The sequence below is a fragment of the Lygodium microphyllum genome, chromosome 8 (assembly GCF_053477565.2).
Source record: "Lygodium microphyllum isolate KBCC chromosome 8, Lygodium_microphyllum_v1.1.10, whole genome shotgun sequence".
NCBI lineage: Eukaryota > Viridiplantae > Streptophyta > Polypodiopsida > Schizaeales > Lygodiaceae > Lygodium > Lygodium microphyllum.
Window position 1 is genome coordinate 39,692,222 of NC_141142.1, and position 144,179 is coordinate 39,836,400.

General features: G+C 41.4%; 3 protein-coding genes and 1 pseudogene across 5 annotated transcripts; 1 reads left to right on the top strand and 3 right to left on the bottom strand.

Moving 5' to 3' along the window:
- The first annotated feature begins 31,434 nt into the window (after nt 1-31,434).
- On the top strand, nt 31,435-95,250 carry LOC148032183 (uncharacterized protein YJL213W-like). 2 transcript variants are annotated; one of them, XM_087682812.1, is made up of 7 exons: nt 31,435-31,623; nt 31,731-31,975; nt 64,262-64,468; nt 93,363-93,638; nt 93,765-93,899; nt 93,998-94,126; nt 94,269-95,250. In XM_087682812.1, the coding sequence occupies exons 2-7, from the start codon at nt 31,901-31,903 to the stop codon at nt 94,683-94,685; spliced, it is 1,239 nt and encodes a 412-aa protein (XP_087538938.1). In that variant the 5' UTR covers nt 31,435-31,623; nt 31,731-31,900; the 3' UTR covers nt 94,686-95,250. The 2 variants fall into 2 exon arrangements, with proteins under 2 accessions (XP_087538938.1, XP_087538937.1); XM_087682811.1 differs by lacking the exons at nt 31,435-31,623; nt 31,731-31,975 and adding an exon at nt 36,076-36,477 and having other exon boundaries at nt 94,269-95,241.
- Nucleotides 49,850-52,952, bottom strand: LOC148032184 (uncharacterized). The gene is made up of 3 exons (XM_087683842.1): nt 52,698-52,952; nt 51,721-52,092; nt 49,850-50,635 (listed from the first exon to the last, which is right to left on the bottom strand). Exons 1-3 carry the CDS (start codon nt 52,950-52,952, stop codon nt 49,850-49,852), a joined length of 1,413 nt encoding a protein of 470 aa, XP_087539968.1.
- On the bottom strand, nt 53,052-54,721 carry LOC148032185 (uncharacterized; annotated as a pseudogene).
- A 42,216-nt stretch (nt 95,251-137,466) lies between the features above and the next one.
- On the bottom strand, nt 137,467-140,825 carry LOC148032186 (aldehyde dehydrogenase family 2 member B7, mitochondrial-like). 2 transcript variants are annotated; one of them, XM_087682814.1, is made up of 11 exons: nt 140,419-140,824; nt 140,187-140,314; nt 139,964-140,106; nt 139,651-139,801; nt 139,333-139,562; nt 138,986-139,075; nt 138,712-138,885; nt 138,458-138,595; nt 138,233-138,370; nt 138,065-138,126; nt 137,467-137,849 (listed from the first exon to the last, which is right to left on the bottom strand). In XM_087682814.1, the coding sequence occupies exons 3-11, from the start codon at nt 139,973-139,975 to the stop codon at nt 137,576-137,578; spliced, it is 1,269 nt and encodes a 422-aa protein (XP_087538940.1). In that variant the 5' UTR covers nt 139,976-140,106; nt 140,187-140,314; nt 140,419-140,824; the 3' UTR covers nt 137,467-137,575. The 2 variants fall into 2 exon arrangements, with proteins under 2 accessions (XP_087538940.1, XP_087538939.1); XM_087682813.1 differs by lacking the exon at nt 140,187-140,314 and having other exon boundaries at nt 140,419-140,825.
- Between the last annotated feature and the right edge of the window lie 3,354 nt (nt 140,826-144,179).

Here is a 144,179-nt window from a genome sequence, read left to right on the forward strand (position 1 = left end):
GGCCTTCCTTTCTTGCACTATATGCAAGCACAAGGTGAGACACATTATTACTGCACCATCAATTGCACACCAAGCATACAACCTTTGCACAAGTGACAATGAGGATTATATTAATGGGTGTTAGTAATGGGATGCCCTCTTGTATTTATCAATAACATGAGATAGGGGGTAGAGCATGATAGACCTTCTGTTTCCACTAACAAAGAGGTGAGGTTTAAGGGATGTTACGACAACTAGCAATCAAGTTTGTTCCCACCATTTCCCTTTGCACACACGACAGAGGCTTCTACAACCCCAACAAGACATGTCCCTTTGTTCTACATATAGCACTACAAGGCTCTCTAGCCTTCCTTCTTGCACCTATGCCAGATAGGATGGAATACACTAATACACCATCAATTGTGCACAGTGGCATACTCCCTCTTCACCCTTGATATTATTAATATCTAAACCACGTGTGAGATATGGGTTCCTATTATCTCTCTTTGAGTGACATGAGCGCATGGGGTGAGTGACTGCTCTATCGTCCTCAACCTAAGTGATCGGTGAGCATGAGAGCTTCCTACTTCATCGACGTGACAAACTAGTGGTTTTTGTCCATATACCAGTACTTCCCTATGTGCTGTAACACGATCCTTTCCATGTTGATACATGTTGTGATGAGTTGTGACACCTCCTACGATCGATGCCAACCCCTCGAACAGCAACGAGCTCCAACAACTCACGTGCCAATGACTTTCAACTACGACTAACTACTGAATGGGCCAGATGTTTCTAACCCTACTCTTGTATATATGTGTGTATGTCATATCCTAAGTGTAGGGACACAAGGGGTTGGGTCATGTGTTAGTTTGTAGGCACATGTTGATTGTTTCAACCTTGCCCGTTAAGGTTTTAAGTGTAGGGATGTGTCCCTATGCATCTATTCCACATACACTCATGAAAACACCTTCTGTAGATCTTCAATTGTTATTCTTTTCTTTTAATGCCCTGTGGGGTCCTTTTCCTACCCACTAATCATGTTACACCCCATCCTCTCTCAGGTCCCCCTTTTGCATGAGGAACCCCCACCTCGCAACACAAACAAATAATCATACATCACAAACACTGACGCATCCATCAATTCACCTCAACCTAAACCATGAGTTCCCACCTCATTGTCAACCCCATTCCCATACAAGCACATGCTTGTTGGTTTTTATGTGTGTTGTTGGTTGTTCGTGCACGGGATTCAAAGTTTCGTTCTTGTGTATATGTGGTTCCTTAGTATCATTTATGTGCGAAGACATGCGTATTGTTTTGTCCTTGCATTGCAGGGCTCAGAGTTGCAGTTCACTTGCAATGTAGCCTATCTGAGTATCCACGACGCCATCTCTCCCCCATACCGCCTCCTCTATAAAGCCCCGCCTGTGGGGGCTTGTCGTCAAGGGGGGAGAAGCCCCCCCCTCCCTACGGACTATCAAAGCACCCCCCCTCTCCTTGCTGCATTGTCCCCCCCTCGTGTCGAGACACTGCCCCCCCTGGACGTCCGCCAGAGGCTCCCCCTCCTCCCTCGACAGTATGCAGCGGCTCCCCCCCCCCCCCCCCGTGATCACAGGCGCAGGCCCTGGTCCAAGGACTTCAGCACCGGTCCATCGCCATCATCAAGGAGAAGAAGGAGAAGAAGAGAGAGAAGGGGAAGAGGGAGAGAAGAAGAGAAGGAGAAGGAGAGAAGGAGAAGAAGAAAAGGTAAGGGGAGAGAGAGAGAGAGAGAGAGAGAGAGAGAGAGAGAGAGAGAGAGAGAGAGAGAGAGAGAGAGAGAGAGAGAGAGAGAAGAGAGAAGGAGAAGAAGAAGGAGAAGAAGAGGGAAGAGGGAGAAGAGGGAGAGAAGAGAGAGAAGAGAGAAGAGAGAAGGAGAAGAAGAGGAGAAGAAGAGGGAGAGAAGAGGAAGGAGAGGAGGAAAGGGAAAGAAGAGAGAGAAGAGGGAGAGAAGAGGAAGGAGAGGAGGAAAGGGAAAGAAGAGAGAGAAGAGGGAGAGAAGAGAGAAGGAGAAGAAGAAGGGGTAAGAAGAGAGAGGAGGGAAGAGAGAGAAGAGGGAGAGAAGAGAGAGAGGAGAGAAGGAGAAGAAGGGGTAAGAAGAGAGAGAAGAGAGAAGAGAGAAGGAGAAGAAGAAGGAGAAGAAGAAGAGAAAAAGAAGAAGAGAGAGAAGGAGAAGAGAGAAGAAGAAGAAGAGGAAGAAGAAGAAGAGGAAGGGAGAGAGAGGAGAAGAAGAAGAAGGTGAGAAAGAAGAGAACTTGAAGGAACATTAGAAGACGGCATTGACCACCCCCCCCTCAAAAATGGTGTCCTCTAACCCTCCCACTATACTTAGTGCTTTTTGTCCATGGTTTCTCTTCTATACTTAAAGTGCATGATTATGAAAACTCAAGTGCATCAGCTGCATGAAATATTGACTAGCCTAGTACATGAAATATTGTCATACGGAATCTTGCATTATTTTCATGAAAAGGATTGGAGCCTCACATCAAAAGAGATAAAAATACACCCTTATCAAAAAAATGCAATAGCAACCTAAGATTGCAAACTAGTTTTTCATGTGCAAGGATGATAGAGTACATTAAAGTAACAGTTAGATCATGCACATGTCGATATATGTTAACTTGAGAGATCCTTGTCCGAACTCTAGCCAATAGATGAGGATTGGATAACCTATGGTTAATCAGGTTGGAGTCTTATTAATGTACTCTTGGTGATGTGCTAGCAATATGGGTTAGCGCTTGGTGACCTCTGATATTAGATAACTACTCTAAAAATTGGGTTGATCTTCTACCCTAAATAGGTAGCCAGGATTAATAAAGGTCAAGATGAAATCACTTAGTTCATTTAAAGGTTCTGGAAGGAACTTGTTAAATCGACCTTGTGAAGACCTAACCCAAGGGGGAGAACGAACTTTAGGGTAGTTGATTCATGCTAAGCATGTTGCTTGGAACTGTTGAAATGGTTTTAATGAAGGTTGATCTTGTTAAAGATGGATTGTTGACCCAAGTAATACTTGGTTGTTTGAAAAGGTTGTAAAAGTGTTTTGATACATCCAAGTTAAATTCTGGTTGTGCATGCAATGGGATTGCAATGCCTTGAAGCAAGTGGTTGTGCGTTCCACTGTTTGTTAATGTGGTTTTGGATGTTAACCCAACCCAAGTGGGGTGTGATTGATGATTGCATGGCCGGGTCTAAGATGACTGATTGCCATGGAAACCAAAGGGATGTTTTCCCTAGTAATTGTTTTTAAGCTGGTTGCTTCAGCTGTGGGGTTGATTTCCTAAAGGGATAATTAAGGAAGGATGGAACTAGCTACCCCCCGCAAACCGCCAAACCCTAACCAAGGGGGTTGTGAATCCGCACCGGGAATGTGGACTAAACCCGTCGCAAGAGGTCTCTCCATTGAAATTACTTGGCGTAGGAGGATGCTTGGGTGCCTGTGGGGGCTCTGGCCGTAAATCCCAATGCCTCCGGGCCCTACACAAGTGTTCTACGTGACTCAGATGGGCTCTCGAGGCCTTGATACGAGTTACAAGGTGGAATCTTGGTAGGATAAACCTTCGGGTTTTGTTGCCAGGAGACGGAAGGATTTTTCTGCGAAGGCAGAAAGGAACACTTAATTCTCTTGTATGGGCAAGAGACAAACATTAATCTGAAGATAAGTTAAGTGTTTGATCTTGTTTTATCTTGTCTTCATGTCAGTGGCCTAAATTACGTAAAGAAACCTGTGATTAATGGGTTAATTAAGGAAGCTGCTTTTATGTGTCAAACATAATGTGGTAGGTAATTAGATAACTAAAACAACCCCCGAGGGAAGTGTGGTGGATGTGACCAATGGGTCTATCCTACGGAAGGGTGGTCTCGGTTAGCCAAGAGCTTTCCTCAAAGGAAATGTTAACAAGAAGTGTTAGGAAAAAGTCGGTCTATGACCTTAGACAATGTTGGCTAGGAACCTGAACTTCAGGTCGATCCTAGTGGGAACGGCCGGAAAAGTTTCGTTGTGGGGCAGACTCAAGAAACTCTAGTTGGCAAGCCCCGTGTCATTCCTTGGGAGTGCCGGGCGGCGTCTTCTAGATATATTTCTTGATGGACTGCTAAGACGTGTCCCGCAATTTGAGGAGCGGGCACGTTACACACATGCACCCTCAAACACAATCAACTTGTAAATAAAATCAACCTGACATTGCACCACAAAATGAATAGACTGCACCCTATAAATTATAAATAAATTTAACCTGACTATTATTTCATAAAACGAACCCCCATCATTGAATGATCACATTACACTCTAACCCTACTTAATTTTTAACATTAAAAATGAGCCCCCACTATCACATGTGCATGCACATACACACTGTAGACACATTAAATTGTAATGAAATGAATCCCCACTATCACACATGCATGCAATTTTTGTGCCACAAATCATCTAATTATAAAAATGAACAATATTTTTAGAGACGTCTATCGAGTCTCAATCAACAATACTTGAATCCACAATCCCCACCTTATCCTACCTTGGAGCCAGTACCAACACAAAATCATATTTCCAAGTGTATAGAAATCTTGATTTCAAACTTTGGAGCAAAAGCGGCCCAAGCAATGGCTATAGCCGAATCAAATGTACAAGAAGTACTAAGACAAGAAAGGGAGCTTGAAACAAAAATGCAAAAGGTGACTAGGGTCACAAAGGATAAACTTTCCACATTTTATCTTGGTCCAGAAGCTACTAAGTGAGTGAAGATCAATGCTCATCTGCAGCTTGAGTTTTGAAAGTAGGTAATTGCCTTATTGATAGAATTTAAGTATGTATTTTCATAGTATTATTCATAGATAAAAGTATTGGATCCTAGGTTCTATCTACACCATCAAATCGAATGTTGTTCTAGTTTGCATGTAGAGGTATTGCATGAATCCACACATGGTCAAATTGGTTGAGGGGAATCTAGATCAACTCCTCCAAGTTGGATTTATTGCCAATAGATCAAGTAGAATGGATCTCCCCAATTGTCATTGCTTCAAACAAAGACAAGAAATTATGGATCTATGTTGATTACAAGAAATTGAATGCTTCCACTATCTCAGATCCATTTTCCATTCCATACCTCGAAAACATCTTAGATGAGATTGCTAGCCATGAAAAGTTTTTTTTTAATGGCTTCAATGGATACAATCTGGTCTGGATTGCTCTTGAAGATCAACCCAAGACTACCTTTATTACAACATGGGGATTATTTATCTATGCTTGATGTGGTTCATCGACTTGAAGAATGCTCTAGCCTCTTTCCAGTGAGACATGTGCAACAACCTTTGGGCCCTACTTAACCAACTTCATGAGAATGTTTTTGGATGACTCATAGTATCCTAGGCATAGCACTCCTCCACTTGCAACATCTTCAACTATGTTGCACTAGATATTAGGAAGTAAGTCTCACTATTAACACCATGAAGTGTGATCATGTTGTAAAACGTGGTGTTTTGTTGGGCCATGTCATTTTAAAGAGATGAGATTGCTATGGACCACCACAAGGTGGCTACTATTATGCAAGCCATGGTTCCAAATTCCCCATCCACTTTGTTGCAGTTTCTTAGGCAAGTTTACTAGCATGGATAGCATCTATGCCTCGTAACACATGTGGCCATTCCTTTGAAATAGGTATCCCAAATTCCTATATCAGCCTTCACATGGAATGAGGTGATAGACCTGGCATTTTGATGTCTCTAACTATTACTTTCAAGGGCCCCAAATCTGGTCCCTCTAGATTAGACTAAACCATTCCATGTATTTGTGGATGCATCGAATGTTGTAGTCAGTAGTGTGATCATGCAAAGGGATTCTAATGGATGGTTCTGACCCATCTTTTATCCTAGCAAATGACTCTTCTCTACTGAGAAAAACTACTCTATGCCACTAAACAAGAATGCCTGGGAATGATTTATTCAATTGAGAAGTTTTGGTATTATTTTCTTGGTCATTCATTTTTTTTTCATGTGGATCATTTCATCCTAGTTCACTGGTCAAGTAGCATAATCTCATGGGACGCTTGGCTAAATGGATACTATTCCTCCAGGAGTATAACTTTAAAGTGGTGCATAGACCAGGACCTCAACATGTCATTGTAGATTTTATCTCTTAATTAGATTTTGGAGAAGCTTCTTCAACTCTTTTTTTCAACAATTAATAGTCCAGAATCTGATCCACCTAACCCTCTCCCTAGACTTGGTACGAAGAAATGCTGGTCTTTTTGGACACATGACAAGTCTGAACCACCTTTCAATGGAACAACACAAGTGATTGGCTCTTTGTATCAGCATTTTGAATCTGTCATGGGCCAACTTTACCATCAAACCATGTTCCGACTACTACAATGCATGAGTGGTTCTCCCCATGGAGAAAGATGCTATGTTGGAAGAAGCTCATCAAGGAATTGTAAGAGGTCCCTTTGTAGCTAATGTCACTATCGAGAAAATCCAGCAAGTAGGATTATGGTGGCCTACCATGCATGGTGATGTTTGCAATTGGTAATGTGACTCTTGCTAGTGGCTCGGTCAACTCCTTCCTTGAGATCGATTACTACTTCATTTGATCTTGCCATTGGAACCCTTTCAAAAAATAGGGATTGGATTTTGTGGGTCCATCTAACCAGTGGCATCTTACAGTAGGAATAGATACATCCTCATTGCAATGGATTACTACACGAAGTAGGTAGAAGCTTGGGCACTCCTAACCAATTCAGCTTAAACAATGGCTAAGTGCTTATTGAAGCATATTTTCACTTGATATGGTTGCCCGATGGAATTGGTAAGCGATCATGGTAGTCACTTTATTAATTATGTCATTAAGCATGTGACTACCTTCTTCATGGTCATTCATATGAAATTCTCTCCATACTATCCACAAGAAAATGGCCTAATTGAATCAACCAATAAGACCCTACGCAAAATTCTTACCCAACATAGAAAAGATTAGGATACGAAGCTCCCAACAACATTATGGGCTTATTGCACATCCTTCAAAGTGGCAACATGCCTTACCCCTTACAAGCTTTCTTTTGGCATCAATGCAATCATGCCTATGGAGTTCATTGTTCCTAGTCTCCACACATTGATATAGAAGGTTACCTTGTTACATAGGATTTTCTCCTATTTCAGATTGAGAAACTAGCAGAATTGGATGAAGACCAGATTTAGAGTTTCTACCTATTGTCAGAAGTCTAGTTTTGGCAAAAACACCAAGAGAATTTTCCTCTACAAGAATCAACTCTTCGAGTCAGGAAAAGTGGTGCTGGTCTTCAAGACTTGGATGTGTAAGCTTGTCAGCAAACTAAAGATGTGATGGAGCAGCCTTGTTTGGATTTTTCATGCAAATCCATTTAATTATTTTCACCTTACTGAATTACAAGAAAATAACATTCCATATTCAATCAATAGCTTTTGATTGTGGCATTGCTATGCAAATGGACTATTGTGCCCTTTTTTTACCACTCTAGAGTGCCCTTAAGACCCCAAAGTGGCCCCTTCCACACTCAATTTAAATTATTCCTGGTTTGATTACAAATCTCTGATGATTTCAATAGTCTAGATTGAATTTGATTCAAAATGAACAACTTATGGTGATGTCGCCCCTGCTAAATGTGTCTCATCATCATATTCTAGCTTGGTGGTTCTCACCAAGGGTGGTATGATGCATTGAGAAGTGTGCAACACTCATGGTTTTTGTGGTCACAATTTTTTATGTGGCACACATGCTTTGGCCACATTCAAATACTTGAAACTCCATGCATCAATGCCCCTCAAAAGCAACTTGCTTATTAGCTTTCACCCTATTATGTCTTATATTGTTATCATTGACATTTCATGCTCTTGACCCACTTTGTTTATTTTTCCTTCTCCTTCATTGCTAGCTTCTCACCACTATCAACCATGTTTAACTCCCATGTTTGCCTTGATAAGGTAACATCATTACTTCCTGAGTGTAAGGAGGATGTCAGAGGCCTTGGGTGCATGACCTATGCCTTGATGCTTTCCTTGCTTTACCCTAGGAGAGCACCCCTATCCACCCTAAGGCTCAATCGACAATAACTACATCACGGTCACAAGTCATAATGGTAGGGCATCAATACAACCTCACCTCCAATGTGTGTAGACGTAGTTACATCTCCCCATGGATAGTGTGTCAGAGACCTCTTCCAACTCCCGAACCCCAACATAGAAGCCATTTTCATGCCTACCACCAAAAATGAGTAATGCCTCTATATCATAGCACTAACTACAAATCAAAACAAGAGGTACTAAAAAAAATTTTGGAAGCATTGTACTTAAAGGCCAAGGCCCTCATTGTCTCTCGCAAAGTCGCCTCTACGTTCTTTCTACCCAACATTCTAGCCATAGCTTGGGTAGGAGTCTTTTTGGAAAGATTGCATGTGGAGTGCAAGTGTGTGGCAACCTACCCTTCAAATGTGAAATCCTTGAGGATCATGTGTGGCCAGCATTTCACTTTCCTCTTTCTCTCTACTACCACGATTGTGGATCCTTCCCGCTTTATTTCCATCCCTAATTCCGGTAACCCTCCCCCTTCTTCTACACATGATATTGCACATGCCCAACCAAATGAATAGCCCAATGCAATACAAGAGCCTATAGACATGACTCAGTTTACTAGATGCCCAAAAATCAAGCCCATGAGGACAAGCCTGTGGCCTTGCAAGTAGCTTAAGTCACTCTTCAACCCACTCTAATCAAAGCAAGCTTGACTTCAAGTCACACTATGCTCTACTAATGTAGACCTCCCACGGTAGGAAACATAGCCAAGAGAAAGCTTCATAGACAACTAGTCAATCTGCTACAACTATCATTAGGGATGACATTCTCCTTGTCCCAACCCTAGCCCAGAAGGCACCCCCCACACAGTTGGATAGAATCCTACTCAAAATTCACACAACACATCCTTGCATATGTGGCAACACGAATCTGATAGCCCCACCTAGGTTCAGTAGTAGGCACACACACTCCCTTGGTGAAAATGGAGCAAGTGCAGTAAGAGAATGCGGCCATGTAGGCCCAAGTTCAGCTACAGCAGGTGGAAGTCCAAGAGCAATGATAGTGCCTTCTAGCCTATCAAGAGACTCAACTAGACTTTGTGAAGTCCATCCGAGACTAGCTCTAGTGAGCACAAACAGAGTCCATCTTCCTACACTGACAAGTGGCAGTGAAACCACTAATGCTAATAATGACAGATCCGCACCCATCTCCCACGATCAGAAACATAGCCAAGAGAAAGCTTCACAGACAACTAGTCAATCTATTACAACTATCATTGGGGGTACCATTCTCGTTGTCCCAACCCTAGCCCAGATGGCACCCCCCCCACACAATTGGACAGAATCCTACTCAAAATTCACACAACACTACCTTGCATAGGTGGCAGCAGAAATCTGGTAGCACCACCTAGGTTCAGTAGTAGACTCACACACTCCTTTGGTGAAAATGGAGCAAGTGCAGCAAGAGAATGCGGCCCTCTAGACCCAAGTTTAGTTGTAGCACGAGGAAGTCCAAAAGCAATGATAGTGCCTTCTAGCCTATCAAGAGACTCAACTAGACTTTGTGAAGTCCATCCGAGACTAGCTCCAGTGAGCACAAACAAAGTCCATCTTCCTACACTGATAGGTGGTAGTGAGACCACTAATGCTAATAATGACAGATCCGCACCTGTCTCTTTCAACACCTTGCAGGGAGCTACAAGAGTCCTTCCATGCAAAGATGCATAAAGCCTAGGACAAGGTCATGCAATGATTTCAAGCTGCACTGGTGGATCCTTTTTTCCATTTGCCACCTCTCCCACCTCATGATGAGGATCCAAATGCAAATGCATAGCCCCAGCCTCCTCTGATGTAATTGATGTTGGTTTCCCCTTTTTAGTTGGCCACTACTCCTGGGGCAAATACTCCCTCTTCTTTGGCCCCTATCACCTCTCCTTCTGCAATAGGCTTGGTGGCCAAAAAACTCCAGTGGGAGGCTAAGATCCCTACTACAACCTGCATTTTCCAAGACGTACACATTGCATATGTAAAGGCAATAGCAACCCCGATGCCCCTTTTGGTTGCCACAGATGTTGCGGCTTATGGTAGGGTGAGCCTAAAGCCCATCTTAATCCATGGATATTGGACTCAAGAGGCAAAGGACCATGCCTTGTGAACATTCAAGGCACAAGAAGAAGGAACAATCTTGATGCCAGCATTATTTGGTATAAAGGGAAGGAAGCTCTCAAAGAGGATCCCATCCCCCTCAGTGTCAATGAAGCATTGCAAAACCACCATGCCTAAGATTTCTTTGACTTCTTAGTTTTGGCACTTCCTCTAAGGATCCCAAGTAGCTTCTGGTCATGAAACAATGCCAAAGCACTTGAGCAGCAATGGGATGCCGCCCTAGAGCGGGTTAACATGCTCCAAAATGATCATCACCAAATTTTGGCACATGCAAATGTGAAACCAAAGTATTTATGGGACCACATCCTGCCATCTTTTTGAAGAACCTAGACCAAAAAATACAATGCAGTGCCATTCTTTCCTTTGATTGGCCTCACATGGTCATGCCAACTCTCGCACCAACAAGCCCTTACACTAGAGCATGAGCATCCTTTACTAAAAACATGGTACAAAAAAAGCCAATTGTGGATCACAAAGACCAGCAATAGCATAAGGTTAAGGCATCTAATCCTCGTGATATCAAGCTACACTCTAAGGTGGAGCAACTCAAAAGGCAAACTGATGTAGGCAAAGGCCCTATCTTCTAAGCCTTTCATGTGCATTCACTCTCTTGAGGATGCTACTACCCATCAAAATGATTGCATTGAACATGCTGAATAGTAGCTTGCACTGGTGAGACTAAAGCGCAATCAACTTCAATGTGCCCTTCAGATGGGTACTACTACCTAGAAGCCTTGGTTTTGAAACTCCTATTCCATCACATCCCCTAGTCCTGCACTCAAACCTCATGCATCTCTGGCTCTACAGCACCATCTAGGCTACAACCCACTCCCACCCCTATCGCCTCCACCTCTAGGTCCTCGCCTATAGCTCTGGCCTTGTCGAGACCAAAAATGGGCCCAAGGTTGGCTTTAGTGCTCTAGCCGAGAGCCTCCTACAATTACCTAAAAAAACCCACAGCCTCACGGCCAAGAGCGTACAAAGACTATGAACTAATTTATTAAAAGAACATATTTGTAGATACAATCTCTAGATTGTAGTCCAATGTGATATCCTTCCTGACTCCAAGCAAATGGAGTACCCAAACATATTAGTGGGACTAGCACCTCGTAACACAAGCAAAGGGAGCGCCCCAACTTCTCGATATGGCCCCACTACGACTCTCCTACACCCCAGGGATTATAGCCCCAAGATGCACTATCTCAACACATAACACATATGCACAAAGTCCACTCGTCCCAATATTTGTTCGAGAAGATAGTATATTCCTCACCAAATCAGTCCCCAAGCAAATGATTATACTTGATATATAGAATGGGGAGCCTCACACTCACCGTGGGTCAATAGTTTGAAATCAAGTGCTATGCATCCAAGAGATAGTTCTTTTTATACCATGTCGATGCAATGTAATGCAAAGTGGATGACTTTGAGTGCACAAAAATTTTACTTAAATGAAATCAGTATTATGAATGTGCTCAAACATCCTTTCCATGATTTTCCTTCACTAAAACGACTTTGTTGTGCGATGAGACGAGGTAGTGCCAAACTACTCCATGCCACTGTATCTTTTAATACTTAAAATAAGATCAAACCTATATGAAAAATTAAGCAACTAAATCACATTTTAAACCATATTCAGCACATGAAACCCTCTCTCTCTCTACCATTTAAAGTTTTACTTGTGATGGGTAAGTTAAGAGGTATTTTCATGTATGTTAATTTATAATAAAATTGATAAGCACACTAAAACATACAAATGTGGATAAATCGAGGCAAAATCTCTTGTTTTATCTCATTATACTTGCACAAACATATCCCTAATTTTCCTAATTTTTGTGCACACAAAAACTATTTTTTCTCTTTTTTATCCTAAAATCATATATTTTTTAATATTTTTTATATAAAATATTATATTTTATGATTTTTTAGATTTAAGAAATCAATTTGAACTCTAATTCATCTTCATATTTAATTTCATCCCATATGAGCATGATTTGATCACCCGAAACTGAAAAAAACATCATTTTTTCTCTTAAAACATGTATTTTAGATTTTTAAAAATTAATAACTAACACACCTAGACACAGGTTCTACATTTTATGGTTCACAACCCTCAAACACATCACAACCACGCTTCAAACAAATTTCCATCACATATGAATAAGATTTACACCATAAAATGTCAAAAAGAATCAAAATTTCTATTAAAAAAGAGGCTTACCACCATTTTTCATTTTTTGGGTCTCAAGAATTGATTTTACAGATAGCGATTGGACCCACTATTGGTCTCTAAATAATTTTGGTCATTACTCCTCAACGTCGGCATGATCCCACATCAATCCGATTCAAGCTGAATAACTAATCTCCTCTAACTAATTTCCACATGAACTGCCTATTGGAGGAGAGGGAGGGAGGAGAGAGAAAGACTAAAATTCCATCTCCCTGATTAGGCCATCATTTTCAGAGGCAAGATTGGTGATTGAAGGTGAAAAATTCAAGGAGCAGCCTAGTGTAATCGATTTATATGGTTCTTCTTTGACTCATTAGACCCCTCTGCTCCATTTTTTATCATCGCCTATCAAGAGATTTTTTTTTTCCACACTCGACAAAAAAAAGCCCCCCGCCCTCCCGGTGGCATGAATTTTGGGGTTGGGGGAGGGCCCTAAGGTCACATCCCTTCCCCATTAAGTCACTTTATACTTTACCCTCTGTGCCCGGCCTTGCCTTTGGCAACTCCAACTTTTGGCATCTAAATTTTGATCCAAAAATTTTTCATGACCATCTAGGAGTCTCGCATTGCCTGAAACTTTTTTTTCTTCATTTTGGCACTAGAAAAATTACTAAAAATCTGAGACTAATGGGAGGTCCATCTTTAAAAGTGCTTTTCAATCCTACCTTCCATGACCGCTTAAAATTGTCAGGTTTGCATCTATCGCTTTTCCCAGCAAGCTTCAATTTTTACCTAAAATTAACAAAATTTGACACATTTCTAGCCTTTTCTTGGTTGTAAAATATCTCTCTCATTGGCGACCACAGGATGGAGCGACTCAACCTATCAAATCCACGAAGTAATCTACATATACGAAAACCAAAAAGAGCATCAAGCTGCCACAAGAAAAATACACAACTCTCACTCTACCCTTTGACCAAATCAAGGCATGAAGATCCACGAGGGATAGGCACCTTATTAATGGCATGGAAATCAAGCAGATGTAGCTAAAGCCAAGATAATGAAATAAAAAATGCCATGACAATGAAATCAAAAAAGCCAAAGATTTAGAACTCAATAGGAATGTAGGCACCAAAATCAACCATCCTCTTGACCTTATTAAATGTGTGATAGTCAAGCAAATGCAATTAAAGCCACCCCTCCTTCAAAACTTCCTCTCTTCCCTCCCTTGCAAATAGGGTGGAAATGAGGATACACAAGGTGTCAGGTGGCCCTCCCCACCACCCTCTCTTCCTTCAACTCGACACTCCCCATCCCAATTCAATGATACCACACTAGCAGTCCTCCAATGATGTGCATGCTACTAAAGATGAAACCTTATCTCTCTTAACAAGTGGGTGGATTTGTAGCTCCTCTTTGCTTATACCACTAGTGGCTTCTCCTCTCTTATGACAACTTTCACTTTTTCTTTCTTCTTGCTTGGCAATTCTTCCTCCTTCTTGTGGCTTCTTCTCCTTATGCCTCCTCTTTTTGTGGTTGAGTTGCAATGATTCAATGGTGGGGGTTAGAGTAAGGAAAGAAGGTTATGGTGCAAAGAACATAGATGGAACTCAGTGGTGGAAGGTTTGGTTGGAGAAAGAGAGGATCCAAGGAGAGGAAGTAGGAGAGTAAACTAATTGTAGAGAGGTGACAATGATGGTGTTGCCTCACAATTTCAGGCTAGGGGTGAACATCTATTGCCTGTGTGTATATAGCCTAAGTTGCCTATTGCTTCCTTGACTCACCTAATCTAATCATTTGTTGTTTGTGATGATGTTTATGTAGGTAGGCCAATGATGCAACAACCGATGATGAGGAAGAAGATGAATCACAATGGTGATGATGCCGATTCTTAGTATAGGTGGTGACTCTTATAACCCATGGCAATAACATAAGAAGGCATTGATGACAATGGTGATGATAATGATGATCCTGGGGGGGCATGATAGTCTGGTACTACATGCACATCAGTAGGGCAGCCCTCAACAAGATCATCACCAAAGAGATGAGTATGTTGATGATTATGATTATGATGATGACAACAATTCTGATTATTATGATTATGTCCTTGATTTGAAGGTAACTATGTGTTGTAATCTATTGTGGCATTGTCACGCATCCACGACAAATAAGAAAAAACCCTAGCTAAGTCCAAAACAAGATAAGTTTCTTACTTAATTGTATAGATTGTAAGTCGATTCAATTTTTGTAAGCCTTGCTACAATTGAAGGCACACTAGATGTTTGTAGATGTTGTGGTGAAATTGGACGTTTATTATTTACATGCCTCTAGGGTCCAATAAACCAGTGATTTGTCATCTTTATGGAAATGAAGGCCATATTAAGTCAATCTGTCCAAAAGTGGAAAAAAAGGTGGAGGCTAGCAAGAGTGATTTGGCTGAAGGGAAGAAGCCACAACCTAGTCAAAGGCATGTTATTGTTGATGGTGTCAACCAAGAGAAAACATCTTCCATGTCAAGCAGTAATTCTATTCTTCATGCAAGTTGCTTACCATCTTCAGTAGATGTGTGCTATTCTGTTGTCATGCCGCTACACGAACATAGTGTGAAAAGCTCTAGAGTGTGTCGTCATTCGGATTTCTTATTGATCTAGAGAGTCAATGCCATATTAGTCATTAGTGTCAATGTCTGTAGTGTGGATGGTTCAAAAATACTAGATTTTTGGATAAATTTAGGCTATTTTTTATATTTTTAGCATTAATTGCAATAGAAATTCTAGCCATTGTATCAACATCAACCAACCCTGAAAATAGCCCTGAAATACCTTCATTTGCATCCATCAAACCATATGTCTTCAGCTCTTTTTCAGACCATCCTACATACTTCTTTTCAACCTACACATGGTTGAAATATTCTTAAAAGTACCAAGACTACATGCTGTCCATTCATGCAATCCAAACACAAACACACTTTCCCACTTTCTTGGAGGCATAATTATCTTCCTAGAGGCACTGCCATAGCCTCCACTTACAACAGTGCTGTCTAAAAACCCTTAAACTCTCGTGCATTAGGTGACATGGGATTATCCCACTGCCTATCTCGATTGTGGGGATGATTCACAACAACTGTTGATGTTGTTGTTGCTGCAACAAAGCAATCATCTGTTGTAAAGTATCACCACTACTTGAACTTGCAGAATCCCCCATCTTTACACACCTGTGCTGCCGACTTTCACGTCGGGTTCACCCACACTATCAGAGAATTTGGGGTCAAAAGTCTACCATGGGGTTAAGAGACAGTAGGGTGAAGGGAGATTCAGGTTGATCAATTGATGAAAGAGAAGGCATTCGAAGAAATAGAAGATATAGAAGAATACTCATAAAGGTGAAGTCTACCAATGTATTTCTGCATCATGTGAAGATAAATCCCTTATAAACCAAAAACATGCATCAAATAGTAGTTTCTTCTCTACTACCTAGACCGCCAATTTGATGCTTTCGTTGGCTCCAAAAGGGAGGTAAAATACCAACAAGACGCCTGGTCAAAATTCTCCCGGATCACTCATTGTTCTTCTCCCAATTTTGAAGTGTTGTTTGATGCCTATAAACTACGATCGCACGTCACCCAATTTCGCCACTCCTTTTTGCATAAACCCCCAAAAATGGCTGAAAGCCACTTGCTTTTTTTTACATGTCATCCTATTCTAGAAGTTATCTACAGCTTTTGGATATTTTCACATTGACGCTTCTAAATTTGATGTAAGAGTTGTGTTGTGCCAACGAAGTGAATACAATGTAGACTATCTTGTGAGCTTTTTTAGCAGACAACTCACAAATACAAAAATGAATTACTTTACAACAAAGAGAGAGGGTTTAGCCATGGTGTTTGCTGTAAAGTGCACCCTTTACCTTCTTTGTTGACCATCAAGCCTTGCTTTACCTTGTTAATAAATTGTGTGCTACATGACACATAGCTTGATGGTTACTTTTGCTTTTTGAATTTGACTTCTCCGTGGTTGTACATAAAGGAAAGTAGCATTATATGGCTAATTATATGTCTCGCATCCCATGGGAGAAGCCGCTTCAAGGCATTGCAGAGACGAGCTATCGAATGCCCATCTATTCAGCCTATCCAGCAAAAGAGATTTGTTTAGAGCCAATTTGACACCTTATTGGGAAGATGACATAGTCTAAGTACTTGAGCATGGACTCCCTAAATGACCAATTGAAAAAACCTTGACTCAGGTGACTCATTCTCAAAATCCAAAAGTATCAATTGATAGTAGGCCAACTCTATCGGCTAGGGCAAGATGGATTGATGCACTGATGTGTGTGCGAGTATGGAATGCACGATGTACTTGCAGAGGCACACAGTGGAATAGCATGGGGCATTTCAGTGGAGACCCAACAACCTGCAGTGCTGCAATCTCAGCTATGGTGGCCTACTCGTAGCACGATTTGTAAAGCATTGTGATGAGTGCCAAAGGACCAAGGTACTAGTTCGCAATGAAAAAATGGAGTTGAGTCTAATCATTGCAAGGCAACCATTTGAGAAATGGGGAATCGACTTCATTGGGCCAATCAGTCGTGCAGCACAATATTCACAAGTGAAATACATCATTGTTGCCACAGACTATCTCACGAAGTGGACGGAAGCACAAGCTACGAGAAAGAATGACACTAGGACCACTGCCAAGTTCTTATGGGAACATGTAATATCAAGATTTGGCTGCCCCATCAAACTTGTTAGTGAACAAGGCACACACTTCATCAATGAGGTGATTGCTCATCTAATATCCACCTTTCTAATCATCCATCAGAAATCCTCACCGTACTATCCTCAGGCTAATGGCCAGGCTCAGTCTACGAATAAAATTCTAGTAAATATCCTGACTAAGGTAGTCTTTACTTCACGCATCGACCAGGATAACAAACTCATGGTAGACTTATAGGCCTACCGCACAACTTATAAAATGGATGTGGGGGACAAACTCCCTTTACGTTAACCTACGTGACTGAAATGATTCTACATGTAGAGCTCTTCATTTCTAGCTTGAGAATCACTCATCAAGAGAGATGGGATGGAAAGTGAGCATGGACAAAGCGCCTAGTTGAGCTAGAACGCCTATCAAAAACTCGACTTCTAGCCACCCATGCACTAATATGCGAGAAGGCAAGATATAAAAGTTGGTTTGACAAGCACATCAAGCAGTGCAATTTTGAATAGAGAGACTTAGTACTACTATGCTCAGTCAAGGGACATAAGCAAAAAATGAAGTTTAGAGGGCTAGGGCCTTTCCGAGTTTGCACCATCAGTTGAACTGGTAATGTAGAATTCAAAACCCTAGAGGGTGAGGGAATAGGCTTCTTCAATGGTGGCAATTGCATGAAGAAGTATTATCCTCCTGCGCACCCACTGCATGAGTCGCCAATGCTGGAATCCCCTATCAATGTGCGAGTGGCCACTATCACAGAGATTGAGATGAGGATGAGGAAGCAATAGAACCAACCTACTTGAGCATAATGGTCACTACCAAGCAAACATATACCTTCAATGCACCAAGTCATCCCCAGTGTTGTCAACGAAGTCTGTGGCCAAGGTTAGAATTGATCTCTGCTCAAAAGAGGGTCTAAGACCTGTAGGTGGTTGGGGTTTTTAACTGAAATAGAGAGTTCAGCAGTAGGCTGATTGTTGCGGCTCTAGTTGCTTCTGAGGTTGTGGCTTAGTCTCTTGTTCAATAGGCTAGGCTACGGGTGCTAATGGTGCTTCTAAGGTTTGAGGGACACTAGTAGGCCCAAGTTGAGACAATTTGTTAATAGTGGGCTACAGTTTTGGCATATAGATTGTTTTAGATTTTGTGAGGCTAGGCTTTGGAGGTTCCATGGATTTAGCAGCCTAAGTCTCTTATGGCGCGAGTGCATGATCTGTCCTGATGTTTCGTGTGATCAAGCTTGAGGGTGGCATTTGAGTAGGGCCTTTGGCCATTTTGGCTTTAGATACCTAGATCCAAGTGTTACTTGCATAGTAGCCTTGCGCTTGCAATAAGGTCTTGGGGACCCATCGCGGCTTGGCTATACATCGATGTCTGTAGTTTCGTCTTGGCCTCCTAGGTTTTGGGTGTGGGTCCTTAGCCTTGTGGAGCTGGGGATGTGTGCTCCTAAGTCATGGGCCTTGATGTTCAAGTATCCATTGAAGCCTTGGTTCTGAGGTCTTAGTTTTGGTGTCAGTGGTTTGTAGGTCTTTAGGCTTGATGGGTGGTGGCAAGTCGCGACCCCCCTCCTTAAACTAGATGATGGGTTTCTATATTAGTGGCTTTGCGGTTTCTAAAGGAGTTTTTGTGCAGCCTTTGCTGAAAGCGGTGACTATATGTACGTCACCTATGGTGATGTGAATACAGTGGGACTTGTAGTCGACATTGCAATGAGCTTGCTTTTTAAATGTGCATCATCCTAACAATGATTTTGTACCTGCATCTTTGGTGTTTGGAAATGCATAGAAGATCATTAGTATGCTTTCAGACTTGATAGAGACTGCAACCTTGCACTTTTCCATGAGTGCATATGATCGGGCCCCCATATGGGCACTATGCATCTTCTAGTGATGCTCGTGATGAGTGGTTGACAAATTGTTTGCCATGTAGCATGTGTCTAAGAATGCATCTAGGCAAAACAAAGATGAGAGATGGTACATTGATTAAGGGGCTTCAAATCATATGACACCCCATGGAGAATGGTTTGATGAGATGGTTGCAGATTCACATGGTTATGTGTGTACTAGGGATGACACCCAACATGACATTCAGCACGCAGGAATTATTCCATTGTTGATGCCTGATGGCAAGAAAAAGAGCCTCAACACAATCTTAGACAACACACTCTCTGAAGAGGAGGAGGCATTTGATGCACTTAAAAGAAATCTAAAAATAGCTCACAAGGCGATAAAACAAGGGCTATGCTTCCAAGTCCAGGATGGACGCAAGCCTCAATCTAACTTGGCAAGATCAACGAGAAACTTTGTTGAGAGGGAGCTTGATGCCGCAGGAGGTTGACACATTGGGACTCCAAGAAGAACAACTACAAGAAGTATTGGTGGGCAGGATCAAGCCATGATGAGTGAAAGGTGAGAAGGATCGAAGCTTGCACGCGAGCTATGGCGGGAGAGCAAGAGCAAGAAAAGAGAGAGACAAGAAATGGGAACTCCAACAGTCACAATGTGTGACCGGGCCTTCCTTTATTCAAACTATCACTAAAAGAATAAAGAATAAAGTGACGTGACAGGCGCCCGCCACCTGCAGTGTGCAGTGGCGGGTACTGTCAGTGTAGTAATACACGGGGTGGCACGGCGAAGGCGCCTTTACCCCCAACGACCTCCCACTTAAAGGCGAATCTGCCCTAGTGAGAGAGAAAAGAAAAAAGAAAAGACAGTACAAATGTACATAGGTACAAGGGATGAGGAAAGGCGACATCTCATCCAATGCCCATCAACCTCTTGAGGAAGGCAAAGCGCTCAGTAGTGAGGCTCTTCGTGAGTAGATCTGCAGGATTCTCGTCAGTGGAGATCTTGACAAGGTCAACAGACTTGTCCTCCACGACACCACGTATGAAGTGATACCTCACCTCAATGTGTTTCGTCTTCACATGGAAGACCGGATTCTTAGCCAACTGAATGGCACTCATAGAATCCGAATGCAGTGTAGGTGTAGCATCAATCCCAAGGTCAGCGACGGCCTAACCATATGGCCTCCTTGCAAGCCTCAGTGGCTGCAACATACTCGGCCTCAGTGGTAGACAAAGCCGTATACTTCTGAACCCTGGACATCCAAGAGACAGCCCCTCCAGCATAGGTGAATACATAGCCAGAAGTGGACTTCCTACTATCTGCATGTCCTGCATAATCGGAGTCAGTGTACCCCACGACCCCTATATCCTGGCTGCCATAGCAAATACACATATCTGTTGTGCCCTTCAGGTACCTCATGATACCCTTCACGGCATCCCAATGTCTGCTGCCAGGTGTAGCCATATAGCGTGCCACAACACCAACTGCATGCGCAATATCTGGACGAGTGGCTATCATGGCATACATCAAACTGCCCATGGCTGAAGCATAAGGGATCTTGGCCATCTCGGCCCTCTGCTCATCTGTCTGCGGACAATCGGCCTGTGATACCTTCACATAAGAAGGTAATGGACAGCCAATAGGCTTTACGTCCTGCATGCGGAAGCGCTCAAGGACTTTATGAATGTACTCCCGCTGTGAGAGATACAAAAGCCCCTGATGCCTATCGCGCTTAATGCGCATCCCAAGTATATGTGAGGCCTGTCCCAAATCCTTCATCTCAAAGCTCTTCTTCAGCTGAGATTTAAGAGCATCTAGCTCATCATGAGCTTTCCCTGCTATCAACATATCATCAACATAGAGTACCAAGATAAGCAAACTGCCATCACGGGCTTTCTTCGTGTAAAGACACGGATCCATAGCACTCCTGCTATAGCCCTGTGATTGCATAAAGGCATCAAACTTATGATACCATTCCCTAGGTGCCTGCTTCAAACCATATAAGCTCTTCTTCAACTTGCACACTAGGTGCTCCCTGCCAGGTTTTGCAAAGCCCTTAAGCTAATCCATATAGATCTCATCATGCAAGTCCCCATGTAGAAAAGCCGTCTTGACATCCATCTGATATAGATCTAAGTCAAGCTGTGCAACCAAAGCCAAGACTAAGCGCAGGGTGGTCATCTTAACCACAGGAGAGAAGACCTCATCAAAGTCCACACCATGTTCCTACTTAAAACCCTTTGCTACCAATCTAGCCTTGTCTGCTGGCTTGGGGTGTCCAGGGGTACTTTTCAGCTTGTACACCCACTTGCATGGCAAAGCCTTCTTGCCCTTAGGCAAGGCAACCAAATCCCAAGTCTCATTCTTATGCAGGGAGTCTATCTCAGACTGCATAGCCCTCTCCCAGGAGTGACTGTCACCCCTGCGCATAGCCTCATCATAAGTGAAAGGCTCTCCGGCATCTGTAACCAAAACATAATGCATAGAGGGCTGAAATCTGTCAGGTGGACGTCTGTCTCTAGCAGATCGTCTCACCGCAGGCTCTCGTGCCTGTCTAACTGCCTGTCCAACACCCTGGCCCTGTGGAGGAACTGCTGCAGGCTGTACTACTAGCTGTGCTGGAGCTCTAGGCTCCTCCTGAAAGATCACTTTGCGGATCTCAACCACCTTCTCAGGCTGCTTGTGCATCTTGTCTTCATGGAAGACGACATCATGGCTGCGTACTATTTTCCGCGCCTGCGGATCCCATAGGCGATAGCCCATCTCTCCTGACTCACCACAGCCAAGGAATATGCATTTAATGCTCTTTGGATCCAATTTACTCCTCTTGTCCTTGGGCACATGGCAGAATGCCTCACATCCAAAGACACGGAGATGCGCATAAGAGGGTGGCTTACCAGCCCAAACTTCCTCTACAACCTGGAAATCCAATCCACTGGAAGGCGATCGGTTTATGACATGCACTGCCGTACTAACTGCCTCAGCCCAAAAACTTTGGGGTAGGCCTGCATGGCTAAGCATAGAGCGCACACGCTCCTGAATAGTTATGTTCATGCGCTCAGCCAAACCATTCTGGGGTGGGGTGTAAGGGGCGGTCAACGGACGCTTAATACCCCTGTCATCACAAAACTGCTCAAAAGCATGCGAGACATATTCTCCCCCATTATCTATCCTAAGGCATTTCAGCCTATACCCAGTCTGGTTCTCAACAAGAGCAAGCCATCTCTGAAAAACTGCCAAGACATCGGACTTCTGCTTTATGGGATAAGCCCACACTTTCCTAGAAAAATCATCAATGAAGGTAACGAAGTACTTCGCGCCACCCATAGACATGCAAGGCATAGGCCCACAAACATCGGAATGCACCAATGCCAAGGACTCACTCATGCGTGGCCTACCCGATTTCTTATGCGTAGACCTATTCTGCTTAGCATAACGACAATGATCGCACGAGTCAAAACATGCATAATCCAAAGGCGGAAGATACTGCAAACTAGATAACATTTTCATTCCCTTCAAAGACATGTGCCCTAAACGAGCATGCCAAAGTGATACATGTGGGATAGAACCCACTGCCAAAACATGGTCAACTGAGGACCCAGATACAACAAGAGGATAGAGGCTGCCAGACTTGGCGCCTCTAGCAAGCACAAGTCTACCACGAGTAATCTTCCAGGCAGAATCCCCAAAACATACATGAAAACTTGCATCATCCAGCTATCCTGCAGACATAAGACTGCGCGTAAGCGCATGTACATGACATACATCCCTAAGCAAAAATGAACTGCCAGCGGAAAACTGCAACTGAATATCACCCATGCCCACAATGTCAAGAGACCTGTCATCTCCAAGTCTGACTGAACCAGACATAGTGCGGTAAGAGTGGAATCACTCACGGTAAGGCGTCACATGGAAGGATGCTCCGGAATCGAATAACCAGCACTGTGCATACATACTGGATGTCTCAATCAAGTGTGAAGTATCAGAAGAACTAGCTGCAAGTATAAACTCATCACCACCATCGGACTCCTCAGTCTGCGTGACATTAATTTCCTCAATCTTGACGCTGGACTTCGCAGGTACTATGCTGCGATCAGAGGACTTCTCCTGCACTTTATCTTTCCCCTTATCCTTGCGCTTCTCATTGCGCAACTCATGACACTGTGGTCTAATATGGTCCTTTTTCCCACAATGATGACAAGTGACATTTGCATTGCGCCCACGCGACTTACTACGCGACTTGCCACGAGATTTAGACCGACCCTTCTGCGAGTCACGACCACGATTATTACCACGATCATTCCTGTCATTCCTGCCTCTAACTGTCAAAGCATGACTACCACGAGAGGCATCCAAGTTTTTGCGATTCACCTCTTCCTGAAGAAGAGCACTCTCAACATCTGCCAATTTTAGAGTAGCACTAGAGGCACAAAGAGCAGTACGGAAAACATCCCATGACTCATTCAGAGTCCCAAGCAAGAAAAGAGGAGTTACTTCCTCTCCAAAGGTGATATCCTGCGAAGTCAGGTTCTTCAGTATAGCATGGAACTGGCTCAAGTGAGCAGACATAGTCGCATTATCCTTCATGCGCAGATCCATAAGCTGCTTCAACCAGTACATCTGACTTGCCGGACTTTTCTTATCATAAAGATTTTTTATATTATTCCATAGATCCCATGCACTCTCTGCTTCCTCAAATACATTATAATGTACCTGTTCAGTGAGAGACAATACAATCGTAGACTTGCATAGCTCATCAAGTTCAAGCCAGTCGTCATTGTCCATAGTTTCAGGCTACTCCCCACTCAACCGAAGTGGCTTAATCTGAGATTTCTGCACCAAGACCTACCAAATTTGACTCTTCCAGTAAGAGTAGTTGGTACCATCCAACTTTGTAATGTTAAAGATGGCACTATCATGCGAAGATGACGCCATTATGCAGGCTGAAAATGCCCAAACAGTCCAAAACTGCTTGCTGTTTTACTGCAGAAACTGCCCAAAAATGACCAAAACGGGGTCCAAAGGGCGAGCAAAGTGTGCCAAAAGTTGCTACCCACTTAGTACTAGGTGCGGTACACCAAATTAGGATATTTCAACATGAAAAGTACACCTCAGTCCACCAATAACTGCTTGCTGTAATAAATTACAGGTATACAGTCTAGAGAGCAAACTATCCCAAAATAGGATCCAATGTCAAGCAAACAATGCTAGGTCCAAAGCCGGCATGAAACGGATATAAGCAAGGCCAATGACAGTGAAAAGAACATGATCTCAACACCGAAGCATGTCAAAATAACATCTGCCAGTGAAAGGCACACCCCCAGACACTCTAGGCAAAGTGTTCCTGTAACTGCCAAAACCTGACACAAATAGGTGTTTGCTCAAAGAGAAAGATCCAAATATGAGACTCAACTCATAAGCATCCTGTGAACCAAGTGTACATCAATGCATATCCATAAAGATCGGAGTATGATCCCAAAGTCTCAATGCGTATGTAGCTGCTCAAGACATAAACTGCTCCAAATACATGTAAGTTCTCCAATAGCATGCAACTGTCAAAGGTCAAGCAAGCATGTAAAATGCTCCCACTGGCACAAAAGGCGTACAAAGCGAGCTCAGAAGCTCAAACAACCCAAGAGAAAGCACCAGTGATAAGTGACCCTGTCAATGCATCAAGCGCATCCAAGAGAGCATGACATACATGAAGCACCGGTCGTATTAACCATGAAGCAATACATAAGCCCAAATAAGCTCTCGGTCAACTCAATGACATCCAAATAGCAACCAAGATCAGTGATCAAGTAAGCCGGGAATGCTCAAATACATCCAAATCCAAGCTCCAAATGTCGGTATGGCATACACGAACCAAATAGCATATGTCACGAACCAAAGCATGTAATGCAAAAGCCTAACTGTCAAGCAGAGACATGAGGCATAGGCGGTCCACGAGCATGCCAAGTCGGTCCAAATGCCAGTGAAGACAGAGCTAATGCGAAGCTCAAAAGCATCCCATAATCTCATACATATGCTCCAAGTCGTCCCCAAATGTCAGAGACATCATGCCAAAGCTCAAAGCATACATCCGGTATCGGTAGGTAAGTGCCAAAGCCTGTAAAGTACCTTCAGCCCACTGTTATTCCAGCATGTATTTACTGTTCTAAATGGTAGATTTCAGCCCCGAATTCAAGCCAAAATCATGGTCAAACCAAATGCATACATCCCCAATACATCCGGGTAGGAAGTAGACCGCATACGGGCATCAAATAAGGTAACCGGAGTAGAGTATAAGCATCAAATGCCAATGCCAAGTGTGGCTGCCCTATTTCTAGCACTGTACAACAGTAAATAACAGTCCCAAATCAGCCAATATTTCAGGCCAAAATCATGGCATAATCATGTGCATACATTCCCAAGGCACTAGGCATCATGTAGACCGCATACGGGCATCAAATAGCACAATCGGAATGGAGTATAAGCAACAAATGCTAATGCCAATGGTGCTGCCCTGTTTTCAGCCTGTTATGACAGTTTATGACAGTCCCAAATCTGAAGAGATCAGCCCCCGAATGATCAAGACCAATGCCCAAAGCTTGAATGACATCAAACATGAAGTCTATAGCCCTCTTGATCAAGGTAGAGAGCAAGAAGCAATGGCCAAGTGTGGAGCTGAAGTAGATGAGTTCTCACAGCCTGGAAAAAAATGATGCAATCTGCCTTGTTGGTGCTGAGCTTGCTGCTGCTCCACATGGGCTGAAAAGGGGGTAATGGGGAGCTCAAGAAGGGCCTATCAAAGGCCTATGACAAGCCTCTTTGAGCCTTGATAGGTGTAAGGCACAATATGAGGGGAATAAGCTTCAAGGGTTTGAAGCCATGGCTGCCCTTGCTGTTTGCAACCTGTAGACTGAAATAAAACCCTGAAAGAATGATCAAATACCTCAGTATCAATGCCTTGAAGATGCCTCAATAGGCTGGGAAGGTGCTCGGGAAGCCGAGGAGTGACGGGAGCTTGGGGAGATCAGATATGGATGCCGGGATGGAGACCCAATGCGTGAAGCGAGTCGATGCGAAGGTCGGGAAGCACGAGTCGAGCTCGAGCAAGAGAATGCCAAGCTCTAATACCAGTTGAAAGGTGAGAAGGATCGAAGCTTGCACGCGAGCTATGGCGGGAGAGCAAGAGCAAGAAAAGAGAGAGACAAGAAATGGGAACTCCAACAGTCACAATGTGTGACCGGGCCTTCCTTTATTCAAACTGTCACTAAAAGAATAAAGAATAAAGTGACGTGACGGGCGCCTGCCACCTGCAGTGTGCAGTGGCGGGTACTGTCAGTGTAGTAATACACGGGCCAGCACGGCGGAGGCGCCTTTACCCCCAACAATGAGGCGCAATGAGATGAGGAGTGGGTTCCATCACCTCCCTCGCCACAGCCAAAACCCTCTCAAGAGCAAGATTCCACAACCGAAAGGAAAGAATATGATAAAAAGAAAAGGGCTAGAATGCTTGACCAAGCATGCAAAAGGGCAAAAGCAGAACTACCTGCAAACCCAGAGCCTCCCATCCCACCAAAGAAAGATTGCTCACCCATGAAATCGAACACGGAGCTATTAATATGGGAGTAGTGGGAAAATCACTGCCAACCCTTTGATCTCACCTTCCGATACCCAGCAACCCTAAGCAAAGAGCTATCCACCGAAGCAGTAAAGGAAGCAATCGCCATGGGAAAAATGCTTGATGATCAATGGCTCGTCGAAAGAGCGAAGAATCTAATGGCTGGGGGGACGAAATCTCCATATTACTGGAAAAACAAGGTCAAGGAGGTATCTCACACAATGAAAGGCTATGAATCCCGATCTAAATGGAAGAGAAGAGTATGGTGTAGCGATATGGATGCATGGATGTCGTTTTGTGGCTCCCTACCCTTGGAGCAGAATGATCTGACTTATCTACCATATCCTCAAAGGTTAGGAGTAGATTTTGACCTCGACATCCATGGTCGATATGACTTCCTGTGAAGATCCAAAACATCAATGCCACAAAGACTGATGAATCACTCACCTTCTCAAAACGGAATCTATGGGACTCCATGGCTCACTTCTTGATGGCATTCTCCTCCTGCCCAGACCCTACCTTTGTAACAACATGTAACTATATTAGATTACTTAGGACATTCCTTAAGCAACCCTTGCACCCACAAAATACCATCTCTCACCACTCTTTTTTGACATTAATACATGAATAGATAGATTCGCCATGACTCAACTAATGTTGCATGCTGCTCTGCTCCCATCATTTTGCATGGCCCTCCTCAAGGACATGAACGACAGCCATTTTACTAGCTGTATCCATCCATTTTTGTCCACCACCCCTCTCCATGTTAAGATAGGCCAAAAAGGGTACATGCTAAGTAGGAGTTTCCTTAGTAAATCATTGAGTCCCCCTACATCCCATCTCACACTCATGAGCCCGAGGAATGGATCCTCTGATTTGTACTACCCCTCAAAGGTCAAAGACCAAAAAAAAAGAGGAGGAAAGGAGAAGTACCTCACATGCAAGAGACTGCACCACTATCATGAGGTTCTCCGTCAATCATTTCCATCACCAAGTCCCTTGCAACACTTGTCTCCACCCTTTTGCACTTCACATCATATATCTAGAATGGCTTTATCCTTCACCAAGGCTTTTGCCGTTGCTTTATTCTTCCTACATATCTTATTAGAGATGGCGTGCTTATGATACCCCATGTGTATGGCACACCTAGTAGTGTTGGCTCTATTGGCAAGATAGTAGTAGTATATGGAACACTCACAAATAGCTAGACACTCTGGGATGGTGGAATAATGAAAACACACCAGTGTCCCATTTTCTTATGCCAAAATACCAATAGAAGGCACTTGGCATAACTTGCCCTTCAACTATGTTTGATTGTATTTCTTGGTACATCCATAATATGAACACTCTAAATTAAAACATCTAATTTGTCCTGCATAGGAGCTATGTTGAACCACACTTTCAAACTTATCTTTGGTGCAAGTTTTGTACTCCACCCAAATATGACCATTACAAGCAATGAGTCATTCAAAGGTAACCTTTTGAGGAGGCCAAGGATACTATTATGCTTGCCCTCCATAGAGGATGACATGGAGAATCCCACAAATGAAAGTTAGAGGATGGATGCTCGATGGATGTTAAGCCAGAGTCATCTACAACACTATCCAGTTCTATGCTAGTTGTATTAATAGTAAGGATGGAGAGAATACAATCCCTTTCCATGGAAGTAATTAATTGAAATGCAAACTCACCATATACTTGTTGGAATCCAAGGAGTCTTTCACAGTAAAGATTGCAAAGACAAGTGCCTACCACAAAGCTCAAAATATTCTTGGAGCTCCTTCTTCGTTACCATTTTCTCAGTTGACTCGAAACATAAAAAAAGACCCCAAACACAGGTATCACTCCTAATGTCTATTGTGTGTACCATTTCTAGTATTTGGTTGTGGCTAACAGGGTACGAGATGACAATAACATATACATCAAAACAATCCTACATGGTAGACAAATTTATTCAATTAAAAAAAAACCTTTGAAAATATCCAAGCATTGATGCACCAATAGATGTGTGCCCATTTTCCACGAATAAAGTCTCCGTTGTCTGCTAACGATTATGAAGTTATGAACCTAGACACACTTTTAGTGTATGTGCACACACCCTCTACACAAATAGAGCTTAGAGGACAAGGACTAAGTGTGGGTATAGTGTGTAAAGGGACTAAGTGCATGTGTGTGTGTGTAGTGTTGAGTCTATGTAGCCTCCCTGCTCATACTCACACAGTTCAGAATGCTCAAGCGCTGGCAGTTGGCCTCAGAAGGGTGAATCCAGATCGCAACAGGGCTGCACGCGATTACGCGATTTGCTGAAATTGGTTAGTCTATGATTACGTATGTTGAATCATTTTGATTAACAATGGGTGCTTGGAATGGGAAGCACTGGCGCTTGGCCTCTCATGGTCAGGTGTAACCTGGTGCTTGCAAGGGTGTAACCTGATGTTTGCAAGGGGAAGCACCAGCGCCTGGCCTCATGGCTAAGATTCAGGTGCATTGCGAGGATCGCAATGAGGTTCAGGCTTGGTGTTGTCAGTTGGTGGGGCTCTGGAATACGTCTCTGGAGTATGTGGTCTTCCTCCGCATGTGGGAGCGCTGTTTCAAACAAGGCTATGGAAACACGATTTGATCCCAGTCCTTCCGTCTGAGCACCATGAAGGTGGCTCAAATCGTTTCTGTGCACTGGGTGACTAAGATGAAGTAGAAATGGCTTGAAGGTATAACCCCAGAATGCACTGAATTTTTGCGCCAGCCATCAATGCAAAGGCAAGAGCATAATGCAAAGGGAAATTAAGGAGACTCGTGTTGCCCCAGCATGCGTTGGTTTTTGGGCTTGCGATCATGCAGAAGGGTACCACCTCTTTTGTTGTTGCTCAGGGCTGCTTCTGCTGAGTTTAAACTGCAACAATGGACCTCTTTCCATCTATTGATACTGCTTCTATTGATGATGATATTCCTATTAGTAGTGCTGTTATCATAGAGGCATCATTCCAATCAACTGACCAGTGAATATGCCATCGTTTTCCAACAAGTATTGCTACCTATTTGAGACTTTCCTTCTTTTCTCTGCAACTCATTTTACAGATATGTTCATATGATAGACATGTAGCCCCTTCATATGGCTACTCATATGTTTCTAAAGACAATGTCATAAGCTCTGGACTGGAAATACTTTGAGCATAAGCATATGTATTATGACTCATAATAGTCTATATTTTATGTTCATTGATTTAGCCAGAAGGCATGGTTCTACAATAGCCATGCATTGTGTAGTCACGTTGCCTCAAAATGAAATAATTCATGATCATGACCGTGATGCATGTGTTCCTCTATAGCTTTGCATATGGTCCCTACACCATTCAACCGATCCCCAACAAAAACTGTATGGACCTCCTTGTGCTTACATTTCTCAAGTTAATCTGCTTTATTGGCTAAATGATCATCCAAATAGCCATTATGTCCATTAGAAGAAGAATGTCCAATAAAGAGAGCACATCATGATAACTAGCATGGTGCAGGGTGTGTGATATAGTTTGATTTAGAGGAGATAAGAAGCGCTTGTCATTTTGCTAGCACTTGTCATTTTGCATGCATTGATTGATCCGATGACATGTGGAGAAGTGGTTGCAAGTGTTGAGTGCTTTGCGTGGCTTTATCATTAATTTGTATAGATATGATGCTCATGTAGGTTCATTGTAGTCATCATGCATGGATTTATTGATTATTTTTTTCATATAGATTGAGTTCAATGGCCCCTAAGCAAGAGAGACAGGCAAGGAAGAAGCAATTGCAAATTGAGGCAATTATGGTAAGTATATGGCCAAAATCATGCAGTTTTCTTGATTGTTTCCTTTTGTTGATGTGTTAATTTCTTACAACCAAGAGTTCAAGCTTAGGAACAAAGTGGATCTGGTCCTATGCTCTTGATGATGACAATGATGATTTCATGGACACCCAAGTATAAACTAACTAGATCTATTGTCCTTAATCTTGAATGAGCATATAGTCATAGTTACAAATCTCAAAGACACATTGGTCAATACTGCCAACATCTATGACTGTGATATAAATGTATACTTGCAAGAAGAACCATCACAAGTTGCCTGGACATTGGAGGCAAAGAAGAAGCTTGAGGGCAAAAGCTCCCCATCATGGTATCCACCACTGGTGAGAGAGGACATGGCATAATTAGTTCATCAAGTGTTCCTATTTTGTATAGTGACTCTTTCGAAATTTGAGGATTAAATATTCCTAATCTTTAGGTTTGTAGGTTGAGTTTAAAAAATAATTACATTTAAAGATTGGAGAGGCAAAAAAGAATCTTAACAAGGATTGGAAGTTGATCAAGGAATAGGAGATTTTAGTAGATGTAAAGTGCAAATACAATGATCGTATGCAAAGGGTAAGCTTTTTACTTGTTTGTTGAAGCTACATTCTAGCCTCCATATGCCTGTTTGCTTATTTGGATTGCATGCCATCCATAGGTTCTCAACGCTATCAATCCTTCACTAGGAAGGGAGTGGAGGGAGACTTTATTCTCCTTGAGATTTGATGGCCCCAAGACAATAGTAGGCATTGAAAAGTTGAGCTTGATAGCAATCTCATCAATTTCCATTGACAAAAAGATCATGTGGCTGAGTATGCTTGAGAGCTCAAGAGTAGTGTGAAGTGCTCGTGGTATGCCAATCACGAATTTTGATTTTAGAATGTAAGATTGCGCCTAGCCCTTTGAATTGGAAATCTAAATTGCAGCTAGTACAAATGTGTTTTTTGAATTTTCAGCTTACAATTAGTTTTGGTGTAGGTGGCTATCTAGAGAAGTGTTGCTGGATATGATAGAGAAAAATGCATTGAGGACATTGGAAGATGTGGTAAAATTGGCAACAACTAAGGGGAGTCCTCTAGTTCTTCCTTTTGAGCCCTCTCTACATGATTACTTCTCACAATTTCGTTATGAAGGCAAAAAATGCATCTTTGGAACTATCAAGAAGATTGGCTCAAAGGATAAGGCCAAAAATAAGGATGATGGTCTTGCACAGTGTTAGCTAGATGTAGCCTCTTGTCGCTTGCTTTATAGGTATGAAACTACAATAGGTGAATCCTTGTTGCTATTTTCTATGTCTCCTTGATCGGTGAATATGTTATTGTGAATTCATACCTTTTGCTTTTATGTTTTGATGACAGGTACTTCTTGCACTTAAGGGATCTTACGTTGATAGTGGAATTGCTAGTTGCTTATAAGCCATGCATTGACATTGCAAACAAGAAATGCACTATGTATGGGGATGACATGGATGGGCTTTCTAGGGATGAGATTGAGAATTGTCCATGGTGGTTAGCTATGCTAAAACCTAATGTCTTGCCAAGTGAGAGACAAAAATTTGATGAGTTCAAACAGCTTGGGGATGGGGCTTATTTACAAGTACGAGGTAAGCCTGATTCGACATTTGAACTTTTCCTTGTCATATTTGATGCGTATATCTTTGGGAAATTTGTAGGTACTCAACGAATTCCTTTATTTTTGGTTGAAATGTAAGGAGTTCAATTTGAAAGCGTTGCATTTTGTATTGACAGTTGGAGTACATGATGACTCTATTGAGCCCTCTATAGATTGAACTTTGTGGGAGAGTCCTAATAGAGGTTTATTTCTAAGCATTTCCTATGCTTGTCTAGTGTAATGCTATCCACTTGTTTTAAAATGATTATTTTCTCTTTTACTTCTACAAGGGACTAGTTTATATATCCTCGCACATCCACCATGTGCCCCTTGCATACTTTCCTCCATGTACTGGTCATAATTATAGCCGAGGACCACATCCGTCATGGCCTTGGAGTTCCTTCAACATGTTTAGTAAACTTAGGATGGGTCATTTGTCTTGCATTTATCTCAGGTGGGTTTTTGGGTGGTTTGGAATGCTCACCTTAAGTTTTATTACTAGTTCGTGCTCACCTTGTTATTTTGTAGTAATTTTGTTTGGCCTTTTATGATGTGCATCCAACAATTTTCACTATCATGGATAGAAAGGCATGCAACCCCCTTGAATGTGGAGATTGTGCATAGATTCATAATGGAGGACATTGTTCATAGAGGGGTGATGGTGGTTGATTGTGTCTCCATTCAGGTGATTTTTAAATGCTTGATTTCTTTCTCAATTCATATTTTCTCCATGTGCTTGTGTTGATGTCTTTATTTTTGTATTGGTGTATTGCAATAGATGGATGCATTCCTCTTATATATGCTTCAACATCATGGGGGTTTGTCTTCTCTACAACTCCTGGATGGCTCGGCATTGGCACAAAGGCAGGGTGTAGACTTCACTTGGCATGTACTACAACACTACTTGCCAAATACAATGAGAACGATGGAGGCAAGAGAGGAATGTTAGCTTAGAGATGGTGTGTAGCATAGTGTTGGCTTCATGTAGAGTCTTTTGGATGCATTGTATTCTCCTCAGGGAGTGGGTGCGGTATAGCTACATTGATGCATGTATGAATGGCTTCTAGGCATCCATGTTACCCATTTGATAGTGACCTTGATATTATTGATTGCATTGTGCGGCCTTTGGTGGAGAGACCTCTTGTAGCTCTTAGGGTTGACAAGAGAATGATAGAATGGAGAGTGACCATGAGGATGAGGCTTATGGGTGTACGGCTTGCTCTTTACAATGCTTGACTTGGTAATACAATATTTGATGCTTTATGGTAGGACTTCAAAGCGTATGATAGATGTCTCATATGTGAATGATTTCTATTGCTTGCATTGTATAGTTCTGTATGGGTATGGAAGTGCATTCACTTATCCATTGATGTATTATCATGGTTATTATATTTACAACAAACAATTTGCTTGCAACTGTAAATAATGTTTGTAACTTGTACACTTTGCCAATATCCTTGAAGTGCATTGCCTTGCTATGCAAAGATAATGGTGATTATCATGAGCGTGGATACATGTTATGATGCAGTCCAACAGGGGACTAGAAGCAGACCCAAGCTAGGCCAAAAGTATATTGATGATGAGAGCAAGGAGTCTTCATCTCGTTAGTATGCTACTAAAGGAATGCATATTGTATTAAGCTACATTGCATCTTTTAGTTGATATATGACAACCTTTGCAATAGATAATATATATTAATTCCACATTGTGTTTGTCTAGTATATACTAAGTGGACCATATATTTGGCTTTGTTTGTTTTTATAGTCTTCAAATTTTACCAAAATAGCTCAGTTTCTACGTTTGCTCAATTGTAGCATGCTCGGCTTAAAGTTAAACTCAAGGTACCGTTGAAGGCAACTAAACAACACACTTTGCTACTAAGTAAACTCTAATTGTTTTTTGACCCTACGGCTTGCTTCATGTTGTGCCATGGAGACTTGTGGTTGATTCCTAGAAGCTACTCAAACAAGAATGTTCTATTTGGGTGCAAATTAAAAGCTACAAGATAGTGTGTTAGCCACTTTGGTAGATGTTATGGCTACCGTTGAGAAGGGTTTGGTTTCCCTGCAATGTGCATGCCACAAGTAGGAATTGTCTTTACATGCTTTGGAATATTTCTAGGAGGAATCCAATGTGGTTGTGGATTAATTTAACAAGGATGCATCCTTCAAGGTTTAGGTTGAAATGTGTTATGTTTGTTGGCCATTATTTTTATTTTGGGTAGTTGGGACATTGTATTGGTAGATTTCCCTTCCAAGAAGGATGGACTCCTTGATTTAACTAATAGGTTGGGATGCACAATGATGGTCATCATGTAGGCTTATTCATGGATGCTCCACCTATAGAGCATGGCAAGGATAAGGCTACACAACCAGTTCAACCCTCACTTGCTATTGAGATGATTTGACTTCCTGGCATGCAACCATCTCTCTATTCACTTTGTTTGATATTGTCGTCATGTCACTCTTGTACATTCTTTGTAATCAATATGATTACCCAGAGAGAGAGAGAGAGAGAGAGTTTGTGTGTGCTCATGGCACAAGTTATATTCAAAGCATGACTATATGTAGCCACTAGTGACTAATCTAACATTGTGTGAGCATTAAGTATCATTTGTGAATAGTTAAGAATAAATAATTTTAAATATAAATTTGAGTTTTAAAGTAAGGTTGTTTTCCTCTTGCACATTGCTAGCGAATGCACCTCTTTCTCAAAGTTGCATTGAATCCTTGGAAGGTATCTTCTTTTGCTCTTGAGAAACAACTATTGTGAAACTGAATTTGAGATTTTAAGAATAAAGTTTGCCTCGTGATTGTTGGAAATTTTCAAGTCATTCGTGTGAAGTACACTATTTGTAGTTCTTTGCAAGCAAAGGAAGTAATTACTCGATAGCACAAATGCCTTTCTTTGCTTGCAAAAATGTGATGCAAGCAAGGCAAAGCCTTGTGATTATTCACAATGACACCAATTGCGTAGGCTTGATTGGCAATGTTGGCTAGGCTAGCTAGTACAATAATAGATGGTGACTAAACATACACCTTATTTTACTTTTCTATTTGAATTATCTAGACCTCTCTCATATTTTAAAGCTATGGGTTGGATTAACTTTGAACACATGATATACTTACCTATGTAACTATTGACTCCTAAGGTAAATGCTAGAAATGTGTAAACATACATATTCGACTAGAAAGTGGCCTAATTGGGCTCACGTGAAAGAGGATGTTTGTGTGACATTCCCATTTAAGGTATTAATTGCGAGTAATATATGACATTGTAGCCTATTCTGATGATGTTAATGAGCTTCATTAAGTGTTGTGTATGCATCAATTTGTGGGGGAAGTTGATATAATCCCCCCTTTCTTGTCATCCTAACATCACTTTGACATTATACTCCACACTAGATAAAGTAAAAGTCCCACTTATGATTCAAACATGCAAGGGTATTGACTACTTTCACCAAGATTGGTAATTGTAGCTTAATGTAGTTCTATGCCCATAGACTTTAGTAGACCTTCAAAATAAAGGCAATCATATTTTTAGTAATTTTTAAAAGGGCAAAAGTTCATGCCACAACATGTTCAGTTTACTTGTAGGACTCTTGTAAAGTCTAGTGAGAGCTATTCCCTATCGGTCAATAGACATATGAGAGATTCATTACTTGTGACGTGGAGTAGAGAGAGAGAGAGAGAGAGAGAGAGAGAGAGAGAGAGAGAGAGAGAGAGGGGGGGGGGAGAGAAAGGTCATATGAATTAATTTTTGTCTTGTCTATCCAACCTTTGACACAAGTTGACAATGTAAACAGCCACTTCTTAGTTGTTTGCTGTTGCCTATGTGTGATCGATAGGCTCCCAAAAGGACGCAAAGGTAGCTAGAGGTCATGCCTAGACAAAGGTAGCAAGAGGTCATGGGCCACTAGTAGGTAGTAATTCTTACTAGATCAAAGAAGAAATGTAAAGAGGCTCCCAAATGGTCACACAAGTAGGAAGGGGTCATGCCTAGAGATTTAGTAATGTTCGTTTCAAATCTAATGGAATCACGTTCACATGGTACTTGGCTAGAAGAAGAACTGAAGCGACTCGCCCCCCCCCACCCCACGTGTTCAGCTCCAGAACTCCCCCTTCACTCATAACACCTGGATTGTATGCTTCCACAAGTACATGGCCGACTTTGCTCGTCGAAATACGCGCTGCCCCGCTAGCTCTCGCGTCGCAGAAGAGCTTTTCTTATCACTGAGGAAGGCTTCACAAACAAAAGCGGGTGCCAGGGAAGAAGATGGACTCTGACAACACGGACTCCTTTCCCCACAGAATTGGATATTGTGGTCCTGGAGGTTCTTCCACGGTGCAAGATCATGGTGTCTTGCTTTGCAATTGTTCAGTTATTCATCTTGGTGAGCCCCGATCAGAGCCTGTTGTGTCCAAAGGCATGCACATCCTGATCAGAGAGAAGAGAATTCGATATGTTGGACCTACTCCAGTTATCCCTTCTGAGGTATCATTAACCTGCCTATTGTGGGGTTGTATAAGTGTTCTGTCACTACTTTGATCACTTCGAAATATCAATGTGACACTGTTGGCTATGTGGACTTTGATGCAACGCCACCATCTCAATCTTGTAGATAGAGGTTACATTACTATCTACTAACGGTACATTCAATTGTCATGTCATGGTAACTGAGACCATAAGTGAGAACAAGAGGGTTAACCATGAGCGAGAGCAAGGGGAGTGACACTGGTCCCAAGGTGCTGGTCTAGCTGTCAACACTTGGGCTTATAATCATGAGGTTGTGCATTCAAGTCTCACTAGGTACATCACTTGGTTGAACGTGTAAGCCCAAGTCCTTGCTCACTCAAACACTTGGTCCTCCTCCTTGGTATGGTCACTGAGGAGGAGGGTTGTAGTGCGATCAAGCTCTGCTGTTCATTTGCTTGTGAGCTATCCTATTTGTGCATATGAAAAATGCCAGCATGGTTGTTGCCTGATCTCTTGGCTAATATCTGGAGGGGGAAGTGCCCTCCGCTCCCCACCCCCCACTCCTTGGGATGTTCAAGTCTGTGCGACTTTATCTCAGGGGGAAAAAAAGGTAATGGACAGAGGGCTCAGAAAAGACAAACAACATGACCAACATATATCGGCTCAGCAGAATGAAATGAAATGATGAATGATGATGAACGAATGCACAAGCAAGGTACTATGGATGGATGGTCAAGGAGCAGAGGCGGGAGAAGCCCACATAGGTCCATGTGACTCAAGGTCTAGGGTTGCAGGGTGGTAAAGGAGCTGTTCGTGATACTGCGAATCAGTCAGATGATTGTGTTGTACTGGAATGAATCTTGGAAGCAACAACAAGCTAGTGATTGTTTTTTGAACTGCTTTGGAAACTTCTGTTTTGGGTGTCTAGCAGTTGTTAGCAATGGAGGGCTGCAAAGCACAGAATCTGGCATGGAATGATGACATATTAGGCAACCCCTATGTTTGACAGGAGCAGTAGTGTGGGGCAATTGTGGAGCACTAGGGGCTGTTGGGGGAGGACTAGTAGGTCTAGACACCAACATCCATGATGTGGCAGTAGTGTGGCATCAAGAGTGTGTGGGGGCAGCATACTCCTACATTTGGCAGGAGGGCAGCAGCGAGGACAGGCTGAGGTCATTGGCCATGTAGTAGAGGAGGTTGCTTGGACAACAGACTGGTACCTATCTCTTGGCTGGTATGGAGTAGCAGGGGCTGTTGTGGAAGACTGAATGGGTCTGGACAGCAACATCAATGACATGGCAGCAGCATGGTGTTGCTAGGGCTGTCATGGGCAGCTTACTTGTGTGTTTGGTAGGAGAGTGGCAACATGGACAGGCTGAAGATGTTTGCTGGGTAGCAGAGGAGATCGCTTGGACAAGAGTTAGTACTGTTTTTTTTGGGTTTTTTTTTTTTTGGAATGGTAATGGAATGTTGAAGACAGCTGTAGCAATATTGGGATGGTGATGAAGACTGAAGGGTGGCAGTGAGTTAATGATAATAAGAGAACATTGCCACATATGCAAGGCTTTTCACTTGGAAGGCCACCCAGTTGGGTTTTGATCAGCCAACCGCCCAAATCACAAAACACAATGCTTTGCTAAGGGTAATGTAAGTTTGGGCACATTTACAGTGAGTTTTCACTTGAGCAGTGCTGCCTGTATGCAAAGGAAAATTTGGAATTGGATTTATAGGCCTGCTGCTATAAACAACAGAATTGACAATATGTAAAAAGCTGAGGGGTTGGAAGATGAAAAGGTGGAAGATGATGTGGAAGATTGATGTAAATATGTTTTTCCTGAGACTGGTGCACACGGCCGGTACCTTTGTACTGTTCTTGAGCCTTGGTATATTGATTCCATTTCTCGAGCATATTCTCGTTGACTTCTCACGTTCTTTGCAGTGTTCTTTTCTGTTTTTGGTGTTCTTGCAATTGGTTACAGCAGTGTCTCTTTGCTTCCATTGTTGCACACTTTTTTGGCATGATTTTAGAGCCTGTTCCTCTTGGTTCTGGCGCTCCTTACCGTGTTTGACTGCTGTAGTAAGGTCTGTCCACACATAAATTGCTGTAACATCTTGCATTTTGTGCTATGTACATTGGGGCTCTAGATTCCAGCCTATGTTTTGACTGATCTGCTGCTGATTCCAACTAAACTGCCAGTGATTTGCTAGTTTAATTACCATTTTGCTGTTTTTGTGGCCACTTTCAACCTTTTTTTGGGAGATATGCTCTCTAATAGTCTATATTTTCAGCCAAGTTTCTGTTTTCTGTCTGGTTTGGACATTCTCAAGGAATGGATAATACGTGTCAATTGTCATGCTTGTCAGTACACTCTCTTCACTTTTGTTCCTCGCTTTGTGGTTTGAACTATATTGCTTACACTTTTGAACTTGTGGTATTGGGTTTTACAAGTGTCTCTCCCTGTGCAACCATTTCACCACTCTCATCTTCTCTATATCTCATGCAAATGTGCCTATAGTACGTTGTTTCAAGAGCCATCTTATGTCTTTGGATGTCCTGTCCTATTTTAGATTATTGTGATGAAGACCTTCACGGGGACATGAAATTTTAGAGATGTTTTGCTTTTGCTAATAACAATTGATAAATTTAATAATTAAATTTGCAATGTTTTAAGGCATATGTGATGCACATGGCAATTATTCCATAGTAATAGGCCAAGGACCCTAAGGAAGCAGTGGATGTCAAAGGCAAAAGTTGTGATAAGTTATGGCAACTGGGTTTGGGATGTCAATTGGTGTCAATTTCGCCCTAGGACAATTAATTAGACATTAACTGTTAGTGGTGATACTAGGGACTAGGCACTAATTAATTAATTTGTGTACGTCCAAGGGTAAACTAAGGTTAGGGATTGCTCGGGGTTACAAATGATCTATGCAATTAAATTGTGGATAGGCACATTTAATTTTGGGCAAGGTCAGAAGGGTTGAAATTAATTTTCAAAATTAATTAATTTTGTAAATTAAGTAATTGATCGAAAATTGTTGAAAAATAGGATTAGAAGGTTGCCATTTGGCAAAAATGGCCATGCAATGGGAAAGAAGGCTGTTTGGAACTAGGAGAGACTCATTGAGTGCATTCACCTTGAGAGAGAGAGAGAGAGAGAGAGAGAGAGAGAGAGAGAGAGAAGGTGTTGCTGATCAGTTTTCAGAGCAGAAATTAGTCATTTGTTGCAGGCAACAGCAGCCAAGAGCTAGTTGGGATTAGATGATAGCAGAATTGTGCTTCCCAAGGGCTGGCAACACTTTCAGAAGCCTGGTGACTGCATATTCTAGGCTCCAAGAGCAGCAGGCGATTGCATTAAATGCAGATTAGATAGTGCACCAATCAGTTTTGAAGGTTTTCCTGCATGGAAATTCTGAATTTTCTCTCTTCTCAGCATTCTCCCACCTTCTCTAGTCCATTCTCTGAGTTTCTTAGCAGTCCTCAGCCAATTGAAGTTGTTCTCAGTTAGATTTGGTGGACATTTGTGGGATTTTCGTTTTAAGCCCTAATTCTTAGTAGAAATTAGGGTTTAGTAGCCACCTTGGGACCCGTGCCAACAGATAGAGGTATCGTACACATGGAAATCAGCACACATGAAATTCAAGGAATTGTCAGGGATTTTGGATGCCAGTCCATTCCGTTTGATTTGGCGCACCATTTGGTTGAACTCCATTTAATACCAATACAAGTCTTGGTTGTACATTATTCAATACCAATACAAGTTAAAGAAATACTATGAGGGGTGTCAGTTTTGGGGCGAACAAGGTGTCCAATGTCCAAGAATATTATGGTAAAATGTGCATTTCAGTCTATATTTATTTTGTTAATCGCTGTAATTAAGTGCTTGATGAGGTTTTACGATCCTCTTTGAGAAGGAAGTTTGGTTTTATGGTTCCATTACCTGGATACCATCAAATCCTTTGACTTGGTGGGTCCAAGGTACTTGATTGCAAGCCAAAAGCTTTTTACTAGTGTTGTTTTTATGATTAGCTAAGTAAGTAAAATGTTTTCATATAGTGAGATGGAATTAAGCAGTGGTGATGCTTCTTAGTATGAACATTTACATAGGGAAGAAGGAAATGCAATGCCTAATCTTGGATAAGGCTCACATGATAGACAACAGGCTGAAAATGTTGCTATTGGTCAAGATGCAAGGCCTTTAAGGCAAAATGAGGCTGATGATTAGTAAGGGGAAGAGAAATTTGATGACCAGTTCAAGAATCGGATGAGAACAACATAAAATCTCTTCGTCGGATTGGCAAAGGATCTTGAGTTTGTTTGATTTTTGAATACTCCTACGAAGCATAGTAAGAGCAAGAAAAAGAAGTCATCTTCTACATCGTCGCGACGACAGTAAGGTGCACCAAAGGTAGTGCGTAAGTCTTTACTTGAAGCTCCCAAAAAAGCCAATAAAGAAAAACAGTTGATACCTACTGGGCAAGGTATACAAATGCAAGGTCATCCTAGAAGTGCCAACCCAATGGATTTTGGATAGCTAGGTATATATGCAACGTTGGGATAGCCAGGATACTTTGGTTGTAGCACTATTTTTCATGCAATGGTTGGATAGGGACCACATATGAGAATGTATGGCATAACTCCTCATTGTATGTAGCAACCTATGCATGGTGTATAGGGCCCAATGCATTTTGGTACGACTAGTAATATGCATAACCCTATGTATGGCAGCATTGGTTTGATGCCTGGGGCACAAAGTGGCATATTTGGTAATGCATTAACATCCCTGAATGCTTATGGGGGCTCAAGGAATGAAGGCTGGTCATACAAATGCTTCTTTTAGAAATTGGTCTTGGTTAGGATACAAATATAACAAATGCACCCTTTTTGTAGCAGCTAATGTGTGACAACTTAACTCCCAAAGGGGTAGTAAATGACTATGATGAGGGTGGAAAATGAGTGAAGTTTGAGTCCTTTAGTGGTGCGCAAGATAGGTTGAAAGATTTGACTTTCATTCAACTGTTTGATGCAGCCTATTTAAGGGGAAACTTCACCGAATCCTCCAAGATTTGCAAGGCAACCACTTTTTTGAAAGGGAGTGCATTGCAGTGATAGTCCATGCTCTTAATGAAAGGAAAAGTTCCATCAACATGGGTACAATTCAAGCAAATGTTTGCATTGAATTGGTTGATAAGTACTTTTGAGGTGGATATCATGATAGCTTGGAATAAGCTTAATGTAAAAGAATGTAAGAATTTAGAGCAATTCAATAAGAGGTTTTGGAATGCATTGTTGTCCGTTATTTTTTATCATTTAGTATTCCTTCATGAGTAAGTGGAAAAGTATGTATGGATTGCCTAAAGGAATCTAGGATTTTTGCATTAAATTCACCGTATATAGCATATCTCAACTCATGGAGACTGTTGCTACAGCTGATGCATTGTTGTGTAGGAAAGATTTGAGCTTTCAAGAAAGTGGATAGAAGTTGAATAAAAAGTTGCCAAAGGTTGACAAAAGGGGTAGATTTGAAAATCAGTTTGAAAAGAGGTTAAAACAACAAAGGAAGGGCTGGAAATCATTGGCACAGTGCAATGAATTAATGGTTACAAATAAATGTTTTATTTGTGAACAAAAGGGTCACATTGCTAAGGATTGTCTCAATAGGTAACAAGCTGGAAAATCAAAAAATTAGGAAGATCCTAGGAGTTAAAAGCCTAAAACATTAGTTGGATTGGTGCGTGATATTGTTAATAATCAGTTCAATGATAATGCTAATGAGTTATGCAGAGCATGGGATACTCAGAATTTTAAGCCAACTTCATCTCTACAGACATGGTAGGCCGTCTAGGCATAAGAGAAGATGAGATGGAACCCAGGGGGGAAGTTAGAATGGTATGCAAAGGCTATGCAGAGCTTGTCATACCGCTCATTGGAAAGCTTTGATAGCACACTCAAGGATATGGACAACGAAGAGTTCTTTATTGCTCCACTTGAGGGTTGTGATGTCTTGCTTGATATACCATGGTGCTATCATATGCATGTAGTGATTGATTGACATGGTAAAGTGGTTATTATTTAACATAATGGCAAGACCATACTTTGGATGTAAAATTGAAAGGGGAATCTGTCCTTGTTGTATCAATTGCTGCTATTTTAAAAGTAATGAAAAATCACCTTTTAGCGTATTTGGTTTTTATTAAGGATAAGGTTGATAATGAGATTGTTGGGGACATGCCAACAAAGCTAGAGAAAGATCGCATTTTAGTTCTGAAAATGTATGCTAATTGCTTCTCTCAATCACATCCCAGGTAGCTACAGAGTTAGTGCAGCCCAGCATGAGGAGATTATGAGCCAAGTGATTGAGCTTTTAGAAAAAGGGTTGATTCAACCTAGCTCTTCAGTGTTTTGCTCTCCACTACTTTTGGTGCAAAAAAAGAATGGTTTATGCTATATGTGCACTGACTATCATGCTTTGAATAAAATCATGGTAAATAATTTGTTTTTGATCCCTCGGATCGATAATACTATGGATAGATTGCAGGGGTAGCTATCTTCATCCATAGAGATTTGAAAAGTGGGTATCATCAGATACACATTAGACTAGAGAATGTGCCTAAAATAACTTCTATGATATCTTTTGGGTTGTATGAGTTTCTTGTCATACTGTTTGGACTTACAAATACTCATGTCACTTTTAGTCGGATGATGGATTGTATTTTCAAACCACATAGAGGATTTGTGGATACTTTCTTTGATAACATGATTATTTACTCAAAAAATGAGCTAGAGCATAGAAAGCATTTGGACATTGTGTTTAATGAGTTGCATAAGCATAGATTGATCATTAATGACAAGAAAAGTGAAATTTTTTTGCATGAAATCCACGTTTTGGGGCACATTGTATTGATTGATGATATTCATATGGACCTTGCAAAAGTTGATGCGATGCAATACATTCATGGCCATCTTTGAAGAATGTACACGAGATCCATAGTTTCTTGGATATATGTTCCTATTACAGGAAGTATCTGCACGGTTTTGCTTAAATTTCATCTCTATTACAGGCTTTATAGAAGAAGAATGTGCCATTTAGATGGATAGCAATGAAAATTTCAGCATTTGATAAGTCAAAAGAGAAGACGACTTGAGATCCTATGCTTGTATTGCCTGTTCTAAGGAAGTTATTTTGGTTCAGTGTGATGCATGTGGAAAGAGTATTGGGGTTGTTCTTGTTGAGAAATCACTTCTTCAGTTCATACACTTCATTTAGGGTTTCGCACTGACAACCCCAAAAAGAGCTAATGCCCATATTTTGGCCACTTTTTTAGTGGGTGCCTACACAGTGGTGCGCCATTCTAGATAGCTTATGTCTATAAATAGGTAGTCACTTCATTCATTCTTGACCACTCTCTTTAGTCATTCTTCACCACCACTTCTTTTCTCTCACCACTCCCTTCCACTGCGCTCGTACCCCTTTAGAAGGACATTGTGGTTCGTGGCTCATGGTTGCCTTCACCCTTCCTCTTCTGCTTTAGACACCCTGTTCTAGTATCACGCCTTGCATTTGGAGCATTTTCCACCTGGTGTCACCATCATCTACTTAGCATCAAGACCCTTTCTTCTTCAAGCTCTACCCTCACTTGCATTTTTGAGTGTGGAGGTCTTCTCCTTGCTTGGCATCATCATCTCCAGGATGGCGTCAGCATCCTAGCCTCTGGCAATAGTCTCTATTGCGATTTACCGAGCATTAGTGATTTTATCATTCATCTATCATAGGGGCTGTTGGGACCTGCATTTTTGCATCCTGGCTTCTCCTCCATCACTTGACGTCACCGTCTGTTACAGAGGTTGCTGGGATCTGTGTTTTTGCAGCGAGACTCATCCTCCATCATGTGTCATCTCATTATCCACCTAGCATTAGTATCTGGCCTGCTCTCCTTGCGTTTGATAGCGCTTCGATACTTTGGGATTTGCGTTTTGTTGCCCAAGTCACTCCCTGGCATTAGAGGACTACGGTTCGCTCCCTCGACAGTTGGCGGTTATCTTTCACATCTTTGACGGCATCAGAGGATAGTGGTTCCACCTTGACATCTATCTTTCACCTTCCACTGATTACTTGGATAGCCCACTGCTCGGAGGACTGCATTTCGCTCCCCTCACTGTGCAGATTTTCCATAGGTGCTATTGCTTGATTCAGACAAGTCAATGCAATTATCGTTTGGGCTTTGGCTCTGCTGTATCAGCTTTTCTTCTCATAGCATGATTCAGGGCATTGTCACTATGTTCTTCTTGTGTTACTGAGTTTCTTTTCTCTCTCAGTGTTTGTTGTACATACTTTGTGTTATTCCTCGCAAATCCTATTGTCTCTTTGCATTGTCACTTATTTTGACATGGTATTAAAGCATACCTGTTATTTTTGACACTTCTAATGCAGGATGGCCAAGTTGTGGCTTATGAGAGCCGTCTTCTCCACGGTGCAGAGATGAATTTTTAGGTCTTTGAGAAAGAGCTCTTGGCTGTAACTCATGCAGTCTACATGGAAATATTATTTGTTAGGAGTTGATTTTACAGTGTAGACAGATCATTAGACATTGAGATGTTGAGCTAGAATGCTCTTTACAGCTGATTAGCATTTTTAAACAATCCCAAAATAAGATTAATTAATGAAAAATGCAAATTTGGTGCGTGGTTCAAGAGAGTTTTAGTGGTCCCCCAAAACCCTAATTTTTTGGGGCACCCTTCAATATCTATAAATGGACAAGCTGTCCACCATTCAGCTTGATCCTTTGTTGTAGGTTTCTCACTCTATCGTGCAGATTTAAACTATCATTCACCTACCATCTGCTGTCCAGCCATCACCGACTGCAGCCCATCACTATTCAGCCCTAGGTGGCGTGTTTTCAGCCATCGCCTTGCTGTTTGGAGATCTCTATCTGCTGCATCATCATAGCACCTAATTAGCGTGCGTTTTCAGCAATTGGTGCCAGGAGATAGATTGATGCAATCTCTTCCACTAGGTGACTGCTGTAGTACTTGCGTTTTTGCTATCCACCAATCCGTCTACATAGGTTAATACCTCATTTCAGCCATCGTTCACCTACCATCTTCTGTCCAACCATCACCAACTGCAAGCCATCACTATCCAGCCCTAGGTGGCATGTTTTCAACCATCGCCTTGCTGTTTGGAGGTCTCTATCTGCTGCATCATCATAGCACTTGATTAGCCTGCGTTTTCAGCATGTGGTGCTAGGCAATAGATTGCTGCTATCTCTCCCACTAGGTGACTACTGTAGTACTTGTGTTTTTGCTATCCACCAATCCGTCTACATTGGTAAACACCTCTCCTATTGTTGCCTTAGTTTCTTGACACTTTGGTGATCAACGTTTGGTGTTTTCCACACTCCCACGCTTCGACATTCCGATTGTTGGTCACAGCACTTGGGATCTGTCGCTGATGGACATCACTCTCCGACACTGCATTGCTCTATCCTTGGGCATTTTATACATTCTTATATTCATTTATAGCATTTATTCACTTCAGAGTTTCTTCTCTCTATGTTTGTCTTTGTGTTTGAGTTTTGAGTTTTTGGTTTTGTGTTTTGTGTTTAGGGTTTGAGTTTTGCTTATCTCTATCTGAGTCTTTGTGTTTCAGTCTCGATCGTACATGTTGTGTTTCCTCAGTGCAAACCCTAGCATATCTTCACATGGTATCAGAGTCCGTGTTTTTTTAAAGAGTATTCTGCGGTGATTGTGGAGGCTAGTCTTCGTGCGAGACTCACATGCGACGGAATTTGACTCATAATGTCTCAGACACCTTCTTCTTTGGATCCTATGATGCCCTATGAGGCTTCTCCATCATTGGAGGCTTTGAGAAGGCATTACAGTCTCGAGGAGGAGGTAGACACACCTTTACCTTCGCTATTTTTTTCTTCTTGTTTTGGTCATCTTATAGATGAAGAGTTTGAGGAGTACTTGCGTATCATGTATAGTTCGATTTACACTCCTCCAAGTGCTACTACTTCATATGGACCGATTGGTAAGACTTGCCATCTCTTTGACCTTGGAGGGATTATGACATTCAGCGTGTCTAGCGATCCATCTCCTTCATCAAAGCCAGGCTTTGTGTCAGGTTCCTATAACCTTTTTGAGTTGTATGAGCCAAAACCCTCTTTTGTTTCTCCTTTTGGTGTGCAGGAGCTGGATGGTTTTTAGTTTGTTAACTTTAATAGAGGAGGCTCTCAAAGAAGATACCCTTCATCAAGTATGTCTCTACCATCTGTTTCATTTGAGCAAGTAAACCACACTTCTCAACTCCCTCCCATCCCAGCACTATCTTCTCCATATTTTGATCTACTCATATCTTCATTCCAAAATCTTGGATTACATTTCACTTTTGCCCAAAGCACACTAGGGATTGGATCTTTTATCTCCGTTGCTAACACTTTCTTTTTCTCCATCCCACTATCTACCTATCGTTCATTCCCTTCATCTCTTGGTGCATTGTTAGGGGGAATGCCACCCTTTAACATTGTACCTACCGCCACTTTACCCCATCCTTCCACTCTGGAATGGTTGTGATGGGCATCCCTCTCACTACCCTCAGACACTCACAAACCCCCCCACACGACCTTTTAGACACAAGGATATCCATCCTTTGCTTATGGGCTATTGTTACGCATTCCTTGGGTCACTCCTACGCAGGGATGTCCATCCAGTGCTCCCTGTATTTCTATCCCTCCACCTTGGGTTCCACAGGCAGTTACCATGCCCACATTTGGATCCGCTATGCACACTGCTCTATGAATGGTGGGCACTCTGGGATTACTTTTCAAGTGTATTCCACTCCATCTCCCTATCCTTCCTATCCACCCTACCCATTACACACCTTCTCCATCTCTTAGCACTACTACTGTTGCAACAGCTAAGAATGCCTTCACAAATAAGACTCGTTTTAACGGGTCGAAATTCACTACTTGGTTGAAATTCATGTAATAAGTGCTTGAATCTTAGGAACTTTGGAACCTTGCCACTGATACTTAGCCTATGCCACACCCTTGATTAGGTCACCTTGATCATATCTGTCAATGGAGTGCCTGTAATGCTACAGCCAATGTTGAGTTAATACAAGGTTTGCTTCCCAAGTTTCACTCTTAATTGTAGCATTTTCCCCTCACATTTGAGCATTGGAGTCATCTCATTGAGTGCTATGTGGCTCGAGATTGCACTCAGTGTATCAATATTGATTTTGAGCTTTAGGAGTTTTCCATTAAGGAAGGGGATGATTTGAAAGTCAAGTTGGCGAAATATCGAGGGTTACTCACCGAGTTTGCTACTACTGGCTCCCTAAAGTTAGACGGCGATTAGGTCATGTTCTTCTTGAACAAGTTGCTTGACAAATATTTCCATTTTATCCGGCATATTATCTCATAACCTAGATTACTGACCTTCTACGAGTTCGAGTGTCAGTTCTTGCGTTATGTGAGGCTGCATAATCAAGTCCACAAAAAGTCCTCCACTCATATTGAAACCAGTCTATGACTCACATAAAGCAGCAGTTCCTTCAATTAACACTTGGTCTTTACACACACACACACACACAAAGCAGAGACCTCACTCCCTCGCTCAACACTAGATTGGCCTCGAAGACCGGCACCCCTCTTGGTATTTCTTTATCAATTAAAAGATGAAAAATTACAAAAATACATAGCCTGTGAACAGTTGGTTTTCATCTCTTCTGAGTAAATCCCAGCTGCATAAGAATAATACAGCATGTCCAGATCAACATTCCTTTTAGGAAAGCATTTTGTGTGACCAAATCTCAATGATTCCTGTGCAGAATTGCAGTCTGCAGATCTCTGAATTCACTGTTCTTATTGTCCAGTGCACTATTCTTACTGTCTAGCATGTGCAGAATTCAAGTTTCTTACTGTTCAACATGTGACCAAAACTCAATGATTCGTGTGCAGAATTATAGTTTGCAGATCTCTGAATTCACTGTTCTTACTGTCGAGCATGTCCAGAATTCACTGTTTTTACTGTCCAGCATGTCTTGCATTTTCTTTGATGGAATCAGCCTATTATGCGAAGTATTTCCTCTAAGAATAGAGAGAGAGTTGATCAGAGGGAGCAAGCTCTACCTCCGTACTTGAGTCAGAGACGTAGAAGTACTCTCCATGGCTGATTTTCTTGCTGCAATTTGCCCTCAGCTCCTCAAAACTTCATTCTCCCATTTGCCCCTTATGTCTATTACGTTTTTAAAAAAATGCTCTCTCTCTCTCTCTCTCTCTCTCTCTCTCTCTCTCTTTCTCTCTCTTTTGGGAATTTGTGCCACATGGCATACATGTAACAATTTTCCCGTTTAAACCTTCAAGTCTAAAATTCTCCATGATCGGTGCAAAATTTGACCTCGGCATAGACCAGAGAATTAATCCTTGTGTAAAAACGAAGATAATGACGTGAACAGATTCTGGGGTCTAAAAATAGTGACTCCCTAAATTTTAGGGATGGTGATCCCTGCATTCCTCAAGTTGTTCTGAGCAAGTTTTATCATTGTGACCACATCAAAAAGTGTAATATGGCTCAATTACGGTGACTTTTATTCTGTGAGCATTCTCACATGTGCATCTTCTGTCTTTGCCATACTCATTGTCCTGCACCATCTCCAGTGGCTAAGCACATAGTCCCAAACTACTGACATTCTATTCTTCAGTGCCCATTTAATATGGAACCGGTCCTAAGGCTCAGACAAACCATTAGTCCAATTTGTCCCAATGGCTGTCTCTTTTGGCCATGCAAAGATCCCGTTTATTCCAAGAGAACTCTAGGGGTAAGAAGCAACAACAACAAAAGAAAAGAAAAATAAAATATTTATATAAGTAAATAAGAAAAGCAACTGTAAAAAGTATCACCACCTGGTGACATACCCCCCTCTTGAAAGAAGCAAGCGAACTCGATTGCATGCCACATATGCTAACGAATGACACAGGGTGATAACAAGATTCTCCATGTTATTAGTGCCATTGCATGTATCACTTGCTAACATATGACACGGGGCAGTGGTAGGAGTTTTCCCACTACCATTTGTGTCATTGCAAGTTCAAGTCTCACATAGGTGGAGGATTACATCCTGTATCCAACTATGATTACTTGGAGCCTTTCTAATATATATGTTTCCGGATGCAATATAGGGCGATAGCACGTATGCGCGAACTATTAGTGTCACAACATGCATATTCATTTAACAAAAGTGTAATAAATATAACTTCAAAGCACTGAGATTTCATTCAATGATACACATGTTAATGCTAAATGTAAACCATACATTGTGCATTATTCAATGAGATGCAGTATTCAAGTGTACAATAGAGAATGTACATTGCTTCAAAAAGCATTCTAAGTCATTGTAGATTCCAATAAGAAAGCTTCTTGGTAAAGTTGCAATAACTGAGGCGAATCTGCCAATTCAGCCTCTTCGATCCATTTGGTATCCATTGGTGAATAGTTCTTGAACTTCACAAAAAATCTTCTTATAACTTTGCCTTTCACTTTCCTATCCTTATGTGCCAGGATTTGCTTAGGAACTAGAATCTCATCTAATTCCTCTACTTCAGGCTGTTCCTCTTGAACCATATCTTCCGGCACTTCACCAATAAAAGGCCTCAATAGGCTCACATGGAATGCATTATGAATTTTCCAATTCTCTGGCAATTTCAGCCTATATGCTATGTCATTGATCTTCTCTGAGACTTGAAAAGGGCCATAGTAACGCATACTCAGCTTTGGAAATAAATGTTCCTTGCCCTTCTGTTTTCTCAAACGTGCCTTTTCAAAACACAATAAGACCCAATCATCCTTTTTGAACAAAAGCTCTCGACGATGACTATCAACGGCTCTTTTCTGTTTAGCTTGTGGCTTTTCTGGGGCATACTTGACCTTTTTATATGCTTCTTCCCAATCTTTTACATAATGATCTGCTTCAAAGATGTTATCTTTTGTTTGTAAAATGGGAGGCAATTTCTTTCCACCTTCCACAATCTCAAAAGGTGCTTTGCCAGTAGATGAGTGCACAGTATTATTGTATGCATACTCAACCAATGGCAAGTAGTGTTCCCAAGAAGTCTTATGATCTGAAATATAACACTTCAGTAGATCTAAAACAGTCGAATTTGCTTCTTCAGACTGTCCATTAGTTTGTGGATGGAAAGAAGATGAAAATTTCAGCGTAGTGCCCATGTTTTCAAACAATGCTTTCCAAAACAAGCTAGTCATTCTTGGGTCTGTATCACTCACAATTGACCGTGGCATTCCATGGTACTTGAAGATATTTTGCATAAATATCATTACCATGTGTTTTGACTTAATCTTTTTTCTTATAGGAATGAAATGTGCCTGTTTGTTGAATCTGCAAATGATAGTCCAGATTCCATCATTCCTTGAAGAAGTTCTTGGAAGATCAAAAATGAAATCCATGGCAATACTTTCCCATGGCCTTTCTAGAATAGGCAGTGGTTGCAATAACCCTGGTGCCTTCTGTCTATCAAATTTGACCTTTTGGCATACAAGGCAAGATCTGACATATGCATCAACATTAGATCTCAAGGCTGGCCAATAGAAGAAAGTCTCTACTGCTTTGACTGTAGCATCAATACCATGATGTCCTGTATACGGTGGAGCATGACTTTCCAATAAAACTTTTGGCCTTTAACTGCTTTGTAACGCATAGTTTTCCATGTATTATGATAAAGCCTTCTTTGAACACATAATGATCATGATGTTGGCCATTGATCAACTGTTCATAGATTTTAGAGAAATCTTCGTCATCAGCATACTGCTCTTTCATATCATCCAATCATGGTGATAAGGAATTGAAACAGCTGACACCTGTGGCTTGTGAGATAAAGCATCTGTAACTACATTCTTCTTGCCTTCCACATGCACTGTGAAATGAAACATAGATAGGAAATTTTCCCAATGCATGTGTTTCTCTGACAATTTAGCATGTGTGAGAAAGTATCTAAGTGTTTGATGATCCGTTTGCACTACAAAATTATTTACCAAGCAAATAGTGCTTCCAACTAGAGAGTGTATGGATCACAACCAATAATTCTTTCTCATAAATTTTGGTAAGTCCTTTCAATGATAGTAAGTACTCTACTCTCGTATGCCACAACTCAGCCATTCTGCATTAATACAACACCAATGCTATTTCCATATGCATCACACTGCACTACGAATGACTTAGATAGATCTGGCAAAATAAGTACTGGATCTATAGTCATTTTCCCCTTCAAACATCTAAATGCTGATTTCTCTTTGTCAGTCGATTGCCATTTAACATCCTTCTTTTCAAGCGCATGTAAAGGAGAAGCAATCTCTGTAAAGTATCTTATAAATCTTCTGTAGTAAGAGCATAGGCCAAAAAAACTGCGGACATCATGAACAGTTTTCAAGTCTGGCCAAGAGACAATTGCTTCTATCTTTGCAGGATTCATCTTCACACCATCTTTAGAAACTATGTGCCCAAGGAAGTGAATCTCTTTCAAAAATAATTCACTCTTCTTACCATTAATAAGCAATCTGTTACGCTTAAGCTCATTAAAGACTGCAACTAGGTGTTTTCTATGCTCCTCTTCATTCTTTGAAAAGATAATCATATCATCAAAGAAAGTGCCAATGAAACTTCAATAAGGGCGGAAAATTCTATCCATCATCCTGTTAAACATAGCAGGAGCATTGGTCAATCCAAACGGCATGATTAAAAATTCATAGAGACCAAATGTCGTTCTAAAAGCAGTCTTATGGATATCATTTGGCTTGATTTTGATTTGATGGTACCCACTTTTCAAATCTATCTTGCTAAACATTCTTGCTCTTTGTAATCGATCAAGAATGTCATCCATCCTTGGAATCGGAAACCTATTCTTGATCGTGTTCTTATTCAAGGCTTTGTAGTCAATACACATTCGCCAAGAGCCGTCCTTTTTTTGAACTAACAACACAAGTGAACAAAACGGAGAACTACTATTATTCAATGATAAGAACTGATTTCTTTACAGTATGAGAGAAGAAAGAGGGGAAAATCAGCCTTTCTCCATCGTTGATCAGCAGTACATGGATAGGGCTTGCTTCTTGTTGCTAAAATGGAAGAAAGAGCTCGAGAGGAGATCTGAATGTCTCAAGGCCTAGCAATATGATGCCCAAAAGCGATAGAGTTAGGACCCTTTTTTAAAAGCTCATTAACCTGTGTCATAATCTCTTTCTGTTGCGCCGCACTGACCTTGTACGGTGGCCTATTGGGCGGACTAGTCCCTGGAATAAGATCTATGGTATGATCTTCAGGCCTCTCAAGGGATAACTCTCGTGGTAACGAATCTGAGAAACAGTCACTGAATTTATCCAAGAAAGCCCTTCTACTTTCATCTAGTACAGACACATTACTGTCATCTTCATTAACTTGCTTTGCAAAAATCAAGTATACAGAAATACGATTTTTCATTACAGAAGTAATTGCAGAAGCAGAAACAATTGGGACAGACTCTCCTTTAAGCTTCACATCTAACACATGAGTCTTGCCCCTATGTACAAGAGTAATCGTTCTATTGTAAGTATCCAAGATAGCATGCTTCCTGTGGCACCATGGGATACCCAAATAGAACATCACAGCCCTCTAAAGGCATAATATGGAACTCCTCTGTGTCCACATAGCTTTGAATATGCATACAAAGTTTGCCAAGATTGGGGTGATAGGTTCAGTATTATTTGTGCATGCCAAATTAGCCTGCCCAACTGGTCCCATTTCCTTGGGACGTATACCCAGCTTAGTTGCTAATGTTGGTGAGATAAAGTTTGCACGAGCTCCATGATCAAATAAAATAAGCACTGTGGAATCTTTGAGCTTTCCCCAAGCTCTACACAATTCTGTAGCATCATCAGCTGATTGATCTCTTACCATATTAGGCACTAAGCCAACACTGGGCTTCTTTTTACTTGGCGCATCTTTATCCTCCGCATCTTTAGAAGATTGTTGTGGGCACTTAGAAGCAATTTGACCTTTCTGTTCACATATAAAGCATTTACCAGCCATATTAAAGCCTTTCTTTCTTCAAATGATTTGCCAAAAAGTGGCCTTTTCTGTCCTTTACCGTGTTTAAAAGAAGTCTGAGGTGGCTGTTGAAATCTTTTCTTCCAAAAAGACTTCTTTGTAAAGCTGGTCTTTTTTGGAAATTGCTTCTTCTTCTTGCTAGGATCTTGCTTAAACTTAGAATCCTTCTTTTCAGTGCCTTTAAAGCTGTCAGCTTTTCCTTTCAACAATGCATTTGCCACACCAGCATTTTCAATTAACTGTAACATATTTGTAACCCTAGTCTTGGAACAATAATCCTTGATGGCTTTGGGCAAGCCGCAGCAGTACTTTTCAATTTGTTCTGATAGGGGCACTGTCTTGTAAGAACTCACGGGCAAAAGTGCTTCCCAAAATTTCTTATTATACTCTTCTAAATCCGTACAATTTGCTGCGTCCAATTTATGCCATGCAGTCATGACATCTACTTCAAACGTGTTAGTTAACCATGAGGCTGCAAACAACTGTTTAAAATGGGCCCAAGTGGCAGGTGCGTATCCTTGCATCAACAATATGTTCCACCACTGCAAAGCATTACCTTTCAAAAATGTTGCAGCCTTCCGCACCTTAGAAGTCTCAGTAAAATTCCCTCCTGTGTAAGCCGCATCAAACTGCTGTATAAATGTCAAAGCTTTCAGCTTATCTTGCATATCACTGAAGGTTTCAAACTTTGTTGCCTGACCACCCTCTTTATAGTCTTTAGGCTTTGAACTTTTTGGTGTTAGGTTGTCATAGACAGGTGGCTGTAAAAAGGGAAGTCCCTTAGGTGCATTATCAGCATTCATTTCACTTGTCTTAGCTGCCATATGTCCACTAGGCTGAAAAAAACCAGCGGCTGCATTTTGTACTCCATGCATAAAATAAGGACTTCACAGAGTCTGATAACCGGGATGTAGACCAATATTAGCATAAAGTGGGTTCACTGCCTCAATAGGCATCATTCCTGGTGGCCCTTTAGGCAAGTATCCCTGATAACCCGTGGGTAATCCAGCCATTGCTTGAAAAACTGACCCACCACCAAAGTAACCAGGATAGGTAGCAAACTGAGGAGGAATAGTCTGCTGTGCCACTTGTGCATTACTGCCTTGACCATTTACTCCCTGGTCTTGTGCTCGTGCTTCTTGTTGGACTGGACCTGTCTCCATGTTTAGTATCTTTTCCACATTCTCATGCACATTAGAAGTTTGCCTTTTTAAGCGTTTCATGGTATGATGTGATGACTCAGCTTGAGAATCCTCATTATGTGACTTAATTTTTTTTTTCATTTGAGGATTCTTTACAAGCTGTTCGAAAGAGCCAACCATACTGAGGAGTTGTGCCATAAACAAGTCCTCCTGTTCTTGCTTCTCATCCTGTGGTTCAATGTCGGTTCTAGAAGTTGCTGACACCTGTGTACCAATACTCTCTCTTTGGTGTCTACGAGCAAAAGAAGAACTCTCTTATTCATGAGGGAGTTTTCCTTTGCCTTTATCCATGTCTGCTATCTCTCTAATCCTGTAATCTCTGTGAAACCTGTGTGTATGGCCTTTTCACGCAAAACTGTCCGAGCTTAAATTCTTACAAAAAAGAATTCAAATCCCGGGGATGGAACCATGAAACCGGTCTATGACTCACATAAAGCGGTAGTTTCTTCAATTAACACATGGTCTTTACACACATACACACACATAAGCAGAGACCTCATTCCCTCGCTCAATACCAGATTGGCCCCGAAGACCGGCGTCCCTCTCGGTATTTCTTTATCAATTAAAAGATGGAAAATTACAGAAATGATAATGTTCCAAAATACATAACTTGTGAATAGGTGGTTTTCATCTCTTCTGAGTAAATCCCAGCTGCATAATAACAGTACAACATGTCCACACCAACATCCCTTTAAGGAAAGGTGCATTTTCTATGACCAAAACTCAATGATTCCTGTGCAGAATTGCAGTTTGCAGATCTTTGAATTCACTATTTTTACTGTCCAGCATGTACAGAATTCACTGTTCTTACTGTTCAGCATGTGACCAAAACTCAATGATTCATGTGCAGAATTACAATCTGCAAATCTGTGAATTCACTGTTCTTACTGTCCAGCATGTCCAGAATTCATTGTTCTTACTGTCCAGCATGTCCTGCATTTTCTTCGATAGAATTAGCCCATCATGCGACGCATTTCCTCTGAGAATAGAGAGAGAATTGATCAGAGAGATCAAGCTCTACCTCCGTACTTGAGTTAGAGACGTAGAAGTACTCTCCCAATTTTCTTGCAGCAATCTGCCCTTAGCTCCTCAAAACTTCATTCTTCCATCTGCCCCTTATGCCTATTACCTTTTTTTTTCTAATGCTCTCTCTCTCTCTCTCTCTTTTGGGAATTTGTGCCACATGGCATACATGTAACAATTTTCCCGTTTAAACCTTCTGGTCTAAAATTCTCTATGATCGGTGCAAAATTTGACCTCAACATAGACCAAAGAATTAATCCTCGTGCAAAAACGAAGATAATGATGCGAACAGATTTTGGGGTCCAAAAATAGTGACTCCCTAAATTTTAGGGATGGTGACCCGTGTATTCCTCAAGTTGTTCTGAGCAACTATTATCATTGTGACCACATCAAAAAGTGTAACGTGGCTTAGCTACGGTGACTTTTATTCCGTGAGCATTTCCACGTGTGCATCTTCTGTCTTAGCCAAGCTCATTGTCCTGCACCATCTCCAGTGGCTAAGCACACAGTCCCAAGCCGTTGGCATTCTATTCTTCAGTGCCCATTCAATATGGAACCGGTCCTAAGGCTCAGACAAACCATTAGTCCAATTTGTCCCAATGGCTGCCTCTTTTGGCCATGCAAAGATCTCGGCTTATTCCAAGAGAACTCTGGGGGTAAGAAGTAACAACAACAAAAGAAAAGAAAAATAAAATATTTATATAAGTAAATAAGAAAAGCAACTGTAAAAAGTATCACCACCTGGTGACACATATCCATTTAGAGGGGCAAGGGTTGGTTGCCTCTTCTTCGGGAGAGAAAATCAATAGTGGCAAGATCTTGCAAGATGCGAAGGCAAGCCAAAACAAGGGTGAGACCACTTCCTTCGATGGAAACAAAAAAACATGACCCCTTTGGCATCAAATCCCTAAGAAATTAGGGTTTAACAACCACCTTGGGACCCATGCTAGTAGATAGAGGCATTGTATATTGAAATCAACTGACAGTTGAAATTCAAGGAATCATTAGGGATTTGAGATGCTAGCCCATATCGTTTGATTTGGGACACCGTTTGGCAAGTTTGTGGTTTAGTTTGTACAAGTCCTAGGTGAAGATCAAGTGGTAATTTGCTTGATTGGCATCGTGATCACTTATGATAGCAAGGGGCTTTCGGATCAGCGGAGGAGATAAAGATATCTTGGTTTGTATTCCATCGAATAGCAATATAAGTTAAAGAAATTTTGCAGAGGTGCCAATTTTGGGACTAACAAGGTGCTCAATGTCCAAGAATGTTATGGTAAAGTGTGCATTTTAGTTTATGTTTATTTGTTAATTGCTGTAATAATTATGAGAAAGTGGTACTTGGGAGATAGATAATTTTGTTTCTACTCTGCTCTTCGCCGATGCATCTCTAAAGAGCTTTTTCTAGCAGTTACTTATTGTAGGATGTCTTCAAAAGTGTGGGAGAAGTTACAGCTTATGTATGAGGCTCCGTTGACCATACGAGCTGAACCTCTATGGTGAACTTCAAACTACTAGGCTCAAGGTGATTGATATGATTCCTTTATTCATTCTTTCGATGACCTGTATACAGAATCAGGTCTGACAATGCAATCCACCCTTCTAGAAGCACATCTTTGGAGATGGTTTTGTACAAGCTTCCTTTTGAGTTTGATGATGTGGCCAATGTCTTACAGGCCCAGACATTGACAACACCTGTTTGCTTTGATCATATGGTCTCCACGTTGCTTGAGCATAAGGCTTTTTGGTGTTCATAAGGGCGACTATCATCTCGATATGGTGGCAAGCAAGATGATTTTGTAGCTTAAGAGAGGGGTGACAAGTAGAAGAAGAAGAAGGCACAGTGGCATCATTGTGGCATGAAAGGGCATCTTTGAAAGGAATGCAAGGAACTAATGGCATAGTGGAAGGAGGAGGAGGAGAAGAAGAACAAGAAGGGTAAGGACTCTTCCGATAAGTCATCATCATCATTGTTTTCAAATTCAGATATTGACTCTAGCTGAAACCTGCTTTCTTTCCCGGTAAGGGTGGTGGTTGACTTGCTTTAAATGAAATTACAAGAAGCAAAATTTATGCAAAACTAGAAATGCATACTTTACCACTTAATCTATGATAGCCGACACCTGCTTTCCTTCAATCTTCAATACAATTGCCATCATAAAATGACTAGCATTGCTTAGGCACAATTTGCCCCTTGGTTATACAACAATCTAGGCTCAGTTAGTTCTTCAACCTCTTGTGTATGGGCCACAATAATTGATGAATGGGCTACCCCTCGGTTCAGCTGCAAGTCTCTTTGTCTCAAGCTGCAACACAAGTGTTGGGTCTTTAGTAATTGGGCATGGATTCTGAGATGGCCATGCAAACCCTAATATCTGCTGCAAATTAGGGTTTCAGCAGCAATTCCTGCAATTGCTCTTCACCCCAAGCTAGAAATTGCTGAGAATGGCCGAGGGATGTCAAAAGATGAGAAAGGAAAATGTAGAGAGAGAATTTTGATTGTTTTGCTGTTGCCAAAATGTGCTTGAATTTGCTGCTGCCCTGATTTTGGACAGCATAGATGTTGTCACTTGCAAGTCTAGGAGCTTGTGATACGTTTGCTAGCCCCTGTGAGTAGTTGGTAGGTCATGATCAGCGCCTACTATGGGAACCCTTTTGACTGGTTGCCAATGCTCCTTGTCTTCTAGCACCTACTTGGTTAGTCTCTGTTCTCTCTCTCCATCCTCCGCAATAGTCGAACTGGTTGGATGACCCTTAGCCAACACTTACAGCCCTCTCCCAGCCTTACATGGGAAAGTTTGACTAGTGGCAGCCTGTTTTGCCACCTGGCGGCATTCCAAATATAACTTTCAACTTTAATTATTTAATTTTCAGAATCTAATATCTGAAAATGAATTGATTATTCTTTTGATCTTACCCAAGGCTTGGCTAGTGCCCCTACACAATTAAATGTGCTAACCCCCATGGGACATTTAATGTTCCAATATTAATTTGTCTTGGACTTAGTATTGGTGTTAAAAATACACGTCCTTGTGACAGAGCCCCTGCTGAGATTTTCCATTTTTTCCCCTTGGTATCTGCCTTACTTTCCGCTTGCTATCTATTTGGGCAGTCCTTTACCATGTGCCATGCTTGTTCACAAACAAATCATTTGTTTGCAGCCATCGATTCTTTGCGTTGTGCCACGGATCTCCAAGTCTTTCCTTGCTATTTTTGCTTCTTTTCAGCCCTATTTTCTGATCTGCTCCTTTGCTGAGCTTTGGAAGACTTTTTATATGACTTTTCATCATCATTTTGGAAGCCCAAATCCTCACCATGCAGTAAAGGAATCCTCACCATGTAGCAAAGCATTGGTTGGCACTTGCCATCTCTATAAGTTGTGACATGCTGATCACTATACTCTTTATGCAAAAATCTTTGATCCCTTTAGGCAGCCCGCAACAAGACTTCTCCACTTGCTCATGAAGGGGGATAGCTTGATAAGAAGTAACAGGCAGCATCAGTGCATCCCAAAACTTCTTATTATACTGCTCCAACCATGCTATTAATATGTCCACTTCAAAAGTGCTTATCAACCAACTTGAAGCACACATTTGCTTAAATCGCACCCATGTTGATGGTTCTCTTCATAGAAATAGGGAAACGGCCGTTCCGGCTTGTAGGAACAGCCTAATGCATTCCAAACCCTCCAAGGAGGTGAAACGGCCAGGGAACGTTCCCTGCCGTTCCCAAGGCCGTTCCCTACCGCTCCCTGCCATTCCCTGTTTGGAACGGCCGTTCCAGGCTTATTGACCGAAAATTGACGATTTTCCCCGTTTTTTCTTTTTTCTTGGGTCACTCCTTCTACCACATATTCACCCACTTCCATTGCCTAATGTGCACATACTAATCTCTCTCTCTCTCTCTCTCTCTCTCTCTCTCAGGTTGAAGATTCAAAGTGTCAAGACAATCCACAAGCTAATTAGGAGTCCATGTAAAGTCCAAATTTGATGCATTATCAACTCTTGCAAATCACAATCAAATTTCAGCCTATCCTCAATTCCAAGGTATTCATCCATTTATATTGTCTAATTTCAAGGGAAATTGGGATAATTGGGGCAATTCAAGGCAATTTGGAGTTATGGGGATAATCGAAAATTTTGGGACATTTGGGTCAATTTCAAGCATTGAGGGGTATTGGGGCAATTAGAGGGACATTCTTTGGGTCAATTTGGGTCATGCAGGGCATATTTGGGGCACTTAGAACATCTGCCGTTCCCCTCGTTCCCGTTCCCTGACCTTGGACGTTCCCCCCGTTCGAGGGATTCCCATTCCCGTTCCCATTCCCGTTCCCCGTTTCCTATTCCAAGTAACTATGGTGCTCTTCCTTGCATTAAAAGTGTGGACCACCACTGCAATGCATTTCCCTTCAAGAAAGTGGCTACCTTTGGAAATTGTCTCCTAAATAGGTTGCATCAAATTGTTGAATAAAATCCAAAGCTTTAGTCTATCTTGTGCACCACTAAAGGATTCAAATTTAACCCCTTTTAACACCTTCATCATAGTCCTTTGCTTGCCCTTTCGGAAGACAAATTATCATAAATTGGCAGTTTCAAAAAGGGTACATTTGGTGTATTTGTATTATAACCAGTACCATATGAAGCATGTCCATGACCTACATGCATTTCTTGAGCCCCATACATGCCATAAGGTGCAAATGGATTTCCATACATGCCGCTTTGTGCCCGAGGCGTCGTGTTAATGCTCCCATACATGTGGTTTTGCATTTGACTAGCCATATTGCTAAAAATGCATTAGTCTAGCTTAAACAGCCCCAAAATATGCTTAATTAATGAAGAAACCATCTTATTTTTTAAAAAAATGCGATCATAGAGAGTTACTCTGTCTCACAGAAAAAACCCTAATTTGGGTTTCCTAAATTTTCTATAAATAGGCATGCAGCGCACTACTCTTCCTCAATCATCTTTGTTGCCCACACCCCATTCACGGAGGACATCGCGGTTAGAGCTTCCCATAGCCATATACTACCATCCAACATCGATTTCAGCCTCCATCTCCTTCATCCATTGTTAGCGACTGCATCTGGAGGTTCTTCTATTGCTAGCAATTGCTATTTACAGGCAATCTATTGTTTTTACTTGTTGCCCAATTGCACACACTCTTTTGGAGGTTGTGTTTATACTCTGGAGCTACCGCCGTGACATTCTTTCTTCTCCCCAGGCTGCGTTATTTGTTTGTGGCTCTGCCTTGATTCTCTCTCTCCTCTATTTGCTGCATTTGCATCCAATAGTTGTCACCTTGTTTTCTTTTTTCTTAGGTACCTGCGTTTTTAGTCTTTCTCTCTCTCGCACTTTTGTTTGCATCAGATTCAAACCTCCTTGGTTGCGTTTGTTGGTGTTCGGCACATGGAGGTTGCCTTGTTGCATCTTGGGATCCATTCGGAGTACGACACATTCTCGAGCTCATAATCTTTGCCTTGATCCCAAAGATACGAGAGTTCGAGGTTCAGTATATATTGCATAGTGTGTTTGCTATAGGGGCATTGCATATTCAGTATTCATTCATTGAATTATTCATTGTGTTCACTATCTTTGAGTTACTGCAACCCTAACTGTGTTCTTTGTTTATCAGTTTGTGCTTTGTCATATGATTGGTTATGTTTTTTACGTTTAGAGCATTTCTTCACAACCTTGATACATTGGGTTTTGCATTCGATGTATTAATTGTTGTCTACCATAAGGAGTTGTGCTATACATTTCATAGGTGGTCCTTGGCCAACCATATCTTGGAATATTTTGCCACCCCCAAAGTATCTAGGGTGCCCCACATTTGTATACATGCCTTGCTATGCAAAGTTCATTGGATTGTCTCTTTCAAGATGGCCTTGCATTTGCATGATTTTCCCTAGTGGCACTAGTTCCTTATGTTGCTCATCAACTTTAGGTACATTTGCAGTTGTAGTGGCTCTTCTTTGAAGGCTCCTTGTGGTCCAAATGCTTTAGGGCAATACATCTTCTTTTTGCCCTTGTGGTCCTTTGTTGGAGCATTCAACAATATGGTAAACTAAGGATCCTTGGCCAACTGATCAAAGATGTTAGCTAGTGTTCTCAAACAAGCCTTAGACTGGTCATTATATTCCCTTGTTGGTCAGTTGATCACAATTTCAGCAATATGCAACTTCACTAACTTGCATAGAAGTGCCTTGGGCTCACCTACTCAAGGGAGTTGATGGTGTCCTAGCAATAGAACCATGAAACCAGCCCTCCTTCTTGGATGGCGATCAGCCCAACTTAACATCAAGCATAAAATATACAAAAGTGGAAATGCACACTTTACCACTTAATCTTGGACAACCAACACCCAATTGGCCTCAACAATTGGCACCCCTTGTGGTATATCCATAGTTGTCAAGTATGAAAGGTATGATACGGTACAATATGATAAAATATAGTACTAAATGGTACCTTAAGATTTTATAAGGTACATTATGATATTAGTATTAAAAAAAACTTGATTATTTTGGACTAAAGATAATAGAATAGATGTTTCAAGTCTAAATAGCAATGCTATTAGAGTATATGAGATGAATACTTGAGGGTAACATGCCAAAATCTGATGCTGCATGTGCAACATGCACTATTGCTACCTACGACTTACAACTACATAGATGGGAGTGGATATATCATATGTGAATGATCATACAAATAAGAGAAGTATATGCTTGAGAGAGAGAGAGAGAGAGGCTTGGCGGAGAGTGAAACAAGAAAGAAAGAAGAACAAAAAAAAGAAAGGAAAAAGAAAAAAGAAAGTTGTAGGCTTGAAGGAGATTGAACAAAAAGTGGCTATTTTTTCGTACTAGATCATACGAATATGCACCATACCGTACCGTACGCTCAGTCCATACTATGTATGGAGACAACCTTGGGTATATCTTTATCTTGTATTGCTTTAAGGTTGAAGTACACTCAGATAACAAGATCATCTCCTAAAATCTTCAATACAATTGCTGTCATAAAATGACCAATGTTGTTTAGGCACAATTTCCTCTTGGTTGTACAACAATCCAGGCTCAGATTGGGTCTTCAACCTCTTGCATGTGGGCCACAATAATTGATGAAGACAGCCCAGAAGCTGTCCCCTACAGGTCCAGGAGCCTTTGATGCTGTCATCAGCCCCTGTGAGAAGTGGCCAGGTTGTGATCAGCCTCTGGGATTAGTTGCCTGCTGTGGGAATTCTCCTGGCTGGCTGCAAATTCTCCTTGACTGCTGGTGCCTGCTTGGACAGCCTCTATTCTCTCTCTCCTAGACTCTACAACAGTCTAATTGGCTGGAATAACCCTCAGCCAGCCCCTACAGTCCTCTCCCAGCCTTGTGTTGGAAAGTTTGACAAGTGACTGCCTGTTTTGCCACTTGGTAGCTTTCCAAATATAATTTCCAGCTTTAATTAATTAATTTTCAGCATTTAATTTCTGAAAGTTAATTAAATATTCTTTTGACCGCGCCCAAGAACTGGCTGGTGCCATCCACATTTAATGTGCTAACCGCCATGGGACATTTAATGTCCCAACATTAATTAACCTTTGACTTAGCATTAATTTATTAATTAATGCCTAGTCCCTCTGATGTTACCATTGGACATTTAATGGCCCAATTAATGGCCTACACCCAAATTGACATGCTTTGCATAACTTTGTACAACTTTTGCCAATGTTATCCACTGACCATCGGGGTTACTAAGGTCTCAATCACCCAACTGACTTGCATTTATATATGTACCTCACATGTGCACAACTTAATAATGCCAAAGCTAAGCATTAAAATACACGTCCTCCTGACACGAGCCCCTTGACAGAGGCAACGTCCGAGGCTATGAAGGACTCTGCTTTTCTGTGAGGGTGAAGGCCATTTAGGCCTCCTCTTCTGCCCTCTAGCGGTAGTGTGCTAGCATCCCTCATGATGCTTCATTGTCAGAGGGGGTGGTGGTGGGGCATTTTAGGCTTATCAATATGTTGTTGCAGTGGACCTAGCGTGCAGCTTTCTACATGTATCTTTGAAGTCTGGCAGGTGGCTTCCAAGATCATGATGAAGGAAGTGGAGTGTTTGCACAATCTTAGAATGAGGGATGACGGTGGATGTCCACAACGTGTCGTTCCATAGGGGAGTTTTGGGCATTTGTCCTATTGGCAAAATTAAATGCTAATGAAAGAAATATGTTTGGACTGTTTTAGTGGGTCTACATTCAGATCTAATACATGATAATTTTGTGTTAACACAGTCCTTTAGTTTTGGTTGCTGGACAAGCCATAATTCTGAAGTTGCAGGTAACGGCTCTGCATCAATCCTAGTGTGTGCTCCAAAAATAATATTACTGGGTTCATAAAAATTTTTCTGGATATTTGTGGTGTTATCCCCTATTCTGTACTTTCTGATTAAATGTTGTTTAGGAATACTATTGACCAGATTATGGACTTCTTTGCAGGTTATTGATGTTGGTGGACGTTATGTACTCCCAGGCCTGTGTGATGCCCATGTGCATGTCACAGCAGCTGCAGCCAATTTGCATGAACTTGCAGAACTTCCTCCATCTTTGGTAATTGCAAGAGCAACAACAGCTTTAAAGAAAATGCTCCTTCGAGGTTTCACAACAGTAAGGGATGCTGGAGGTTGTGATTGGGGTCTTGCAAAGGTAGTGCAGCTTTTGATTCTTACATTATTCCACTCTAGTACTCAATTGAGCATAATGATAAGAAGGCCAGTTGGGAGATGGGTGAGGACTTAGAAGAGCATGTGAAGACTGCAATGTATCTCTAGAACTGCATAAGTCTTGCTGTACCTTTTGGAATGGTGCTGTTGAGGTTCATTAGCTTAACAGAGTTCAGGATTTTGTGCCTGTTGGTACCCCAGGTGTGTAAGACTCAATTTTTTTAAAAAGCAGTTTGTAGTCCACTGCTGTAGTGTCTCTTTGCTGCAGGTTGCCCTCACTTTTCTAACATGTTATTATAGCTTGTTCCTCTTGGTTCTGGTGCTACCTGCTGTCTGTGACTGCTGTTTTCAGGCTTGATCCTACATAAACTTCACCAACCAGCCTGTGTTTGCTGCTTATCTCTCTTTGGCTAGACTAGGCGACTGACATTCAGCTTGTGTTTTTGTAGTCTGCCCCTGCGTTTTACACTTCTAGTGTAAGAAAATGGGACACAACAGAGTACAATAAATTTATAAGCAGGTGACGAATAGAGAATATGGATAATCAAAAACTTTGATCATTGCAGATGATTACAATAGATAGCTGCTGCTTCCCAGCCATGTGCTTATGTTAGGAAGTTGATAGCACACAAGAAATAAGTGAGAGCAAAGGCTGTGTATGGAAAAAACCAAGGATGAAGCTATTGAAATGAGCCACGGATTGAAAGGCTGAATACAGCATTGCATGCATGCTTTTTGGAGCATACGACCAAAATTTCAAAATCATCGGCCCACTTGGGACCCCGATAGAGATGCTCCCCTCTGCACCTCCCCCGAAGAAGTTTGGTTTGTAAAGGCACACCTTGATAGGTCCTCCAAATAAGGATCTAGTGTAGTAAGGACTCTATACATGCATGTAGCCATGGTGGCAATGTGTAAACCCCCTCTCTGTTTTGTCTCTAGCTATCTGGAGCTCTTTGCCCACACTCGCCCACTGTCTGGTGTTGCAATCGGGAGCTACTAAATGTGCTGCTCATAAATGCCTTCTCCTTGAATGGGGGGCTTACAAAGATAGAGTCAGCAATTACCTATGTAGTTACATGAGGGTGGAGCATTGATCTTGAACACCTAGCTTGTGTTTTGCAGTTTTGAGCCTTACATTTTGCCACCCAGGTTTGAGTCGAGATTGGGAGCTTCCTTGTGGTTTCCTTACTTGATTTTGATTTTAATTTGAAGTTTGATTTGGTTTACCCTTTCCTTGCTACCTCTTCTGAGAATGAGTAACAAGAGCCTCCTTTGAGGGATTATTCAGATGAAACTGATCGAATAGCTATGCATAATGCAATAGTTGACATTCAAATTCATAGAATGTGGGTAAATTGGGCAGAGAAACCACTTGCTACATAAAATTGAAGTATTTATGTGGCAGCTTGTTAAGAAACAATGTGACCTGATCGTCAGAGAACTTAGGAGTCCTTGTAGTGGAGAATTCGATAAGAAGACGCCGATACTTAGCCAAGGTGACTTTCAAGTCATCTCAGCCACAGATTTTGAAGTTCTAAAGCTCATGGCTAAGATTTATTCGATGGGTCCTATCTCGAGCTGCATAGCGGTTAGTCAAGTGTGCCCATCGAGGACATGTATATTTGAACCCTCACTTAACATGTGGATTAATTTTTAATCACATGGTTAAGTAAATGTTACACATGTGAGGTGTAATTGGGATTAAAGTAAATCTATGAGCTTGAGACTTGAGAAAATCACGAGATGTCAAAGGCAAAAGTTGCTATAAGTTATGTCGCATATGTACTTGGTGGTATCTGGTGCCAGTTGTTTGCCTAGGTCATTCATTTGGCCATAAGTATTAGTTAGTGACACTAGAGAAGTGGTGTTTAATCGTACCTAGCGCCAATTTGATGGTCAAAGATAGTGCAGAGACACTTGCGAATGCAAGTTGCCTAGCCAATTTAATTATTGGCCAATCAGATTATTTTTCAGGGCACTGAAATAATTTTTAGTATTTAAAGATAAAAAAGTAATATTTAATTATGAATAATGCTAGAAAAACCATTTGGAAAGGCCACAACTCATCAAAAATACCTATGCAAGATTAAAAAACGTCTTTAGAGGTCGAAGAGAGGCATTTTAGTGTATTTAACCTTCAAAAGAGAGGGAGAAGATGATGTTGGTCTGATTTGCAACCATTGGAGGACCTTTTGAGGTAGCCAGGACCTTTCGAGGCAGAGTTGGATTTAACAGGGGTGAATGTGTTTTTAGTCAAATTTAGGTGGAGGGACCAGCAAATCAAAGAATTTGGTGCATTTTCTATCTCCATCAAAGCAAGTGAAGGCCAATTGATTGCTCGAATCAAGGGGCAAATTAGATTGAAGACTTGCCGGTCATTTTGGACAGCAAGGAAAGTTGGAATACCGAAAGGGATTGGGAGAATCTCATTATACATCAACTTTTCTTGAATTAAGTAAAATAAATACTGAAAAGGGCGCCAGTTTTGGGGCCAATAGGGTATCCAATGTCCAAGATTATATGGTAAAGTGTGCATTTGAGTTTTGTAAATTTGTTAATTACTATAAATAGTGCTTAATCAGGTTTTTTACCACCCTATCTGAGGAGGAAGGTTAGTTATACCTTTCATGAGTGGACGACCTAGTATGGAACAAGTGTGGGATTGGGTTGGGGTCCCAATCCCTGCACAAGACTTTCATGAGCGGACGACCTAGTATGGAACAAGTGTGGGATTGGGTTGGGATCCCAATCCTTGCATAAGATCCCATAGGTTTTGTGAGTCAAGGACATGTCTCATTAAGTTCGACCAAGTTGTAAAGTTTGACCCGTTAAAATGAGTCTTTTCATTGAATGGATACTTGGTAGAAGATGAGGTAGAACCATGAGGTGTTGGGAATGTGGGATAAGATGGATGTGGAGGATAAGACGGTGGTGGTGGAGGTGTCTGATAAGGAGGAGGGGGAAGAGATGGGTAGGTAGAAATAAGCCGTGAGTGTCCAATGAGTGCCGATTGATGCGGAGGCACTAGAACATGAATGTTTGCATAGGTGCCGATGGAGGTGGAGGCATTGGGACACGTAAGTCCTGTCCAAATGTCGGCCAAGACACAACATAACGACCAGAGGGTCTACTAGATAATGCCATGGAGACAAACTGTGGCACCAACTGATCCACACTCAGGGGAGGCTAGGGGGAATACCCAGGCTGCAATGATTCCAAAAGTGTGTGAGGAAAAGGTGGAACATCACACTCGGATGAGAAAGAGATGAGGTCCTAACGACTGTGCCTAAGTTTGTAGAATCCCCCGGTGTGGTGAATGAAAACACATGTGATCCTATATGAGAGGCAACATGTGATGCACTTAATGGAGCCTGAAAGGATGTGGCAGCGGAATAAGAGGGTTGTCAGATGGGAGAGGATCGAGGTGCAGCTGAAGTGCAGTAGACAGTGTGAGAGTGAGAGACAGAGTTGAGCACGACACCCAATGCAATAGTACTGAATAGAGTGTAAACTGAAAGTACAAATGATAACCCTTATACCTTAGGGTTATAAGGGGCTGTTCACACCCGAACACAGTAAGTGCCCGTAAGTGTGCACCACAAGCACATACAAAATAGTACACATAATCTGGGGGAAAAAACCTCTCCTACCGAGAGTAAAAAGTGCCCCAGTGTCCTAGTGATCACCCGCACACTCCCATATGAGCGTAGGCGTAAGTAAGGCGTGTGAGATATCCAACAAACCCCCCTGGAGTGAAGAGTGATCAAGTGTACAAGGATCATCCGCCACCAAAGGGCGTCAAATTCAAAGCATCGCGAAATGCTTCAAATTTGTCTCGTGGAAGAGCTTTGGTGAAGATGTCTGCCACATTGCTGGTGGTAGGACAGTAGACAAGGCTGATATCACCTGCATGTAGCCTCTCTCTGACAAAGTGGTAGTGAATCTCTATGTGTTTCGTGCGAGCATGAAACACAGGGTTCCGTGCCACTGCAATGGCACTCTGACTGTCAGTATATAAAGGAGTAGGCTCCGTAACAGATACATCCAAATCAGCAAGTAAGCGTCTAAGCCATACGCACTCAACTGCAGTATTGAAGGCTGCCTTGTACTCAGCTTCACATGACGACGTGGCAACAGTGGATTGTTTCTTGCTAAGCCAAGAAATGCATGACGAGCCAAGAAAGAAACAATTGCCACTAGTGGAGTGACGAGTATCAAAATCACCAGCCCAATCAGAGTCACTGTAAGCATGTAACTGCAGTGGTCCCCCCTTGGCATAAAGCAATCCAAGAGCTCTAGTACCCTGCAAGTAACGAAACACACGCTTCACAGCTTGCCAATGCGACATACGAGGCTGATGCATGTACCTGCTCAAAACTGAAACGGCAAACTGTATGTCTGGCCGAGTGTGGCATAGATAGATGAGACATCCCACTGCTGGAGCATAAGTATGGATATCAAACAAATCACTGTCATCATGTAATGACAGTTTGAGCCCAGGTTCCATGGGTGTACAAACTGGCTTGCAATCCTGTAAGCCAAACTTCTCAAGAAGTTGCCCAATGTACCTTGACTGACATAATCCAATGCCTCTAGCATCATGTACAAACTGGATGCCCAAGTAATAGTGCAAAATACCCAAGTCAGACATGTCAAAAGTTTGCTGTAAATTATTTTTGAATGCTGAAATCTGATCAACACGTGTTCCAGTGAGCAAAAGGTCGTCTACATATAGACACAAAATCAGCATGGATCCCCCCTCTTTATGTACATAAAGGGTAGACTCAGATGGGCTGTTTACAAACCCCTGACTAAGCAAGGAGGCATCTATCTTTGCGTACCAAGCTCGTGGAGCTTGTTTCAAACCATATAGAGCTTTTTTCAGCTTGCATACTAAATTTTCTGAGCCTTCAACTGCAAAACCAATGGGCTGCTGTACATACACTTCTTCCTGAAGTTCCCCATGTAAGAATGCAGTCTTTATATCCAGCTGATGCACTTTCCAACCAAAATGTGCAGCCAAGGCAATCATAGACCGAATGGTCGTCATACGGGAGGTAGGAGCAAAGGTCTCCTCATAGTCAATGCCCTTTTTCTGTGCGTAGCCTTTAGCTACCAGCCGTGCCTTGTACTTATCTATGGATCCATCTGCATTCCTTTTCAATTTGTAGACCCATTTCGTACCAATGGCACGCTTGCCAACTGGCAAAGACACCAAATCCCAAGTATGATTCTTATGAATAGAATCCAATTCAGCTTGCATGGCTGCCATCCAATGCACACTATGTCGTGCATCCTCAAAACATTCAGGCTCCTCATTATCATGAGTACATGCTGCCATAACAAACTCCATGGAATGTGCTGAATCATGCAGTCGAGTTTGCCTTCGAGTACGACCAGCCAAGGGTGTTTCCAAATGACTATCTCTCATAGTCTGCGTGTACCATCTAGGCACCTGTCTTGCTTCCTGACTGTGTACAAGTTCCTGCTGAATTTCAGTTTCAGCAATGTGCTGATTTACTGCATGTTCCATAGGAGCAGCTGGCTGAACATTAGGTTCATTTGCTGAAGTACCAGCTGAATCACCAAATGTGATGGGCAGCAGCCCTTCAAAGACATCACGGGCAGCCTGATATGTATCAAAACCAGCCAAGGATAATTCTGATTTTTCATCAAATACAACATCCCTGCTGACAAAAACCTTCTTGGTCACGGGATCATAGAGTCTGTAGCCTTTGCTTTCGCTGCTATATCCCATAAAGATGCATTTTACAGCCTTGTTGTCCAACTTCTTTCGAAGTACCTGTGGAATATGGGCATATGCAAGACACCCAAAAGTATGGACGTGGCCAACAGAAGGTTTGCGGCTGTGCCAAGCCTCAAAAGGTGTGACGGTTTTCAAGGCCTTGGTAGGGCATCTGTTCAAAATGTGGCAAGCGCACATGACGGCTTCCATCCAAAAACTATGAGGCAAACTCTTTGCCTTCAGCATACATCTGGCCATCTCCATGAGTGACCGATTTTTCCTCTCTGCTACCCCATTCTGCTGTGGAGTATATGCAGTAGTGTACTGATGGATAATGCCCTTCTGCTGCAAATAAGAATTCAGCATAGAGGACATGTATTCCCCCCCTCGGTCCGAACGGAGAGTCTTAATCTTGCAACCAGACTGAGTTTCCACAAGTGCACTGAAAGCCAAAAATGCATCATACACTTCTGACTTCTTTTTCAAGCAGTAGACCCAGCACAAACGTGTAAAGTCATCAATAAATGTTACAAAATAGTAACAACCACCCAATGACTGTGTCTGCATGGGCCCACAAACATCCGAATGCACAAGCTGCAATCTGGCTGTTGCTCTAAAAGCAACATCACGGGGAAAAGAGAAACGATGCATTTTCCCCAAAATGCAACCCTCGCATAAATGCTCAGGAGGTCTCTCCAAGAGAGGTAATCCATCCAACATCTGAGTACGCTGTAATAGCATCAAGCTGCCATAGTTTACATGCCCCAAACGAGCATGCCATAACTCTGCCTCTATCATAGCAGGAGTAAGAGTGGATGTCAAATATGCAGACTGATCTACTGAAAGAGCATCCAACTCATATAACCCATGACACAGAGAACCTGTCAAGACCAATGTCATGTGTTCCTTGTCACGGACCATGCAATGGTCATCATCAAAGGTGACCTGCAAACCACAACGTGCCATAGAAGAAATGGAAAGCAGATTCTTCTTAATGCCAGGCACATACAAAGCATCCTGTAGGCGGAGAATAGAGCCATCAATGGCTGTAAGCTGAATCTCCCCAATACCACGAACAGGGTATGATGCATTATTAGCACACTGAACAGACTTCCCAACGGGAGGTGCACCAAGAGAAGCAAACAAATCTCTACGAGATGTGATATGCCGTGAAGCACCACTGTCAAAGAACCAAGTGTCAGCATCTTCTGTAGAGCTAAATGCTCTATCAGCCCAAGAGACATCATAACTGCAAGTGTAAAAACAATAGTCCCTGTTTGCAACAAAGGACGCGGACTCACTAGCAGTGGAAGGAGCTGCAGAAACAGACATCCCTGACTCCTTCTTCTTCTCTTTGGCGATGCGCTTCCTGCACTCAGTGATGTAGTGGCCAGGCTTCTTGCAGTAATGGCATTTTCCTTTCTTGGCTTGCGTGCCCCCCTGTTTCTGACTTGTCTGTGAAGTGTTACTACTACCAGAACTCTGCGAAGCATTTTTCCCTTGGCTGTTTTTACCCTTCTGCCTTGACATAAAAGCCTGCTCAGAGGCTATACCATCCACACCACTGTTCCGTCTAGTTTGCTCCTCCTCTAGAAGCAAACTGACAAGCTGAATGAAAGTGATGGGCTCTTTCGAAATCCTCATAGTGAGGTTCAAGGCAGTATGAAAAGCCAAGTAAGAGGGAGGCAGTGAATTCAATGTCGTAGAAATCAGCTGCGCATCTGAGTAGTACTCATCCACATTCATGAGTTGCTCCCGCAAGTCCTGAATTTTGTTGAGATGATCCTGCATAGAATCACCCTCATTCATCTTTAGAGTCTCTAGCTCTTTCTTCAAGAAAGAGATGCGAGTCTCATTCTTTCCTGCAAACATCTGCTCCAATATCAACCAAGCTTCTTGTGAAGAAGCTGCTGAACGAATATGAGGAATGATAGAACGCTGAACTGCCAATGCAATCAGCGACATAGCCTGTGCATCCCTTGTATCCCAAGTTTTCTGAGCTGCAGTTCTTGGGGGAAGTGGCTGAGCGGGGTGAGGTGGAGGGGGCTGAGGTTGCCCTCTTGCACGTCCTCCTGGAGGAGGAGTAGCGGGAGCCACAACTCCCGGTCGTGCTTCCTCTCCACTGACATAATCCCACAAATTTTTGGCCACTAATACATTCTTCATCATGAAAGACCAAAGGGAATAATTGTTCCCATCCAATCGGTCTTCCTTGGACACATAGGTGAATACATCTCCTCCCTGATTTGCCATTATTTCCCAAAAGGCAATAGAGCAATGTCAATGCAGTACGAGCTGGAAATCTGCAAATTTCCAGAAATTGCAGCAAACACAAGTCTGCAATTAATGTGCAAAGGGTACTCTGTCAAAAAAACTGTCTCTGATGCACGCTTCCCAAGGTGCAATTAGTGCTCAGTAGCACTAAAACATCAAAAGCCCCAAAATTTTCTGCCCAAAATTTCTGTCACAAATGTCTGTTGCAAAAGCCCCAAAATGTGCATTCAATGTGTCACAGACAGACACAGCACGTTTCCCAATGCTGAAAACTGAACCTGCTGTTCAGCACGTTTCCCAATGCTGAACCTGAACCTGTTGCACGAACTCCTGTGTAAAAGAAAAGTGCAGAATGTTACCTCTGCGTGTTGACGACGGGCACGATTCCCGAGGTAATGACTGCTGGGTACAGTCTGACTGACGCACAGGTACAGGCGTGCAGGATGGCGCGTCAGGACACAGGCGGCACGTCAGGGCACTGGTGGCGTGTCAGGAGACAGGTGGCGTGACAGGGTACCAATGGCGGGACAGGGCGTCAGATGGCGGGCAGACGGGAGCAGCTCGTCAGACGGGCGGGATGAGCAGTCACGAGCTGCTGACGCGAGCAGGCGGCCAGGCGAGCTATGCGTGGTCAAAAACGGCGTCTGCAGACAGGTGGCACGCGCAGGTACAAATGTTGACGGCGCCTGCCAGGTGGCACGCTGGGACAGGTGGCGCTGGGGGCGTCTGCAATCAGCGCGCTGGGCAGAGAAGGCTGCGCCTGGACTGAAGACGTCTGCAGATGGCGCGCTGCAACTGGCGGGTGGAGCTGTGCGCTGGCGGCTGGAGCTAACCTGGCAGGTGGAGCTGCAAGTGACGTGGCTGCTGACGAAGGTACAGGCTGCACTTGCTGTACCAGACAGGTACTGACGAGCTGTCAGTGCTGACGCAAGTCCGCGGGAACCGAACAGAGCTGCTGACCAGCTCTGATACCAAATGTCAGATGGGAGAGGATCGAGGTGCAGCTGAAGTGCAGTAGACAGTGTGAGAGTGAGAGACAGAGTTGAGCACGACACCCAATGCAATAGTACTGAATAGAGTGTAAACTGAAAGTACAAATGATAACCCTTATACCTTAGGGTTATAAGGGGCTGTTCACACCCGAACACAGTAAGTGCCCGTAAGTGTGCACCACAAGCACATACAAAATAGTACACATAATCTGGGGGAAAAAACCTCTCCTACCGAGAGTAAAAAGTGCCCCAGTGTCCTAGTGATCACCCGCACACTCCCATATGAGCGTAGGCGTAAGTAAGGCGTGTGAGATACCCAACAAGGGTCGGATAGGAGAGAGATTAAATGGATTTGTAATAGATGTAGATGTGGGAAATAATGTGGGTTCCTTTTGTCCATTAAATGCATTAAATTGAAATATGAAGATGCACCTACTTTATTGTGACCTTTGAAAACAAAATTGTTTGAAGGAAATAATGTGGGTTTCTTTTGTCCATTAAATGCATTAAATTGAAATATGAAGATGCACCTACTTTATTTTGATCTTTGAAAACAAAATTGTTTGAAGGAAAAGAAGAGGAAGGAGTACTTACAGTTTCTTGTTTCAGCTGCTTATCTAGTTTTGGGTTCATAAAGAAATATACGTCTTCCTCATTACTCATAAACCAAAAATTGTTTTGCATACATCATTCATCATGAAAATCATCCATACCAATAGGAGAAGGGGAATCATCATTAACAAAATCTGAAATGGTAGACATACTTGGCACCGGAGAGAATAAGTACGAAGGCAATGGAGTGTACTCTATGCCAATTTCCACTTGCAGATGGCCAGTTCTAAGTGGAGATTCTGCACTTTCTACATGGTTAGTAGATCGGAGCACCGAATCTAAAGGGTGAAATTCAGACTTACCTTCTATTTGCTGTTGAGCTCTATGCATCAAAATGAGATCATACTTAGCTTTGTAGTGATCTTGTAAGGTCATGGAACTCCATGTTAGTTCAATGTTTGTCTCACCATGTCCGGAGCTCTTGAAGTAAGTTGTGAGGCCCACTCCGACTCATTCCTCAATGGATTTAGCTCGGATATGAGAAGTGGTGCAAAAGTAGTGTTCAAAGTCATCTGTCCTTCTGTTATTCCTGCTTCTTGTGTGGAGCTTGTAGATCAAGGCCTAGGTTTCTTTCAAAGAACTCGCCTTTGATACCGTGTGAAGAAATACCCTAACACAGAAACACAAATAACACTGTACGAAAAAGCACAGACTCATAGAAGAATACAATTAGGATTAGGGTAACTCAGAGACAATGAACATAGAGTATGAATGAAGTGATATGACTATTAAATATACAATGCTCATGCAGCAAATACACTATGCAGTGAATGAGTAATTTATCTTGAACTATTATATCTCTAGGATCAGGGTAGGGGTAATGAGCTGTGGAGTGTATCGTTTTCCGATTGCAGCAAGGTAGCCTCCAAATATCAAACACTAGCAAATGCAGCTAAGGAAGGTTGGATCTGATGTAGTAGTAGTGCAGGAGAGAGAAAGACTAAAAATTCATGTGAGGAGAGAGAAATACTAAAAACGTTGGCTGCAAGAGAGAGAAAACAGCAAGAGTAGGTTGTAAGAGAGAGAAAGACTAAAAACGTAGAAAAACCGGCACTAGTAATCAGCACGCTGAAATGAGCTCCGAACAGTGTGTGGTAGGTTGGAAACAAGTGCTACACTATTGTAGACAGTAATGTCCATTCTCTGTGTCCGGGGTGTGGGCAACAAGCTGAAATATTGGAAATTTGCAAAAATGAGATTAAGGCTGAATGGAGGGTAGAATACTTATTTATATAAAGTTTGGGCCCTCCCAAGTGGGTTTGTGCTAATGGCATGTAAACACTCTCTAGGAACGCATTTCTTTTTAAATAAACAAGGTTTCTTCCATAATTAAGCATGTTTTGGGGCTATTTCGGTGAAGCTAATGCATTTTTAGCTCAATAGTAGTTTCACATTGTATCTAGTTTGGACATTATTTTGTATTTATGAGCTATGTATTCTTTATTCTCCATTTGGTTAGTCATAGAGTAAGATGACAACTATTTTGGGACTTCGGAAAATTCATTGACTTTTAGATGTAACATTTTGGTCTCATAGGTTGATTTGGCCTTTTATAGACATTAATATAACTTTCTTCTTTCTAAAGTTACAAATGCCTTTTGCATATCACCATATCAAGATGGTAGTCTCCCTTGTAAATGCAAAGATGCCTCACACTGAAGCAATATAGAGCACATATGCTAAAAACTAACAAGTTTTTTTGATGTTTCGGCTGGTAAGGCATTGGCTATACTATCGAACTTGAGAGGAAGCTTATAGAGAACTGTCTCCACAAGATGTGCCTTCAGAAGTTGAACCTAATAGTTTGAAGTTGACCATAGAGAATCATAGCTTGCATGATTGACGAAGTCTTTTACATAAGCTGTAACTTGTCCCATACTTCTAAAGCTAACCTGCAAGGAGTAACCATTAGAATAACACCTTTAGAGATACATTGGAGAATAGCCGAATATGTGCGGGCATCATTTGTCTTCCAAGTATTACTTCCTCATAGTTAGCTTTGTTCCAATTTTTTGGAATATAAGAGGGCATCGGAGGATGTAAGGGCTCTTGAAATGACAAACCACAGGTACTTCTACACAAACCAAGCTTTGATCACAATTCTCCATATGAGATAGTTAGGTTTCTCAATCTTATCATTAATAGAGCAATATGGAGGTGCCATTGAAGAGATGTAGAGAAGATGAAATAAAGCAAGAGGCTAGAGAGAGAGAGAGACATGCGTCAAAGAGTCCAAAAGAAATGCAAGATACTAGCAGCACAATGGAAGGAGGAGGAGAAATGTTCAAATTTAGATTTTGACCTTGACTCTCTTGCGAAGGCAAAGGCCAAGGCTAAAATCTCATAATTTATGCCATGTTTCTATTGAAATCCTTGCACTACAAGGTGAGCTTGTTGAGAAACCACATCTTCAATTATTCACTTTAGATAGGGTTTCCCATTGACAGTCCTAAAAAGAGCTCGCACCCTCATTCTAGGTTTTTTTTTTTGGTGGGCACCCACAATGATATGCCACCCTAGACAGTTGAGGTCTATATATAGGCCACCTTTCGCCTCATTTATTCACCCCCCTTCAGTCATTCTTCGCCATTCTTCTTCTATCATCAGACACTCTTTTCTTCTCTCCCTAGCCTTTTCACTCTTGTTCACACCCCACCGTGGAAGACATTACGTTTCGTAATTGGCTCGTTCTTCTTCCACCATCTTCACCTTGTGTTTGGAGTTCTTCACCATTTGAAGTTATCTCCCGAGCTTAGCATCATTCACCCTCTTTTGACATCAACCATCTCTAGCTTGACATAAGTTTTATCTGTCCCCCCCTTCTACATTTGGCATCTTGGAAACTTCTACCCTGTTGGCATCATCAACTTCCACTTCACATAAGCTTTCTCCCACTAGGCATTAGCCATCATTTGGTTTGGCAGTTTGGAGGGCTCCTTTGCTTGGCGTCACTATTAGGCACTTGGTGTCAGTATCCACCCACTTCGTGACCTTCTCTCGCAGAGGCGTCATCATCTGCCAGCCCTTTTCACTTGCTTTTGCAGCTTTCTGGCTTCTAGGAGTTGCCTTTGCAACCCTGTCCCTCTTTCTAGTATTTGAGGACTGCACTTCGCTCCCTTGACAACAGCTGGTGATCATTTTCTTCATTTGTGACCACCCATCTCATATGCTTCTCTGACCACTTTGTCTACATCTGAAAGTACCTCAAAGTTTGATGGTCTGATTGCATTGTAAAATCAGCCCTTCAACAAATAATATTTTCATGTGGACAATACATGATTTATAGCTAAGAGCTCTCTCTCATAGACCTATAAATTTCTCTGTGCACCATGGAGAAGTGAGCTCTCCTAAGCCACAACTCAACCATCCTGCATAAGAACAGCCCCAATGCTGTTACCACATGCATCATACCAAACTACAAATGACTTTCTTAGATCAGGCAACACAAGCATACGATATGAAGCCATCTTTTCTTTTAACTTCGAAATGCTGAAATTTTCACTATTGTCCATTTAAATGGCACATTTTTATTCTACAAAGCATGCAATAGAGATGCAATTTCAACAAACCCGTGTATATACTTCATGTAATAATAGCATAAACCCAAGGAGCTACCGATCTCATATACATTCTTCAAAGGTAGCCATGATCGTATTGCCTTTACCTTTGCAGGGTCTATACAAATACCATTAGCTGATACAATATGCCGTAGAAAGTGGATTTTGTGCAAAAAGAATTCACTTTTCTTATCATTAATGACCAACCTATGCTTATGCAACTCATTGGACACAATGGTCAAGTGCCTTCTATGTTTTGCCTTATTCTTTGAATAGACAATTATGTCATCCAAGAAAGTATCCACAAATGCTCTATGTGGCTTGAAGATGCAATTTATCATTCTGTTGAAAGTGGCAGGAGCATTCATAAGTCCAAAAGGCACACAAGAAATTCATACAACGCAAAAGATGTTTTGAAAACTGTCTGAGGGACATCCTCTAGTCTAATGTGGATCTGATGATATCCACTTTTCAAATCTATATGGCTAAATATGGTTGTGCCTTGCAATCCATCCATAACATCATCGATTCGAGGGATTGGAAACTTGTTCTTTATGGTGATCTTATTCAAAGCATGATAGTCAATGCACATATGCCATGAACCATCCTTTTTGTGCACCAAAAGCACAGGGGAACAAAAAGGAGATAAGCTGGGCTGAATGAGCTCGTTTTCTAATAGCTCATTCAGGTGACCCAATGGAAGATATGTATGAGGGATACAATAATTTTTGTATAATAACAATCGATTAATAAGAACGCATTCTTTTGGCCAATCGAAACAGTGCTTGACTGCTAGCAGCTGTATGTTTTAATATACAACTTTCTATGAGACTTGAATCACTTTGATAAAAGCCTAACATCCAATTATCTCCTCCTACTGGGTTTGCACTAAGTTCATAGCAGCCAGAAACGTCAGAAACGAAACATAAAAAACGTGTTTCGTAAGTTTCTTTCAAGAGGGGGTAAAATAAAAAATGTGATTTTTTTTATGTAGGGACTTTTAATAGTTTTGACCAGGGAAAGAGGTTCTAAATTTATATGGAACTTTCTCTTGAACAAAGAATGGCTAATTGAGCTCAAGTGATAATAGAGTCAATTGAGAATAATACATTATATGTTACATATCCATAATCCATTATTGATGACTTGTCACTTATGTCAAAGTTAGTCTTTGGACAAGCTATACTATGGTTTAGAACTCAAACATTATGATTCATACATAGCATACAAAGAAAATTGAAACTAATATGTAAATAGCCTATCTATAATATGGACTGAGTCAAGTTGCAACATCATGATTCTCATTTCAAAACAAACTGACAAAATGTCAAAATTGAGAATGAATCCTAATATATCATAAATAACTCATAAATGAGACTAAAGTCGTATAATATTCAAATCTCAAGACAAGAATAGATACCAGATTGACAATGTTCAATAACTAAACAAAATCACAAAAAAACAGTTTCTCATCCAAAATCTTGAGCCCTTACGAGTCATTACACATCATCATGTTTAACATTACCCGATAGTTTTTGTGAAAAAAAACCATGTTTTGGGTTCTATCTCACAAAAGAAAAGTTAAAAATAAAAACACCCACATTTTTTACTCTCAGAAACGTTTCGTACTTTAAGAAATGTTTTGTAAGTTTCAAATTCAAAGAAATGTGTTTCTTAGCTGCTATGACTGAGTTTGTAGGGTGGCTTATTAGGTGGCCTACTTCCAGGGATAAGATCTATACTATGATCTTCGGGTCTTTCAGGCAGTAGTTGCCTGGAAGTGATTGAGAGATGACATGCGATCCTTCTCTAACTTAGACATATTCCCAACATTCTCACTATCATCCTTAATCCTTAGTAAAGACCAAGTATATTGATGTAAAATATTACACGGCGCAGCGAACAGAATCTGAGAAAGAGATAGAGAGTACACAACAGATAAGAGGAGAATCAGTAAATTCTTTAACTCCAAACAACTGATACAAAGATGGCTCTGTCCACCCGTGCGCTTCCACTGTGTGAAGCTTAGATGGCGATCTAGACAGAATATAGGTGAAGAGCTTAAGGCTAGCTGGAATAACAACTCTGACTGGGTGAAAGATGAGTGATAGATGGCTGCGAAGGGGTTTAGCTTTTATAGCCCATGAAGGTCATTAGGTCGGCCCCGACTTACCATATGAGCCTCCACTAGTCGGCCAGGGAATATTCCCTTTACCATCGGGCCAGGGGCGCTGCCCCCGGACCCCCGCCAGGGGGGCCGTTGGTCCCCCCTGGGACCCCCTAGCCAGGGGCTGCTTCCGCGGCCCCCGGACCCCACAATAGGGGCCCCTTTTAACTCCCTTACACCGCAACTCGATGCAATGTGCCTCGAGTTGCTACCAGCTTAACCACTCCGTCTAACCCAAAGATTAGACCCACAACAGTCACCTTTTTGCCATCCGGTCACATAGACCTCATCTGATATACAAGTCAGGACTCAACCAATGTCCGGGCTCACATTTGGCTTCTCCTCATAATGGGGGCCTTACAACTTTGAGCACCATGGATCATTGGTAGCACCTAATGAGGGTGGGGCATTGATCATATCTAACACCCCCCCCCTCCCCCCCTCAATGTCCACCCATAGGTGAACTATCTCCTCGTCCCAATGCCGAGTCTCTGAAGATGAACTTGAAGCAGATCCTTCATAAGTGCTTTGGTGAAGATATCTGCTCCATTCTCCTCTGTTGGACAGTAGACCAATTCCACTATCCCATCCTCCATCAAATCATGCACATAGTGATACTAGATCTCTATATGTTTGGTGCGTGCATGAAACACTGGATTTTTGGCAATGGCGATGCAACTCTGATTGTCACATCTCAGCACAGTTGGTTCTTCATCCTGTACTCCCATATGCCATAGAATCCTTCTCAACCATACGGCCTCACATGCAGCAAAACAAGCTGCCTTGTACTTTGCTTCGGTAGAAGACAATGCCACTGTTGGTTGCTTCTTACTAATCCAAGAGAAAATTCCTGAACCCAAAGAGAAACAATAACCAGAAACTGACTTCCTGGAATCAATGTCTCCTGCCCAATCTGAGTCATAGTTCCCCACAAGAGAGGTTCCAAAACTGTATGTGATACCATAGTCAAGAGTTTTCTTCAAGTATTTGAGCACCCGCATCCCAGCCTTCCAATGACTCTCATGAGGTTTGTTTGAGAACCTGCTCAAAACACCAACAGCAAAACTGATATCTGGTCTGGTGTTACACAAGTAGATTAGACTGCCGACCAACCTCCTATACCTCCCAATGTCTGCTAGTGCTGATGTATCCTCGAGGGATAACTTTGCATTCACCTCCATAGGTGTAGCTATCTCCTTGCACTCAGTCATGCCAAATGCCTTCAAGATCTCCCATGCATACTTCTTCTGAGAGATGAAGATCTTTCCTGGCTCTTGCTAGACTTCAATCCCCAAACAATAGTGCAGCAAGCCCAAGTCTGTCATTTCAAACTCAGAACTCAAAGCCTTTCGAGTTTGGTTGATCATAACTTCATAGTCACCTGTAATAAGAAGGTCGTTCACATATAGGACAATCACTACAGACTTTTTACCATCCCTGTAAACATACAAGTTAGCATCTAAGGCACATCTTTTGAAGTTTAGGTTTAAAAAGAACCTATCTATCCGCTGGTACCATGCTCTGGGGGCTTGTTTCAGCCCATACAATGCCTTCTTCAGTTTACACACTTTGTTCTCAGAATGGGGGGCCTCAAACCCTGGTGGCTGAGCCACGTACACCTCCTCCTTGAGGTCACCATTTAAGAACGCTGACTTAACATCCATTTGGTACACTGGCCACTTCTTGTGGGCAGCCACTGCAAGTACCGTGCGAATAGTGGTCATTCTGGCAGTTGGGGCAAATGACTCTTGAAAATCAAACCCTTCAACTTGTGAAAATCCTTGGGCAACCAGTCTAGCTTTGTACTTTTCTAAGGTACCATCAGCCTTGTACTTTACCTTCCAGATCCGCTTGGTGCCAATAACCTTCCGCTTTGCTGGTCGATCCACTAGCTTCCAAGTGTCATTCTTCATTATGCTGTCATACTCTGCATGCATAGCAGCCTTCCATGATGGATCTGCAAGTGCTTCTTCTAAGTCAGTTGGCTCCTTTACTTCTCTCATAATCTCAACCATCAAGGCCATATTGACTATGTGAGCAGAAGCCCTCCTTTGCTCCTCTATTCTCTGAGACCTCCTTGGTCCGTCTACCTTCTCCTCAACAGATGCAGGCATAGGATTATTGTGGTCATAGAGTTGCTTCACCTAGCGCGGCAATGGCTTTTCCGGTGGGGTGATGTCAGGTTGGTGAACTTTTTCCTCATTATCTGAAGATGATGCTTCCTCCTCCTTAAGGATAGGGATAGCTCTCGGGACAGGTTCATAGTGGACTACTTCTTCGCTTGATGATAAAGTGGGAGAACTCGCCTTCTCCTCCTCCACTGTATGCGGCTCCTCCTTGAACACTACATCACGGCTCGCGATGATCTTCTTTGCCTCTTGGTCATATAATTTGTAAGCCTTCTGCTCATCACTATAACCCAAGAAGATACATTTTCTGCTTTTTGGTTGTAACTTGTTTCTCTTCTTATCTGGAACATGTGCATAATATTCACATCCAAAAATTCTGAAATGTGAGACAGATGGTTTCTTACCAGTGTAAGCCTCATGAGGTGTTTTTCCCTTGAGAGCCTTTGTATAGCTCCGATTTAGAATGTAGACTGCAGTATTAACAGCTTCAGCCCAAAAATGGTTAGGCAATTCCTTGCCCTTTAGCATGCATCTTGCCATCTCCACAATGGTGCGATTCCTGCGTTCCACAACACCGTTCTGCTGAGGTGTGTGAGGCGTCGTCAATTGACGCTTGATCCCTTTGCTCTTGCAAAAGCCTTCAAACTCCTTTGAGTTGAACTCACTACCACCATCTGTTCTAAATTTCTTCACACTTTTCCCTGTTTCATTCTCAACAAGTATTAGCCATTCTTTAAACTTACCAAAAGCTTGAGCCTTATCACGAAGGAAGTACACCCACATCTTCCTACTGTAGTCATCGACAATCAACATAAAATAAGAAGATCCCTCCAAGGCCTGTGTAGGCATCTTACCACACAAGTCAGCATGCACCAACTCTAGAGGAGCATGTGCTCTATTCTTGCTTTCTTGTGGAAATGCCTTTCTCTGTTGCTTGCCCATCATACAAGCTTCACATGGTTCCTTCAATTCAGTTATTGTAGGTAGGTGAGAAACCATACCTTGCTTTTGCATCTCCTTCAATACTACAAATCCGATGTGTCCAAACCTTTCATGCCAAAGCTTACTTGTGCCCACTCCAGCGGTGGCTGTAAGAGCACTTAGCTCATACAGGTTGTTCCTTCTTTCTCCTTTGCCAACAATTGTGCCAGCACTATCAATAATTTCTGCACTTGTCTTCTTGAACCTCACTTCATGGCCAAGATCAGTTATGACAGCAACTGATAAGAGATTTCTCGTGATTTCGGGAACATACAACACATTTGAAAGCTTTTTGACTTCACCATTTGCAGCAACAAAAGAAATAGTACCTGTGTCCGCAGTAGGGCATTTAGCATCATTTCCAACCGTCACAGTGATGGATTCTTGTAGAGGCTGCATAGAACTGTATAGATCTTTCTTGTTGGTCATGTGACGGGAGGCCCCACTATCCAACACCCATGAGTCAATGGTAGATTCTTCTTGTGCTGAGGAGCACACTTCCTCAATGGTCGCCATGAATAATCTGTCTCTTTCCCTTTACTTTTAAGGGTACCATTCTTTTCATCTGCCTTCTTGACACGACAATCTGCAATTGCATGTCCTTTCTTCTTACAGTAGAAGCACTCTCCTTGAAACTTCTTCTTGCCGCCCTTCTTCTTTTTGTCACCATCATTTTTGGTGGAGGAAACACCTTTGCCTTTTGCATTGGCAGAGAATACAGCATCTCCATTGTTGCTTCCTTCTCGGGCTTTTAGCCTCAACTCCTCCTCCATTAATAATGCACAAAACTCCTCAAAAGTCAAAGCTTGAGGTCTCACCTGAGTATTAAGGGCAGTTACTAGTCCATCAAACTTTTGTGGACAAATCCGAAGACACCTCCAAGCTAGCTCTTCGCTAGTCTTTTGTATCCTAGCGCCAGCCATCTGGTCGCGCAGATTCTTAATCCGAGTGATGAATGCTTCAACCATCTCTCCTTCAGCAAACTTCTCCGCTGCTAGTTGATTCTCCAAGTTTTGAATCCTTGTTTGGTTTCGTGTTTCATACTGACTCCTTAGTACATTCCAAGCATCTGACGCTTTGGTTCTATGCTGAATCAGAGTCAAAACACTGTCAGAACAGCTTGTAACTAAGGCACACAATGCATCTGCATTCCTTCGTTTCCAAGCTCGTAAAAGATCTGTATTTGGAGGAATCATCACACTAGGATTTGATGGGTCGGGGGTAGGCTGTGGTTCTGCGTCAGTCCCTAGCACAGTCTCCAGAAGCTCATAAGAATCAAGGATAGTTGTAATTTTGAACTTCCACAATGTGTAGTTTGTACCATCTAACTTGCCTTCGCTGAAGGTTGGTGGACGAATCCTCAGTGTTTGAATAGCCGGTACAGCAGCACCACCTCCTGCACGGCTTCCTGATGCGCCAGAACCGCTTCCTGGAGTCGACATAGTTTCTCTTTGCTGTTGAAGCCTTTGCCTCTTGTACGCTCTCCGATCTCTAGAGCCCCTTGGGCTCTGATACCATGTAAAATATTACACGGCGCAACGAACAGAATCTGAGAAAGAGATAGAGAGTACACAACAGATAAGAGGAGAATCAGTAAATTCTTTAACTCCAAACAACTGATACAAAGATGGCTTTGTCCACCCGTGCGCTTCCACTGTGTGAAGCTTAGATGGCGATCTAGACAGAAGATAGGTGAAGAGCTTAAGGCTAGCTGGAATAACAACTCTGACTGGGTGAAAGATGAGTGATAGATAGCTGCGAAGGGGTTTAGCTTTTATAGCCCGTGAAGGTCGTTAGGTCGGCCCCGACTTACCATATGAGCCTCCACTAGTCGGCCAGGGAATATTCCAAGGAATATTCCCTTTACCATCGGGCCGGGGGCGCTGCCCCCGGACCCCCGCCAAGGGGGCCGCTGGCCCCCTTGGGACCCCCCAGCCAAGGGCCACTTCCGCGGCCCTGGACCCCACAATAGGGGCCCCTTTTAACTCCCTTACACTGCAACTCAATGCAATGCGCCTCGAGTTGCTACCAGCTTAACCACTCCGTCTAACCCAAAGATTAGATCCACAACAGTCACCTTTTTGCCATCCGGTCACATAGACCTCATCTGATATACAAGTCAGGACTCAACCAATGTCCGGGCTCACATTTGGCTTCTCCTCATAATGGGGGCCTTACAACTTTGAGCACCATGGATCATTGGTAGCACCTAATGAGGGTGGGGCATTGATCATATCTAACAATTGAAAGATGTTAGAGATGGCAGCTGCAGATACAACAGGGACGAATTTCCCTTTCAACTTTACATAAAGTGTGAGCGTCTTTCTTTTATGTTGAATAGTGATCTCTTTTGCACCTGAATTAATCACTGCATGCATATAGTGATACCATGAAATACCAAGCAATACGTCACAATCCTCAAGTGGAGCAATAAAGAACTCTTAGCTATCCATATATATCCTTGAATGTGCAATTGAAGCTTTCCAATGAGCGGTGTGACAGGCTCTGCATGACACTACATGCCATTTCAACTTCCCCCATGGGTCCCATCTCATTCTCTTTGATGCCTAGACAGGCTGCTATATCTGTGGAGATAAAGTAGGCTTGTGCACCATGAATAAAAAATATCAATGCATGTTGATCCCTGATTTTGCCCCATGCTTTGCATAACTCAATAGCATCATCATTGGGTTGAACACTAACAACATTGGGTACCAATCCCATTGATGATTAGATAGAAGTATCTCCAGAAGTGTTTAATGTAGTGGTAGATCAATCCAATCAATTGTATTAGAACGCTCTTGTTGTCGCATATGCTGTTGCTGCTCCGCTCGCCATCGTTCTTGCTCTCCCTCCTCCCCCCCCCCCCGCCTACTACTCGTGGTCCCGTCTACTCCCCTGTACTGATAGGCCGCCGCCTTCCCCCTCGCCTCTGCCCTGTCTACTCCCCGCTCCCTCCCCCACACTGACTGCCCGCCGCCTCCTTCCCCACCTCTACTCCATCTCCTCCCCCACCTTTGCTCCGTCTACTCCCCCTGCCTCTACTCTGTCTACTTTTTCCACAGACTCCCCCTCCCTAGGAAGTGCAGCTCCTTGGCGTGGCCCCCCCCGCTTGAACCCGCCCCTCTTCTTCCACGTGTTGGCCTGGTCCCCCTGCCTTCCTGTTCTAGGCTGAAAAATGAAAAATTGAGTGGTGCTTAACTAAAACTACACACCATCAGGACGGACAAATAGACGCGAGCTGGACTACGACGGTGTCCAACACTCCGTCCCACTGTGTAAACAAGCATCCTCCTCCCTCCTTGTCATCAACCCTCCTTCCCTCCTGTTACTTCCTTCCCCTGTAGCAACATCCAAGTACCATCAGCCTTGTACTTTACCTTCCAGATCCACTTGGTGTCAATAACCTTTCGCTTTGCTGGCTAATCCACTAGCTCCTCCCAAGTGTCATTTTTCATTATGCTGTCATACTTAGCTTGCATAGCTGCCTTCCATGCTGGATTTGCAAGTGCATCTTCTAAGTCAGTTGGCTCCTTTACTTCTCTCATAATCTCACCTATCAAGGCCATATTGACTATGTAGGCAGAAGCCCTCTCCTTTGCTCCTCTATTCTCTAAGATCTCCTTGGTCCGTCTACCTTTTTCTCAACAGATGTAGACATAGGATTATTGTGGTCATAGAGTTGCTTCACCCAACGCGGCAATGGCTTTTCCAGTAGGGTGATGTTAGGTTGGTGAACTTTTTCCTCACCATCTGAAGATGATGCTTCCTCCTCCTTAAGAATAGGGACAGGTCTCGGGACAGGTTCATAGTGGACTACTTTGCTTGATGATAAAGTGAAAGAACTTGCCTTCTCCTCCTCCATTGTATGCAGCTACTCCTTGAACACCACATCATGGCTCGCGATGATCTTCTTTGCCTCTTGGTCATATAATTTGTAAGCCTTCTACTCATCACTATAACCCAAGAAGATACATTTTCTGCTTTTTGGTTTTAACTTGTTTCTCTTCTCATCTGGAACATGTGCATAACATTCACATCCAAAAATTCTTAAATGTGAGACAGATGATTTCTCACCAGTGTAAGTCTCATGAGGTGTTTTTCCCTTGAGACCCTTTGTGTAGCTTCGATTTAGAATGTAGATTGCAGTATTAATAACTTCAGCCCAAAAATGGTTAGGCAATCCCTTACCCTTTAGTATGCATCTTGCCATCTCCACAATTGTGCGATTCTTGCGTTCCACAACACCATTCTGCTGAGGTTTATGAGGCATCGTCAATTGACACTTGACCCCTTTGCTCTTGCAAAAGTCTTCAAACTCCTTTGAGTTGAACTCACCACCACCATCTGTTCTAAATTTCTTCACACTTTTCCTTGTTTCATTTCCAAAAAGTTTTAGCCATCCTTTAAACTTACCAAAAGCTAGGTGGCGGCCCTGGCTGACTGCCTGCTAGCAGAAAGCTCCCCATGAGATACATCCAAGGCTGGGTGCTATACGACGAAGGATGCAACATGCTCCTCTCCACACGAGCTGCACCACCTCGCAAGACCAAAGGCAATGCTTTGGGGTTTCCAGGGGCTGCTGTGTACAACGCTTATAACCTTCCTTCTGCATCTGGGCAAGCCAACTTCCCACCGCCAAGTTTCCATGTGCCACTAGCCATAAGAAATACGATACCCTCCTCGGCCTCCAGCCATCCCATAGGCGATGCCAAAAGGTCCTCGGAACGGCTTCGTGATGCTATGCTCCACTAAGTGCCTGCTACATGATGACACCCAATCCATATCCTCTTGCATCAGTACTTGTCTGTCAATCCTGGCAGTGTACTCCAGGAACCGCGGTAGCTTCTTGGCGATTGCAGTGGCCGGCCATAGTCACTTAATGCTTGTCGACTAGGATAAAGTTCCCCAAATAAGCATCATAATAACAATAATAAAATGCCTAAATAGCCTAGTCATGCTTGGCATAGGTCAGATAACTCACATATGAGTTGTTTGGAATGCTAACACCCTCTCTTAGATCATGGGTGATCTGATACAATACAATGATACAATGATAAAGGCTTATCATAGTCCATACAACAAAGAACCACTACAGTAGTAGAACCATGGATGCCTAAGCGGTACGTGATCAAGCCACCACCAAGATGCCTTCGAGAGAACCTGATGTCAATGTTGATCGACTAGTTCTTGAAAATAGAGAAGAGTCATAACTGATTTCTATGGCCGTCAACAATGTCTCGTAGTAGCATACAAGACCATCTTGTTAAAAATGCCTTTGAACATATGTGACCATGGATTCTCCACCTTTGGCCAAGACCGCCAAAGTGTCCTCTCACACGAACTTGAACTAGAAGCCAATCCCACTCGCTGTCAAATAACAACCCATCATGAACCTAGATATCAATCCTAGCTCCAGGACTTGAATCTTCCAGACTTCGGTTGATGCGTTAAGAACGTCCCTCTTTGGAACTTATGCACCTATATACCTGTATAGATGACGCTCAACTACCCCATCTCACCACCCTCTTAGACTCCCTCTTTGGCACTGGAGAGTCATGCGGGATGACCGCATCACTTGGCCTAGAAAGTAGCAGAGGAAGGGGCAATCAAGCCCTTCCCTCGGTCTAAAGAAGTAGATCCTTGCCGCAACTTGGACTCCCCCTTGGCCGGAGGATTAGAGTCGGAGTCTGAGGAAGAGGATGACTCGCCGAAGGAGTCTGCATTGGGCCTTTGACTTCTTCTTCCTGTTACCCCTCTCAGAAGTTGTAAGGGCCTCACTGGAACCTCCATACTAAGATAGAAACATCCCATGTAAATGCAAAGATGTCTCGGGCTTAAGCAGCATTGAGAACATATGTGTGAAGTTCACAAGTGTAGATGATGTCCGCACCCTCAAAGCATTCGCCACTCCATAAAACTCCCGGGGGGGGGGGAGGGGGCACACATAGAGTACCGTTGCCATGAGATGTGCCTGAGGAAGGGCAGACTACATGTGTCAAAGCTTGTCCTGTACTTGTGTAACACGCAACAAAAAGGACTGAATGGTGTCCTTCGGCTCAAACTTCATCTGCTAAACCTATCCATAAAGGGTTACGGCACGCATGGGGACAGGTGCCTCGTACAATATCTGAAGCTTTAACCATATTTCTAGGGATGTTCTATAGGATGTAACCGTTGGTAGAACTTATTTAGAAATACATCAAAGCAATACAGAATACGCACAGCATCGTCCGAATCCCATGTAAGCATAGCTTCCTCATGGTTGGTCTCATCAAAATCGTTGGGAAGAGGAAAAGGATGTTGAGGCCTAGGAATAGCTCCACATACAATGTACCAAATCCACTTTTGCACAAACCAGGCATTCATCACAGCACTCCATGTAAGATAGTTAGGTCCATGTAACTTATCATTTGTAGAAGTGCACAGAGGAGCCATTGGGAGAGGATAAAAAGAGAAGATAGAAAATAGAAGATATACAGAGAGGGAATATAGCCAAACCAGCAACAAAGACTTCAGAAAATGAGAGTTCACATGTAGTGTAACTAAAAATGAAGATAAACTAGTCAAAAATTGCCAGAAATTGTTGACAGCGAGTTGAAAATGCTAGAAATGAAGCAATGCGGAGGTTGGGAGAGGGAGAGAGAGAGAGAGCTGCTGTTGCAATTTTCCTACCATTGATGATCAACCTAGTCATTGGAAATGGGTAAAGAGTTGCCACTAGTTGATTAGGAGGCCATTGGAGATAGTCGACAGCCCTTGTAGGCTTACTACAGGTAAGGGACAACAATTTGGGACTAGAGGGGCAAGTAACTACATGTGGGGCTCTTGTTGATGGTGGCTTGTAGACATTTAGGCATTTCTTGCAGGGTAGTAACAAAATTGAGAACTTTCTCACGAAAGAAGTCAGAGATTTCTCTCTCCTCTACAAGGAATCCCTTAGTACTTCTCAACCATTTTCAAGCCTTGGTGAAGAGCAATTGTATCTTTGCTACAGTAAACCCTAATTTATAGTAGAAATTAGGGTTTAACAGCCAGGTTGGATCCCATGCTCAGAAAATGAAGGCCTGGCACTTGAATTTAGTTGCCGAAGTTTGGGAAATTTCAAAGAATTCAAGAGGTTAGCCAGCCACAGTTGAATTTCGAGCTAGATTTGACTAGCCAAGGATCAATTGGAGGCCAATCTTGTGTTAGATCAAGAGATATTGAAAATTGAAGGAGATTGGAGCCAAATCTTAGCATACTTCATCCAATATTAATAGAAACTAAGAAACACTGCAAGGGTTGCTAGTTTTGGAGCCGATTGGGAGTCTACTATCCAAGATTAATTGGTAACATTTGAACTTTCAGTTTTTGTGAATTTTATGCTTGTTGTAGTTAGTATCATTACCACCCATTCTCAAGAGGATTGACTGATTTCATGGTTCCATTGATGGGTTACCATCAATTCCCTTGAATTGGTGGGCTTGTGGCACTTGATTGAAAATTAGAAGCATTGCTTTAGAAGTTTAGTGCTGAAATTGCATTAAAATGAGCATTATAGCAAGAATGTGTTCATACAATGAGATGGGATCAAGCAGTGATATCTCTCAGAGTTTAAAAAATTCACAGGCACTTAGCATGGGTAGCAGTCTGATAATGTTGGTGTAGACCAAAATGTGGGTCATTCTAGTTCTCTTGAAGTTGATGACTAGCAAGAGGAAGAGGAATTTGATGACCAATTTAAGGATCAGCTAAGGACAACTGCTGAAATGCTTGCATAATTAGCAAATGATCCTTGGTTTACGTGCTTGTTGAACTCCGCGAAGGAAGGCAACAAAGGCAAGAAGAGGAAATCAACTTCAAGAGCTTGGGACAGCAAGATGTACTGAAGAAGAGCCAATGTAGCAAGATGATGTTCCAAATGTGGGTAATGAGTATAAACAAATGATGCCATTGAGACAGTTGATGTATATGCAAGGCCAACTTGAAGTGGCAATCCAATGCTCTTTTCGACAGCAAGGCATGCATACCAATGCAGTTCTCCCGGGGTATTTTGGTGGTGGTTGGGTGTTTCAAGCAGTGGCTTGTGATGCTTAAGCCATGGAGGTGCAAGGACCCAATGAATTTGGTATGTAGCCACGTATGCATGGTATGCAAGGGCTAGTGTATTTGGGTAGGGCAAGTGGGATACAAAATCCTATATATAGTAATGTTAGCATGATGCGTGGGACACAAGGTAGCATGTTTGGCAATGCATATATGCAACACAGTGTTTGGGATTCATGGTATTAATATTGGTTATGCAAGTGCTCTATATAGTGTTGGTCATGAGGAAAATGCAACTAGTCACGCTTGGAATCCATGGGAACATGTATCTAGGTATGCTTTGTGTATGCAAATTCCCATGCACAGTCACATTGCAATGGTACAAAGTATGCAAACGTGTTTTGTAATGCATTTGGTGCTCCTAACATGTGAAGTACATAGGAAAGGCTAGTTAGTTGGATGCAATATTTCATGCTGGTTAACTTAGAATTGCAACAATGTGAAAGTTCCAAGGATCTTTGTGATCCAAAAGTAAAAGTGCCTTGAACTTAGTGTATGTTTTGGGGCAAGTGAATAGTTAAAGTTCTCATGTACTTCTTGGTGAAGTTTCAATATTGTTTCACTTATTGATAGATGCAAATGGATGGAGGAGGGTGACTTGGTAGATCATCCTTAGTGTTGCACTCTACCTCAACGAGCTTTGGTTGGAGCTGATAGTGGGTGGAGCTCTTTCAAGTTCAGGATAGTATAGGTCTAGAGTATTACATGATGCTCTAGGGGGAGGTTGCATCTTCACTCCCTGAGCGATGGACAGCTCAGTTATGTAGTGGATCTTGGATATACTTGGTTTGCATCTGTCTTCGTTATTGTGAGTTGGGTACGTGTCACTCGTGTATCTTGCACAAACCAAGCCTTCACGATAGGCATAGGATACTCTTTAGTAGAGCATTGACTCTGATACCATGTGAAGATATGCTAGGTTTTTCATTGAGAAAACATAGAATGTACAAACATGACTGAAACACAATAATTTAGACAAAAGTTTTTCAAAACTCGGAATAAGGAAGAGTGAAGATGAAACTGGATAAATAATGGGTGCTGAATAAAGAATGAATGTACGTAGTGCTCAAAGTCAGGGCAATCAACAATCGATGTTGTGGGAGCGGGCTGAGGGAGGTGTCGGAGTGCATCATTCTATGGAGATGGATCCTGAGTGCAGTAACCACAAGTTGAGCAGAGATGAATACCAAGCAAGGCAGCTCTAGAATGAAGCACACATAGCAGTGGATAGCCTACAGAAGCTGGACAACAGATATGCCTTCATGAACAGCAAAAACAGCAGTCTTCCACACGTGTATGATCGTGGCAGCAGCTGGAGAGTGTTGGACAGGTGCTGAAGCAGTCATGGAGGCTGAAGGAGATGATGGTAGCAACCTGAGTATTGACTGGAAGACTAATGAACCGAGATGCAAGTGGCTTAGCACATTCTCTATTCATAGAGGTGGAACAAACGAAAGTGTATGGGTTAGCTTGTGGGACACTTGAAGAGTCCATCTTCTTCCCTGGCACCTGCTTTTGTTTGTGAAGCTTTCCTGAGTGATAAGAAAGGCTCTTATTCGATGAGAAAGCTGGTGGAACACTTGAAGCAATCTTGTGCATTTGAGTTTTGAAGCAGTTTAATGAGCTTTGGGAAAGGTTTAATGTTAATACACCTTCTTTAGTTTAACATCATGAGAGGTGTTATTGAATGCCAATTATTTGTGGAGATGGGAAATATGAAGACAAATATGAAGAACCTTTTCTCAAGGAAAAGGCCAATCTTTTCTTTATGTGGAGAGGGGAAATAAATTTTGTTAACTAAAGCTCTAATTAACCTAATCCCAAAGGTAGGTTATCACCAGTGATGTTTCATAGGAACCCGTTTTATACAGGTTTGAATGTGTGAACCATTTTCAACCTTTCTTACTTATGAGACACATTCTTCTAACATTTATATTCTTTTAAAGAGGGGAAAATTGGACTTTACGCATGTCCAAAGTAACAAGTTGTTGACTTAAGGGTTCAAAAATAATTGATTAGCCCAGCTCTTCTGTATTCATGCGATCTGGATTCCTAGTAAGGATGAGAATTTATTGATGAATTCCAGATTTTATTACACACAAATTTTAGGTCTCTATTTGTTCAAAACTAAGCATCTTCTCTGATGATTACAAATTTCTGGAACAAAATAGGACCTTTTTAATTCTTTGAAAGAAACTCTTGTGATGTTGCCCGACTCTAGAAGGGCAACAACAATCTTCTCTCTGTTAAATGAACCTGGTTACTGCTGAGAAGTATGCCATTCACATCAATAACTAGTTTTTAATCAACAGTTCCCTAACACTGCAGGCAGTGGAGGAAGGATCAATTTCTGGTCCACGCATTCTTTTCAGTGGGTTGGCCCTCTCACAGACGGGTGGTCATGGGGATCTCCGTATGCCATGGGAAGATAAGATATGTGGATGCGGTTGTGCAAGAGGCTCAATTAATCTTGGCCGTATTTGTGATGGAGTGTCAGAGGTGCGAAGAGCGGCCCGAGATGAGCTGCGGAAAGGTGCTCATCAATTAAAAATCATGGCATCTGGAGGTGTATCTTCCCCAACTGATCGTTTGAGTAATTTACAGGTAGGTCAAGTGTACTTGGTCTACTCCCTGATGGGAGATGGCCCAGATTGATGGAAGGTGGGTCAACAGCTGAAGGAAAATTGTGAACAGTTTTTTTAGCTGAAATGTTGCTTGATGTTCTTGCAGTTTTCTGCTGAAGAGATATCTGCAGTTGTAGAAGAGGCTACTAATGTTGGAACATATGTTTGTGCCCATGCATACACTGCACCTGCTATAAAACGAGTTTTGAACTTGGGTGTTCGGAGCATTGAGCATGGCAATGTAAGCTGTACTTATATTGGTCCATGTTATATTGTCTGGAAATAGTTGGCCCTCTCTTTGAGAATGATGCAATCATTTAATTGGAAGTTTGCATGTAGTTTCTGGATGGTGAATGTCTGGAGTTGATGAAGAGTAAAAATGCTTTTCTTGTTCCAACTCTTGTAACCTATGATCGAATCTCACGAAATGGAGAGGCTGCTGGCATGTCCAAGGAAACAGTGAACAAGGTAAATTTCTGGGCATCTTACTGTTCATGCTCGATTAGCCTTACAGTTTCTAGCACTTTAGAATTGTATGTCACAGTTGCCTGCTTTTGTGAATAGCTATTACAATCTACTTGAGATTACACTTAGGCCAATATTTTTGTAGGTAGGGGACCTCCTAACTCGTGGGCTAGAAGCATTAGCATTGGCTGATGAAAAAGGTGTTAATATCTGCTTCGGAACAGACCTTCTCGGGGACATGCAGGATTATCAACTCGAAGAATTTGAACTAAGGTCTAGGGTTCAAACAGGGGCATCTATATTGAGGTCTGCCACTTCAACATGTGCTAAGCTCTTTGATATGGAGGGTAAAATAGGGGTTATTGCAGAAGGTGCATTTGGAGATCTGCTTGTTTTGGAGAAAAATCCAGTAAGCAACATCCTTACTATGCTGAGTCCTGATAATGTAGCCATGGTTCTGAAGGAGGGTGAAATTGTGAGCTCCAAGAAACTTTTCCCAAGGCTTCTGGATAGTGGCTGTGTTATCAAACAGTTTGATGAAGATAGATGTAAATTTAGGTAGGCATATATCCAGGTTCACATTCTTAACACACTAATTTTGCACCCTTGATGGGATCTATTGGGATGTATACAGATAGTCTTCCTTACTGGTGCAATTTAGGTTTGGAGCATTTGTGAGATGCAGTTATTCAAGTTCTATGTTTGGGCAGATGGGATGTGTATTGTGATCAGGGTCATGAGACTTGATAGCTACTTCAACATTTCAGCTAGTCAAAAATCTATGTGCAAGTCCAAACATATATGCAGACATATAAATGATATATCTGGTCGCTGGAGCTTCTCATATGTCATTTCAGCTCCTTGACTGAACACACTTTATGAAATTACCATAAATGTCAATAACTCAACTTTGAGGTTGAGAATTGGAATCCCTAGATTGCCATAGGGAGTGACTCCTATGTTTTCCTTAGTGGCTCTAGTCCTCCCTAATGGAAGTCCTTTACACTTAGTTTATTTCTTGGTCATGTTGAGAATCCAGGTTACGAAAGCCTGGGAATATTAAACAACAGCTTGCTACAGCCAGGGATGAAAAGACAACTGTATGATCTACTGGTATGAGAAAAATGTATTATTGGAACCTTAACAGCAACAAGGAAATCGCCCTCCTTTAGCAAATGATGCCAGCAAGGGGGGCCATCCACTTCCTGTGCGTGCCTCTCGCTTCCTGCATGCGCCGGTCCTGGCCTGTGACGCTGCTACCTGCGCCTGTGCCAGGTGCCTGTCCACCCAGCTTCCCCAGTGGTTGCCATAGCCAGGCCATCCTCTTGCTACCTGCGCCTGCGCCAGGTGCCCCTCCACCCAGCTCTGCCCATCCCCAGCTCTCGCCAGCGCCAGCAGATGCCCCGCTTGTCCTCCAATCTTGTGCGCTGCTGCCCACCAGTTTGACAGTGCCACCCACCAATCTAGCACAACGTACCAACATAGCGAAGACGGTTGCTCCCTCCGTCTGCAGCAACAGCTTGCCCCCCCCCCCCCCCCCCGGCAGTATCACAGCAACTAGCTCGGTAGGTCCTCAGTAGTGACGTGCAATGGAAACCTCTGGTCAGACGCCAGTGCATTCTGCGAGTGCCCTGAGTCCCCATTCAAACACCTTGTGCGTCGTCCTTTCTGAGGAACAACTCTCATCCGTCCATGCCACAGAGTTGGAACTGAAAGAAACAACAATCTTTGGACAGGTCGTAGGACACTCTCCATCTAGGGCCGAGCTTTGGGATTGGCTTCACTCCATGCTACGCATTGGCATAGCGCAAATTGCGGAGGCAATTCTCATGGGTAAGGAGATCTTCATGGTCCAACTCACCTCCGCGTATGCAGCCCGTGAGCTAGTGGATAGCTCACCTTATGCCTCCACGAAAGGGATCATCTATATGGTTCCCTGGTATAATGGCTTCACAATGAAGGACTTCGCGCTCCACAACATGTTTCCTAGATACCTGGTCACTCTTCTATTCCCCGGATTGGCGGTTGAGTATCATTAGTTAGTGTAGGACTTCGGAAGGCTTTTCGGCACAGTACCTCCTCCCTCCGTGGATGCAATCAGCCGCAAGAGTCCCAAAGGTACGGGTGGCTGTGGAAGATACAAAGAACATACCTAAGTTTCTTAAGATTGAGGTAGGCAAACACTCTTTTAGGCAACAGGTTATTGTGACAAGGCAGCCTGGTTAGTGCTTGCAATGCCATGACTTTGGGTATCAGGCAGCAGATTGCACACGTTTCGGAGCCAAGGCGGCTCAGCTGTTGGCAGACTCGAAGGTGGATGTTGACAGTTTTACATGGGTCCAACGACGACAAAGAGGGAGACGGCAAGGGAGGCGTCAACCAGCCCCTCAGACAGACACAATGGCAAAGAGCAGAAGGGTGGACGACGGGCCCCCGTTAGAGCACCCCACAGCAGCCCCCCGCCCGTCCCACGTGGCAGGATCACACACCTCCACCCCCACCTCCCACTGAACAGTCACAACCCACTCCACCCGAGATTCCCCAACCCCCCAGTCCACCCCCACTTCATGGATTTCTCTCCGACCCTATCCCACAGTCCCCCCCTTCTGGGGCCACTCGGCCCCCCTCACACCCACCACATACTTCCGATCACCCCACCATCCCTCACTCTTCCTCTTCCCCACCATCTCCCCCACTGACCAACCCCCCTCACCTAGTACATGTGTCTTCCCTCCCCACCCCCCCCCCCCCTTTCCACAGGGGGTGACAAGCCTCACACGCCCATATCTTCTTCTTGCCAGCAGCCCAAGCCTCCCCACCATCTCCCCCACCGACCAGCCCCCCTGATCCTCACCTAGTACATGTGTCTCCCCCAACCCATTCCCCCCCCCCCCCCTTCCCTTTTCCCACACAGCCACTAGGTCATCTGGCCGAACCACTCGTCACACTTTTCCTTGACAAGTGCAGTTGCTCCCATAGGAGTTTTTCCGCAGTGGTCCATGATCCTATTTGAGAGTTGCAGAGCACGGTGAGTTTCCACTCCCTCTGGAGGTGGAGATCTTCGTGGTCGGCAAGTTAAGGAGCGGCAAGGTCCATTTACTAGTACCACCGGATGGACCAAACTATGCTTCCTTCTTTCAGACCTCTCATTCAGGAGATTGGACTATGACACAAGTAGAGGAGGAAGTGAGGGTTCAGGTTGCAGACCATATCTCCCAGTGGATGGGTGAAGGAGAGCTAGCACTCTTTTCCCAACAGTGGCGAGGGTGCATGATGGACATTAACTGGTGGGCTAGAGCCGAGGTCCCACATCTGAGCATTATTTTTCTAGCTCCTACCCAATGGAGCTCTTCGATGGATGTGATCAAGTGGCCCCTCTCACAGGCTGCCCGCTTCTACCAATGCACAGTTACGTCTCTCAACCTCTGGCTAATAGACACCGTGATTGTACCGCCTGAAGCATCTAGCATCCCCATGGTCCACTCGAGAGCCACCATGGGGAAATGGAGTTCACCCTACAGGCTTGCGGCCAAGCTCATTTGCATGCCCCATAGCTCTTATTCTCCATCAACAACTTCCATACTGAACTGTTCGGTCAGTCATAGGTTTCCCCATGAGTCTACACCTAGCATCCTAGAACGTGAACAACCTACACTATAGTGGGGCACGTGGTTCTAGGAAATTGATTGTTCGGCAGGAGCTATAGCCTGCCCTTGTCGGACGGATCGGCATCTTACTTCTTCAGGAGCATAAGCTCACCCCCTCCCAAGCCCATCGGGTGGGGAAGGTACGTCCAAGCAGCTCACACACCTATTGGGAATACTCCATCAGTGCCCACAACAGGAGTGGAGGTGTATGCACCTCTATTGGCCCGAGCCTTACTGCGTGTGTGCAAGACCATGGGGTGATTGTGGTAGGGAGGGTCCTATGGATCAGATTGGATTTAGGGGACTCATGCCTTGGAGTCCTCAATGTTTATGCTCCTACTAAGGTTAGGGCACGTAGCAGGTTTTGGATGGAGATTGCAGCAGGACTTCCAAAGGTGGACTCTTGAATTGTTGGAGGAGACTTCAACAACTTGGAGGCCTTAAAGGACTAGCAGGGCGGAGGTAGAGATTACCAGGGTATGGCAGGGGAGGAGCAAGAGGCATGGGAGGTCTTCCTCCTCACAGTAGGAGCACATGATGCTTGGCGGGACCCAGCTTTTCACAGGAGGGAGAATAGGTGGCTAGGCAGAGCTCTTTTGGAGCGACTGGACCAGTTCTATGTGGGAGAGTGGGGGTGCTCTTGTAGGCAACAAGTTTGGGATTGCATTCCTTCCCTTGTCACTTAGGAGATGGGACGCTCCCTCCTAGACCCCTTCACAGAGAAGGAGCTAGCTAGGGCCTTCCATGCACAGGATGGGCAAAAATGCTCAGGAGAGGATGGTCTTTCTAAGGCCTTTTTCACTACTTATTGGGAGGTGGTGAGGGATCACCTACTACTAGCCTTTCAGGGGACTTTCAGCTCAGGACGGATGTGAGGGAGTTTATCGACAGGTCTTGTCAATCTCCTCGCCGAAGGGGGAGAACGCCGGCTAGAGCTATCCCAATGGAGACCAATCACCTTGTTGTCAATGGCCTATAAGGCAATGACCAAGATGATCTGTAGTCGACTCTGCCCCGTGCTTCGAGACATCATTCATGACACTTAGACAAGTTTTGTCCATGATAGGACCATCCTAGACAATGTCTTCACTTTCTTTGAGGCGACTGAGTGGGCTCAACACAGTGGTCAAGGATTGGTAGTACTCCCAGTTTTTGAGAAGGCCTATGACAGGGTTGATTGGGACTTCTTAGATGGCACCATGGCGAGGTTGGGCTTCCCCTAGGCATGGATCAATGGGGTTGTTGCACTTTACAGATCAGCCACTAGCAAGGTTCTCATTGGTGGCAAGAGGGGGGACGAGTTTCGGCTAGAGAGATCTGTCTAGCAAGGTTGCCCTCTTGCCCCATATCTTTTTTTACTCTTTGCAGAGGCGATATCCTCCTCCTTCCGCTCACGTGTGAGCAGGCTACATGGCCTTTGACTTCCGATGAGGGGGAAGATTGAACTGTTGGACTTAAAAGTATGCACATGATACAGCTCTTTATGTAGAGGATGATGAGCTGGTATTGAAGAGAGTGAGACTAGCTCTGGAGGTATTTTGCACTACTACTGGAGCAAAAATCATTTGGCGAAAGTCGATTGGTTTTCTTGGAGATCAAGACTCTAGCACGGAGTGGGATGTCCACTTGGGGTTCAGATGGGTGAGTAGGGGACAAGATCGTCCGATATCTAGGGTTCCAGGTGGGACTCGACATCACTCTTGCCCAATAGTTTCTTCCAGTTCTCGACTCTATTAGGTGGAAGCTGACCTAGTGAAGCACAGTCCGCCTTTCCTTAGTGGGCCAATCCCTGGTGGTCAGTCAGGTCCTCCTAGCGACAGCTTGATACACAACCTCTTGTTGGTGCTTCTCGTTTTGTGTGGTTCAGCTTCGCTACCTAGTGTGGAATTTTCTTTGGGCTGGCTCAGACAGTTCCAGGGATTCTCGGGCCAAGGTAGTGTGGGTGACCATCATCTGGCATCGGTCTGAGAGAGGGCTTGGGATCATCGACCCATAGTTCCGGAGCCTTGTCCTTTTGGGCAAGCTAGTGGTCCGTGATCTCACACCAAGTGGGCAGACCTAGAAAGTCCTTATGCAGGAGGGTCTTCAGGGTTGCAGACCGAGGCTTGGTAGTGGATGGAGGCCATCCTTGTGATGGATCTTCACGACTATCTAGATCACACCACCCAGATCTTCCTTTCTCTGCAGCTTACTTCGAGTGTGGCAAGGCCTTTATAAGGCCCTAGTTCAGAGGCCCCTAAGATATCAAGAGGAGATAGACCACCAACCAATGGTCTGGAACCCCCAAGTTAGAGATTAGGATGGGATACAGATTAGTGAGCGCCCCCATATCCAATGGGTTGGCCTTGCTGGTACTATCAGGACGTGGTGGGAGGTGTATAGGATGGTGGATTAGAAGGTGTTGCACCTGGGCATCAGGTTGTCAGCAAGGAGCTCAGGGATCCCTTAGGAGTGGCTAGACCCCCCGATCTGAGAGCCAATGGAGGCTGGTGAGATGTGGGCTACTAGACTCTCACTAGTAGGTATTCCCTTACAGGTGGCAGGTAGAGTGGATAGTGCCCCCTTCGGGACTTTCTTCACCATGCAGGATGGGGAGCGATTGTTTCTTGACAGAGGGAAGCAGGATGAGAAGATTGTTGTCCTTCCTTGGAGGAGGATTCGTGTGGTTGGACTCCAAGGGAAGACCTGGCAATTGGACCCTTATGTGCCTGGGAGGAGTTTCGAGAGTGGCGCCTTTGGATATGGGAGAGCAAGCCACTTGATGAGTTGGAGTGGAACCCTAGAGAGTGGCCGGCCACTACAGTTACCAAGAAGCCACTGAGGTTCTTGAAGTACATAGCTAGGATTGGTAGACATGTACTGATGCAAGAGGACATGGATTGGATGCCTTCGCGTAGCAGATATTAGGCGGAGCACAGCATTATGGATGCCTTCCATCGGACTTTTTGACATCGCCTGTGGGATAGCTAGAGACCAAGGAGGGTGTTGTATTTCCTTTGGCTTTTGGCACATGGGGGTCTGGTTGTTGGGAGTTGGTTGGCTCAGATGCTGCAAGATGGAGATTGCAAGTGATGCCCATAGCAGCACTTGAAAACCCCAAAGCACTACCTTTGGTCTTACGAGGCGACACAGCTCTTGTGGAGAGGAGCCTGCCACATTCTTCGTCGTGTGGCACCTAGCCTTGGATGTATCTCATGGGGGGGCTTTTTGCTGGTTCTCATCGAGGTTGGGTCTTGTGCAGTGGTCGGCTTGAAGGCTTTACCCAACCGCCAAGTATTGGATCCCACAGCAGAGCGCTTAGAGGTATGGGAGATCATAGGGAGTCTTACAAGATGGCACATTTGGAAGGCACACTGTCATGTGGTTTTTGGTTGGGAGTGCCTTTCAGTATATGCAACTTTGGCAGAGCTTTGGACCTCCATCATCCACTCCCTCCGCGGTTGTTGGGACCAGGTGTAGGGCGAGTCTTGAGCTCATTAGGAGCTCTGTCTTCACTTTTTGCTCACTCGGGGCGGCTATGACATGTTCTTCACGATGCAGGCAAGCAGCCCCTAGATGGCAATACACCCCCCCTCCATGGCTTCTTGCCCCCATCCCCCCAAGTGTGCCTTGAGAGGCTTGTATACATGATGGATTTGTGATTTGCGTCAACTCCATCTAGTCTGTTGAGCATGTGCACTTCGTTGTAATCAGCCTTCTGAGTAATATACTTAGCCACATTTTACTTACAAAAAAAATATATTGAAATTTTGATTCTCCTTGTAGTAGAGGTACTTGGGGAAGGGTTATGAGGTAAGGTTTGACATGAAATTGTCGAACATTTATTCTTTTATGACATTGAAAACATCTGTGTTAGTACTGTAAGTGTGTGTATCAAAGGTGTCAACACTTGTTACACCTCTTAGCATTTAATAAGTGTCAAAGGCTTGGGGAAAACCCTAGGCCTATATAATGAGGCCCTAACCATTGTACTTTCATCATCATCTATCACATCATTCTATTCAGCTTGTTGCAAGAGCACTCTCTCTCTCTCTCTCATGGAGCTGCACCCGCCTTCTCTCTCTCTCTCTCTCTCTCTCTCTCTCTCTCTCTCGTATTGCCTAACCCAAAAGTGATATCAAAGCAGAATCACCATTTGAGCCCATCTGATAGTGAACTTGATAAGTCATCTACTACTTCTGACAAGGCCATTAATGTGTCTATTTAGTCATTGTCTCTTGGTAAAATTATGAACCTTATCAATACACATTTTGAAGTTTCCAAACACATCTATTTATTATGTGGGATACTCTACCTAGATTATAATCCAAAAAGATTTGTACTTTTCTTTTTCAAATTCTATTAGTTCTGTTTTGGGGGGAGGGGGGTTTGCAACCTCTTTAAGCATGACCTCTAAGTTCGATTCCAAAAGCCATACCCATGTATTAGACCTTTGGTCATGTGCCCAATGTCTTTGAGCCATGTTGGCTTTTGATTAGTCTTTGAGTCATGCACATGCACAACTAAACCATGTTTTCCTTTGGGTCCTCAAGCTTCTTAGTAGACCTTGTCATCCTCAAGGTGCACCGCTTTCATTTATATATCTCCTTTTCTTGAAACATTGTATGGAATTAGACATTGCCTATCTGATGTAAGATATTTTCATTTTCATTTGTTTGTGTGTTTCATGTGATAGGTTCAACCACCTATGACCCAAAGGGAGGTTTATTTGTATTATACATGCTCTCGTATGTGAACACACCTTAGGTATATAAGGTGTGTAAGTTTGTATCAAAGGTGTAAATACCTATTACACCTAGCATTTATTAAGGGCCAAAGATTTGGGGAAAACCCTAGGCCTATATGATGAGACCTTTACAATTGTACTTTCATCAATATCTATCACATAAATCTATTTAGCTTGTGAAAGAGCTCTCTCTCTCTCTCTCTCTCTCTCTCTCTCTCTCTCTCGTGTTATCTAATCCAACAACTTGAAGTGAGGAAGTTCAAGCTGCTCGAGAAAGTGAAGAGGGAGCATGATTGGGAATAATAGTTGGATAAAATGATTCTTCTCATTTAGAACTTTGCAGTGGAAAACTAATGGGTATCTTGAGTTGATAGTGATATCATGAAATAACATCAAGAAATAAGAGAGAATGATTGTTAATAACATTTGAGGGGTAGGGGAGAGTGAAACCAGCCTTCGTTCTCGTGAATAGGGTGGTAATGACCTAGTACAATTACAACAAACATAAAATTCACAAACTAAAAATGTAGAGTTTATCGCTTTAATCTTGAAAATGGATAGGCTATTAGCCCTAAAACTAGCACCTCTTGTAGTATTTCTTTAGCTTTTATTACAAATGAATAAAGCATAAGTGAGTTTCTTTAATGTCATTTGCTAATTTAAGTGTCTCTTCTTATCAAAATTGATCAGTAAGCCTTTAAATTAATTTCAAATTATTTAATTTCAAGTGTTGGAATTCAAGTCATATGTTCTCAATTTTGAGGACATATCTTAAGGTAGTTGCCAAAATTCTAATTTTTGTTGTAAATTGGGGTTTACAATAGAGATTAACTAAAATCTCTTTCTCTCATGCCTCAAATTGTTGAAAAATATTGAGGAAAGTTTAGAAATGACTCAAGAATGAGATGATATAGAGAATTTTCAAAATTTCATCGCAAAAAAGGTTGAAAAACTAATGCTATTCACCTTAAACAATCATGAAAGCTATCACCTATAGCTTGGAATCACTAAAAAGGTGGTTGTCTCTTTTGTATGTTGTCACATGTACTAGGACCTTATGTTGCTATCACTTACACTCACAGGGCTTCAAACTAATATCCCTACTATAGGATTTATCCTTGATGGATGTAAATGACATCAGTATCATCTTCTTGCTCTCTAATAGTCTCCTCCTCTCTCACAATGATTGAAATAGATTTTCACTAGTCTTTGATAACAATCTTCATACTTGCATGGGCAAGTGATCAAGTAAGTCTTCTAATCCAATTTTTAAACATTATATAGCTTATTAAATTAATTTAATAATTATTATAGTATCCAAAAAAATAATTGTACTAGTAAAAAATTAAGTCGATTAAGTCAATTTATCTTTTAAGTATTTTTTTGCAATGATTAATTTTTAGATTATATTAATTAATTAATTAATTAATATAGTCTTTAATCTTATCATTAACATTAGTAGCAATTAAATTGCTAGACCCAAATTTGACATAAGATACCATCTAGTACTTACCAAGCATAACTTATTACAACTTTTGTCTTTAGCATCAAGTGATATTTTGGGGTCTTAGTCTCACATTATGAAGCAATTGACTTGCACCTCACATGTCAAGTCACATTTATATATTTAATTAACTTTTAATTAAATGCTAAGTAAAAATAAAATTCCACATCCTCATGATAAGCCACCTCCTTTAAATCCTTGCAATTGTCTCCCATTGCACCGTAGTATATGAAAGCATTCTTTGCTTCTATTGAAAATATAGGTTGTCATCATAGTCAAATAGCATGTATGTCTATTGCTTAAGCATGTCTACACTCTCTACATATCTGAAATTTCCAATGACTTCTATCACTTACAATCCATATACCTAAATCATAACCATTGTCAAAACCATAAGAGATGCATTCACACTCCAAAATTTAATATTGTTTTAACCACCAAGGCATTATAATGCATAAATTGAGTATAAACAACACATCATAGAAATCATGTATGACATGATTATGTAAAGCACACATCAGTTGAAAACCATATGTAACTTATACAATTATACTTATCTTGCATCATATGTAAAGTGTATATCATCCATGCCTTGCAATTGTACATCACATTCAAATGTACGTTCCATGTATTTCTTACATGCTAGCACCTTGTAAATGTATAGTTTTAGAGTGTGATCCCAATGCCAAAAATGTTATTAGCATATGATAACTTGGATGCAAACTAATTATATTCAAGATCCACTACATAATACTTGCTTTGGACCTTCTATGCTCTATTGATCTTAAAAGAGCCGGATCCAAAATTAGCCCTAATTGAAACACATCAAGGTAAAACGCATCACGCCCTCCTCCATTAGATTGCATTCTTTCATATGTGAAACAATGCTAAAGCTTCACTAAGAAACACATGGAAACTTTATCTCTTATTTTACTTGCCTTGAAATCTTCACTAGGTTCTAGGCCGTTCTCTCTTTGGAGTGCACAAATCCTTGGAACTTTCACATTGCTGCAATTCTATCTGTATAAAACATTGTATCCAATTGATTAGCCCCTCATGTATACATGACATGGTAGGAGCACCAAATGCTTCACTCACTCATTGGGGAGCTTGAACGGGCACCACCATGATTGACCTCAAGCTCCTCCACAAGATTTGAAGATAAAAGCTGATTCCATTTGCTTTATAAAGTGTTGTAGTAGTGATTTCAGGTGGAAAGCAAGTAGGCTTGTAGCCATCAAAATAGAAGTAGTCTGAATAATGAATCTACAAGTAGAAGAGGGCTATTCTAGAGCGAATAGATTGGTACCAATGCATTTTAAGTCACATGGAGAGCTATGGATTTTCATGAAAGAGAAAAGTGTTGTTCAAGAGGAATCCTAGGTCAAGGGTGTTTTTGATTGGAAAGAAATTTGGAACCAAAATAGGCCGCCTTGTATTACTAGTTTGGACACTACTAGTGACTTTCCCATACATTGCATACATTAGTAGCTACATTTTTCCTCATGACTAAGACTATATGGAGCATTTGTATGACTAGCATTAATGCCATGAGTCCCAAACACAATGGATTGCATATATACATTGCTAAACTTGTCACTTTCTATCCTAGCATTATACAAACATTGCCATACATGGGGTTATGCATATTATCACCGTCCTAGGATACATGGGGTCTTGCACACCACGCATTGGTTGTTGTATACTACAAGGACTTGTACCATATACCCTTGTATACGGTTTGTGACCCACCATAGTATGGAAACTAGTGCCACCAACAAAGTATGCTCACTACCCTATTATTGCATGCATGAACTACTATCCCAAAAGCATTGGTTTGGCACTTCCAAGTGACCTTGCATTTCATTAATTGCCCCAATCATTTGCTTATTCTCACTATTGACATTTGGAATATCATGATGGATTGGCTCTCCCTTTGGTGCATCTTGATGTCTTGAAGCTCTCGCATACGATTTTCTCTCCATGCCTTTGTTGTGCGTCTTTGAGGGATTCAAAAAGTGCATGAATTAAGGATCATTTGCTAATTTTACAAATTTTTCAATTGTTGTTCTCAGTTGATCTTTACATTGGTCATCAAATTCCTCTTCCTCTTGTTGGTCATCAACTTCTAAAGGTCTAGAAAAAACCACATTGTGGTCTAAACCAACATTATTAGCTTGTTGGCCATGCTATGTGCCTTGTCCAAGATCAGACATTGCATTTCTTCCAATACTTTGTGAATTTTCCAGATGGAGAGACATTGTCCCTAGTTGATTCCATCCCATTATCTAAATACATTCCTGATGTACTACTCAATTGCATACAATTTCAGGATAAAGCAAAGCTTCTAATCTCCAATCAAGTGCCATGGGTCCACCAAGTCAAGGAATTCGATGATGTCCCAGTGATGGAACCATGAAACCAGCCTTCCTTCTCGAATAGGGTGCTAACAACCTAATTAATCAACAATTACAACAAGCATAAAATTCACATAAACTGAAAATGTATACTTTACCACTTTAATCTTAAACAATGGATAGCCTGTTGACCCCAAAACTAGTGCTCCTTCTGGTATTTCTTTAACTTTTATTGTAAAAGGATGGAGTACAACTAAGATTCTCCGATCTTCTCTACTAATCCAAGTGCCTCTTGTTGTCAAAACTAACAAGCCTTTAAATCAATTTGCCTCTTGGTTTGCTTACGGATTTGCTTTCACCATGCTCCTTGAAAGACAAATTTAGCCTCAAATGTGATATTAATTGGTTGGCCTTTTGAATCTCCTCAAAAAACTTTAATTTTAGCTATTGAAGTTCAAGTCCTAGGCCCTCAATTCTAAGTACGTATCTTATGTAGCTATCAAAATCTTAACTTTTTCTATAAATTAGGGTTTACAACAGAGATTGATTAAAATCTCTTCCTTAGATGACTCAAATTGTTGGAAAATACTAAGAGAGTTGAGAAATTGTGAGAGGAAATGCTACAGTGAGAAATTTCAAGTTTCATTGTAAGAAAGACTGAAAATTTGTTGTTGCCCTACTAAAACAGCCATGGAAGCTGTCACCTATAGCTTAGGACTATCAAAAAGACTACTCCCTCCTCTTATATGTTGCAAAAATGCACTAGGACCTTGGATTGCTATCATATGTATCTAGAACGCTCCAAGATTCGGTCACTTACTGTAGGACTAGTCCTTGGTGGTTGCAAATCACATTAGCAACATCTCCTTGCTCTCTAACAATCTTCTCCTTTCTCACAATGGTTGAAATACACTTCCATTGACCCCCAAAAATGGTTTTTACACTTACGTGGATAAGTTTAGTCAAGTGGTAGTCCTCTAGTCCCATTCTTTAGCATTATCTAACTCGTTCAATTAATTTTTAAAATATTAATTATAAAAATCAATTCAATAATTATTCTAGTGCTTGAAAAAATAATTCCACCAACAACTAAATTGGCTAAGCCAATTTGTCTTCCACGTATCCCTAAGAAGTTATTAGTCCTTAGATCGGCATTAATTAATTAATTAATTAATGTGTAGTCTTTAATGTCACTGACATTAGTGGGGCTAATAAATTGGTATAGGCCTAAATCTAATGGTGGCTGCCACCTAGTACTTGTCAAGCATAAATAATTATAACTTTTGCCTTTAGGACCAACTGGTATTTAGGGGTCTTGTGTTCCACATTGTGAAGTAATTGACTTGCACCTCACATGTGTAAGTCACATTTGCATACTTGATTAACTTTAATCAAATGCTAAGCAAAGTCATAAATGTCCACGTCCTTGTGATAAAGAGTGAATTTGGGAAACTATAGTCTGTCAAAATTTCGACAGGCAATCACTTGACCACATTGAGGTTGATGGTAGAAGGGGCTTAGGGAGTTGAGTCTTTACCTTCCCTCCCTAAGAAGGAAAAGCTAGATGGCTTCAACTACACCTTGTAGTTGTGCAAGGTGGAACATGTCCTTCACAATTTCATTCCCTCCATCCCTTGCCCCATAGTGGATTCTTGCATTAGATCCATAGCTGATCAAAGAGCTCTTTGGAACTTCTTGAACTCTCGAATTTATTTTCATGAATTTCCATGACTTTATCCTTGTCCATGTACAAAGGATTTACTCTGTACCAAATGTCTAGCCCTAGTTTGCATATGTTTACTAGGTTCAAATTTTCTCACATTGCATGACTCTTATGATGCAATTACATCAGCTTTGTGTGGTTGACTCCCTGGCCATGAAGGACCATATCAATAAGATGGAGAAGACTCCAAATTAACTTGCATCCCTTAGCAAGAAAGTTGATTTTGAGGATATGGTAGAGATCTCATTATCACATCTCTCATTTCCCAAATATGATGTCTTTGGCAATAATCTTTTATCACGAGGATGTGAAATGTTATTGCTTTAATTAGCATTTGATTAAAAGTTAATCAAATGTGCACATGTGAGGCAAGTTAATTATTTCACAATGTGGGACCTAGGATATCAAGTATCAATTGGTGTCAAATGCAAAAGTTGTAATAAACTATACTTGATAGGTACTAGGTGGTACCTAGTATTAGATTCAAGAGGTGAGCTAGTCAATTTCACTTTGGGGTTAAATTTGTCTTGCACAAAGCAAGGTGAAGGCCAATTCCCTAAGTAAACCAAGGGGTAAATTGGTTTAAAGGCCTCCTAGTCATTAATGATAGTAAGTAGCACTTGGATTAGCTAAGAAGATCGATGAATCTCAATTTTACTCCATCCGTTTGCAATAGAATATAAAGAAATATTGAAAGGGGCACCAGGTATGGGACCAATAGACTATCCATTGTTCAAGTTTTAAGTTGTAAAGTGTGCATTTCAATTTATGTGAATCGTTTACTTGTTGTAGTTATTGCTAAATTAGGTTATTACCACCCTATTCGTGTTGGGGGTAAAGACGCCTCTGCCTAGCTGCTCGTGTATTACTATACTGACAGTACCCGCCACTGCACATTGCAGGTGGCGGACGCCCGTTATCGTCACTTTATTCTTTATTCTTTCAGTGACAGTTTGAATAAAGGAAGGCCTGGTCACACATTGTGACTGTTGGAGTTCCCATTTGTGTCTCTCTCTCTTCTTGCTCTTGCTCTCCACCATAGGTCACTTCCAAGCAAGCTTCGATCCTTCTCTCCTTTCAACTGGTATTAGAGCTTTGGATTAGAGCTTGATCATGGAGCTTGGCCTGGTGTTACTTGAGCCCGGATTGAAGACCTAGAGCTTGGAGCTTCAATGCCAGCCATGGCTTCTTCCCCCTGAGATAAGATTTCATCTCCCGCCTCTCCTCGGCCCTCATAGGCTCTTTGCAGGTGTTCCTTGGCTTCATTGGGTACCTTGTATGCCCCCATTTTCCCCCTTATCCTCAGCGTAACCAGCAAGCCCTACAATCAGCTCACGTTTTTTTTGCACCTATTTTAAAATCTGGCTAAAAAATCCCATTTTTTCTCATATCTTGGACATCCGGAACCTGATTTAGGCAAGGTAAGAGTCTAACTTGGGGTTTTGGCACACTTCGGACGCAATGGCGATGTCAAATCTGCCAAAATGTGATCCCTGTATTTTTTGCAACATATGTGCATTGATTCACAGCAAAAAATGTAATGCTCTTAGCTTATGTGATGCTCTCGAGACTTGATATTTGATGCCCAGATACTTTGGGGATGTTTGCCCAATGTTTTGAGATGCTTTGGGACTTGGTTTAAGCTTCCATAGCTTGATTTATGTAGAGATTTACTACTATACATTGTTTGGGCAAGTAAGGTTTTATCAGGGATGCATAATGCTCTTTGTTGACATTTGGGTGTCTTGTTGAATGTATTGATGCTTGGTCATCATGGTTTATGCCCGAATATGCTATTTGAGAGCTATTGAGTCTTGATTTGGATGCATTTACTTCGTTGTTGGTTGGGATTTATGCTACCTTGGTTGACAGGTTATTTTACCTCCAGTTTGGTTATGCCTATTGGTTTGGGGCTATGTCTTTGGGATATGCAATGAAGTATTGACCTTCGGGGTACGACATCGAGCTTGTCTTTGGTTCTGGATTTTCATTTGAGCTTAAACTCAACTTTGGAATGCATTTGATGCTCAGTCTTGGATGTACATATGGCATGTATGTTACCTATGTCTGACCCGTCTTGACATGCTTGGCCTATGCCACTACTACATGTTACTTACATTGTTTGGAGCCGATTGCTACTAGTGCCTTGCCTTGGCTTGCATTTGGCTTCGCAGAACTTACTTGGGATATTTCTTGGCTTGCTAGAGTTGTATTTGGGATACATTGATGTCTATGGATGCTCTACTTGGGAGACTACAGAGCTATATGCTCATGATGTCTTATTGATGTCTGGTCTTGGATCTTTCATCACGGGTACTCTCATATGCCTTTCTTGAGCTTCTTGGCTTAATCCATACGGCTTTTGTGCCAGTGGGAGCATCGTTAGATATTTGACAGACATTGAGCAAGTGGTTTATGCTATTGAGTATTAAGTCTTCTAACATTGGGATCTTCTCACTTGGATGTTGCATGGTTGATATGCCATGGTCCGTAGCAGCACCATGAGCGAGGGGTGCACCCAAGGTCCCCAGAAAGATAAGGAAATAGTCCAGTCCATCGCAAACGCAAAAAGCTTGAACAAGCTGGAGATAGAATGTCGTGAGCTACCACAGTATGCACCACCTCCCCTTCCTTCTTAATGCTACTCTTTCCACTACTACTGTCATCGAAGGTCGCAGATTCGTCGGCACAATTATGAGCTTTCGCTCATAATTTGATGTCCTTCATTGGGTCGTTGCCTTTTTATCCATTCATCGCCATCTCCACATGAGGACCTATGGTAGTGGTTCGCACTCCTTGAGCATACACCTCTTTGTGTTAGGTCTTGCTAGTGTTGTGTACACTTTGCCCTATTACACAAGGGGTGTGCCGGCTTACTGACGGATTCGTTTGACATGCTTGGGTGTTTGCTTAATGTCCATATGATTGTTTTATGCTAATTTATGCCCGCTTGATGCTAGTTATGCTTTGACAGTCAGTGGTTGACTTGGTGCATTGATTTTGCCTACAATTTTCTCTCATTGTACCTGGTTGTAATTTATTACAGCAAGCAGTTATGTATGGACTGATGTGAAATTTTCATGTTGAATCATCCTGATTTTATATACTTTTGATGGTAATTGGTGGGCAGAATCATTAGCTATCAATTCATGGTCTTTTTGCCTTAGTTTTGGTTGTATTTTGGCTGTTTACAACAGAAAGCAGCAAGCAGTTTTGAACTGTCTGCACTATTTTGGATCGTATTATGGGTTCTTCTTCCACTAACAGTGCTATCTTCAACAGCACTAAGCTTGATGGTACGAATTATGCCTATTGAAAGAGCCAAGTTTAACAGATATTGGTGCAGAACTTGCAAATAATGCCACTAATGATGCATGGCGAGCAGCCTGAAACTATGACTGATGATGAATGGGATGAGCTTGATGAGTTATGCAAGTCCACCCTTATCTTGTCTCTCACTGAACAGGTGCATTACAATGTGGTTGAGAAAGCAAAGAGTGCTTGGCAGCTTTGGGATAAAATTAAGAACCTCTATGACAAGAAAAGTCTAGCAAGTCAGATGTATTGGCTGAAGCAGCTTATGGACCTGTGCATGAAGGAGAATATGACAATGTCTGCTCATTTGAGCCAGTTCCATGCTATTCTCAAAAACTCGACTTCTCATGGTATTACCTTTAATGATGAGATTACTTCATTGTTTTTGCCTGGGACTCTAAGTGAGTCATGGGATGTATTCCGCACTGCCTTATGTGCTCCTGCTACTATTTTGAACTTGCCTGATGTAGAGAGTGCTCTTTTGCAAGAAGAGATCAACCGTAAGAACTTGGATGCCTCTCGTGTGTCGCATGCTTTGACTGTTAGAGGCACAGATGGTAATGGCAAGAATGGTCGTGGGAATGGCCGTGGCAAAGACTCGCAGAAGTCTGGGTCTAAGTCGTGTGGTAAGTCGCGTAGTAAGTCTCATGGGAGAAATGCTAATGTGACATGTCATCATTGCAGCAAGAAGGGTCATATACGCCCATAGTGTCATGAGTTGCACAATGAGAAGCGCAAATAGAAGGGGAAAGACAAAGTACATGAAAGTCCTCTGATCGCAGCATTATGCCTGCGAAATCCAATGAGATAAATGTCATGCAGGCTGATGACTCCGATGAGGAGTACATACTTGCAGCTAGTTCTTGTTATACTACGTCATTGATCGATGTTCACTCTATGTATGCGCAATGCTAGCTTTTGGATTATGGTGCTTCATTTCATGTTACACCATGCCGTGAGTGGTTCCACTCCTAGCGCACTATCTCTGGTTCAGTTCGCTTGGGTGATGACAGGTCACTTGCTATTGTTGGCATTGGGGATGTATGAGTGTATTTCTCTACTGGCAGTACTTTTCTATTATAGGATGCACGTCATGTACCTGCGCCTACACGCAGTCTTATGTCTGCAGGGCAGCTTGATGATGCTGGGTTTCATGTTTCATTTGGGGATTCTGCTTGGAAGATCACCCATGGTGGCAGACTTGTGCTTGCTAGAGGTGCCAAAGCTGACAGCCTCTATCCTCTTTTAGTTGATGGGCCCTCTGTTGACCATGTTTTGTCAGTGGGTTCCATCCCACATGTATCTCTTTGGCATGCTCGTTTGGGCCATATGTCCTTGAAGGGAATGAAAATGCTTTCTAGTTTGCAGTACTTACCGCCCCTTGACTATGCATGTTTTGATTCATGTGAGCATTGTCTTTATGGCATGCAGACTAAGAATACGCCTAAGAAGTCTGGTAGGACACGCATGAGTGAGCCCCTGGCATTGGTACTTTTGGATGTCTGTGGGCCCATGCCCTATCAGTCTATGAGTGGTGCAAAGTATTTTGTGACGTTCATTGACGATTTTTCGCTTAAAGTTTGGGCTTACCCCATTAAGCTTAATTCTGAAGTCTTGGCTATATTTCAAAGATGGCTTGCATTGGTTGAGAACCAAACTGGGCATAGGTTGAAATGCCTTAAGACTGACAATGGGGGAGAATATGTGTCACGTACTTTTGAGCAACTATGTGACGAGAGGGGTATTAAGCGTCAATTAACCTCCCCCTACACCCCACCCCAAAATGGTTTAGCTGAGCGGATGAATAGAACCATCTAGGAGCATGTACGCATTATGCTTAGCCATGCAAGCTTACCACAGAGCTTTTGGGATGAGGTAGTCAGTACAGCTATGCATGTCATAAATAGATCACCTTCTAGTGGTTTGGATTTTCAAGTTGCAAAGGAGGTATGGACTGGGAAACCTCCATCTTATGCGCATCTACGTGTCTTTGGATATGAGGCATTCTGCCATGTGCCCAACGACAAGCGTACTAAGTTGGATCCTAAGAGTGTCAAATGCATTTTCCTTGGCTATGGGGATGCACGTGAGACAGGTTACCGCCTCTGGGATCCGCAAGTGCGAAAAGTCATTCGCAGCCATGATGTAGTTTTCCATGATGACAAGATGCATAGGCAGCCTGGGAAGGTGGTAGAGATACGCAGGGTTATATTCCAAGAGGAGCCACATGCTCTTGCACAGCTAGTTGGACAACCTATAGCAATAGTTGGTACACATGGCTAGGGTGTTGGACGGGCCGCAGAGCCTACCGTGAGATGATCTACTAAAGAGCCTGCCGTGAGACGGTCTACTAAAGATAGACGTCCAACTAATAGATTTGAGCCCGTGATGCATTATGTCTTGGTTACAGATGCACAAGAGCCTCTCACCTATAATGAGGCTATGCACAACGGTGACAGTCACTCCTGGGAGAGGGCTATGCAGTCTGAGATAGACTCCTTGCACAAGAATATGACTTGGGATTTGGTTGCCTTGTCTCAGGGCAAGAAGACTTTGCCATGCAAATGGGTATACAAGCTGAAAAATACCCCTGGAAACCCCAAGACGGCTTATAAGGCAAGACTTATCGCTAAGGGTTTTAAACAGGAGTATGGAGTTGACTTTGATGAAGTCTTTTCTCCTTGGTCAAGATGACCACCCTACGCTTGGTTTTGGCCTTAATCGCGCAGCTTAACTTGGACATGTATCAGATGGATGTCAAGACTGCATTCTTGCATGGAGATTTGCATGATGAGATATACATGGAGCAACCTAAGGGCTTTGCAAAACCTGGCAAGGAGCACCTAGTGTGCAAGTTGAAGAAAAGTCTTTATGGCTTGAAGTAGGTACCTAGGGAGTGGTATCATAAGTTTGATGCCTTTATGCAGTCACAGGGCTATAGCAGCAATGCTATGGATCTGTGTCTTTACATAAGAAAGCCCGTGATAGCTCCTTGCTTATTTTGGTACTTTATGTGGATGATATGTTAATAGCAAGGAAAGCTCATGATGAGCTAGATGCTCTTAAATCTCACCTGAAGAAGAGCTTTGAGATGAAGGATTTGGAATAGGTCTCTCACATTCTTGGTATGCACATTAAGCACGACAGGCATTGGGGACTACTCTACCTCTCACAGAGGGAGTACATTCATAAAGTCCTTGAGTGTTTCCACATGCAAGACGTAAAGCCTATTGGCTGTCCATTACCTTCTTATGTAAAGGTTTCATAGGCCGATTGTCCACAGATGGATGAGCACAGGGCCGAGATGGCCAAGATCCCTTATACATCAACCGTGGGCAGTTTGATGTATGCCATGATAGCCACTCGTCCAGATATTTCCTTTGCAGTTGGTGTTGTGGCACGCTATATGGCTACACTTGGCAAAAAGCATTGGGATGCCATAAAGGGTATCATGAGATACCTAAAGGGCACAGCAGATATGTGTATTTGCTATGGCAACCAGGATACAGGAGTTGTGGGCTACATAGACTCCGATTATGTAGTAACGTAGATAGTAGGAAGTCCACTTCTGGCTATGTCTTTACCTATGGTAGAGGTGCCGTTTCTTGGATGTCCAGGGTTCAGAAGTGTACGGCTCTCTCTACCACTGAGGCCGAGTATGTTGCGGCCACTAAGGCTTGCAAAGAGGCCATATGGTTGGGCCGTTTGGTTCATGACCTTGGGATTGATACTATACCTACACTGCATTCAGATTCTATGACTGCTATTCAGCTAGCCAAGAATCCGGTCTTCCATGCGAAGACGAAACACATGGAGGTGAGGTATCACTTCATACGTTGGGTCGTGGAGGACAAGTTTGTTGACCTTGTCAAGATCTCCACTGACGAAAATCCTACAGATTTGCTCAGGAAAAGCCTCATTACTGAGTGCTTTGCCTTCCTCAGGAGATTGATGGGCATTGGATGAGATGACGTTTTTTCCTTATCCTGTTGTACATGTGTACATTGTACTGTCTTTTCTTTTTCTTTTCACTCCTCACTGGGGAAGATTCACCTTTAAGTGGGAGGTTGTTGGGGATAAAGGCGCCTCTGCCTAGCCACCCCTGCACTACTACACTGGCAGTACCCGCCACTGCACATTGCAGGTGGTGGGTGCCTGTCACCGTCACTTTATTCTTTATTCTTTTAGTGACAGTTTGAATAAAGGAAGGCCCGGTCACATATTGTGACTGTTAGAGTTTCCATTTGTCTCTCACTCTCTTCTTGCTCTTGCTCTTCGCCATAGCTCACTTCCAAGCAAGCTTCGATCCTTCTCTCCTTTCAATTCGAGAGGAGGAAAGTTGGTTTCATGGTTCCTCACTTTCAAGGTTTGGGATACCATCATATTGGAAGAGCTTGTGCCAATGATTTTGGAGCAATGTACCTAGTATAAGAAGACATATAGAGGTGGAGCTAGGGTAACTAGCTACATGTTTGTGGTGGCATATTTATAAGTGGCAACAAGTGCAAGAAATCGAAGAAAGAGCAAGGTACAAAGGAATAAAAGTCCTAGAGCCATCCCAAGTGTCCATGCTATGAAAATATGACCCATTTGAAGGAGAAACGATGGAAGACATACCCCTACCTTTGACCTAGGGCTAGAGAGAATGCAAAGGATTTCAAGGCTACACTGGCTACAATAATGGATTTTAGTCTTTGTCCATCTCTACAATGTTGATGACACTAGCCTTACTTCTCTCTAGAGGCTTGGCTAGTGCTGAGTGTGGCAATGGAGCACCTAACCATATGACCCACCATTGCAATTGAATTCATGATCTTCACGATCGAGGGAGCTTAGTCACCATTAGTGGCAATTCTTCTATGCTTGTTCAAGGTGAGGGTATGATTCTTTCAAAACAAGTAGGATTCATTAGCAGAAGTCTTATATGTTCCTAACTTCGATTTTGATCTTCTATTAGTTCATGGTTCATGGACTTACCCAAATGGAGATGCACACGGTCTTCACACAAGAGGCAATTATGGTGGGGGATACTGCCTCATGTACTATTTTATGGTCTAGCGCTTATGTGGGTGGGCTCTACAAGCTCACAACCCTTGCTACTCTCTCTTTCTCAAAACTTGGTCTTTTTTTGGCATGCGCATAATCAAATATACATACATGGAAGATATGACTCCATATAAGCCTTTCTTTGGACAAAAAGCCTCAACACTCTCTCTTCCAAGTTATCCTTAGCACCCCTTCTTCTTAGGCACCATCCTCTTCCCATCCCTTTCCTCTTGCTCCCTCCCAAACTTCTTCTATCCATCAATCTTCTTCGAGGGTTGCTTAGCTCTTAGATGAGGAGTCCCCTTCCATTGATGAGAAGGAGCCATCTTCATAAGTACACCAGAGGTACTTAAGGCTTCTCAAACTCCCTCATAGGATTAGCAATGATATGCTATCTCTTGGTGGTTTCAATTATTGATGTGGGAGTCTAGGGTTGCTTCTTGCTTTGAGCTACAAGAGACTTTGATTGTGGGCCTACCACTTGTTATGAGGCTCTTGTATAGGAGATCTAGTGTCATGCTATGTAGAAGGAGCTTGATTCCATTGACCAAAATGAGACATTGGACTTAAGTTTCATGTCCCTTGAGGTGGAAGATCATTAGTGTGAAGTGTCTATAAGACCACATATGTAGTAGATGCCACCTTGGCCAAGCATTAGGCAAGGCTTGTTGCCAAGAGTTTCACATAGATGGTAGGTTTGGACTACTCTGACACTTCTGCTCTAATAGCTCAATGTCTAGCATTCAAATTTTGTTAGCATTTGTAGCGTGGTATCATTGGCCCATGTAGAAGATACATGGTAAATTTTTGTTTCTTAACAATGTTGGGATACTGAAAAAGGAAGAACCATAAAGCACCACCCTAGACCTAACTGCACAACAAGAACCCCATCTCACTAGAAAATACCAACCGTAGATCAAAAGATAGTGATACCAAGGTCAATGCGTATATAGTCACACACACACACACGCACGCGCGCGCATGCACACACACATGCATAGCCTCTTATAGCTCAAAGCAAGCTACAACATCATAGCATTTTGATGACAATCGATGCACATAATGTATAAGGGCATGTCCATGTTGTAGCTCTTAATAACCTTCAAACTTAAGATTGGAGATTCACCCCTAGGAGAATCACACAAGAGTAATGATTTGAAGAGGGATTTACTCAACAAGAAGGTAGGCATAACATATAATCAACAAATGGGACAAGACGATATGGTAGAAGAGATTCAAGAATTACAGAAGACAAGCATCTCCTTGATAAGCAAAGATGCTTTGATTGAGACAATGCTTAGTTTAGACTTCACAACGATAGAGAAGAAGAAGGCATATAAATATATGATTTATATGTATCAAAACTTGTTCATCACTTCTTATGAGGAGATTAGAGGATACAAGGGTGAAGCATTACATATGAAATCAAAGGAGGGATTTAAGCTTGTATATCAAAGATTAAGATCCTTATTAAGTGAACAAAGAGTGATTCTAAAGGAATATGTGGACGAACTCTTGAAGATAGGATTTATATACATTGGAATACTAAGAATGGGTAAGTCGAGTTGTTATACAAGCTAAGAAGATGGATGGATGGATGATTTATGTGGACTTCAAACCATTGAATGCTACTACTCAAAGGGTCACTACCCTTTGCCCTTCAACATTGGTTAGATTTTGGATGAGATGGCAAGCGATATGAGAGATATAGTCTATGTCATGTGGATATTCAAGCTATTTTCAGCTAGCTATTGCTCCTAAACCAAGAAAAAAAAATTTGTATTTTTTTCTATTACAAAGTTTTACTTATTGGTCTATCCAATGGGCCAACTTGGTTTCAAAAGAGGATGAATCTAATGCTTGCACTCTATCTAGAACATTCTATAAGAGTTTTTATTTATGCCTTTTATATATATAATTCTAAAAGTGGTGATTGTGGAGAGTTGAATTTAGCTTTTGTAAGGTTTTATAGTTCCAACATCTAGTTAAATCATCCTAAGAAGTGCAAGTTGGCCCAAGCCAAGGTAAAGTTGCTTGGACGCGTAGTTTTTAAAATTGGAAGAGATGTGAACCTTGACAAGGTGAAGGCATATTCCATTGCCATCCCAACTTTTGTTCCTCTTTAACAAGTGATGAAATCAAATCCCTTAGTATGGACTGAGGAATGTGTTTTGCAAGGTCAAAGAAGTGTGGGTACTTTTGATAATATGTAGCTACCACATTGGAAAATAGAGTTTTTAATTAACACTTTAGTGGGGGGGAAATGCGATTGGAGCAGCATTGCTACAAACAAGCAAATGCTTCTCAATACATGAGACCGGTCTATTATGCAAGCAAGGTCATTAGTAAAGCAAAAAATTATTTTTGGCAAGTTGAACAAATTACATTTAGTATGATGTTTGCTTGCAAAAGAATACCACTTGCCTCAAACCTTTCATGGTTTTTACAACTCATTCTTTGCTATCTTAATCGATGAACAACATAAAGCTATCAAAGAGATTGATAAAGTGGATAGTGGAGATGGAAGAATTTGAATTCTCCGTTTTGGTAGAGGAAAGTACCAAAGTAATATCTTAAAAATAAAAGCAGATATATCATTGTGGAGAGACCGCAAGGTTGTGGGGCCTTAACAAGAAATGTCTCTATCACCATGAATTGCACCAATACCTTATGCCTATGCGATCACTTTAGAATGTGGGTAGCTTGGTGGGTTGATACAATCTCTCATTGAGTGATGTGCTAGGTTGATGGGCATAGGGTGATGCAAGGTGACAAAAGCAATGATCACTTTAGACTACGGGGAGCTTCGTGGCTTGATACAATCTCTCATTGAGTGATGTGCTAAGTTGATGGACATAGGGTGATGTGAGGTGACAAAAGCAATGATCACTTTAGCTTATGGGGAGCTTGGTGGCTTGATACAATCTCTCATTGAGCGATGTGCTAGGTTGATGGACATAGGGTGACACAAGGTGACAAAAGCAATGATGATGGCACTGATGCTATGCACACCCATCATGCACAGAGAGAGGCAAAAGCAAGGATGGAAACATTCTTTATGGAGCACGCCTCCCCCCACACTCAATGGCCTTGGAGACAAAGCAAGAGGAAAGCTAATGGGCTCCTTAGCCAATGTTGTGCTTTTGCAACGCACCATGATCAACAATCTCTATCACCTTTGCCTTCAACCTTGCCAAGAAACAACACTACTTCATGACAACATCGTTGGTCGCCTCCTCTCCCACAAAGCTCAATGCTAGCACAACGATTGTACGTGAATGGGGCTTAATCATGTCATCAACCTGTCATTAAATAGCCTAATCTACCATATCAAATATAGCATGATCAATCCTTTTGCTTTCACTTCACTCTCATCTAGGACCACGATCATCGTGTGTTGCTTCTTTTTATAATTTGCACCATCCTACTTCTTTTAGTATTTTCTTCCTTTACACACACACACACACACACACACACACACACACACATATATATATATATATGCATATATATATATATATATGCATATATGTGTATATATATATAATGGAGAAAGGCTTGAAATTTGAAATATGCCTCTCAAGTGTAACCAAGGTTTGAACTCGAACATCCACACACTTGAGCTACAACCACATTAGCACTTCTCCTTTGTTGTTTTACTTTCCTTTTCGCTTTTTGTAATTTAACAAAAGAAAAGTAAAATAAAAATGTCCCCTACTTCTCTTTGATTTTCTTTCCCCAATAATCCTCCAAAGAATTGTTTGCATGGATAAAGGCAATCCAAAGGCCTCAAATGGTAAAATAAATACTACCTTAAAACACCATATTGGAGAATATGGGAATTTTCCATAAGTTTGGGATACGTGGTCAAATCTTTGGATTTGTCATAAATTGAATACTATAACTCCAAATCAAGTGCTCTATAGCTCAATAGATTCAATTTTTCAAGCACATTCCAATGATAGGTCATATCATATAGTTTTGAGAAACTTATGGGCATGTTATCCGAGTGCCATCTTTTTAGTATTCAAAAAATGGAAATTGGGAAATTCCCAAACTCACTAATATCATGTTTTAAGGGGGGAAACATCATATTCTCAATCCAACATAATCCAAGAGAAGCTAGTATATTAATAATATCATCAACCCATACTTATAAAGACCAATGGGGAGCATGTGAATTAACATGCTATTGTCTCGAGGTCAATATGATCTCATATGAACTTGTGACACATGAGTACTTGTCAAAGTATCAATTGATCTAATTCAATCACTAGTAGCAATACCCATGAAAAATGTCATGGGAATCAAATACAGTGAAATCCTTATCGATGCAATAGATGAGATGTACCATGCATGAAATTAATGCCTCATGGGAGTAAAATAATGATGTGAACCTCTCAAGTCTTTAAATATATTTTGTTGTCTTTCCAATGCACATCTTTTTTCATGTGGCTTGCCCTAGCAAAAGAATGCTTTATTGATGAAAAATGTGCTCAAATTCTCATGCACTTCCAAGAAGCACATAGCATAAACAATGTCGTGCATTCAAATACACATTGATACACATGAAAAGGAAGAATGCGACAAAAAGGATCATGCCTAGCCTAGCTAGAGTTCCCATGTACTATATGCAATAATTCCAAACAAAATTCTTTGATTAAAATTCATATCCTTTAGCCTGGCCTAGCTAGAGTTCCCATGTACTATATGCAATAATTCCAAACAAAATTCTTTGATTAAAATTCATATCCTTTACACTCATCTGTACCTCTCAACCAAAAAAAGATAATAGCGCTCCTCTCTAACCACCTAGAGTTACAATCGCCCATGAAAACCTAGGCATTTAATATTTGACCAATGAAGTAACCCACACTCACAATGGTTGGAGGCCCTCATAGCCTTCAAACTCACATTCCATCCCTACCCTCTCAACCCATGGTTACTAATTGAGCAAAAAAAGTTCCAATTTTATGTATGTGCAAAAAACATGCATGCTTGTTGATTGTGCACTCTCAATGTGCTCATGTAACCTAAAGTCTTTTTGGATGTAGTTGTAGCAAGTCTCATGCCATGCAATGCTCAACTATGGTACATTGTGCATCTTCCCATCCCATGGCATGGAAGCAATTTCAAAAGAATGGGAGATGATCCTAAGCCTAGTAAATCGGCAAGTAGTGTAAGTGACATACACATGAACCCATAACTTGTAAATGTGCAGAGAAAATGGTAAGAAAACATCACGATCTCCAATATGAGGTAGCTTCAATAAAAAAAGCAGTGTTTAGTGAAAAAAAATAAACACTAGTTTGGACTAAGACATCAAGTGTGTAAAGGCAAAATAAAATAAAAAGATTACAAATAAATTAATATGGACACACATAAGAATCTTATGCTATGATGACAAGGCGAGCAATCAGATACGCAAACAAACACACAAAATCCTAACAATTGCAAGCAATGCTAGGGGTTTTCTATTTTTATGAAAATGCATGGCATATTTATCCCTCCCCCTAGTTTGCAAGCATTTATGCGTAGTAGTAGTGCTCATAAAATGGCACAACAAAGTTTAGCCATTCATCTATAGGATCAAATGGTCTTGTCTCAATTATATCAGTCAACCAAGTCAATGTCAAACAAGATAACCTCTAGAACATATCTGTTAACTTCCTTCTCTTCTTCAATAACAAATATAGTTTCCCCTTTTTGATTTTGATCTCTCTTACTCTCAAAATCCAAATCCTCAAAGTGAAACTGATTCTCACAATTACCTCACAACATAAATCCACATTAGACAACACGTAATCAATTAAACAAGACTCAATAGAGTCATAAACAATAGTAACACCACTCAATAAGTCAAAAATCTCAACACTCTTGATCATCTTCTACATCTAGAATTTTGCTACCAAACTTAACAACATCGATCTCATTAGGCAAAATTTTGAAATCTCCAACCTTATCTTTTAACCTTTCAACTTCCAAACCCTCCCTTGTATACTTATCTAAAAGTCCCAAGAAATACTCATCAATCCTCTCTTTTTCTCTCAATCTCTCAAGTTTGTCGATGCTCTCCTTGCTATTAAGACAAGCAATCGCACTCTCAAGGCACTCAAGGTTGTTATCACTCTCCTTACCATTCAAACAATATAAGCTAACATGTCTCTCCTCACCTTCCCTCGGACTCTCAAAATCAACAAGCTCATCCAAATCTATCAAGCATCTATCATTCTCAAACATAAATAGAACAGAAGCATCACGGTTCTCAGAGCTAGAGTCAATCTCATTGGTCTCCTCATCATTGTCCTCACATCAATTAAGCTCTCAACCTCATCCTCCTCATTCATTAGTGTTGTCATCATTCATCTACTTCCTAGTAGACATGTCAAACTTCTTTGGAACTCCTCAATGGTCATAAAAAGTGATTGCGCCCTTATTGAAATCTTGAAGAGGGGCTATTTTTCTTAGCTAAAGTCATCCTAATATCAATGGAGACACTCCAAAACATGTTGGCATCACATGAAAATTTATAACCTCCAAATCTTTGAGGTTTTCTAGGCATTTCACTCTATCATTAAGTGAATCCTAACACTTGATCCCTCAATCATCCTAAGGACAAACTATTCTACACAAGCATGGATTATGATGCATACTTAAGCACCACTATCCATATAAACCTCACCAATATTTTGGCTTTTATGCTATGCATCACCCACTAGGCAAATGTTAGGAACCTTCTCTACACAGTACTCTCAATGTTTCTTTTTTTATTCTTCTTTTTTGGACTAACTAATCTCTTTCACTGACTTCGCATTCTAAGACACAACTTCATCAACTGGCAAAAGTAATATTCACTTTTCTCCCCCAAGGAATTTCTCATAATATCCATATTTGCTTTTCTCCCTAACAAATCTCTCCTAACCGACAATAAGGGCTAATATAGCCAATCTCTCCACAATTGAATCATGTGGGGTCTTTCCTTGCTATTCATCTACCAACTCCTTCCTATACTCCTCGATTAGCTCATCCTCTTGCCTCTCTTCCATACTTCTTGCTTCTCAAAGCATTCAACCTCATGTTATGCATTTGACCAACTACATGATCCTCCATATTAAGTGTTGTAAAGTAGACCACGTGGTGAATCTAGCATCACAAATCTTACATATAAACAACTTAATTCAAAATTAAAAAATTAATAAGTTAACAAATTCACAATGAACAAGAGAAAACCACATATAGTGCCAAACCTCCACCATGATAAAAGCCATGGTTTGTTATCATCTAATATAGCAAAATATTGATTTACATAGCTATTTACATTTGTATTATATATCTAATTGTAAAGAAAAGACAAACTACAAAGTTGTGTACATTAAGAGATTTCTTATAGTCAACTATAGTTAAGGCAAAAAAAATTGTGTGTTGAATCATGCTGTTTGATATAATCATCACACCTAGAACATAGTAAAATCCCTACGACAACTCTGAAAGTTCTCAATTCTAAATTAAGAGAAAGAAGAAGCATAAAAACTAAGTTTTCACCTTGTTCTCTTGTTTTACACACGATTTTCTTGCTTTTATAAAGAAAACTAGAAAACCTTTCTAAAAATAAGCCACATAAAGAAAATAGCAAAGCATTCCATAAAGAAAGCTTGTTTTGATAAAGGCATATCTTAAATCTAATGCTCTAATATTATTTATATTAACAAGATCAAATCAAATAAATTAATAATACTAAAGGTCAATCATTTAGTTAAATTAACAAGTAAAAAAACTTAGACTTATAGTTTACATATATATATATATATATATAATGCAAATATGTACTATAATATATCGTGCTAGTATATAGATTCACCAAAAGATTATTTATACTCGATCATTCTTTTAAAATATGATTTCTCTTAATTCCACCCAACAATCACCTCACCACAACATAAAGAAAATTAGTATCTTTCCATCTATCTCCCAGGCATAATGTGATCAATGTCACATGCATGCACATGCCCAACAAGTCCAATCATGTGACAAATAAACCAATCCATTAAAATAAATAAAGTAAAAATAATATTATTTTCATAATAAATTTCAATAAATTCTATAAAATTTTTGGGGGGTTATGGAGCAATTTCCCAAAATATATCCTACTAAGTATGCTTCAAAAGCAAGGAATAATAGACCAAATCAATACATGAAAATGACAAGTGACCATATTTTTGGAAAAAAATATAAAATTAGACAAAGATGTTGACCTTAGCTAAGATTAACTTTAAAACTATGCGCATTTAGTCAAAACCATCTCTAATACAAGCTATAGTTCTTTATATAATCTACAATTTTGCTTGTTATAGTACATCTCAATTCTAAATAAATCAAAATTTATTTTTATGAGACGTTAGCTTACTATACATGTTTGGGCTAGAATATTTGGTCATTTGTGTTAGTCTAAAAGTCTACTTTTTAGAGGCAAATAACTTCCTAAATATTTAGTTTCATGTCCAAATCAACATAGTTAAATAATGAAATTGAGGATTTTGAAGCATGAGAAACATGGTCATAGCTTTTGTGAATGTAGCTTTTATTTGTAATGATTTGCCTTCTTGTAGATATTGATTATGCTACAATACTTGTCTTTACATAAGATACAAGATGATTTAAGATTGGAGTGTAGCCAAGCTTTGGTACTACTATTGTGAAGCAGACCATGTGGTGAATCTATCTCAAATCTTATGTATAAACAAGCTAAGTAAACATAAAAGAATTTGAGTAAGTTAACAAATTTACAAAGAAAAAGAGAAAAATACACAATAGAACTCAACCTTTCCTATGACAAAAACCATGGTTTGCCATAATCTATTATGTCCTGTAATAGATTATGGCAAACCATGGTTTTTGTCATAGAACACCATAATATGATCAAGTCATTGTGATTTCATAGCAAAAATCACATTATTTTCATGCTCATGGCACAAGTATATGAAAATCAAAGAAGTAATACAATGGTGGATTGCATAAAATACACTTCATGCTAGTGGACATGGAAACGCACCTTCATGTATGGCGAGAGGTCCAAGAAGAGATCCTCAAGATGAAGTTACAAATGACAATTTTGTAAAAGATGTGCATGTGGCTTAAACCTTAATTCTTGAGGCTAGGTTTAATTTTTTCTTTGTTACAACTCTAGTCCTTTACCTCAACTTTTTGACAATAAGTTCTTTATCACCCCCATACCTATGAGATTGCAAAGTGGAAAGGAAAACAAACATGGAGAGGAGGAGATTGATAGAGAACATAGGTAAGAGAAGGAACAATCAGACTACAATCACTGCAGGATACAAGGTTGCAATCATCAATCCCAACATACAAATCTATGGACTAATGTGGGCATCATATAGTAGTAGGGATAGTAGTAGGGAGATGAGAGAATGAGGAGGGTGGCTGATCACAAATGATCAATGGTGGATAATGAGAGTGAGAGGGTAGTGGGTTGCTTGTAAATAAGCAAACTAGGGCGGCAACTGGTAATACAATGGCCATGCCCATAATGTGGGAAGACCAAAAAAGAGATGCACTAATGTGTGCTCCTTCTAAAGTGCCTAAAGCACATAAAATGAGAGATGAAGACAATGTCAATGTCCCTAATGTCCTCATGTGAACTTGGACTAAGGCTCACAAGTAGGAGATGATTATGCATGACACATATGAGGGAACCATGAGAGGAGAGGATGGGGGATGGGATAGAACGTGTATGATAGATGGTGCACAATTGGGAATGGGTGCAATATGAAAGATTGCCTCTTGGAGGACCCTGTACAATGAAAGGGGAATGGAACCTATAAATCCTTCTCTTCTACTAATCTTGGGTCTTGAAAAAGAATCCTTAATAAGATAGCCTACTCAATCAAAAAAACCCATGTATCGAGTCTAGTAAGGCCATGAAAAGAGAGGAGTGGAAAGCCCAAGTCTGGACCACATAGGACGACTTACAAATTGAGCTTGATGAATGGTTAAGAAATATTGGTGAACTGCCAACACCACTAATAGGCACCAAACAACTATCATCATCAATAGTGACTATACCCTCAAATAGATGAAGGTCTTATAGCAAATCTCCTTGAGGAGTCATATGACTCAAAGCACTGCCATCAATAAGCCAAGGCCTCTTTATAGCCAGTAAGGCTCCTCCATCTCATGGATGTAAAGGAACGTGCACTGATGAGTAACCATTGGTGTGGAAGTAGAGGAGGGCTCAAATGTTTCAGCTCCATTCTTCTCTTCGTGACAAAGTTGAGGGTATTTCTTCCAACACTTCTAATTAGAATGAGTGCCCTTATCTTCTTGTCCTTCTCGTTTCCCCCTCTCGAACCTACAATAAAAGACTTAGTAAGGTTAGATCTAGTCCCAATCTCCTTGAGTTTCTCTTCATGCTCCAAAACAACTGGAGTTGTCTCTTTCCATAGAAGAGTTTTCCGAGGGATGTAAGCTCATCTTACATGCCCTCCATCTTGTTGATATGATCGTGCATGGAAAGGGAATCATCAGCAAAAAGCATTGGGAGTTTCTTCTCTATGGTGATATGGTGGGAAAAGATCTTCTAATAGTAGAAAGAAGAGACCTTCATCTACACCTCCACAGCGGTCTGAATTCTGCACACATGCACAAGGATAGAATCCTATAGACTCAAAAAGAGAAAACATTGTGCTCTAGAATTGAATTGATCTCAAAGGACTACTTGGTCCATCATAGAACCAATGTAGGGGTCCTCTATTGAGCGAGAGGTTGGGGTAGTAACAAACTCGCACAAGTGGAGGGTGTCAAGGATACATTCCACTTTGCAAGACTGAAGGGAGTCATTCACACCATCAAGTCAATCTTCCTTAGGGAGAGAAGGAAGCACAAACGCCTGAATAGTAGGAGCCATCATGACTATACAAGGACTTGAAGTATGGGCTTATTTTCCAAATTTTTTAACAATGGCTTATTTTCCAAATTTTGTACATGATTATAACAATGGAATACATGATTGTAGCAATGGCTTATTTTCCAAATTTTGTAACTATTTGAAATGTCACACAAGTTCCTAAAAGGACCATATCCTACCAAATGTACCATTTTCATAAGCTATATAAAGCAACGATAGTAGCTACTAAAAATAGCCAAAGATAGTAGTTGAGTCCAAAATACTAAATAAGCTACCAATCATACCATTTGAAGCTGTAAAAAATAGCAAATTGAAGTTTGAAATGTTAGTTGATAAAAGTGCCACAAGCTCCCACACTTTACCAATTCTAGTTGTTTTCAAAACAGATCTTATAAAAATGCTCAAAATAAATTAAAAACACCAAATGATAGCCAATAATATATGAAAATAATTTTGGAGTTATTTCAAACTTAGGCATTGCTAGAAATAGAGTTCCATAATTAGTTTTTTGTTTGTCAATCCTAGCAAGATTTTTAAAAAACTCAACAACACATAAAGAATATATCAATGTAAAATCAAGAGCACTAGGTTCACTCACATGTAAGCTGTACAAATATGTGGGTAAAATATGTCATCCCACTGGTAAATTGCAAGTCCTTTATTGGTTGTCTAAACTAAGATAAGTCAATATCAAGTTAACATGCACTCTGAAGCTAAATCTCATGAGCAAGCTATGGAGGTATGTTGGCAATGGAATGGGCAAGATAGGAGAAAATAGTTACAACCACCTACCCATGTGACCCCATGTTTTCAAAGCTCAAAAAAGAAAAAGACTCATTCTTGGTAGTGCAAAATTTAGAGAGCCCTTTTTCACTTATCTTACTCTCCTTCTTCTCAACTCCATAACTTGAGAGTGTGCGTGCGTGCATTTGTGTGTGTGTGTGTGTGTGTGTGTGTGTGTGTGTGTGTGTGTGTGTGTGTGTGTGTGTGTGTGTGTGTGTGTGTGTGTGTGTGTGTGTGTGTGTGTGTGTGTGTGTGTGTGTGTGTGTGTGTGTGTGTGTGTGTGTGTGTGTGTGTGTGTGTGTGTGTGTGTGTGTGTGTGTGTGTGTGTGTGTGTGTGTGTGTGTGTGTGTGTGTGTGTGTGTGTGTGTGTGTGTGTGTGTGTGTGTGTGTGTGTGTGTGTGTGTGTGTGTGTGTGTGTGTGTGTGTGTGTGTGTGTGTGTGATCATCCTTTCCTCAAAACTATTAAACATATCCTATGCATGTGAAAACTTGTGTACATACTATTGCACAATCAATGATATTACAACATTATGTTTTAATTAAAAAGTGCTATCACCAAAATACTCAATTGTCATGGACTCATCGATGAGTGTATTTGTTCAAATTATATAGTTTGTAGAAGATTGGACATAGTCATATTATCTAAATGATACTTTTGATGTTTTTAGTAGATAATGTTATAATTTTTTGTAAATAAAGCACGTAGGCAAGCCTAAAATAATATGGATCATGAAAAACAAATAAGTGGTTTTTTAATTATGCACAATCTAAAATTTCCATTTTCTCCTTAAAGAAGTCTAATTTCTCAATTCTACCCTTGTTACCTTGTCAAACATGTTTGTTCACTTCATTTTGAGTACCTAGGCAACTCTATTCCGAGTTGATATGATGAAGGTATGACAAAAACAAGATGCAAACTACTTCAAGATAGACAATATAGATACAAGGAGTTTTGTGCTTGTTTATGTCTCAATATCCATGACTATTCTTGTTGACTTTCATTATGATACAAATGAGTTTCAGGGTGGAATTAAAAGTGAGAGTTTCAAATTCTAAATCTGATATCTACTTTCCTTGTTCATGAGATTCAAATTTGTCTATTTTATTATTGTGTTGATTCTGATAGGATTGTGAAAAAAGCATGTCACAAGTTGTTTTATATTTTTATTTATTTTGGCAAGTTATATACACACATTGAATTTAAAATATCATGCTGATGTTCAACATGCTTTTCTTGGGAAACACACTTGAAACACACCGTTTGAAAAAAAGCTCTATGGTTGCTTTTGTGGATCTCAAGCAGTTTGCATATTCATATAGAAGATAGCAAGCCAAGGCATCTTATTCAACTTCATCATGATTCTAAGATTATGATTGAGATTGATATTGAGGATGAGAATGAGAATGAGAATGAGAATGCAATTGAGATCTTCATGTACATGATTATTACTCGAAGGTGGTCCAAAGGTTCGCACTCCATCTTTGAGTGCATGTTGTGGTGGTGCTACTACTCTATCAACTTGATCAATTATATGTAAAAATTACACAATATGGCAACCATAATCTGAGAAAGGAATAGAGAATACACAACAAATATGAGAAGAACATAAATTGCTTTATTTTCAAACAAAACTATACAAAGATGGCTCTATCCATTTGTGCACTACCACTATTAAGTTTAGATGGTGATCTAGGCAGATGATAGGCAAAGAGCTTAAGGCTAACTAAAACAACTCTGACTAAGTGAAAGATAGATTGATGATAGCTTAGGAGGGATCCTCCTTTGATAGCTCGAGAAGGTAGTTTTATCAACCTATGTAACCATATTATGAACCTTCTCTAGTTGGCCAAGGAATATTTTCTTTAGCATTAGGTTGAGGATGCTATCCTCAAATCCCTATCAAAGGAGCCACTAGCCCTCCCTGAAACCCCCTAACCAAGGGCCACTTTTATAGCCCTCAAACCCCAAAATATGGATCCCTGATAGCTCCCACACCCCATGACTCAATGCATTGTACCTCAAATTGCTACTTACATAACTATTGTATCTAACCCAAAGACTAGATCCACCAAGATCACCTTTTTTCCATCCCATCACATGGATATATTACATCCTTGGTCCAATGTTGCTGAGTCTCTGAAGATGAACTCAAAGCAAATATTTCATAAGAGGTTTGGTGAAGATATATGCTTCATTCTCATCTATTGGATACTACATAAGCTCTACTATCCCATCATTAATCAATTCACTCACACAATCATACTAGATCTCAATGTGTTTGATGTGTACATGAAAAGCATGATGTTTGGCAATAGTAATGCAACTCTGATTGTCACATCTTAGCATAGTTGGATCTTCATCATGCACTCTCATATGCCATAGGATCCTCCTTAACCATATTGCTTCACATGTAGCAAAACAAGTTGCCTTGTACTTTGCTTCAAGTAGAAGACAATGTCATTGTTGGTTGCTTCTTACTTATCTAAGAGAAATTTCGTGAATCCAAAGAGAAACAATATTTAGAAACTAATTTTCTAGAATCACTGTCACTTGGCCAATCTAAGTCACAATTTTCCACAATAGAACTTTTGGAATTGTATGTGATACCATAGTTAGGACTTCCCTTCAAGTATTTGAGCATCCACATTTCAGTTTTCCAATGACTTTCATGTAGTTTGTTTGAGAACTTGCTCAAAACACCAATAGTAAAATTGATATCTAGCCTAGTGTTGCATAAATAGATTAGACTACTGACAAAACTCCTATACCTCCCAATTTTTGCTAGTGTTGATGTATCCTCAATGGATAGCTTCACATTCACCTCCATAGGCATAGCTATCTCCTTATACTCGATCATGTCAAATGCCTTCAAGATCTCCCATGCATACTTTTTTTGAGAGAGGAAGATTTTTCTAGAATCTTGCCAGACTTCTAGTGCAACAAGCCCAAGTCCATCATTTCAAACTTAGAGCTCAAAGCATTTCGAGTCTAATAGATCATATCTTCATAGTCACATGTAATATGAAGGTTGTCCACATATAGGACAATCACTATCGACTTTTCACCATCCCTATAAACATAGAAGCTAGCATTTGAGTCATATTTGAAATTTAACCCTAAAAAGAATTTTTCTATCCATTGGTACCATCTCCAGGGGCTTGTTTCAACCCATACAATGCCTTCTTTAGCTTACAAACTTTGTTCTTAAAATGGAGGGCCTCAACATATCCCAATGGTTGAGCCATGTATAGATCCTCTTAAGGTCACCACTCAAGAATACTAATTTAACATCAACTTGGTAAATTGGCCACTTCTTTATGAGTGACCACTACAAGTACTACAGGAATAGTAGTCGTTCTAGCAATCAAAGTTAATGATTCTTAGAAATTAAATCCTTCAACTTGTAAAAATTACTATGCAACTATTCTGGCTTCGTACTTTTCTAAGCTTTCATCAGCCTTATACTTTGCCTTCCAAACCCACTTGGTGCCAATAATAATCCTCTTTTTTGGGCCAATCCATGAGGTTGCAAGTGGCATTCTTCATTATGCTATCATACTCAACTTGCATAGCTAGTCTCCATGCTAAATCAACAAGTGTTGCTTCCAATTCTACTAGCTCCTTTTAGTTTTCTCATAATCTTAGCCATCAAGTCCATATTGATGAAATAGAAGCCTTCCTTTGCTGCTCTATTCTCTAAGACCTCCTTGGTCCATCTACCTTTTCCTCAATCGTTGTGGGCATAGGATTAATGTGATCACAGAGCTACTTTACCTAGTGTAGAAATGGCTTATCCAGTGGCTTGATATAATAGGTTGATGAACTTTCTTCTCATCATCTAAAGACAATGATTCCTTCTCCTTGAGGGTAGAGACAACTCTTGGGAGAGGTTTATAGTGGACTACTTCTTCACTTGATGATAAAGTGAAGAAACTTATATTCTCCTCCACTATATGTGGCTACTCATTGAACACCACATTATGACTTGCTATAATCTTCTTTGCCTCTTGGAAATAAAATTTGTAAGCCTTTTGCACATCACTATAACCCAAGAAGATACATTTTGTGATTTTTGGTTTTAACTTGTTTCTCTTATCCTTTAGAACATGTACATAACATTCACATCCAAAAGCTCTAAAGTGTGAGACAAACAGTTTCTTACCAGTATAGACCTCATGAGGAGTTTTTCCCTTAAGATTCTTTGTGTAACTCCAATCGAGAATGTAGACTATAGTATTAATAACTTTCACCCAAAATTGGTTAGACAATCCCTTCACGTTAAGCATGCATATTACCATCTCCACAATTGTGCAATTTCAACATTCAACAATGCTATTCTATTGAGGTGTATAAGGCATCATTAATTGACACTTAATTCCTTTGCTTTTGCAAAAGTCTTCAAACTCCTTTAAGTTGAACTCACCACTGCCATCTATTCTAAACTTCTTCACACTTTTCCATGTTTCATTTTCAATCAGCTTTAGTCATTCTTTAAACTTATCAAAAGCTTGAGTCTTGTCAGCAAAGAAGTATACCCACATCTTCCCACTACAATCATCAACAATCAATATAAAATAAGAAGATTTTCCCAAGGCTTGCCTATGCATTTTACTTCATAAGTCAATATCCACCAACTTTAGAGGAGCATTCGCTTTGTTCTTGCTTTCTTGTGGAAATTCCTTTCTTTATTACTTGCACATTATACAAGCTCCACATGCTTCCTTCATTTTAATTATTGCAAGTAGATGACCGACCATGTCTTATTTATGCATCTTCTTTAACATTATAAAACCAATGTGACCAAATTCTTCATGCCAAAGTTTACTTGTGCCCACACTAGCCTTGTGGCTATAAGAGTACTTAGCTCGTATAGGTTGCTCCTTCTTTCTCCTTTATCGACAACTTTGCCAACAATGTCAATAATTTTTGCATTTGTCTTAGTGAACCTCACATCATAGCCAATATCAATTATGAAAGTAACTAATAACATATTTCTCTTAATCTTTAGAACATATAGCACATTTGAAAGCTTTTTCAATTTACCATTTGTAACAACAAAGGAATTATTACATATGCCCTTAGCAAGGCATTTTGTATATTCCCAACTACCACAATGATGTATTCTTACAGAGGCTACACAGAATTGTATAGATCTTTTTTATTGGTCATGTGATGAGAGGCACTACTATCCAATACCCATGAGTTAGAGATAGATACGTCTCATGGTGAGGAACACACTTCCTCAATGATCACCATGAATGAGTGTTTTGGCCGTCTATTAGTTGTCTCCTTCCCTTTAGTTTTAGGGTAATGTTCTTTTTGTCTAGCTTCTTGACACAACAATCTGTAATTGCACGTCCTTTCTTCTTACAATAGAAGCACTCTCCTTGAAACTTTTTCTTAGTACCCTTCTTATTTTTGTCACCCTTGGTAGAGAAACCATAATTGCCTTTTGTCCCTTAGATTTTGATACCTTGTAAAAATTGCATGGCACAACCTGACAATATTTGAGCAAGGAGTAGAGAATACATAGCAAATATGAGAATTAAAAAAATTACTTTAATTTCAAACAAACTAATACAAGATGGCTTTGTCCATCTATGTGCTTCCACTATAAAGCTTAGATAGTGATCCAAACAAATGATAGGTAAAGAGTTTCGAGCTAGCTAGAAAAACTCTGATTGGTGAAAGATAGATTGATAAAGACTTGGATAGGGTCTTCCTTTGTAGTGCAAAAAGGTAGCCTAGTTAGCCTATTTGACCATATTATGAACATTTTCTAGTCAACTAGGAAACATTTCCGTTACTGTTGGTGGGCTAGGGATACTGCCCTTGGACCCATGCTAGGCAATAGGTTGGGCCCCCCTTAAGACACCCATTCGAGGCCACTTCGGCCCCTAGATCCCAAATAGGAGTCCTCGATAGCTCTCACACCCGCAACTCAATGTATTATGCCTCAAGTCGCTACCAGCACAACTCCTCTATCTAACCCAAAGGCTAGGTACACAAAGATTACCACTTTGCTATCTAATCACATAGACCTCATTTGACATACAAGTCAAGCTTCCAACCAATGTTTGGGCTCACGGATGGTATCTCCTCATAATGGGGCCCTTACAGCTTAGAGCACCATGGATCATTGGTGTAGCACCTTCAAGGATGAGGCATTGAGTATATTTAACATTATAACCTAGACTTATATTCTTTATTTTCTCTATATATCACTTCATCCAATTCAATTGTCTATTTCATTTATTGTGATTGTAATGGTACCATGTTTGAGAGAGAGATGTGTGTGCATGTGCGTGTGCGTGTGCATAGGCGTGCGTGTGTGCACGCGCGTGTGTGAGTAGGAGAGAGAGAGTGAGTGAGTGAGAGAGAGAGAGAGAGCATGAGAGTTTGAGTAAGAGAGGAATCCACCATTATTACTCTTGCTTTCCCTCTTTTTTTTATCTCTCTTCTTCTCTTTTGCTCATGGAGGAAGAACAAATTAAGAAAGATGAGAGGCAATAGGAGCTTCTATTATTTTTGCACCTTCAAACTGTTAGCCTGCTCTATTTTCATTCTCAATCTGTCATCTCCTGGTTGTGAGCGCCTGTCAGAGTCTGGCAAGAGACAGAGGAGCTCTGTCAGCTTTGTATCTGTTGTTTTTGTCTGCATTCCCTTTTCGGGTGTCACACAGCCCAAAATGGGCCTTTTGATGTGCAGTCGACCCATATTTGGGCAAGTTGGCCATATTTGGCCAGGTTGGCCAGTTTTGGCAGGTCGGCCAGTTTTGGCAAGTCGGCCAGTTTTTCTGGCCTAGGGCTATTTATAGCAGCCCCCTAGTCATTCTCAACACATTCTTCTGCAGGTTCAGCACACTCTCCCTTCTCTCCCACTCCGACATTGGTGCTACCATTGCTTTCAGTCTGTTTTGGTGCCCTCACTAACGCTCTGAGCTGCGTGCAAGGATTGATCAGTCCACTTTGGTGTATTCAGCATTTCATTTTAGTTAGTGCAAATTTTCTTCCTTCATTCCCTACTTTCTCTCTCTCCTCCTCTGTGTTTGTGTTCTTCTTCCGTTGCGCACTCTCACACAAACAACAACACGATTTCACCTTCAAAATCGAGACTACAATGAAGAAAGAGAGGTATCAGTTTGAGCATTTCTCACATCTACTTGTTTTCTTTTCTTGTTTGCTTGTATTCATGAAGTATCAATGAAGTAGGCAAGAGATAAAGAGTGAGAGTAGGACGTAGAGCCATCCGTGTGAGAGAAGAATGTGCCAAGAAATATCAATGCTCTCAAAAAAAAATAGAGCATTTTGTCAATATTTTATTGTTGAGCTCCTAGAGTGCAACAAAAGCACTCATAATTTTGGTAAAAATTCTCAAGGTACCTCTCAAATTCCAAAATTAACCAAAGTACCCCCATATTTGGTTTAACTTGATTAAAAACACCCCTCTATTCTAGTGAAAGTTTCTAAAATGCCCCTCCACTTTGGTTGAGATTTTGACGATGGCCCTCAAGTAGCCCCCATAGTTTTCACAAAAATCCCAACACACCATGTAAGTTTTCTTGAGCATAATTACATACCAAGCAATGACGATGATAGGATGAGATTTTTGACATGGCATTATACACCGATGAGATGAAATAGCCCATGATTCATGAGACAAATGTCAATATCCTTGAACTTATTTGTGATACAACATGCTTAAGTCACACAACAATTGTCACTTCACATACGAAGAATGGACTATGCCAATTTGAAAGTTGCTTGACCATAATATAAGAATGTTTTAGCTAAATTTGAGGGGTAATTTGGGAATCTTTGAAAAAAAATCTCCCAATATCTTATAATGCAAGTCAAGGCTAACCTAGTTTTAAATGGAAATATAGGCTATAGATTGGATCTAGATAAACAAGCTAGTTGTAACAACCATGTCTTTTGAAAAACCATTATTTGTCCCATTACCAAACTAGTATTAAGTATTTAAGATCCAAATTTGTTTTTGATTATAGGAACCTACAAAGATAGCTTCTTGCTAGAAGGCTCAACACCACCACGTGCTTGTTTTCCTAGACCACAAATTGATTTTCCCAACATTGAAAATCCAGAATTTAACAAGTTTCTTCTCAAATCATTTAATTTAAAACCTACTTTCTCAAAAAACAAAAAGGTTCAATTGATAACAATAACAAGTCAAAGAGAGCACATTCAAGCTCCAAATTGGAAGTTAAAGATAAAGAAAAGTTAGGAGACAAAATGTATGATCACATCGCACCTATTGCTTCAAACTTTCTAAGCAAGACCATTAACTACATTTTTATCGATTTGTTTGTATGAATCCTATGGTTGAAATGTGAAGTCTTCTATAAAAACTTGGGGTTGGCTGAGACTTTGTTGTGGATTCAAAGCAAAACTAGAGATCTTCATCACCATTTCTGTCTTGAATTCTTTTGAAGCCAATCATCTCATTCTGAGCAACATAAGGAAATTACTAAGACAATCAACAAGGAATCGTGCCAATAGATGGTGAAGAAGCAAATGTGAAAGTGAAGTCAAGACTTAATGAAAATAAAAGACCCATGAAGGTGAAAGATCAAGGATTGAAGGGCAATATGATGAAAACTCCAAGCCCATGACAACTAAAGGTCATGGGTCATGGTATTGAAAGGTCACAATAAACATCCTGAATAGACCCTAAAGGCATGAATGTTGTAGGTATCAAGAAATGTACCCCTATCAAAAGGTACAAGGGAATGAGGGAGGGTTTGGCTGTAATCCACACAATCGTCTAGTCATCTGTATACAGTAAAGTGAAAACCATAATGATTGTCTGGTACTGAAGGTTTCATTTCTCAAAATGCCTCCTCGCAAGTTTGTTTGTAATCGGCTTGTACAAGAACACTTTCTTCTCCTAAATGATGACAAAGGATGCATTAGATATGATTGATGCAACAAGTCTAATCCAGTGCAGTAACACTAGTCTGTGTTGTGTTCTTTTACTTTAGTTCTCTTTGCACTGCCTCTCACCATGGCATTAGCATCAAGAATTATGGCTAAAACTACTTTAAGAGGAAGCTCGCTTCACCTCTTGGAATTGGTCTGTGTGAGCCATGATTTTGCAGGTCACTAGGAAGGGAGAAAAGAGGTCATAAAACCTAGATCCATTCTATCATGCAACCTTTTGACTTAAACACTTCTTACAGGCCTTAAAGAATTATGAAGTCTTGTTTGCAGTTTTGGGTGCTAATAAATAAAGCCAAGTAAGATAGACAGATGTATCTTCACTTTCCATTGACTGTTCTACAGCATTCATACAACTGTTCGTAGCAGGACAAAAGGTAGAAACTTGTATTGGATGGGTGAGTATAGATCCACAATTAGATCATTTAAGAATCTGTGTGGGTGTGTGGGTGGTGCCTCTCAATGTATAGGATTAAAGGTAAGAGGGTTGGTCTAATTTGGTGATAATGGTCTTGACTTGCATGTATTCATGCAAACCAGTTATTCCATTCTCCCGACCAATGCCACTCATCTTATAGCCACCAAAAGGCATCACTGGGTCTAAAATATTGTAGGTGTTGATCCAAACAGTTCCTGCTTTGAGGGCACGTGACACACGGTTGGCCACATCTAAGTTCTTGGTGAGTACTGCTGCTGCCAGACCATAACAAGTGTTGTTGGCACGTTGGAGGACTTCATCTATTGTCCTGCAAAAATTGCAACCCCAAAAGCCGTCAGTTTATACATCACCCCGCTCAAATGCAATCGCAAATCCAAAATCCCTCAGCTTGTATATCATCCCATAGGTGCCTTTCTACGTCCTCCAAAGTGAAAGAGACAGCACTGAGAATGTATCCATAGTTGAATTTCCATTGACTTGCATTGATCTATCCTTGTGAAGGGGAAAGGACTCCAGACTTACTTGAACTTTAAGACGCTCATGACAGGCCCAAATATCTCCTCCCTTGCAATTGCCATATTGTCCTGTCACCCATATAGGACATTGAATAAAATGCATATGAAGCTCTGAACTATTTAGCATGTCAGAGAATTCTCTTGTGCCATCAGTAGTCTTTCGACAAGGATATACCTTCACATTAGAGAAAATGGTAGGCTCAACAAACATGCCCTTACTCCCAAAGCGATTGCCTCCTGTCATCAATGTTGCACCCTCCTCATGTCCCAAAGTTATATACTTCATAATTTTGTCGAACTGTGCTTGATCCACCTAGCATGAAACATGGCCTCATAGTATCAATTTTATTTAGAGAGGCAATATGCAGTAAGCAATTTTCAATGGACATTGAGAATATACCTGTGGACCATGATCTACATCAAGTTGAAAGGGATCTCCTACCACCTTGGCTTTAGCTCGTTTGACTGATTTCTCAAGGAACTCATCATGGATGCCTTCTTGAACAAACACGCGTGACCCTGCTGTGCAGACTTGACCCTGGCAAAAAATATCATGAGGATGAGGGCGAAACTATCGCATGTCCCTGAATACTATGTTTTAAAAACCATTCACAGCACAAACACTTCAAAGGTAGAAGCATGATGATAACAAACCATGTTGAAAAAAAGAGCTCCGTGAGCAATCTCAACAGCCTGATTTATGTCTGCATCATCACATATGATCAATGGAGATTTGCCCCCTAGCTCTAATGTTACAGGCTTCAAGTTGCTTTTAGCCGATGCTTCCAACAACAGTCGTCCAACTTCTGTTGATCCTGTAAATACCAGCTACATCGATACAATTCATAGGAAAAAACGGTAAGCCATCACAACAGAACAAAAGACCAGAATGATTGACAGAGATCCAATGACTCATGTAGCAACTTGCCTTGTCAATTCCCATGTGACGCCCAACAGCTGCACCTGCTTTGGAACCATACCCAGGAACAACATTTACAACTCCTGGGGGAATGCCAGCCTGCATCAAAAGCAAGCATCAAATGGCATCTTCAGTGCAGGAAACATTTGGTTGCAAACTTGGTATAGTCGTTATATATCCACAAATATATACCTAACCTTCTGACGGTCCTCACACAAAGGATTGGTTCTCCTAATGGTTACAAGCATGAGGTGAAATGCTCAGGTAAAAGTTTAAATGCCAACTGGCAAATAGGCATGTATTCTGAGATAATGATGATTTCAGGAAGTTAATTGAGCCATGATACATGCACACACCTCCGCTGTAAGTTGGGCGCAGAAAAGAGCAGTCAGTGGAGTCTGTTCTGCAGGCTTCACTACAACTGTGTTCCCACAGATAATCGCACATACAAGTTTGGTCATGAACATGTAAGTCGGGAAGTTCCATGGAATAATTTGCCCTACTACACCGACAGGTTCCATCAATGTATAGGCATGGAAGGGGCCATTAACCTTCGCTGTATGACCGGTAATTTTATCACCCCAACCTGAACCCATTGCCACAAGGAAGACAGCATTTACAAAGAGAGCACAATTTAGCAGAAATAATGAGCTATATAGGTGTTTCTGACTCACCTGCATGAGAGCGAACACTTGCAATTGTTGTGGCATTGACAAATTTGGAGAGGAGCAGAGGCTTCCCATTGTCGAGTGTCTCAAGAGCGGCAAGCTCATCACTATGCTGTTCTAGCAAATCGGCTAGCTTGAACACTACTTGGCTCCTTGCCTGCATCCAAGCAAGCAGACAGGAAGGGGGTAGGGGGAGTCAATGCCCAGTCTCCTTCTTTAGCAAATGCATATGCCAGACAGTTATACTGTGTAGACATTAGACTCCTAGGCATTTTAATATTCACCATCCCTGAAACAACATTCTTATCAGTTCACCTACATAGCCAGTCATGCGCGGCCATGGTCCTTCCTCGAATGCCTGCCGTGCTGCCTTCACTGCTCGGTCAATATCCTCTTCATCAGCCTCTGATACATGCGTGATTACATCACCTGATCGAGGATCATACGTCGGGAATGTTTTTCCTGCACCCAAGGCCCCCCAGGGAAGACATATAATGTTGTACCGAAAATTTAAAAAAAAAGAGACCTTCCATTCGACTTACTGATGTTGTGCTAAATAAGACCTTCCATTGGCATAATCTCGTACCAGATGGGACTCCACCACTGACATTGCGGTGTACAAAATGAAATCCGCCATTGACACAATGGTGTAACAAATGAGAGAATCATCCTGCTGAATGCAGAGCTCTAGCCTATGATGATCTGTACGATCGAGAGATGGATGCATTTGAAAAGAAGGGACTGGAAGAGAGACAAAGTACGAAGAGCACTCACCGGAGCAGGCCTCAACAAACTGTCCTCCGATGAAGAGCTTGCTGTATTTGATTGGAACAGGGGGCTCCATGGGACAGGGCCGAGATTACACACACAAACACCTCTCTCTCTCTCTCTCTCTCTCTCTCTCTCTCTCTCTCTCTGTGTCTGTGCGCCTGTGTAAATGTGTGAGTGTGAGGGTGCGCGTCTGCGTCTGTCGTGCGGTATACTTGCGATCGTTTAAGAAAGGCGTCGGCCATGGTGGCATGGAGTCCTTTTCGAAGGGTAATAGTAAGAAATTCAGATTCAGATTCCCTCAGCGTACTCGCGCGCGTAGAGTGCGAGAAGGAAAGAGGAAGCCAACCTTAAAACAATTACCGTCTTTAGGGAGGTAGTAGTAGCTCAGCCGGGACATCATCTATCCCACTCTCTCTGTATCACTTTTCCAACCTGCAGGCACCTCTCTTCCTTACAACCCTAGAAATTGATACCCACACCACCCAACACTCACTACCTCAAGTAATAATGGGCTCTTGTAAGTTTACCAGCGCTAATGGGACTACGGGACTACACGTTGAGTTCGTCGTCGAGGGTCGAGGGTCGAGGGTCTAGGGTCTCATCGTCTCGCTAGATTGAAAGTCTTGGTGTAATCCCTCGCTCGCATTCATTTAATTTAACAATCCTTTTTGCATCTAAAAAATGACCAATTTGGAAGATTTTAAAGGTTTTCTCAACATATTATCATTAAGCGGGCGGGCAGAGATAGTTAAAGTTAATCATGTTTTTCCCTAATTAATGCAAGGGCTCTTTTCGAATTGAACAATTCACTTGACAATAAACCTTGGTTTTCTATGAACACAGGTTCAGACTTGGCCCATAGTTTGTTGGACACCTAAGAAGTGCACCTATTATGAACTTTTATTTTTCACTCTAACTCCACGAGAATGGATGTAGAGTGGAAAACTTATCCACATGATCCCTTGTTTCATATTGGCTAACTCATTCGCAATGTTGTTTCGTATTACCTTGCTATGAGGCCCTGCGGTTGACACCACCTTGCTTCATAGTCATCTTTATAACCAAAATGCCTTCACATCCAAAAAGTTATGGTGCAATCTACTTGGTTTGCTTGAACCCTTACAATTTAGGCCCTCTTCATACTCATCCAAGCAAATAAGTTTACAACATGCAAGAATCAACCACCTTCAAGTTTGTGTGAAAATTGAGTACCCATTCTCCCTTTTTTGGGGGACAAGCAAACATTTGTACACCTTTGCTACGGATCAATGGTCATCCATAGACACATTGGTGTAGCAATAATTCCAACCTTGACTAACCTTGATGGCAACTTTTAAAATGTGTGCCCCACAAATAAAATGGCGCTCGAGTTTGGGTTGGATTCATATGGAACCCTTTTGAGGCCTTGTTACACACTCTACCACTATGTAACATTGAAGGATGTGCAAATTTCACGTGTCAAAAGTTCTCTCTCTCTCTCTCTCTCTCTCTCTCTCTCTCTCTCTCTCTCTCTCTCTCTCTCTCTCTCTCTCTCTCTCTCTCTCTCTCTCTCTCTCTCTCTCTCTCTCAATAATTAATAACATATTTATATAATTATATATGTATAAAATGTTAATTAAAATATAAGTGCATATCTTCTATTAATAATTAATTAATGTATTCATAATTAATTATTAATATCTATTCAAGTATATAAAATCATTAATAATTATAATATGCATATTAAAATTATCATTAATACATGAAAGATAAACATACATAATAATTATTAGTTAAAATAGTAATACATTGATTAATATTATAAAATATAGTTATATATTGACATATATACATAACACATAATGCATATATACATTAACCTATTAATTCATTATTTTATATATACACACACTATATATCTTGTATTAATAATTAATTTATATATTAATATTCATTAATTAATATATAATCAATTATATAATTATATTAATAATGATAATTAATTATATATATTAAACATTATTAATATAATAATTCATATAATTATAATTTTGTGTGTGTGTGTGTGTAATTTTGTATATAACTATACATAATAGTTATGCATTAATATGTAATATAAATATTAACTACACACACACACACACACGCACACGCACACACACACACATAATAACAGCTAATAATTAATAATTAATACGTTATCAATGTGTGTGCGTGTGGATATTGGGGGGTGTGTATGCATGTGTGAATGATATATATGCACTCATACATACATTTTTCTCTTTTTGCCAATTTTTGTTTTTCCTATGCTTTATGTGTGTGGTGTGTGTGCATATATGTGTGCGTGCACATGCGTGTCTATTTATGTGGTCTCATAAATGTGTGCCATCTCTATCCCTCTAATTATTCTTATTTTCTCTCCTTTTTTTTTCTTCTTGCTGTGCCTCATCTTTCTTCACCTCATATGTGTGCATGTGTACATATGTGTATGCACATGTTTGTATGCATCGCATGTGTGTGTGTGTGTGCACGCGCGCGCACACACACACATTTTTACATGTGGATATGTATGTTTGCTTATGTGTATGTGTGGATATTTGTAAATTCGTATTTTAAAAGTGTCTATATGTTCTCTCTCGCCATTTTTTCTCTCACTAATTATATTTACATGTGTATGAGCATGTCTACATATATGCATAAATGTGTATATATGTTTGCACACATGTGCATACATACATGTGTATATGTATGTATACATTGCATGAACATGTTCATCTATTGAAATTATTATCCCATCCATAATGTTCAATAAAAAATAAATTCAACTATTTTTAAATAGTATAAGTGCATTTGTAGATTTATTTAGAGTATGTACATAATACGTACACATTTTTAACCATTAAAATATCATATAATTTTATATGTCCAATTTAAAAAGAAATTCATACATACATACATATATATATATATATATATATATATATATATATATATATATATATATATATATATATATATAGAGAGAGAGAGAGAGAGAGAGAGAGAGAGAGAGCCACATACAATTTTTCAAAGATTCATCTTTTCCCTTTCCATTATCATATCCTATATTCAATTAGAGAGAGAGAGAGAGAGAGAGAGAGAGAGAGAGAGAGAGAGAGAGAGAGAGAGAGAGAGAGAGAGAGAGAGAGAGAGAGAGAGAGAGAGAGAGAGAGAGAGAGAGAGAGAATGTGTGTGTATGTGTGTTTAATTAGGTGGGGAGATTGTAGAAAATAAATATAACCCCCACTCACCCTTATAGAAAAAGCCATCTTTATTTCTTGAATACCAAACTCCTCCTTGTGTGTAGGCTTGGGAGCCTTTTGGTTGCTTTGGGATTCCCAAGGTAAGGCTCTCAAAATAGCTAAAAAGATGCATAAAGAGAGAAGATTGAGATTAGCATGCATCCTAGGGGAGTTTAGTTAACTTGCTTTGGGTCAATTGTTGTAAAATGTAATTTAAAGATGAATTAATATACTAAAGTTAAGTGCTAACAAAAAATAATAGCCAAGTCCATTGAATGTCCATGGTTAAAGGCAATGAAAATGAAGTTGATGAAGCTCAAGGTAGAGTTCAAAAGATAAAAAAGAGATAGTCGAGATTAAAGGCAATGAAAATGAAGTTGATGAGGCTCAAGGTAGAGTTCAAAAGATAAAAAAGAGATAGTCGACATTTAAATGACTAGAACCGTGCGTCTCAAAATCAACCATACAATAGCATGCCCTTACAAGAAAATCCAAATAAATGGA

Excerpts from the sequence above, each read along its gene's own strand:
- LOC148032183 (XM_087682811.1), top strand. The coding sequence starts at position 36,259 with ATGGACTCTGACAACACGGACTCCTTTCCCCACAGAATTGGATATTGT. Across the intron at positions 36,478-64,261 it reads CTCCAGTTATCCCTTCTGAG|GTTATTGATGTTGGTGGACG; the intron begins GTATCATTAACC and ends ACTTCTTTGCAG. Across the intron at positions 64,469-93,362 it reads GTGATTGGGGTCTTGCAAAG|GCAGTGGAGGAAGGATCAAT; the intron begins GTAGTGCAGCTT and ends CTAACACTGCAG.
- LOC148032184 (XM_087683842.1), bottom strand. The coding sequence starts at position 52,952 with ATGAAAAATCGTATTTCTGTATACTTGATTTTTGCAAAGCAAGTTAAT. Across the intron at positions 52,093-52,697 it reads AGAAAGAGATTATGACACAG|AATGAAGAGGAGCATAGAAA; the intron begins GTTAATGAGCTT and ends ATCTTTTCAAAG. Across the intron at positions 50,636-51,720 it reads GGAAAATGACTATAGATCCA|TCTGAAGAAGCAAATTCGAC; the intron begins GTACTTATTTTG and ends ACTAATGGACAG.
- LOC148032186 (XM_087682813.1), bottom strand. The coding sequence starts at position 140,488 with ATGGAGCCCCCTGTTCCAATCAAATACAGCAAGCTCTTCATCGGAGGA. Across the intron at positions 140,107-140,418 it reads GTTTGTTGAGGCCTGCTCCG|GAAAAACATTCCCGACGTAT; the intron begins GTGAGTGCTCTT and ends CCTTGGGTGCAG. Across the intron at positions 139,563-139,650 it reads AAGTGTTCGCTCTCATGCAG|GTTGGGGTGATAAAATTACC; the intron begins GTGAGTCAGAAA and ends CAATGGGTTCAG.